This window comes from Anguilla rostrata, chromosome 3, assembly GCF_018555375.3.
Source record: "Anguilla rostrata isolate EN2019 chromosome 3, ASM1855537v3, whole genome shotgun sequence".
In the NCBI taxonomy this organism is placed as follows: Eukaryota; Metazoa; Chordata; class Actinopteri; order Anguilliformes; family Anguillidae; genus Anguilla; species Anguilla rostrata.
Window position 1 is genome coordinate 787585 of NC_057935.1, and position 144179 is coordinate 931763.

Here is a 144179-nt window from a genome sequence, read left to right on the forward strand (position 1 = left end):
GCCTGAGCAAACACAAGGCCCCGCCCCAAACTCTACCCGTCAGCACCCTGCTCCGTCCCTCCCATGTCCTGTACACAAGACCCCGCCCAATCAGCACCCTGCTCCGTCCCTCCCATGCCCCCCCCCCTTCAAGCTCAGAAACACAAATAAATCGGGGCTCTCTTATGAAGCGCTAACACATGCGGGTCAGCTGGTTTCCTCCAGCGTCTGTTTTTTAAACGCGGGCGGGTCTGCGCACCCTGAGGCTGGCTCAGGCGTCTGCGTCGTGTTCGCGCTGTAAACATGTTCTCTGGGATAACCGCGATGCTGTGCGTGTGTCAGCGGATGCCATTACTGGAGCGTGCCCACATCCGCGCAGCGCTAATCAGCCTGGTGCTCGACCACCGCGGGCACGATTACAGATCGGCCGTCCGAATCTCCGCTCGCGTGTTTATCACGTGCAGATCGGCCGTCCGAGTCCTGTGTGTCAGTTTAAAACCCTGCCTGTCTCCAGCATGGCTAAGCGGGCACCCCATATCGGTTCTGTCCCTTAGGGCTGCTCCTTATTTGGGTCCTTATTTCCAGACATTGGACACGAGTAGGAGAAAGACTTCTGAGTGAAGGTCACACTGCTTATAATGTGGATTACACCCCCCCCCCCCCAGAGCATTTATCTGAAGAACTAAGAGCTGAAAGATCAGAAGCTCCAGTTTGTACGGCTCACCGCTACAAACAGCCCATCTGTGCAGCTGAGCCCCTAATCACCACGAACAGGAGACGCGCGGCCGGCTTAAATATGAAATATTCATTTAAAGATGTTTTTCAACGTCTGATGTGTCCAAAGCAGGGAAACAGTCAGGATTCGAGCGGCAGCCCCCTCTCAGATCACCTGTCAGCACCACGTCTGTCCGCTGAGAGGACCTGTTCTTCCCCCGTTTCATTTACAGATTTCACTAAATCAACATCTGAAAGCCAGTCCCAGAATCCCCGTGTTTATTGTGCAACCATGTTCAGATGTTGCAGTATTCCTCCGGCTCCTTCCCGACGCATGTTTAACACGCCAGTCCCGTCGCTGCTCCAGGGCGCGGAATTTCAATGACACAGCGTGAGGGTTCACGTCAGGCACTGAGCAGGATTATTACAAAAAATAAAAACAAAGAAGACGTCCCGTGTCACCCTACAGGAATGGAATCGAGGAGCCAATGAGCCATATGATTGATACAATTATATTAGATACGAGGCATTAGATAATTAGTATAAATAAATCAAAAACAATTCTGGGATTTTAAAATGAGGAAGAACATTTTACATGAAACATAAAAAATAATCACTCTCTCTCTCCTCCCCACATCCATCTCCAACTGCCCCTCACACATAAATAGCCGCTCTGAATCTCTCCTCTCCAGCCAGGAATACTAATCGATCCCGAGCACCGAGCCAACAGCGGCCCTTTGAGTGCGAGGCTTCAGTCACATGACATTCCGTCTGCGAATCAGCCGCAGCCCTCCAGCCCAGACATTATTATGATTTATGTTTGTGGAAATCGCAGAGTTGATCCTGTCCCTAGGGTGGACTCACGGTTAGTAAAAAGGGGGGAGGGGGGGGAGAGAGGGCAGATAGTACGGACTTAATGCACTGTTAAAACAAGCAATTCATCTTCACTACTGCCCAGCTTGTGGAATTAATGTGGTTAGGGCCAGAAGAAGATTGCTATCGCAGTCAGGAACTTTGTGTGACATTGAGAAAGTCTTGCAGAGGAAAGTGCAGCAGATACTATAAGTATTTATACACACACACACACACACACACACACATACACACACACTCACACACACACACTCTCTCTCTCTCACACACCCACACTCAGCCCCATACACACACAGAAACATGTGCATACACACAGCTGAGTTAGACCTGACTGTGTGGATAGCAGGGAAACTGAAAGAGGAACCAGTCTTACCTGACCCATGATCATCACAGGGCTTCCCATCTCACACACCTGTGCTCAAAAACCAGAGGATTATTACAATATAATAGTATAATATGATATCACTTAATAATATAATACAGTAATACTGACCCACAGGTCCTCATCAGAAGAACGCTCCCTGTTGTTATGATGGAACTGCCAACTTGCTCAGATGAAGATCCACAGGCCACAGGTCACTAATACATGAAATGAAGAGCAGCTGGGCTTAATCTGTTCAGCTGTAGTCACTGAGACATCAGGCACATTCATAACCTGTGGAAAGTTACGCTGATCAAGTAAGATTTATTTATTTTGCAGGGCACAAATTTGTCTGATCACATTCAGCTTTACTTGACTTCCATCGCATGGCACAGTGAGCTACTGCTGGAATCGAACCCATGACCATCTGCTCACTGCTACAGTGAATTTATATTGTTTGCCACATGGCAGAAAGCTAACAGCTGCTGAGGAATAGACTAGAAAAAAGCACAACACTGCACCATGGAGTGTGTCAGGTTTCAACATTAAACCGCCCTTATGTAGGACTCATATTCTCAGCTCATGAGTTTTTGAAGATTTTATGGCTGATTTCAAAACTGCTACACTTCAGCTGGCTAAAGGGATTACTTAGGCTATAATGTTTGAGGCATTGGAACTATGGTTTTACACAGTACACCACAGGGTAGGTGCATTAGCACTAGAATTCAGAGCTGAAGACTATATGTGGAAAAGGCACGAAACTATAAGCTGCAAATAAAATGTATTTATTAAAAAAAACTGATTTATCGCAATTAAAATCAGTGCAAGGTATATAATAATTTTCAGTTAATAATATGCTATTATGCACAATACCATGCCAAGAAAATAAGACTTGGTGCTGTTCTCCATTGTATGCAAATCTATATGTGATTAAAAATGATTGGCTGTTATTCAAACTCTGAATGTGAACAATTTTTCCTTTGAAACTTAGCTAGAGCCTACCTGGAAGGTTCAAGGTATCCTGCAGATCATGCAGATCATTTCAACAATCAAACATGCTGGATATTCAGTCACATGGGGCTGCCAGATGTTTTAAATCAGGTACACATACTTTATGGCTGAGTCACACCAACTAAGAAACTGGTGCAATAATCAAGCAGATTGTTTATTTGCTTGGTTATTTTGCGTGATAGTTTACTTGCAACAAGGTTTTTATTTATTTAGCTATGCTCAATGGTATTTTACAAACATTGTCAATCACACTGCAGTGGGAGGGGCATGGAAAGCACGCAAGTGATGTCATCATCCAGCTTGTGTGGCTGGCGTTCGTGTGTGGAGCTGAGCCATGAATGGAGCCATTAACGAGCACGCCTGCGTTTCCGCACCAACACGCAAGACACTTACTTTCACAAACTGTTAAAAAAAAGTGTTAGAAAAAAATTCTAGCTTCGAAAATGTTTTTGCCCAAACCTTTTCACAGCCTCTTCCCTCCAAGTTCACTTGCTGAAGCAACCTGTTGGGATTACTGTTGGGATTTTTCCACCAATGGCTTTCATCCAAGTTTATGTAACAGACTTATGGAATTTTACTGAATGGGCAAAGACCCACATTTGGAGAGTAAGGTGCATGTCTTCCATAGCTTCCTGCTAGCTCAGGTGTGCTAAGGTGTGCAACTCTGGGGATTTTCAAGACTAGGCTTCATACGGTGTTAGATACTATCTAGTCTGTAGGTAATCAGAGCACAAATTAATTCAGAAAAATGGATTTTCCCCCAGTTGTCTGTGAGCATGAGCACAGCTGAGGTTTTAATTAATCAGGAGTGGTCAGGGATGTGATAACATTACCAGCAATGTATTAACACTTGTGAATAAAGTTATATGTTTTATTAATGCATGTGGTGGCAGCTTTGCAAACATGTTACTGCTTTATTTATGTTAACTAAAGCATTATGTTATGTTAATTAATGGAAACTTATTTATGACAATACACACAGATCACACAAAACATGTTCACAGTAACACTGTCACACAAATGTTTTACAGAAAATCAGGAAAATTAGGAAAGACCAGCCTATTTTTCACACTGATTATTTTTGTAGTTTTGCGTACCTGTGCAGGTACAGGTATTACACAGGTGTCAAGGCCATTTAATGTGAAATGGGACATGCAGGTGCTGCTGTCCTGCCTACAGCAAATAGAAATAAGCAATGACTGTCCATCTCACGTAAAAAAAAAAAAAGATTGGGAGAGATGTGTGGGGCAGTCCATAGAGCAGCCAATGAAAAATACAAAGGAGGGCAGGGCCACTCCCACTAAATTCTGCAGCCGTATGACAGTATGAAAGAGCCAATATTAGTAAAGCAAGCATTAGGAAAATGGAATAGATGAGGGAGGAAGAGGGAGAGAACAAGCGGGTCAATATTTGTCCAACGGTAGCACACCCGTGAGCGGTACACACCCTCGTCCAGTGGGCCGTCGCGCAGAGTCCACACTATTATCTGCCCCCCCCCCCCCCCCCCCCAGCCCCCGCCACTGCTCACACCCGCCAACAAGAGCACTAAAGAAAAAAAGTGTTTTACAAGGCCAGCCAGCCACAGTGAACGGTTTGCATCCAAGATGGAGGATTATGGAAGAACAGAGGCGTGCAGGAGAGACGCTTCCACACAAAGACACGCAGGAGGAGAAATGCTTTGTGTTTGAGCGGGAGAGAGAGAGAGAGAGAGAGAGAGAGAGAGAGAGAGAGAGAGAGAGAGAGAGAGAGAGAGCGGCTAATCCACACAGCGCCGAGAACTGGGACTCAGACCCTCTCTCTCTCTCTCTCTCTCTCCCTCTACTCTTCTCTCACTCTCACTCTCTCTCCTCTCTCTCTCTCTGCTCTCTCTCTCCACTTTCTCTCTCCCTCTGCTCTCTCTCTCTCACTCTCACTCTCTCGCTCCACTTTCTCTCTCCCTCTACTCTCTCTCTCACTCTCACTCTCACTCTTTGCTCTCTCTCTCTCCACTTTCTCTCTCCCTCTACTCTTTCTCTCCCACTCTCACTCTCACTCTCTCTCCACTCTCTCTCCTCCCCGCTCTTTCTCTCCTCTCTCCTCTCTCTCCTCTCTCTCTCCCACTCTCTTCCCTCTCTCTCTCTCCCTCTCTTTAGCAGCATATGTGAGTGCAGAATAAAGGGCTTTTTCACACAATAACAATCAGAGCGGCCAATAAGCTCAGAGCGTTTTCTCTCAGGTCGCCTGTGAGCAGAGCAGTCGCTTCCCCCTCTGCCCTCCCAGCTCCACTGAGACACCGATAGCCATTAACCAGGTAAACCAGGGTTTCAGGGGCCAGGGGGGGAAACAGCAGAACAACGCATGGGAAGCATTTTGCATTTAATCAGACATCAGCACAGTCACTAATTCACAGCCCAGCTGAGACACAGTCACTAATGCACAGTCCACCTGAGGCACAGTCACTAATGCACAGTCCACCTCAGGCACAGTCACTAATACACAGCCCACCTCAGGCACAGTCACTAATACACAGCCCACCTCAGGCACAGTTACAGTCACTAATGCACAGTCCACCTCAGGCACAGTCACTAATGCACAGCCCACCTCAGGCACAGTCACTAATGCACAGTCCATCTCAGACACAGTCACTCACTAATGCACAGTCTACCTGAGGCACAGTCTGCTTCAGGCACAGTCACTAATGCACAGTCTGCTTCAGACACAGTCACTAATTCACAGCCCAGCTGAGACACAGCCACTAAGATACTTACAAAGGTGCATTTTACATTCTGGAAAACCACTACCAGATCTAGAGAATATAGAAAAGCTATTAAACTGTCAGGACAAGAAAAAGGCATCTCACATAGTACCAATTTGCAGTAGTTTGGTGGATGGTGGTGACGTTCAATTTGACATGAGAATTATTATGTGAATAGAAATAATGATTAGTTGTCATTGTACCTCTTGAAGTACCCTTTCAAAGCAGTTATCATTTTTGTACATTACTGAGTGGCGTGTGCAGTGTTTCACATAAAAACAGCTGAGAATGGTGCTTATCTGCTGCTCAGTCATTCTGAACACCAACGTGAATCAAGGTCAAGACACAGTGAGTCACAAAGTCCAAGAGTCCACAAGACAATACATGCAAATTACCCAGGTTTAGTAAATATCTCCAGAGCTTTTAGGTACTGAGTGGCTGTTCTGAGAGTCTTACACAGCCTTGATATCTGAACCGGAGGAGCACTAAGGACAGCGGCACTCTATTAAGATTCATTTTCTGGTCGGGGGTTCTATCAACCTTACTTCTGATCTAAATCAACCATATCTGAGAAAATACAAGTTGACCCAAGTGTGTGTGTGTGTGTGTGTGTGTGGGTGTGTGTGAGTGTGTGTGTGTGAGTGTGTGTGTGTGTGTGTGTGTGTGTGTGTGTGTGTGTGTGTGTGTTGTGGTGTGTGTGTGTGTGCGTGTGCGTGTGCGTGTGTGTGTGTGTGTGTATTATAAAGAGTGAGAGAGAGAACATGTATTTACACATTAATGCAATCAATTACTTCACTCCTAATGACATATAAATAATGTAATAGGGTGACTCACAATACAGGTTAAAGTACATCTGAGCCACAGGGCTTAGCATTGCCCTTATTTAAATTTAAGGTATTTATTTATTTAATCTCCTCCATCTGCACTTGCCCTCCCATCTCCCCCGTGGAGAGTTACCATGTTTATATCGCGCTCTGTGCTGTTTACCATGCTGAGAGCCACAGTACCAACTCCCCACCAGAGAGCGGGAAAACCAATCTGCAGTGGCTGCAGAGAGTTCCGCGGTTTCCATAGAAACCTAAATAAGGGCAATTAGAAGCCCGATGAGCCATCATTCCGGAATGGATTTGGAATTCCATCAGAGCCGGAGTTCTTTGTCTCTGTCCTCCTCCTTCGTGGAGCCAGAATCCTGGAGCTCGCTGGCGTGCACCTGCCTCGTGCGCTCTTTCCGATCACCTGACCCTGCAGCTGAGCGCTGAAGAGGCTCCGCTGACAGACGCCTCCTCCCACGGTCGCTATGATACGGGAATGATTGACAGCTTTTCCCTCCCACTGCCTGAGAAACATTCCAGCATCTCCCCGTTCAGCTGCTGCTGTCCCTCAGTCTCTCTGAGACACTGCCGTTCACCCAGCTGAGCAAACCAGAGCTGGGTCAGAGTGGCCTGCATTGCATCACATTACATTACATCACACTGTCCAGTGTGTGGATGGGCCCCATGGTCTTGTATCTGTTAAGGCTCTGTTCCAGTGTGTGGATGGGCCCCATGGTCTTGTATCTGTTAAGGCTCTGTTCCAGTGTGTGGATGGGCCCCATGGTCTGGTATCTGATAAGCCTCTGTTTCAATGTGTGGATAGGCCCCATGGTCTGGTATCTGTTAAGGCTCTATTCCAGTGTGTGGATGGGCCCCATGGTCTGGTATCTGTTAAGGCTCTGTTCCAGTGTGTGGATGGGCCCTATGGTCTGATATCTGTTAAGGCTCTGTTCCAGTGTGTGGATGGGCCCCATGGTCTGCTATCTGTTAAGCCTCTGTTCCAGTGTGTGTTTGGGCCCCATGGTCTGGTATCTGTTAAGCCTCTGTTCCAGTGTGTGGTTGGGCCCCATTATTGGGGGCCGCAGGGATTCAACAGGCCAGGAGGGAGAGCTCATTGTGCACCAGCACCCCCTGGTGGTCAGTCGGGTTTTTGCGCTTCATCTGTTGCGCCGTGCACGAGCTCGACTCACGAACGGCGGTGTGAGAAGAAGCCGCGGCTGGAATCCCGCGTTGGCGGACGCCGCGTGCTCCTTCGCACCGCCCTGGCATGGCGGCAGAGTCCACGCTGAGCCTTACGGCACACAGCCCGAGCGCCCAGCACTACAGGCCAATTAGCACGTAAAACGCCAATTAGTCTAAACGCTCACAGGCCCTCCATGCCAGTCTGGACCTGATTTTTACAGTCAGAATGAGCTGGGAGTAATCAGAGCAGCCACAGACTCACCTGTTCAGCCACAGACTCACCTGTTCAGCCACAGACTCACCTGTTCAGCCACAGACTCACCTGTTCAGTCACAGACTCACCTGTTCAGCCACAGACTCACCTGTTCAGCCACAGACTCACCTGTTCAGCCCACAGACTCACCTGTTCAGCCCACAGACTCACCTGTTCAGTCACAGACTCACCTGTTCAGCCCACAGACTCACCTGTTCAGTCACAGACTCACCTGTTCAGCCCACAGACTCACCTGTTCAGCCCACAGACTCACCTGTTCAGTCACAGACTCACCTGTTCAGCCCACAGACTCACCTGTTCAGTCACAGACTCACCTGTTCAGCCGAAGTCTCGCCTGTTTCAGGGGCGCTTTGCCTGGAGGCCGTTTTTAAAGCAGAGAAGTGGGTTTACTTGTTGAACCACTTTGGCACTGAGGCCCTTTTGGGTTTGAATCACCCTAATTGAGCATGATCCATTTCTGAGCCAATTCCCACTGCAAAGAAGGAGAGTTAAAATAAATAAATAAATAAACCATTTCAGCCTGAAAAAGAGCGCTATACTAAGAGCATAATAATGAACCTCCAGGAGCCAGGAAACCACCACGACCGTCCCTCTGTGTGGGAGGTGCAAAGCAGGAGCGCTCACATGTGAAAACACAAACACACACACACGCACACGTGCACACACACGCACACACACACACACACGCTCACACACACGCACACACACACACACACGCACACGTGCACACACACACACACACACACGCACACGTGCACACACACACACACACACACACACACACACACACACACACACACACACACACATACACACACACACACACACACACACACACGCACACGCACACGTGCACACACACACACACACACACACACGCACACGTGCACACACACACACGCACACACGCACACACGCACACGTACACACACACACACACGCACACACGCACACGTGCACACAACACGGAACACACGAGCCACACGTGCACACAGCACACACGTGCACACACACACACACACGGACACACACACATACACACACGCACATGCGCGCACACACACACAAACGCACACGTGCACACACACACACGGACACGTGCACACACACACACAAGCACACGTGCACACACACACGCACACGCACACGTGCACACACACACACACGTGCACACACACATGCACACAAACACACACAGACAAACACGCACATGCACATGCACAGGCATATACACACGCACACAAACACCACACGTACATGCACACGCACACCTGCACACACACACGCACACACACATGCACACAAACACATACACGCACACAAACACACACACGCACACACACACACACACACGTGTGATAATAAAACATGCTTTCACTCTCAGACAGCCCTCTGAATGTGTGACCAGGAAGGGTCGGGCTCAGCACTGAACAGGGAATCAGTGGCACCATTAATCTGCTAATGATGAACTCACACTGGCGGTTAATTAGAGGGCATTGACCTGATGATGTCATTAACCCATCGTTTGTTCTGATTGGTTACTGCGTTTGTTTATCATCTGACATTCATCTGTACAAGCACTGCCATTAAGACAGTATGATATGCACAATCATTTTCCATGATTATTATTATTATTATTATCATTATTATTATTATTATTATTATTATTATGATTGATGATGATGAAGGTCAGTCTTACATGGTTAAATATGCTCTCAGTATTTCAGGATGGAGTGTATTTGTCTGGTCTGCATTATGAGTGATGGCCCCAGTAAATGCAGTGTGTAATCCTGCTGTGGTAAGTCCCCCAGCCCCCCAAGCCTCTTCCACACGACATTAAGCTGATGGAGCAGCAGAGACTGGTGTACTCTACCCCCCCCCCAATCTGCTCTACAAACCCCCCCAATCCCCTCCACAAAACCCACCCCCCTGCCCCCCCTCCCCAATACACCCCCACAGAATCCTCCCAATGCACTTTACAACCCCCCAATCCACTCCACAAGCCCTCCCCCAAATACACCCCAAAAGAACCCCCCAATACACCCCCACAGACCCCCCCGATGCACCCCATGGAACAGCAGTATAGACAGTGAACCCCCACCCCACCGAGCACCCCCACAGAATGCAGGCTGCAGCGTGGGATCAGGCCTGGGGGGGTTAAAGTCTCAGGACAGAGAGAATCTCCCCCCCAGGGCACTAAACAGGGTTCTTCCCTCCCCCCCCCCCCTCCCCCCGCGTGTTACTTACCCCATGCATATTTATCAGAGCAGCATCTTCAAAGAGTCACGCTCATTCATTAGCATTCACAGTGCTAATGAAAGCACAGAGAGTCCTGGATACCTCTCCTCAACACACACGCACACACACACACACACACACTCACGTGCGCTTGCGTGCACACACACACACACGCACACTAACACACACACATGCACTCACACACTCACGTGCGCTTGCGTGCACACACACACGCACGCACACACACAATCACATGCGCATGCACATACACACACATGCACACACACACACAATCACACGCGCGTGCATGTTCGTTCGCTCGCACACACACACACGCACACACACACACAATCACATGCGCGTGCACACACACCCAATCCCTCCCCATCTCTAAGGCCCCCCCCCCCCCCGCTTGCTGACGAAGCTCTTTTCTCACGCTTGCCCTCGATAACCCATGAGCCACTGGGGCTCTGCTTTAATTGGGCCGAGAACAAAAGACTGGGCTGGCCCACTATCCCACTCCCAGGAAGCGGTGGGGGGGGGGGGGGGGCAGAGGGAGGGGGTGCGCAGGAGTGTATAAAATGTCCGCTGCTTTGCTTTCTCTAAAGGGGGGGGGGGGGGCGGGAAACGCTTTCAAACTTTTTTAACGGACTGATAATTGAATGTGTCCTCAGCACCGAGGCGCCCGTCTGTGCCCTGGGCTTTCAGGCCAGCACAAAAAGGCTTCTGAGAGTCTTCAGAGAGCACCTCCCCGTCCCCGTTGCCATAGCGCCGCTCCGCTCAGATAGAGGCCCGAGCCGCGTGAGTCAGCCTAAGTCCGACAGGAAAGGAATTCATGGAGGAAGGAGAGCACGAGGGAGAGAGGTGACGGGGAGGCGGTAAAGAAACAATGCTCTTCCTCTAAATACTCTGCTCCTCATCACCCACACTGTGCATGACGCTCACATGCTGTGGATCCATCCACGTGCGATTGCTTTTGCCTGGCTGCTGTTGCTAGCCGGAGTTCATCCGTTCTCTTGTGCCAGTCACACGCTAGCTTTGCAGTTTCATTGAGCGCAGGACCTGCAAGAACGTCTTTGCTCTTTGCGTTAAAACTCTAGTTTCCACCAGGTGATTTTTCCTCTATTTGGCTAACTAATATGCCAGACAGATGTTAAAGAGAGCTCTGTTGTTAGAAACACTGTCTTTTTTTCTTTTAGGTGTTTACAAGCGCTGGTCTGCAGCAGACGAAAAAACCCACAGTCCAGTCCAAAGTCCAGTCAGCTCTAGCTCCGCCTCAAAACTTACCAACTTACCAACTTACCAACTTACCAACTTACCAGCTTACCAACGTACCAACTTACCAGCTTACCTTCCCCTTGAGCTGCATGCTAAATGCTAAATAGGGGTTTCATAACATAATAAATGTGTCTCTTAAGCATAATGGTGTTTTTCGAAGAGACATTCAATTATTTAGTTTGTAAATATGCCACTAAATGCAAGTGGTATCTCTGAATCTAAAATTTATAAGTAAATTTACCCTCAAGAATGACGTACTGTAGAAGCTTTTTGAAAAAATATAAACGCAATTAAATATTGATTTAAGCCATCATCTTCTCAGTGGCGACTTAATAAAGGTCTTTACATTTAAATTGAATCAAACTGAATTTTAAAACAGATGAATTTTGGACGCCATTAATTTTAAAGAATAATAATTACAGGTTCATTTTGCATTGGTTCTGCAGTAAACACATGGGTGTTGAAGGCTTGGCCCGTTGATTCTAATGTTTGCTGATGAGAGAGAGAGAGGACTGTTATTCATCAGGCTTCCCATCTATAAATCCAAGCGTGCGCACACACACACACACACACACACACACACACAAGCGTGCGCGTTGATTAAGGAGAGACAACAGAGAGACAACAGAGGCCTGGACTCGGCAGAACCTCAGCTGCCCCCTGTTCTCTCTCTGTGAGACAGCGCCCCCGCTGGCAGCGTGCGGGACAGCGCGTCCCGAGGGAGGGCGTAGTTCAGCGGAAATCGATTTCTCAACGGCTCCTCCGCACCGGGACCTTCGGGGGCGCTGGGGCGAGGGGCGGCGCTCTGGGGCTTTGATGCCGCGGCGGGACCTTTACCGCCATCGCGTCGCTTGCGTTTGAAGTCTGGCGCGGCCGCGAGCAGAGACGCGGAACATTCCGCCAGACTTCCGTGGGATTCCGACTACAATACTTAAAGTGGAATGAACTCTATTGTTCAAGGCACACCGCATGACACGCACACCATCATTTTAAGGTACACATCTCTGATGATGGAGCAGACGCCCATAATCCCTCTCTGATGATGAGCAGCAGTACCGACCCATAATCCCTCTGTGATGATGAGGAGCAGTACTGACCCATAATCCCTCTCTGATGAGGAGGAGCAGTACTGACCCATAATCCCTCTGTGATGATTAGGAGCAGTACTGACCCATAATCCCATTCTGATTAGGAGCAGTACTGACCCATAATCCCTCTCTGATGATTAGGAGCAGTACTGACCCATAATCCCTCTCTGATTAGGAGCAGTACTGATGATGATGATGATGAGGAGTCAGTCTCACTCCAGTCTGATGCTCGTTCTCATTCTCCGGCTCCCCCTGATGGGGTTAATGGAGATGTGTACTCAGCGCATGAGCAGCCCTGCTGTGTTAAACTCTGATGGATGGCCCCAATATCTCCCTCCTTTCCTTCAACAGCTTTATTTACAGCCCCTGCCGCCCGCGAGCTCGGCCGCCTCGGCCACTGACAGGAGTCAATAAAGCATTAAAGTTTCCAGAATCTTCCGCTGAACAGAGACAGACGATCCGCCCGCTGCGCTCCACCCTGAGCGAATATCTGGCGTCACAAAACGTGTCTGCAGCGACCGCCGTCAGACCTCAGAGCAGGGAGGATGACATCAGCGCAGGGGGGATGACATCAGCACAGGGAGGATGACATCAGCGCAGGGAGGATGACATCAGCGCAGGGGGGGGGGGCTGGGGGCTGGGGGTGGGGGGTGGAGGCGGGGCGGGGGCTGGGGGGCTGGGGGGTGGGGGTGGGGTGGAGGCGGGGGCGGGGGCTGGGGGGCTGGGGGTGGGGGGTGGAGACGGGGCAGGGGTCGAGTCATCGCTGCTCGTTAACAAACCCAGGACCGCTCTGCAGCTGTGTCTAATCCCATTCCAGGGATCCACGCCTTTAACTGGCAGCCAGTTAATTGATTTGATTGATTCATAATGGTCGTTAAGCAGGGCTTTAGGAGTGAAGTGTCTCTATCACTGTCACCCCCAACCCCCTACCGCCCACCCCCAACGTGTTAGACAGATATAAGACTGCAGTGTTTGAGAGTTAGACAGAAATGAGGGCTCTCCTGTACAGGTACACCCCCGACCCCCTGCTCTCCTGTACAGGTACACCCCACACCTCCTGCCCCTGCAGGGGTTGATAAGCAGCCTACCCATTAGATTTTCCTCCCCAAAATCTGTCATGCCTGCGTCAGGGAAGCACTTGATGTTCCGGGGGCCGGTAAAATATCGACTCCATCAATCTGCATCACCGTGGTAACAGCGTGAGAACCCTGCTTCCAGCTAAGGGCAGCGGCATGGAAAAGCAATTATGCACATAGTGAGCGAGAGAGAGAGAGAGAGAGAGAGAGAGAGAGAGAGAGAGAGAGAGAGAGAGAGAGAGAGAGAGAGAGAGAGAGAGAGAGGAGAGAAAGAGAGGAGAGGGAAGAGAGAGAGGAAGAGAAAGGAGGGAGAAAAGAGAGAGAGGAAAGAGATAAGAGAAAGGAGGAGAAGAGAGAAAAAGAGAAGAGAGAAAGTGAAAGAGAGATAGGAGAACAGAAGAGAGAACATAAAACTACCTGGCAGTGTAGCCTGTGAAAGAGGCAGTGCTGCTAAATCCTGCAGCTCATCTTCCTCCCTGACACTGCATTCCATTTCCTCACCAAGCGCTCACCGCGACAATGTCACGCTCAGGTGACGCTTTTACACTTTCTCACCACCGCTTTCTCTCTCCGATATGTAAAAACTTACACCGTTCAGATAATTCAAAGTGCTGCAGGAGTTTGGGAACTAAATTAATTAAAAGTATAAGAAATTGTAAGACACTACTGCTTGTAGAAGAGACTTTATTTAAGTGACTTAAGCATGGTAAAATATGAGAAAGACAACTACAGGCTTTCAGGTTAAGTACATAACTTTCAATAACTGTGCCCCAAATGGGAATCGAACCCACAACCCAGCCCAGTTCCCTATACACTATGCTGCACTGCCACCCAACACTAGACAGGTGCATCACATGGACCTTGCTCAGGGGACACAGAGCTAGCACAGAGACAGGTGCATCACATGGACCTTGCTCAGGGGACACAGAGCTAGCACAGAGACAGGCGCAGCTTTACCTGGTGTGTAACACAGGTACACTGTGCCCACCTCCCCTGGCAGAGACAGTGGAGGAACAGCCCTGGGCTACTGAGCCCCCGCCTCCACGCAGTCATGGGGGGAGGGGGGAGCTGCACAGAGAGCACTTCTCCAGGGCTCCGCTCTGTCACTGTGAAAGAGTGACCACTTTAATTACGCCAGGAATTTAGAGGAAGGAGAAACAAAGCAAACCGAAAGGACGCGCAGGCTGAGCAGGCCCGCGGGACCGCCAGGTTCGATGTGCGTCTTCCGTAACTGAGTCTGTAATTTGTCGGAGCTGGTTGAGGAGGAGCGAGGAGTCATTAGGACTGACAGGAGGAGACAGGAGGAGACAGTCTGACCACTGGCTTTCAGGAAATATGACAAGTAATAAGAGCAGAGGGCAGAGCGGGAGATGGACATACTGACGCTCTAACGCTTCAGCCCAAACCGGACCCCCAGCACACACACAGCATCACGCAGGGCCCACAGCAGCTCAGAACCCAGACCAGCTCTGAGCCCAGATCAGCTCAGAACCCAGATCAGCTCAGAACCCAGACCAGCTCTGAGCCCTGACCAGCTCAGAACCCAGACCAGCTGTGAGCCCAGATCAGCTCTGAGCCCAGATCAGCTCAGAGCCCAGATCAGCTCAGAACCCAGAGCAGCTCAGAACCCAGATCAGCTCTGAGCCCAGATCAGCTCAGAACCCAGATCAGCTCTGAGCCCAGATCAGCTCAGAACCCAGAGCAGCTCAGAACCCAGATCAGCTCAGAACCCAGATCAGCTCTGAGCCCAGATCAGCTCTGAACCCAGACCAGCTCTGAGCCCAGATCAGCTCAGAACCCAGACCAGCTCTGAGCCCAGATCAGCTCAGAACCCAGATCAGCTCAGAACCCAGATCAGCTCTGAGCCCAGATCAGCTCAGAACCCAGATCAGCTCAGAACCCAGAGCAGCTCTGAGCCCACAGCAGCTCTGAACCCAGATCAGCTCAGAACCCAGATCAGCTCTGAGCCCACAGCAGCTCTGAACCCAGATCAGCTCTGAGCCCAGATCAGCTCTGAACCCAGATCAGCTCTGAGCCCAGATCAGCTCAGAACCCAGAGCAGCTCAGAACCCAGATCAGCTCTGAGCCCAGATCAGCTCTGAGCCCAGATCAGCTCTGAACCCAGAGCAGCTCAGAACCCAGATCAGCTCTGAGCCCAGATCAGCTCAGAACCCAGATCAGCTCAGAACCCAGAGCAGCTCTGTGCCCAGAGCAGCTCAGAACCCAGATCAGCTCTGAACCCAGAGCAGCTCAGAACCCAGATCAGCTCAGAACCCAGATCAGCTCTGAGCCCAGATCAGCTCTGAGCCCAGATCAGCTCAGAACCCAGATCAGCTCTGAGCCCAGATCAGCTCTGAGCCCAGATCAGCTCAGAACCCAGAAGACCATGAGAGAGAGAATCTCAGCTCGTTAAGAGTGACTTGGTAACGGCCCTAAAACCAGCAGCAAAGGAATCTCAAACTCGGGTTGCTTTCCGTTTTTCTGATTTTCCAAAAGGTACTCGTTGATAAAATGCACCATACAGCAACTATTCACTTAAAGATATCTATATCTACTGCTTTCTTTGAGACCCACAGGAAAACCCAATGTATAATGGAAATCATCTCCTTATACTTTCACCAAGTATTTTAACGTTTAGATGATAAACAGTCTATTTTCACCACATAATTAATGCATTTTATCTTGAATGATTGAGAACAATAAGTACTGATCACATTCATGGCTGCTGGTGGTAAATATTTTGGTGAATCAGAGCATCAGAATTAGTACTGCCAAAATGTGTGAGATACATACTGTTCGATTTGACCAGGATTGTGGCTTCCTGTCAAACAGAAGTTAGGGTTATTCAGGTTGAAACTTGGTGGGGTTGAATCCACAAGTGGATGAAAATAATCAAGAAAAACACAAACTGTAATCCAACAATAATAAAAAGAAGAAGAATATGTGTGTGAATACTGTATAATAATGAAATAGACGTGATTGACCCAGAATGGGAAATCACAATACGCTCTCCATAGTGTGATACCTCAGGCGTCTGCTCTGTCAGACAAAGGCGACTTTAAACCTCACAGGTGTGGCTGTCTTTCCTAAAACCATAACTACACCGGCAAGGAAACAGCTCCCACTGACCGCACATAAATGTGTCACAGTTCAAAATGCAGGCAAAGCCTTTGCCTTCATGTCTTAGACTTTTAGACGTTACAGATTTTTCTCATGAAAATCTGTTTGGAGGTTCTAAAAGGGAGCAAACTAATTACCCCCCCCCCTTATTCTCATCAACAGCAAACCCTGTCTTCTTCCCGGGTCCTGTCTGAATGAGCATCAGAGATCAATGGCCACGGAGAGAGTGTCTAATTAAGCCGCCTGTGGAAAGTACATCACAATTAAACCCTGGCATCTGACTGAGGGGCACGCTCCAGGTCCATATTGATTTTGTGCTCGCAGGGATTGGGCACTCCCACCCGTTAGCTTGCCAGTCAACATCTGCTGTAATCAAACCAGCAGATAAAATAACAAACACAATCTCTCTCTCTCTCTCTCTCTTTCTCTCTCTCTCCCCCCTCTCTCTCTCTCTCTCCTCTTTCTATCTCACAGCTTAGTTTAATTAAATTCAAATAAGCATTATTGGCACGATAATAAAAGATAAAATGTTGCCAAAATGACAAGACACGTTTCCCAAAAGCAAATACTGATATTGATAGCCAATATTGGAACATCCCTCCCATTAATAAATTAAAAGGAACATGGTATTTGAACAAAATCTAAAATGCATAGCAATGGATCGTAAAGCATTTGCAGTAAAGAACACCCACTCCCTCTCTCTCTGCCTCTAGCCTTTAACCTCACACTCTCTCAGGACTCCCTCGTTTCCCTGTGGCTTTCTCTCGTTTCTTTTTCTCTCTCTCTATCTGCCTATCTATCTCTCTCTCTCTTTCTCTCGCAGTCCCAATTTCTCTCTGTCTCTCACTCGCTATATCTCTCACTCTCCATCTGTCTCTCTCTTCTGTCTTTCTCCATCTCTGTCTCTCTCTGCCCCCCTCTCTCCCCTCTCTCCATCTCCCCCACCCTCTCTCCCCCCTTTCTCTTTCTCACTTTTTCTCTCTCTCCCCTCTCTCTCTCTCTTTCTCTCCCCTCTCTTCTCTCTCCCCCCCTCTCCCCCTTTCTCTCTCTTTCTCTCCACTCTTCCTCTCTCTTTCTCTCCCCCCCTCTCCCCGCTCTCTCTCTCTGAAGGAAAGCTGATGTAGGGAATCCTCGCACGCCCGGATTTGACAGAGTGTTTTTTCAGCGCTCGTCATGGCCGCGTTTCCGCTCTCAGGGCCTCAGCTCCCTGCGCGGTAACAGGACGTGACAGCTGAGATGCAGCAGCAAAATCAACATGAAGGGAAGTGTTTGCTCGCTCTTCCCTTCTGCGTACAGCTGCAGAAATAATATCACTGATAATGTGACTTCTATTTATGTACAATTCATCCCATTAGACAATAACATGCTAATTATCTCCCTATTCTTTTAAAAAAAGTATTAATACATGTGCCACAAGTCCTTTCACACAGCAGTGTTTTTTCAGTAATACCCCTCTTTCCCCCCCGGTAAAAATGGCCATTCACTTTAACCAACCTGAAGAATCTCATGCGATCGCTTATATTCTTGATCTGAGGTTTTATATCTCAACACCAAATAATTGCCAAAGATGGCAAGCATCCATTTGCCAAAGTAATAACAAATTTTGTCCTTTCATTTTTGCTAAAGATTTGATTAATGGCACAGTATCTGCAGCCTTTATTAGTTTCTCTGGGTGTGGAGGAATGCACTCTTCACTGACCATAACATCTCGCAGAGTCCACAGTCAAATAACAGCCTCTCTCTTCTCTGAGCCCCGCCTTGCACACAAAACTGGAAATAACACAAGTGAGCTCATTACATGACACTTCATTACAACCACACTGCAGAGCAACATATAGCAGTGAGGAACATCAGTGTTACTCACAAGAATACAAAAATGCAATATCACTAAGAAGGCACAGAGGCCCGTTTATAATCACAAAGTGCACTATTAACCCAACAATCAATAATTAGTATTGTAACAAAAGAAAATACCTCCAGACAGACAACCTACCACAGAAGCATAAAAGCATTTTTGCTACAATGGATTTTTTGGCTGTCCATCCAGTTTTTTCTGCCTGTTTCCTGTGGTTTCTCTGCTCAGTACTTGTGAAGTTTTCGGACGTGTGTTTTCTATTTTTGTTACCAAAATTGATTTGGCCATAACTGAGAATCCTTGAAGCGATGGATTAATCCTGACCTGGCATCCCCAGCTCCAGAAGTCTCAGAGTACCTCGGACAGCAGCTATGGACTGCAGCACCATGGAGAGCTCCGGTCCATTCTGTGCAACAGAAAACAGCTCCTGCACTGAATGGTTAACTGAGCCCGTAGGCTATGTCTGTAGGAAGGAAATATCAGCACTACCTAGCCAGCACAGCTGCAGATAAGTTCAGCGCACAGCTGCAGATAAGATCAGCACACACCGGGGACCAGAGTAACTACCAAAAACATGCATTCAGCATACAGGGGTAAACATTGGGAGTCCATGCTTAATTTCAGTCATTACAACCCAAAGAAAAAGAAAACATACCTTTTGTGACTACATTGTCTTGTGGGAAAAAATATTGTTTTCGTATTTTTTCAGTCATAAGTTTTAGTTGTATGACTGCTTTTCACAGTACCACTGTGACATAAAACGGGTAACTGAAACACCTGTACTGGAGCCAACCGCACTGGCGCTAGTGAGCAACGTCTCTCAACAAGACCAGAAAGTGAGCTTTAAAAAAAAAAAAAAAAAGATTGCCTGGTTTTTGCGTGCTTGGTTAAGACTGCACACCAGAACGTCCTGCACAGATCCGGCGGTGCCATTCAGGAGGGCAAAAGTCACGGCACAGCAGCGCGGGAGCGGTGCAACGGCAACCCAAAGCGGTTTAATTTAATATACGCGGTTGTGTGGGGGAGTAGAAACGCTCCACATAGGAACAGCGCTTAATGCTCCAAATTACTCCCCCCACACAGCCCAACATCATCCGCCGATCCCTTTGTTTGGTGCTTCCGCCTGACTGCAGCGGGAAAAACTCCAGCGCCGTTTAAAATAATTACGCAAAAGGAAATTAGCCTCCTGCTTTTCCCCCAGTGGAGTTTGTGATGTTCGTTGGAGGGGAAACGGGCTGCCTGATCGTTATTTTAATACGCAAACGATGGAATTAATATTTCATTCGTGTCACATGTCACACGGCAGCCCCGCTGGATGTCCTGGAGCAATGCACACTGAACACGCGAAACAGGAAGACCACCTACACGCTGATATGCTCATTATAGCGCCGTATAAATCCCGTCCCGGTGAACCGTAGCGTAGGCCTGTTTTCATTCGCCACAGCTTGATTAGTCATTGTTAATTCATCACACGCTGTATCGCAAATCAGTGGAAGAGACTGAATAACTTTATTTTTCCCAGGGGGAACTTCAGGATCTCCAGAGAGTTCTCTGATGATGTGTCAAAGAGACTTGGTGAGAGAGATATGTTTACGCCATTAAGGTAATAGAGGTTTCCATCAACTTCCTTTTAATGTGGAACTACAATTCAAATAAATTAAATGATTAGTTTGATTGCGTTTATGTAAATGTGTGCACGTGTCTGTGATCTGCTGAGGAACAGCATTTCCTCTAAGGCTCGACAGAAAAGGCCAAACAAAAAAAGAACAATTCAATCTACCTTGTACGTAGGTTTTTGCCATTTAAATAAACTGTGTGACAAACCTCCTTCATGTTCCTCATATGGGACTCACCTTGTGTGCCTTGCTGTCTCCCTAAACTTTGGCCATGCCTGTTAATACTGACCAGGAACAAGTGCCAATGCTGAATACTTACATCGCTCTTTACACAAATAAATGGTAACATTAGTATTTGCATTCTATTTAAAGGTTGGGTAGCTATTTCAGTCAATTATGTTCCGTTAGTTGTTTAAATAATGGTTCATTTAATACCTGCTCAATTTCTAATAAAAAATAAATTTAGAAGCCCTTCTAAATACCTGAATGATATTCAAATACCTCCCTACCCCTCTCTCTCTCTCTCACACACACACACACACACACACACACTCTCTCTCTCACTCTCTCCTTTATATGGGCATTTCATCACAAAAACTCAATTGTCTGAAAAAATATGTTAATGCACTCCTTTATATGCTTGAAACAATAACAGCAAAAAAAACTAATTTTACTCTCAGCTAGACATAACGAATTGTTCCCGTCTGATAAACAAGCTTATCCTTAATCCTAATTGAGTCAAAGTATTATAGTGAGGGATTTAGGATTCCATCAAACCAACAAGCGCAAAAGCAACACATGATAATGTGGACTGGGATTAATCCACTGTGAAAATCAAAGGCAGTGTTTAACCTTGTAATTTAACTCGTATAGCAATCGAAAAGCAGGTCCACATTTCATGTTGAAATAAAAATGGCTACTTCATTTCAGCACATGTAAACAAGCCAATCAAATGCACCAGTACATGTAAACAAGCCAATCAAATGCACCAGCACATGTAAGCAAGCCAATCAAATGCACCAGCACATGTAAGCAAGCCAATCAAATGCACCAGCACATGTAAGCAAGCCAATCAAATGCACAATCGCATAGTCACAGTCAGGAAAACCGAGCATTACAATGCGGTTGTGTTTTATAACATGCAGGCAATTTTCTTTTTAAGAAATAAATTTGAAAGTTGATATAAAGCATGCAAGCTCTAATCCCAGTAATTTATTATTATTTTTTTAAATCATTTGCACCCAGTTAAGGTTTTCCCCATGCTGGAGGAAGACTTGTGTGATTCTGGATATACGAGTCTCCATTCACAGATTAACCAAACCAGTCTTGGAGGAATGAAACACGTTTCACCCTGTAGGGCCAAAATGATTTCATCATCAGTAGCTTCTTGTTTTACGGTTTCATTAAACATTTTAAACATTAGAAAACAGAAGTAGCAGCTCTAGAATATTGTGTCCTGACATTTGAAATGTCAAGGTACCAAAGTGGCAGACTGTTTTTCCTACAAAAATAATTACACCAGGCACAACTACAGGCCATGATTTGGCATCAGAAATAATTTCCAGTGCTGAGTGAGCTGTGGAGCTGAGTGAGCTGAGTGAGCTGTGGTGCTGAGTGAGCTGAGTGTGCTCTGGTGCTGTGGTGCTCAGTGTGCTGTGGTGCTGTGGTGCTGTGGTGCTGAGTGAGCTGTGGTGCTGAGTGAGCTGAGTGTGCTGTGGTGCTGAGTGTGCTGAGTGAGCTGAGTGAGCTGTGGTGCTGAGTGTAGTGTGCTGAGGGGGGCTGAGGAGCTGTGGTGCTGAGTGTGCTGAGGAGCTGAGTGAGCTGTGGTGCTGAGTGAGCTGAGTGTGCTGTGGTGTGAGCTGAGTTGCGTGGCTGGTGTGCTGGGGATTGCTGAGTGTGCTGTTGAGGGTGAGCTGTGGTGTGCTGAGCTTGGTGGTGTGTACGGCGCTGAGTGAGCTGAGTGTGCTGTGGTGCTGCTGAGGGGTGCTGAGTGAGCTGTGATGCTGAGTGTGCTGAGTGAGCTGTGGTGCTGAGTGTGCTGAGTGAGCTGTGATGCTGAGTGTGCTGAGTGAGCTGTGGTGCTGAGTGTGCTGAGTGAGCTGAGTGAGCTGTGGTGCTGAGTGAGCTGAGTGTGCTGTGGTGCTGAGTGAGTGAGTGTGGCTGGGGAGCTGTGCTGAGTGCTGTGTGCTGAGTGAGCTGGTGATGCTGAGTGCTGAGTGAGTGGGCTGTGGTGCTGAGTGTGCTGAGTGAGCTGATGTGAGCTGTGGTGCTGAGTGATGCTGATGTGTGCTGTGGTGTGCTGAGTGAGCTGAGTGTTGCTGTGATGTTGCTTGAGTGTGCTGAGTGGCTGTGGTGCTGAGTGGTGTGGGGCAGTGTGCTGGATGTGTGGGTGTGCTGGGTGCTGTGGTGCTGAGTGAGCTGTGGTGCTGAGTGAGCTGAGTGAGCTGTGGTGCTGAGTGAGCTGAGTGTGCTGTGATGCTGAGTGTGCTGAGTGAGCTGTGGTGCTGAGTGTGCTGAGTGTGCTGAGTGTGCTGTGGTGCTGAGTGTGCTGAGTGAGCTGTGGTGCTGAGTGTGCTGAGTGAGCTGTGGTGCTGAGTGAGCTGTGGTGCTGAGTGAGCTGTGGTGCTGAGTGTGCTGTGGTGCTGAGTGAGCTGTGGTGCTGAGTGTGCTGTGGTGCTGAGTGAGCTGTGGTGCTGTGGTGCTGTGGTGCTGTGGTGCTGAGTGAGCTGAGTGAGCTGTGTGGTGCTGAGTGTGCTGAGTGTGCTGTGGTGCTGAGTGAGCTGTGGTGCTGTGGTGCTGAGTGTGCTGTGGTGCTGAGTGTGCTGAGTGTGCTGAGTGTGCTGAGTGAGCTGTGGTGCTGTGTGGCCTAAAGCGGGAGATCATCGCTGTCTTACGCGCGTTTCAGACGCTCTGCTCCCGTTCACGGTCCAGTGAGGACGTTCGAGCCGCCGCGGCCGGCTGCAAGCTCGCTACGGAAGGAGAGCCGCGCAGCGCGTCGCTTCCCTGCGAAGACAGCGCTGCTTTTACCGCACGCTTTTCATTACGCATTACATCACTTTTCAAAAGGTGCCGTACAGCTGTATAAAGGCTTTAAAAATTCACTCGCATTTTCATTACTAAAGCCCTGACCAATGTATCCAGGCTTTTAGTCCTCAGCGCTTCGAATAACAAATGCATTATGCAGAGCTGCCGGGGCACTGTGGCGAACCTGCGATGTCAAAGCCGTCACACTCTCCTCAGCTCATGCACACAAGTACGATTAACGCTTTTATTTAATATTCCAGGCTGTTTCAATTTGCACTGGATTTATCACTCGTTAACATGCCACAAACAGATATAGCCCTATAAATTTACCTTCTCTGATCAAATGCATGAACAAACTGTTTTACATGCTGCAGTGGCTTTGGAACTAATTTCTGATCATCTCAAAATACACACATTTGACATTTCCTGGGACATCACATCTTACTTTATGTCCTGGTTTCTGGGTCAAAATGGACCCATCACACATAATGACAGAATTCTCCAGAACAATGACCATTCTGCGAATAAGACAATGTAGCCGGTAATCCTACACAAAGAGACAGAATTACAAATACTCTGTCTTTACTCGGTCATCCTGGAAACAAAATTTTCAGTGGCCTTTTTTTTTGTTGCTCCAGGGCATGTAAGAAAACGAAACTGTGCAACACAGTGGACAACAATAAAATGGAATCATCCTACAAAATGCGTCCCCCTCCACTGCATAGGGTCATAGGGCAATACAACAGCCTCCATCAGGGTATCAGGGGCTGCTGGGGTGACAGGTGACTATTACCCTGGTTAGCACAATGCACAGTGTTAAAACATCTCGCACAGAGTACATATGGTCCCTATTGAACTCACATATAATCTGGCACATTTGAAATAACACGGTGTGTGCGCACATGACGGCTCATTGTGTGGGCGACTCATGGAATCCCAAACCCAAACCCCTGGGGAATTTGCCCTCAGACTGATGAGCCAGTGTGACTGAGATCTTTGGTTTGAGTACCTCAGTTATCTGCCATCACAAGCGTCCTCACAGAGCCCGTGGGAGGAGATCCACACAGCGACTCCACATGAGCACATAATGAGAAAACATACACACACCAACACACACACATGCACACACACGAACACACACATGCACACACACGAACACACACATGCACACACACAAACACACACATGCATACACACACGCATACACACATGCACACACACACACAAACACGCATACAAACACACTCTCACAAACACGCATACACACACGAACACACACACACACAATGCACAAAGAGCCATTGATTGGCATTGTCAAAGGCATCCGCAGCTGCGGCGATGCTGAATTGCTGTGTGGCTAATTTAACATTTTAAAAATATATACATCTTTGTCGGCCTCTGTGTTGTTCACGACTGTTGACGATGTTGACAAAATCATGTCTTGTCAGTATGCTTTGAAATAACGTGTACGTGTGAAAGACACAAAGTGCGAGTCTGCGTTTGCGCTGCCTCGCTTTCCAGAGATTCAATGTAAATGGTACGTTCTGCAAGGTGCAAAAAAAAGGAAAAAAAACATACCCAGTGAGGCGAGAACACACATATCTCGCATTCTGTTACACGTTTGTTAGCATTACACCGCCACGGCTGTCTTAATAGAGACGTGACAGAGATGTTCAGCCTGGCGCCCGCATGTTGAACAGCGGAAAACCTTTGTGACTGGATCTCTTGCTAGCGCATAATGCGAGCACCCGTGAGTCGCTGTCTCTCCAGAGAGTGGAGGTAGGGCTCGTGGACACGGTTCCTTAGTAGCCTAGGACATTAGCATTAACTGCGTGCTGAGCGCGAGACGCGGGATCTCGTGAAGAGCTCTGCTAATCCAGCAAGTCACTCGCTGTCAGGGCGGTATTGCACGCGCACACGGCACCAGAAAGACGGCGGAACACAAATCACGGACAGACCTATGGTTGGAATTCGGTTATTTTTTTCTTCGCCAATGCAAAAGGAAATATGCAGCGAAGCTTCACCCTGCTCTGCACCAGCTTTTTGGGGGTGTGTTTAGGTTCAAGTTTTCCAAGTAATATAAATATTGGTAAGTAAAAACAAACGATAAACTAACACGACGAATTAAATGTAAAATGTTTTAAGCTCAGTTTTGTACGGAATGCCTAACGGGCAGTTCTTTGTTCAGTTTGAGCTCGTCTGCACACGACCCGTCTTCTGCTGTAAATCCTCACATAAGTACTATACTATTTTCCGTATAATGATGAGCGCTTAGAATATATGTTCAACGGATTTGGAAAGTTTTAATATTACTATTAATAGGCTATACAACTGTATTTATATGTTCTGATGTTATGACGGAAATGCGCGTTGCGTAAATTCGCACACTTACCCCAATAGTAACAGGTTACATTGCAAGTGGGCTAATGTTGGGTTTTTATTTTATTTTATTTGATGTACAGGTGGACTGTTCCCTACCGGCTCTCACGAATATGAGGTTTTTCGGTTTGCACTCTCGCACCACCAGGACATCCCCAAACTGGTACCCCAGGTGGATATGGTCAATATCACACAGAGCTTTGCAATGACATATGCGTGTAAGTAAACGGCGCCTTTATTCCCTTTTTGGAGAACAGACAACTGCTTCATACGTGTTCCCGTGTTTCACCGCTCCGAGGCAATCGGACAGGGCAGTACTGACCACATGTTGGTGATATTAAACATTTAATCTGTTGCTTATCCGCCCAAGTCCATAAAAGTGTCAGTTTACAGCAGCGAACACGACTCCTGGAAGAACTGGCGTTTTCGTACAGCTGTGGGCGTAAAATGCTTTGTTCTGCCGCCCACCTGACTCTCAGATGGATAAAATGTTATTTTAATGCAGAATCCACGAAGGTGGACAAACGGCATTTCACAAGCGAAGAGAGCCAGTTCCCCCTCATTAGCCGTGTATTTAGAGCGCATTGTATTCACAGGTTCTCAAAAATAAGCGCGGTGTGTCCAGATAATTCCCCCTCGTGCACCATGTCCCTTTTTACAGCAACGAAAAAACGTGTTTAACGTTATTTCTGTCGCTAGGCAGTGGTCGTGTCAATCAAGCTTTTCTGTCACAAGACAACTATTTAACAACTGGAACGCGCGAAAACCTTTTCTTACCTGCCTCGTATGTAGCCTACTTTGCTTTGGAGAGACCGCGCCGATGTACCTTTTTATTTGCATCTGATAGTAGCCAATTTATTTATATGTATTTCCACGGTAAATAAAATTTTATTACCGTGCTCTTGTTATATGTTATCACATACAACGTGAAAATCTCAGTCCCTGTTATTATCATTATTAGCTCATTTACTTCGTGGTCTGTTCACGACCATCGCCGTTAGATACTATATGTGTCAATAGGTAGAAAAAACGATATTTAAAAAAGAAATTAACTGGGGGACTTATTTTGCGCGTTGAGCTATTGCATGCGTCTAATTATGCCGCCATGTTAATTGCTTAATGGTAGAGTTTCGTGGCAAGCCCGGAGCAGTAAAGCACCTGGGGACGCATTATGTTTTACTGCGTATTAGGTAGACGAAGGATCAGTGGAAAGATGCTGCCGAAAGCCTTCGCGTCCTCCACTTGCCAATGAACGCATCAACAACAAAATCGACCATGTGTCTTTGTTTATTGGTGCTTTGATCGCTCCTAAATCACGCAGTTGCTGTACAGGACCGGTGTGGCACATTTGTATCCCCTGTAACTGCGTTAGACTATATATTTCACAGCTGTTACTGTCCCGAGTTATTTACGCTGGAGCAAACAAATCATGTAACAGAATTAGACAGCTGTTTAAAGTAGAATTTCCTAGAGCCAGCGCTCCAGCCGTTGCTCACAGGTGCTCGCGAATTCATGACCACCTCGTGCGTTCTGGCCCTCGATTACACAGAATAACTAAGTAGCAGCACCGCGCGTGGGTAGTGCGCGTGTACCTGTCGCGCGTACCATACTAGACCAACCGAATTCAGAAGCTTCGGCCTTCTCATAATTATGCAACAGGGAATGGCTAATTGCGACGGCAAGATCAGAAATCTGGCAACACATCAGAACTCCCTAATGGCGTGCAGATGTCAGTTGTAACACCTGTAATTGAGTTCCCTCGTGCTGCCAAGTCATATTTTCCACCAGACCCTCTCTGTCTCCACGGCGTTATCATTCAATTTGACTTTAATTGCGGAAGATTTCTGTGGAGTGTCGTTAGCTCTTCAGACGCTGCGTTCTTTATGCCGTATACGGCTTTGTTTGTGTGCGGATTCACGCCCTGCGTTCACCTTAGCTGGACTGAGGTATTGAAAGATACATCACGGCAGGACATACCCGTCCGCGTATTCCCAGGACACTTCGTATTTCCCATGCACACACTCTGAGAACAAATGCATCATATTAAATCCCCTGCGGATATTTCATTGACTGCAAGTTCTAGCTTTATATTGCCGGTTTAACGGGCAAATCTCTCTCTCTGAATATATATATATATATATATATATACACATACATACATACATACACACACACACACACACACACACACTGTGTATTTGTATTCGTGTCAGGTGCCTGATAACTGGACAACACATTGCAGGACGGTCTAATAAAACAGGGATAATTAAGTTTATGAAGACAAATCCTGTGTTGACAGCTGTATAATAATGCACCGTCGTTAAAAATTAACTGCAGTCGATTAAAATAAAATTATATCTCGTTGAGCTTTTTTTTTTTTTTTTTTTTTTTGCAGCCTCGTCTGGCTTCTGGTATGCTTGGTAGTTTAATACGTTTATAAACTTCGGAAGACTCAGAAGCGAGCAATGGAGAGAGAGTTGAGTGGTGACGTCACATTATTAGTGACGTGCGCGGTTGTGCCTTGATGCGTTCTCTCTCTTTGTATGGAGCGCGCGAGCACCCACTCTGGGTTCTACTGATTTCGTCGGTCCACCTCTCTGTTGCTGCCCCGTAGCCTGGAAGAGACCGTGCCTCATAAATGTACCCGTGAATAAGATATTCAATCTGCCACCAAGGATTCCGTTAAACCAGGCTTCCAGTAGGGATATGCTTAACCAGCTTAAGGTACAATCAGCAGGCCTAAATATGACCCTAAAATGAATGTTCCTGACCTACTTCCCTAAATGATAGCACGGATATTTCCACACTTAAGGTTATAATTCAGGTCACAAACAGTGTTACACGATCAGCACGCTACACTGGAGGGGTATTTTTATTTAGGGTGATAATAGGCGTTAATGCAGTATGGCGCTGTGCTGACTGATTTTAGCGGTGTGGTTATGCGGAGTGGTCCAGCAGGGACTGTGTCACACTGTGATGCTGCAGGGTGATAATGACAATGCTGCTGCTGTGTGGTTTTGTAAAGTGGGGGTGTCAGGCTTCAGGCCTGGGGGGGCAGGGTGTCTGCTGGTTTTTGAAGTGTTTCAGCACTTAAGTGATTCATTTAAGTCATTAATTGGCATTAAAGAGTCTACATGGCTTGTTTCCAAGGCTAAGATTGATGGCTAATTGAAAGGAAACCAGAACAACCAGATTTTACCAGGACTGGAATTAAACCTGCAGACACTGCGGCCCTCCAGAACTGGAGTTAAACCTGCAGACCCTCCAGGACTGGAGTTAAACCTGCAGGCACTGCGGCCCTCCAGAACTGGAGTTAAACCTGTAGACCCTCCAGGACTGGAGTTAAACCTGCAGCTGTCCAGGACATGGACTTTGACTCCCTTGTTTTAGGGTGATATGGCCAGGTGATGCCGTCACATGACATGTTCATGTTCAAATGGAATCAGTTCTGCAGCTCATTTCTGGCCTGTGCTGTAAAGCATTAATTCCACTTGGCTGTATTTAGGCCTGAGGGCAGAACTGGTCTGCATGCAACTGGTAGTGCCTGTGGGGCAGAACTGCTCTGCATGCGACTGGTAATGCCTGGAAGTCCTCTATCTAGCTGTTTATTGGTCTGTTTCACATATTTCCTTACGGACATAAAGCAGGCAGTGAGGTGTAAAGGTTTTTTGTGTTTTTGCTGTTAGTGATGTCTTTTTTTTACAAGTATGATTTTAAAAATCTGTTATTGGTTTAGTGTCTCAGGGTCTGTGCTGCTGCTGTAACTCAGTTGGGTGTTAAACTTGTAGAAGAATTTTGTATTTTTGCTTTTCCCATCAAATGACTTGTTCAAAAATGCCACGGTGGTGTGACCCCAGGTGTAATTTTATTCAGTGTGGCAGTGCCAAAGCTTTGGTCTTTACATGTTAGTGCTGGCTATCCTTTCTCTAAGTATAATCGTTTCCGTCGGAACAGTTTGGCAAAGCACTCCTGTGTTCATTTCATTCATGACACATCAGGAATGACGGCTACACAGTTCATCTGCCACCTCCGTATCCTCTTCAGTGGAACATCCATTAAAACAATCATGATACTAACACAACATGATCTGTGAATTTAATTAGTTCACCCCTTTGCACTAGCCATGATAACATTGAGTGTTTTGGGAACCAGATCATAAATATTCAGCAGGCGGAGTGGCTCTGATGTCCATATTTATGTCACATCCAAATCACAGCGAATGTGTGTTGTGTGACTCTGTCGTGAGGACATAATTCTGCCAGAAGCTACAGGACCCGATTCTGGTTCGCCTCTGACTAAGCTCTGAGCTCACTGGCCCTTGTGTTTTCACAGCGAGCTGACAAACAAGCGGAGTCTCGTTAATTTCAGAGAAACAGACGCAGCAGCCAGTTCACGAAACTCAGAATCTCTTCCAGGGCCCGAAAATCCACACGAGGCAGCGGGCGTTTTGGGCGCAGGGGTTCTGGCGCTGCGGGGAGCCGCGCAGCGAGATGCTCGGTGTGAGCGCCCGCCCTTCCCCCGGCCCGTCTCCGTTCGAGTGGGGCGAAGGTGTGACGGGACAGGAAACGAGGGCGAAACGAGCACCCTCCGGAGGAGCGTCTCTCCGCGCACCCGTAACCAGGCGCGTTGTCACGGGGAACAGAGCGGATTCCGGTTCTGTGGGCGGCCGAGCCGACTCCCGTCGCGGCCTTCCAGGATTTGTTCTAGAAGGACGACTCGTTCCCGAATTCCATCATGCTCCTCGGTGTCCGTTTGGTCAGCGCGGGACCCAGCATACCCCTCCGTCAGGATCTGGGTCCCTTGGTCACGGACCAATCCTCCGTGGATCTGGGTATGTCAGGCGGGACGCATCCCTCCGTCAGGATGGAGTCCGTTGTCAGGCGGCCGTCCCTACGAGATTGAATTCGGAAACAGCTCTGCAGAAGTCGATGATTATGACTGATATTATGATATTTTCTGGCGGTAAAGCGTCACATGTCCCCGGTTTGTTCTTTATTTTCTGAGCTTGTTTCAGATGAAGGTCGCCCAGAGGGCAGAGAAGGAGTGGTTCTTTCTGCTCACACACCCAGTACCCACACAGACATACCCAACAGCTGAGTGTGTGTGTCATGATGTCATTGCAAGCTGCGATTACCGCACTTCTAATTATTACATGACTGGCCAGGCGCTGTCTTAATGCTTGCAGAAGAGAGGGGAGTTTCTCTGTGCATTATTGAAGATGTTGATTTAACAGTGTTACATGGAACTTTTCCACACTCCCCCTGTTTAGCTAATAACCATCTAGAGGCCATTTAGACAAGAGCGTGTTTCACATATATTTGTATCTGAGTGGGAAGAAGAATAACGTGCCATAGAACAGATTTTTGGAAGCATGGTCTAATTTGTCTTTGTACAGGGTGGGGGTGGGGTTGGAGATGGGAGTCGGGGGGGTGGGGGGGGGGTGGACATGTGTATCCGTGGTAACCGCCTTCGCTTTGTGACATCAGGGGGAGGCTTGGCATCTCATTATACATCTGAATGCACAGCAAGAGGCTTTCAGGAGGTATCCACAGCGGTCACGTGTACAGAACCCCCCCCCCATCCTTACACCCCCCCCACCACATCGGAATTACTTACAGGGAAATAAAAACAATAGAGCCTGCAGCTATTTTGCCAATGCTAATATTATCTGCTGAAACAGATATGCAGTTACATGATTCATGAGTTCATATCTCCCACGCATAAATGCATGAATATACAGTATCTACACACACACACACACACACACACATCACACACAAGAGCATACATATTCAAACACACACAAGTACACATCCGTACACAGTAACAGGTGCACGCACTGATAGGCTCTGGTTCTGGTTTGGGGAGCAGTGAATACGCTCAGCTCTAAATGGTTCTGGAGCAGGGAAAGGCTCTGGTTCTGGTCTGTTTCAGGTTCTGGTTCTGGTTCTGGGGCAGTGAAAGTCTCTGGTTCTGGTCTGTTTCAGGTTCTGGTTCTGGGGGTAGTGAAAGGCTCTGGTTCTGGTCTGTTTCAGGTTCTGGTTCTGGGGCAGTGAAAGGCTCTGATTCTGGTTCTGGTCATTTTCAGGTTCTGTTTCTGGTTCTAGTTCTGAGGCAGTGAAAGGCTCTGGTTCTGGTCTGTTTCAGGTTCTGGTTCTGGTTCTGGGGCAGTGAAAGGCTCTGGTCTGTTTCAGGTTCTGGTTCTGGTTCTGGGGAGTGAAAGGCTCTGATTCTGGTTCTGGAGCAGGGAAAGGCTCTGGGTCTGTTTCTGATTCTGTTTCTGGTTCTAGTTCTGAGGCAGTGAATGCACTCATCTCTGAAAGGCTGTGAATGGCGGCGCTTGTGTCGCTGGGGGGTGAAAGGAGTCAGCTGGGCCCGGCTAGGCGGGGGCTTCCTCTGCACCCCTGCGGCTCTCTGCCACCTGCCGGGCCCCGTCATTCTTCTGGGGGGGCACGGGGGGGGGGGGGGGGGGGCATGCAAACCTCTGAAAGATGAAGGGCTCAGGCTGGAAGCTGCTAAACGGAGAAAATAAAAGGATGAAGGATTTTCTCGCCGCTACCCGTCGAGTTGTAAATCCTAAGACCCGCTTTATTCATAATCAACATTCGCACGGCGGCGTGTCTTTATCTGAGCATGCCCAGTGCGCGCAGCCGCGGCTCGCTGTGAAAGGGCGTCGGCGTGTTTTCCGCGTGTTTGTGCGCGTGGGTCCCCGAGCTCGGGATTAGCAGTTAAACAGAGAAGCCGCTGGAGACCTTATGCAAATAAGAATATTAGTCACAATGCCCTTCAGTGCAGAAATTACATTACCATAATCTGCCATTGAGTGCAATTACAATGCAGACAGGAAACATAAAAGTGTCTCTATCAGAGCAGGAGAGCGGGGCTCTTTCCAACCCGCCCCCCTGTACGGCTCCGCCCCCCTGTACGGCCCCGCCCCCTGTACAGCTCCGCCCCCCTGTATGGCTCCGCCCCCCTGTACAGCTCCGCCCCCCTGTACGGCTCCGCCTCTGTTCATGGGCTGAGTTTACATTCTGACTGTTTGACAGCGACGCGCTCTTTATCTGTAAAAAGAAAATTGAGGGATTACTGAGGTGCAGAAGGAGTCGTGGCGCCGTTTCCCGCTGCCTGTGTCAGAGCGAAGCAAGCTCAGCCTGTGTCAGAGCTCAGCCACTGCCTGTGTCAGAGTGAAGCACAGCTTAGCCGCTGCCTGTGTCAGAGCGAAGCAGAGCTCAGCCTGTGTCAGAGCTCAGCCACTGCCTGTGTCAGAGTGAACCAGAGCGAAGCCTGTGTCAGAGCGAAGCACAGTTCAGCCTGTGTCAGAGCGAAGCACAGCTCAGCCTGTGTCAGAGTGAAGCAGAGCTCAGCCGTTTGCTGGTTCCTGCTGGAAATGGGAGGCTTGGGGATGTTGGGGGGGTGAGGGGAGAGGGGGTACTGCTGGGTGTTTTTGCTTGGTGTACCGTAATGTGAGGAAACTGACCAATCGCAGCACTCAGACTGCATTATATGCACTGCATTATCAGACTGCATTAGCCCTGATAACGGCCACGATTAACACCAGGATTTCTGCTCCAGAGCCACATTTAGACACAAGTTAAACACCAGAGCAAAATGCATACCACACACACACACTCACACACACATACACACATACATACACACACACACACACACACACACACACATGCATGCTCACTCGTGCACACACACACACACATATGCATGCTCACTCGTGCACACACACACACTCACACACACACACATATGCATGCTCACTCGCACACACACACACACACACACATGCAGGCTCACTCGCACACACACACACACACACATGCATGCTCACACACACACACGCACACTCATACACACACGCATGCTCATATACACACCCACACACACAATCACAAGCACCAATCCACTAAATTGAAGTCAGAATGGCTTCTTTGTCATGCATGTGAAATGCGAGTTTTGGGTCGAGGAGATTCCATCTGCAGCCGCAAATGAGGCAATGCATGCACTGCAGAAGCGCATTAAACGCTGGGTCAGACAGAGCTGCAGAAGCGCATTAAACGCTGGGTCAGACAGCACTGCAGAAGCGCATTAAACGCTGGGTCAGACAGCGCTGCAGAAGCGCATTAAACGCTGGGTCAGACAGAGCTGCAGAAGCGCATTAAACGCTGGGTCAGACAGCGCTGCAGAAGCGCATTAAACGCTGGGTCAGACAGCGCTGCAGAAGCGCATTAAACGCTGGGTCAGACAGCGCTGCAGAAGCGCATTAAACGCTGGGTCAGACAGCCATGCAGAAGCGCATTAAACGCTGGGTCAGACAGCGCTGCAGAAGCGCATTAAACGCTGGGCCAGACAGCCTGCAGAAGCGCATTAAACGCTGGGTCAGACAGCTGCAGAAGCGCATTAAACGCTGGGTCAGACAGAGCTGCATAAGCGCATTAAACGCTGGGTCAGACAGCGCTGCAGAAGCGCATTAAACGCTGGTAGAAGCGCTGCAGAAGCGCACTGGAAGACGCGTGCAGAACGCTCGTGGTCAGACAGCGCTGCAGAAGCGCATTAAACGCTGGGTCAGACAGCGCTGCAGACAGGCCCTGGCAGCCGCGCAGCTGCTTGACTGATTGGTTTGCCAGCGACGCTTCATCGGAAGCATGTAATCTATTATTTATCGTATCATAACTCAACTCATTACTCTGTGGAATTGGTGGGTATAAATATTTATTATTGACTGTGGGAAGGCAGTTTGTGTAAAGAATGGCTTAAAGCAGGTGGGGACTGTCAGTGTTCAGCTGCAGGCAGACAGGAGCTCTCCCAGGCGGCAGAGGCTCATTCTGCAGCTCCATTGATAACAGAGCAGCAGCGCTGGGCTGGGCTGGGCAGGGAGTACTGTACTGGGGCTGGGGGGGGGCGGCAGGAGTACAACTGAGGCTGGGGGGGGGCGGGAGGTACTGGGCTGGGGCGGGGGGGGGGGGGGGGGGGGCGGGGTGGCAGGGAGTACAGTACTGAGGCTGGGGGGGGGGGGGGCTGGCAGGGAGTACTGTACTGGGCTGGGGGGGGGGGTGCAGGGAGTACAGTACTGGGGCTGGGGGGGGCAGGGGGGGCTGGCAGGGAGTACTGTACTGGGGTTGGGGGGGCGGGGGTGCTGGCAGGGAGTAGACAGAGGGACAGATTGACGGATGAACTGAGGGACAGACTGATGGATGGACGGACAGAGGTGCGCTGTAACAGAACAGGAGACCCCCAGTCCTCTCTGGTGAAGTCTCCTGAGGTATGGGGGCTGAGCCTCGCTGGCTCTGTGCTCTGTGGAGGAAGGGGGGGGGGGGCACACATCCCTGGGGAGTTCAGAGAGGAGGGAGGTGGGTGTGTTGCTACAGTGATGAAGCATATCTCAGTACAGCATTGTGAGTTGGTGTGGGCCTGTCTAAGTACAGTGAGGAACTGAGATGTAGGGCTCTGCTCAAAATATTTACACAGCAATACATCATAGCTTAGCTCTTGGCGATCCACGTATTAATTTCTGTAGCCATATGTTTCTGCTTTTAAAAAATTAATTTCTGTGAAACATGCACATTTGTATTATCAGTAAGGTACTGTTCTAAATGCACATATTTAAATGTAAAGCCGTTATTTTGGTAATGCCATCACACAGGCAACCGGGCCTGCATGCCCCTCTGCATCCTGGGCTCATAGGATCCCATGCATATCACGACATGCACTGTATCGAATGCCCAATATCAGGACATGCACTGTGTCGAATGCCCAGTATCAGGACATGCACTGCATCGAATGCCCAGTATCAGGACATGCATTGTGTCGAATGCCCAGTATCAGGACATGCACTGCATCGAATGCCCAGTATCAGGACATGCACTGTGTCGAATGCCCAGTATCAGGACATGCGTTGTATAAACATCCCCATCTCATGACATGTTATTGTCTTGAGACCCCAGTATCACTGTGACCCCCACGTCAGGATACAAACAGTACTGAGACCTCTGTATCAAGATAGGTTCTGTATCACAACACCCATGTCAAGATACACACTGTATCACGACCGCCCATATTGGGATTTGTACACTATCGTGACGCACCCGAGAACACCCAGTCCTTGTGGGCAGGTCTTGGCTCTTGACTTTAATTTGATCATTTTTCTCAGCTTGTATTTGCTTGTTTTTCTTGATTAAAAATCAAACCCTTAATTAATTAGCAGAATGATTCAAACCGGTTGGCAGCTGATTCCTGTTCCTCTCATTATCAGCCATTCCTTTGGACAGAATTACTTTACTTTCACGTCAAAACGTGACGCGGTGTTTGCAGCGATCTGACCGCTGATTTCCTATTTCCTGTTTCCTCTCAGTCATGATGTGCCGTGATTTAGAGATCAATCTGCATGCTTCTAACGTGCATGAACCGTGTACCCCTGCTCTGAATGGGGCTCGTCTGCTAGCCTCTTTCTCCTTCAGAGTTGGTTTGATATGCTGTTAAACCACAATTTATATCTTTATATGAAATCATTGTGCCTGTAATAATTATGTTATTTTCCTAAACAGAACTGAGTGTGAATATTTAAACAGGCAACCTGATCTGACAACAAATAAATCTACCAAATTCTACATTACATAATCCCCGCCCACAACTAAAGGTCACCCCAAATTGGGCTGCACACAGATGAAGATTTGGAAGTAAATGCCAGGGTGATCATTCTGAACAGTGCTGAGAGACAGGGATTTGTACACCAACGTGTCGACATTATTGACACACTTGTAAATCAAACAGAACCAACAGTGAACCTGCTCAGGTAAAATCTGCACCTCTTCTCTTAGTAGCTCTCCAGCTCTTGTGGTCTTAATAATGCTGTGAGATATTGGGAATGTGTCCTGTTGTTGTCGGCTATTGTTAGGTGGTGTGGGTGTGTCTTGCTATTGTGAGGTATCGTGTGTGGGTGTCTTGTTATTGTGGGGTATCGTGTGTGGGTGTCTTGTCATTGTGAGGTATCGTGTGTGGGTGTGGCTTGTTATTGTGATATACTTTGAAGTGGTGGCAGATTGTCTTGCCAATCGAAGTGTGAGGTGGTACTAGGACCTCTCTCTCACTCTGACCACGGCCATGTTTTAATGCGTATGTGGGCGTGGTCTATGAGCTGCAAGGCCACTGGCTGGAAGGACTGCTTTCTCTGCAGTCTCAGCCTATGGGAGCAGCAGTAGGTGCCTGTAGAGGACGTTACCGTGTGAAGAAAGAGATGCTGTATTTCCCTCTTAAGTCATCAGTCAGACCGCTCTACACTGGCCAGAGGCCGTTCCCACCGGACCCAGCAGAGCATTGGCTCTCTGTAATTCTTCTTCGGACCAGATTCCCATGGGATTTCTAAGTTAAAGGTCTAAGTGAACCGTTTGTCAGGTGATTAATAAACTAGCAACAACAGTTAGGAATAGAGCCATTCTCTCTCTCACACTATCTCCTTTTGCTCTCTCTCGCTTTCTCTCTGTCTCTCTCTTTTGCTCTCTCTCTCTATCTCTGTCATTCTCTCTCCATGTGTGAGAATGTGCCTGTGTCCTTAGAGACTAGACTGTCCCCAAACATTAATTCCCAAGCTACCCAAGTCCTCTTTGAATTTCTTTTTCAAAAATTGTTTTTCCAAGACATTTTTGGCCACTCTTCTCATTTATTACATTACATTACAGGCATTTAGCTGACGCTCTTATCCAGAGCGACACAACTTTTTACAGTCAGCCAGGCATTGCAGGACACACTGAGAACAGCGCAGGAACAGCCAGACCACAGGCTCTCAGACACACTGAGAACAGTGCAGGAACAGCCAGACCACAGGCACACTGAGAACAGCACAGGGACAGCCAGGCCACAGGCACACCGAGAACAGTGCAGAACAGCCAGACCACAGGCACACTGAGAACAGCGCAGGAACAGCCAGACCACAGGCACACTGAGAACAGCGCAGGAACAGCCAGACCACAGGCACACTGAGAACAGCGCAGGAACAGCCAGACCACAGGCACACTGAGAACAGCGCAGGAACAGCCAGATCACAGGCTCTCAGACAGGGAGTCTCACACTGACAGGTCATATTAGCCGCCCGCATCATCTAATCAGATTCCCCACAGTTTAATTTGCTCTAATGAAAATGAGTTTCCAGCCTGTCTAAAACCCATCGCCTCGCCTGTCCTACTTTCGTATGTAGGGCATACAAGGATCGCCACGTTTTTTTCTCTTCTGAAAGACTTCGGGACGTTCGTCTCGGAGCAAAATGCTTCTGTGGTTTTCTTTCCTCCTTTAGCGCAAATGTGCCCGGTGCATTCTGGGAAAGGAGGCAGATGTTCCTTCTCTTATGTTGTCCTGGCTGTTTTCAGAGCGGGGGTTTCGCGCCCTGCTCTCAGCACCTGGGCATTACTGAGCGCATATGGGCAGAGAAGGTTCCGGCTCATTACCGCCTACAGGCTCCACTTTCCCGGCTCCGCTCGGAGACTCGGGCGGGGCTCGGAACGCGGGTCCAGCCGCCGTGTTGCCGCGGACAGCAGGGAGCGCCGCGGCCCGCAGCCGGAGGGCCTGGCCGTCTCAATTAGCGGGTTAATTAGCCGTTAACGGCGCTGTGCGGTGTTTCAGCGAGGGGACGGTCCGCGGTCTGCTTCACCTTCCAGTGAAGCAACATCTGCTCCCGCTGCCCCCGAAGACCCTGGCCCTGGCTCGTTTCCAGTGGGAACGTGCGCTAATGTTTGCTAACGTGCGGTAATGTGTGCTAATGTGCGCTAACGTGCGGTAATTGCGCTAACGTGCGCTAACGTGCGGTAATGTGCGCTAACGTGCGCTAACATGTGCGGTAATGTGTGCTAATGTGCGCTAACGTGCGGTAATCTGCGCTAACGTGTGCTAACGTGCGCTAACATGTGCGGTAATGTGCGCTAACGTGTGCTAACGTGCGCTAACATGTGCGGTAATGTGTGCTAATGTGCGCTAACATGTGCTAACGTGCGCGCTAATGCGCGTATCACAGGCTGCTGTGATGCCAGGCCTGCAGGACCAAGCGCTCGGTCTCAGTGTTTATCCACTGAGCGGCCACAGCACTCCAACAGGCTTCACCTCCGACACGCATCACTTCCATACACGTCACCACTGACACGCGTGTCATCTGACAGGCCACACCTCCGCTATTACTGCGCGGTCGGTGAGCCCAGCCTGCGGCGGGCCACTGAAGCTGCTCAGAGTAGCGTCTGCACGGAGGGAGGAGGGGGAATAAGCACTGGTTTATTGCCCCCCCTCGTGGCCACATATCCCCCTCAGGCCCACGCCCCGGGGGCAGAAACCGAGCCGGAGCACCCATGCGGAAGACTCATACGATTCCCCCCCAACCCTCAGCGTCTGCCTGCCGTCTCTCCACAGGGCGAGCGGCGCCGAGCTCTCTGCTGCCATCTACAGCCTGCAGGGTGGCACTGCGGCGAGGGCCAGCTGCAGTCCCCAGGGCACTGGTTTAAACCTCTAAGCCTCTTAAAAAGGGAAGGTGCTCTCAAACAGGCCCCGTGCTCCCGGCTCTCATCGATGCTAATGAACTGTGGCAGGTAGCTTGTTAGCGCTAATGGTTCGCTATCCCAGAACACTGTCAGGAGCCAAGGGCATGGGAGCTCCATTTACCCCTCAGGGGTGTGGCCTACCTGACACTGGGCTGGGTCTGTAATGCTGCTTACCTCCTCTCTCTGTGCCTGTGGGGAGTGCATGACCCCCGACCCCTGAGGCTCAGCGCTGATTGGTTCCTGCCTCTGGCCGGGTGGATTCCTTCAGGGACCCTGTAGGAAATGAGCAGCATTATTGTTAATAATCGCTGCCATTGTGTAAAGAGGCACTATTGACAATAACGGAAGGAAGGTTTTTATTGGAGAAAAAGCAAACATGTGAACACAAAATGGATCCTGACCTGGGAAACAATATATACACTATAAACTATATACTATTCTATAGGCAGGGCTGGCAGCTGGCAGAAACAGTCTCTGTGGTCGTTTAGGACCACAACCATCCATTTGGGCCACATGACTCTGCACTTTAATGGTGCAGTACTCACTGGGGTGAATAGCGCTTTCAATGCTATTGGTCTTGTGACAGTTCCACTGTCCGCAATCAGCAACACATTCCCCCTCTCCCCCCCGGTCCATGATTACTGCCCTCTGGTCCGAGAGCGGTTGCCCCCGGTTACTTGTTTAGGGCCTCTGAAACCCTGGAGCTGCCTCTGTCTATAGGAGCTGGTCTGATAGGGAGGCCTGTTTAATAAGCTGGGCAGCTGCATGTGACTGGTGTAGGGGAATTACGCAGGATTAACTCTGCTGTTCCTGGCACACGGTGAGCTGTGAAGTTTGACGCCACGCTCGGTGTGAATTAAAGAAGCTCAGCTGAGTGTTTAAAGCTTCAGACTGAAATCTAATTCTTACAGTCTGTGGGACATCTTTACCTCGTCACGGTCTCTGGATACGTGCAGCACACAGACCCCAACGCCCTGCAGGGTTTGGGCTGGAGCTGGGGACAGGGAGACCAAAATTTAGATCAAACACAACGGATGCCTGTGTTATAGATTATTATAAATGACCGGCACACCAGAACGTCATTCCCCACTTTCCCCAGTGGTCAGGCTTGGATCGGACAGAAACCTCGAGCAGCAGCTGCAGGTTCAGGCTGTTGCGTCGTCTCATCGTCTGCCCAGGTCTCTGTGTGAAAAACAGGGATGCACTACAGCAGGGCATGAGTGAACAGCAGGGCATGAGTGAACAGCAGGGCATGAGTGAACAGCAGGGGATGAGTGAACAGCAGGGGATGAGTGAACAGCAGGGTGGATGTGAGGGGAGGCAGGGCGGGGGTGGGGGTCATGCAAGGTGGATGTGGGGGGGGGGTGGGGGGCGCGTTTAGATGCAGCTCATGCTCAGACCCCGTTCCCCTGTGCAGAGGCTCCAGCCGGCCCTGGTCCTCCATATTTCCTCCTCCTGGTGAAAATCATTCTGTGATTTACTGTGAGGGCTGTTTATATGCTTAGAAGGCTACTCTATAATACTAGAAAATACAACCTTTGGGGGAAAATGGAAAAAGAATAAAAAGGGATTCCAAGGGGAGCGACATAAAACGCAGTGTCAAAGTAAAGTGCGTTTTACTGCGCAGACGGACTAATCCATCCTCCCTCTGCCCAAAGTCCATAAAGAAGACCTCTAAATATTCACAATACAGCGCTCAGATGGTGAAACACAGTGTGTGCGGATCTGACATTACTCTGACATGGTATAGTGCACTAGGAGCACATGTATGTGTATTTATATGTATTTATATATATATATATATATATACATATATATATATATATATACCATTATAATATTTATGTTATAATAATTATTATAACAAATGTAGAATTTTAATCATTATAATTAGTTCTATGTTACAGCATAATCTTGTTTCAGTTAAAACACCTGTCAAATTGGAAGGCTATCACAAATCCATTTCAGACCCAAAAACAGCCTCGCCTTCTGTGAAATGTTTTGTGAAAGTAAGTGGAGTAAGCCCAGAGTTAGAGGGGGGTGAGTAACCCAGAGGCAGAGGGTGGAGACCGAGGGGAGGTGGAGTAAGCCAGAGGCAGAGGGGTAGCCAGGAGAGGGGGTGGAGTAAGCCCAGAGGCAGAGGGGGTGGAGTAAGCCAGAGGCAGGGTGGAGTAAGCCCAGAGGCAGAGGGGGGTGGAGTAAGCCAGGCAGAGGAGGTGGAGTAGCCAGAGCGAGGGGGGTGGAGTAAGCCCAAGCAGAGGGGGTGGAGTAAGCAGAGCAGAGGGGGGTGGAGTAAGCCCAGAGGCAGAGGGGGGTGGAGTAAGCCCAGAGGCAGAGGGGGGTGGAGTAAGCCCAGAGGCAGAGGGGGGTGGAGTAAGCCCAGAGGCAGAGGGGGGTGGAGTAAGCCCAGAGGCAGAGGGGGTGGAGTAAGCCCAGAGGCAGAGGGGGGTGGAGTAAGCCCAGGGGCAGAGGAGGTGGAGTAAGCCCAGAGGCAGAGGGGGGTGGAGTAAGCCCAGAGGCAGAGGAGGGTGGAGTAAGCCCAGTGTTAGAGGGGATTACAGAGCGGTCCTCTGTGGTCCGCAGAAGGGAGGCTGCAGGCTGGGCGGTTTATGAAGTCACTACGGAGCACCGCTTCATTTAGATTTAGATGGAGGTGAATATTTATTCTCTGGCAGTGCAGCATTGGGCTGATTTTGCACTGAAGAGACCGCAGGCCTGGCTGCAGGGCAGTGTGTGATTTTACTGGATTTATTTATGACAAGTGTGTGTGTGTGTGTGTGTGTGTGTGTGTGTGTGTGTGTGTGTGTGTGTGTGTGTGTGTAGTGTGTGTGTGTGTGTGTGTGTGTGTGCGATACATCCACTGCTCAATAACAGGATGAAACAGGAGCAGGATAGATTGGGTGCTGGGCGTGCAAGCAGAGAGCCTGCAGGCAGCACAGTGGAGAGAGAGAGCTGCTGTAATGTCTGAGGAGCAGGTGCTGCTTCTCACCTTGAATCAGTGAACCAGCTGCGGAGCGACGAGGGAAGATTCAGATATGCAGCTGATTTAGGGGCCTAATGTTACACAGAGTGTCATATGCTTCCAATATAATCTTAATATTTAATATTAAGAAAATTAGATGAGAAATTGTGTGCCGGGGATATTAGATAACTATGTGTGGAGTCGGTTATGTCACAGACTTGTTAGGTGTTCATTAGATGTTGGGTTGTTAGACTTAGATGGGTTGCAGGTGTGTGTAGACTTAGATTGGGGTTCGCAGGGTTCAGATGTTAGATTGGTGGGTTCTGCAGGGTGTGTGCAGACGTTAGATTGGTGGGTTCTGCAGGGCGTATACAGATGTTAGATTGGTGGGTTCTGCAGGGCGTGTGCAGACATAAGATTCGTGGGTTCAGACACGGTCACTGCTGCCCACTGTCTCTGCAGGAGTACCTGCTAGCACATGTCCACACACGATCAGTAATGCATGTGCCAACACACACACGTACACACACACACGCGCATGCGCACACACACAAGCACACAAACAAGAACACACAAATGTACACACACACGCGCGCATGCGCACACACACAAGCACACAAACAAACAAACACACACAGTCTGAGCCATCATTTCTTCCAGTTGCTGTTGTCCAAATGTTTCGACTCCCCACAGAGCAGCAGAAAGAAAGTGTGTGTGTGTGTGTGTGTGTGTGTACGATAAGACCCCACAGAGCAGCTGGGTTTGTGTGTGTTTGTGTGTGTGTGTGTGTGCGCGTGAGTGTGTGTGAGTGTGTGTGCAGGCTAATAATAACAGTATAATGGCCCTGCAGGCAGAGGAACTACTGCTCCACTGAACAAGGTAACCTGATTTTACCTCATTTGGCTGCTCCATTAAGAATGACTATATATAATCATAACCATTATAATTTATTACAAATTACCACTTATTTATGGCTGACCTAGAACTGTCCAATCAGGTTTGGGGGATCTCAGCGGAGATTAGTGTTTACCGCTTCAGAACCCACCGATTCCCAGGAACAGCACGTCCCGCACTGGACAACCTGAGTCACGTACGGCTCTGTGGAGAAATGGACTTATTTTATCCCTGGGACAGGTAGCCCTCCAGGGACGTGCGGGGGACTCGGGGGGGGGGGTTGGGGGGTGGGGGGCGGGGGGTGTCCCGAGAGGGAGTGGAGCGCACTGGGACTGTCGGGCCAGCGTTCAATTCCACGCTCTGCACAAATCGGCACAGCGCGCAAAACACCATCTGGGGTCCCCCCGAAATCCCCAGGGCCCTCGCTAAAGGACCGGGGGGAACAGCGGGCCGGCGCTGAGCGGGACGGAGACCCGAGCGGGCCGCGTGCGGTTTTCAGCGCGAGCGATGCTTCGTCCTCCTCGGGCCCGTCCGGGAGAACGGCCCTTCTGTACACAGCGGGCTGCTCACACTGACCTCTCACCAGGGAGAAACATCTCTAAGGCAGGACGAAGGGAGAGGGAGGACAAACTGTGAGTCGTGCTGAGTAGCAGTTGTGTTGAGTTGTGTTTGTGTTGAGTAGCCATTGAGTAGCAGTTGTGTTGAGTAGTGGTTATGTTGAGTTCTGTTGAGTAGTGGTTATATTGAGTAGCAGTTGTGTTGAGTAGTGGTTATGTTGAGTTGTGCTGAGTAGTGGTTATACTGAGTAGAAGTTGTGCTGAGTGGTGGTTAAACTGAGTAGCGGTTGTGTCGATTTGTGCTGAGTAGTGGTTGTGTTGAGTTGTGCTGAGTAGTGGTTGTGTTGAGTTGTGCTGAGTAGTGGTTGTGTTGAGTTGTGCTGAGTAGCGGAGTACCAATCATGTTGAGTCTGCATAATAACGCAGATGGTCTTGAGGCCACCTGAGACAGGCAGGCAGCTGTCCTCTCAGCATTCCCGCCATCCTGTTAGTGCTAGCGGTGCTCGTTTAGCTTTCCCGCCCTCCTGTTAGTGCTAGGTGTCGTTAGCTTCCGCATCTGTATGCTAGCGCGCTTTTAGCTTTCCCTCCGTATGCTAGCCTGCTCGTTTAGCTTCCGCCTCCTGTAGTGCTAGCGGCCGTTAGCTTCCCCCATCCTGTTAGTGCTACGTCTCGTTTACTGTCCCCTCCTTTGTGCTACGGCTGTTAGCTTCGCATTGTAGCTAGCATCGCTTGTTTAGCTTTCCCGCCATCCTGTTAGTGCTAGCATCGCTTGTTTAGCTTTCCCGCCATCCTGTTAGTGCTAGCATCGCTTGTTTAGCTTTCCCGCCATCCTGTTAGTGCTAGCGGTGCTCGTTTAGCTTTCCCGCCATCCTGTTAGTGCTAGCGCTGCTCGTTTAGCTGTCCCGCCATCCTGTTAGTGCTAGCGGTGCTCGTTTAGCTTTCCCGCCATCCTGTTAGTGCTAGCATCGCTTGTTAGCTTCCGCCACTGTAGGCTAGCACGCTGTTTAGCTTTCCCGCCATCCGAGTGCTAGACGCTGTTGACTTTCCCGCCATCCCGCCTGAGCTTGTGCTGCTTGTTTAGCTTTCCCACTGTAATGCGCTGCTGGTTTGAAGTGGCAGGGCTAAGCAGGAGGAGGGAAAGCTGCCAAAACAGACAGCTGCTGCCGGGTGCTTACCGCCACGCGGGGTCAAGGGGGGGGGGGGGTCGGTCAGAGGCCCCTACCGTCTGACCCCCCCCATCACTAACCGCTCGGCAAAATGAAAACCTCCACAGGCCGCCGTCCTGCTCCTGTCACAGCCGGCTGTCGGGACGGGCCTGAGGACAGCGGGAGTCGCTCTGCTTTGGGCAGCTGCGTGGGGGGGGGGGAGGGGGGGGGGAGCAGGGGGGGGCTGCTCTGCTCGTCTCCGACCTCAGCTTCCTGTACAGAGCAGAGAGAGCACCTGACAGCCAACCGCTGTGACACTTCTAACGCTAATACAAACACTACCGTCTTCACTGGAAACTTCAGTAGAGTTTTACATTCAGGGAGTGGTTACCTGTGCCCCCTTACCTGTGCCTAAAAACATAACTGACTGAATAATCTGCACTTTACCCAGCCCCAGCAGAGCTGCTCACAGGAGGAGGCGTGGCCTAATCAGCCATGTCCTCCAGAGTGGCCACAGCACTCTCCACCCTGTCGGGGGGCGGAGTCCAGTCTGAGGGCAGATTTCACATGGATGTGAAGCACAGAACTCAGAGGTTCAGAGACACGGGTTCGCCCTGCCCAGCACTGTCTGTGGCCTGCTCCCGGCACTGAGCCACGCTGCGCCACGCTTCCCTCCAGACCCCGAGCCCAAGGCTGGGAACAGACTGTAATTTCAATCTGTTTAGTAAATCCGCGGAAAAACGCGGGACCCGCGGCAGACCAGGCAGAAACCCGCCGAGGCCCAGCCAGGGCAAGAGACACGACCTGACAACAAAGCTACGGGGAGGGGCTAAAATAAAATGAGTGAAACTAAACAGATGGTAGACATTTTGGCTCAACAGGAAACTGCGACAAGGTTGGCCTGTGAACCAGAGAATTAGTGTTGCACCGTGCAGAGAGAGAGAGAGAGACAGAGAGAGATGGAGAGAGAGAGAGAGACTGAGAGAGAGGGAGAGAGACAGAGAGAGATGGAGAGAGAGAGAGAGACTGAGAGAGAGGGAGAGAGACAGAGAGATTTTGAGTGGAGAGTCGCTGAAATGTCAGTGAGACTCTGGAGCCTGGTTTAACCTCCTCTCCTCTGAGACTGCCCCCCCCATACAGCAGCACATTAATGCCACTTTCACAAAGACTTGCACTGCATTTATGTCTGAATGGATGTCTCTGTGCTCGGCTTCTCCTGCCTGCCCAGGTTAACACCAGCACTCATCATTCTAACCAATGAAATTGCTGGATATCATTTTTAATGATACTTCCTGTGATTTTCTGTCTGTCCCCTGTGTATTCAGCCTTGTTCATTCTTTTTCACGCTTTGAGGAGCAGCATTGCATTATGGGCCCTGAATTCTGTGAGCTGCTGAATGTATGACTGTTGGACAGGTTCTGCACTCATTGTAGTCAAACTGCTGTTTCCAACAATTGTTGCCCACACTGGAAGACCATTAGAGGTTATACCACAGAGGAAGAAATCTTACGATGACATATACCATAGAGGAAAAAAGCTTATGATGCCATATACCATAGAGGAAGAAAGCTTACAATGCCATATACCGTAGAGGAAGAAAGCTTACAATGCCATATACCATAGAGGAAGAAAGCTTAAGATGCCATATACCAGAGAACATGTGTCATATACCACAGAGGAAGAAAGCTTATGAGCCATATACCACAGAGGAAGAAAGCTTACGATGCCATATACCATAGAGGAAGAAAGCTTACAATGCCATATACCACAGAGGAAGAAAGCTTACAATGCCATATACCATAGAGGAAGAAAGCTTACGATGCCATATACTGTGCAGGAAATAGCCTCACAGCAGCCATTCACAATGACCAGTGCGTAACCCTGGAGTCCATCCCAGACAGAGCGGTGCTAAAAACAGATCGGCTCCAGCAGCGAGGCTGCGTCGCTGTGCACCGGGTCGCTGCATGGCGCATTCCGCCATTCGGATCCTCAAAGCGCCATCTGGCCGAACGTGGCAAACCTGGTTATCAACCGTTTGGGATGTTTCATTCTCTGTATTTCTATTTTTAACGTGCATGGGATGGAGAAATGAAATCACGTTATATAATACACCGATGCTCTTTATCGGAACAAACACATGCTTTTTGGTAGTCTCCTCTGCATAAAGCCAGCTGGAATTATGTAACTCTTTTGAACATATTAATCACTGCAAGTCCTAGTTTTTCCCACTAGGACTATGGAAATCATTGGATCAGTGCAAGAATTAATGAATAACTCACCACTAAGCAGCTTCAGCAAGACAAACTCAAATTATTTCATCAATCATCAAAGCAATAAAATATCTGTGAATTATAGTGGCTGGTTAGCAGCTCAAAATCCAGCTAATGTATGCTAGCTCACAGGCTAATGTATACTAGCGCACAGGCTGAGGTATGCTAGCTCACAAGCCAAGGTGTGCTAGCTCACAGGCTGAGTTATGCTAGCTCACGGGCTGAGGTATGCTAGCCCACAGGCTGAGGAGAAAGACAGAGAGAGACAGACAGAAAGGTTTGTGAGCAGTTCCTTAATTTTTTAACCAGATGTGAGGAATGTCTTCAGGGTCTTGTTAATATCCTGTGCTTTTCTCCCTTCCCTTTCAGTTTGCTCCCAGTTCTCTAAGGGAGTGTACGCCATCATCGGGCTGTACGACAGGAAGACGGTCAACATGCTGATGTCGTTCTGCGGGGCGCTGCACGTGTGCTTCGTCACGCCCAGCTTCCCCATCGAGACGTCCAATCAGTTTGTCATCCAGCTGCGCCCCGAGCTGCAGGACGCCCTGGTGGGCGTCATCGAGTACTACAAGTGGACCAAGTTCGTCTACATCTACAGCTCCGACTCAGGTGAGAGACATTGCACCAGCTTGCTTAGTGTCACCACCCATCATGTCCGAGTTTTAAAGGAGTAAAGGCAGCAAAGACTTTGAAAAGAGCCGAACATTCAGCTTGTGTCAAAGCAGTCGCCCACTCCGTGTCGGAGTGCAGGCCGGGAGGGGGCAGCGCACCTGTCAGGCCGGGAGGGGACAGCGCACCTGTCAGCGCCAGGTGTGCGTTTCCCATCCTCTCCACGGCCGGCTGACCTCAGCCTTCCCATAAGGCCATCTGGCACAGGTGCAGTGCGTGACAGAGCGTGACACACAGTGACAAGCGCCGAGGCTTCTGGGAGCGCGGACGATCCGACAGCCAGCCGCTCGCTCGCCCCCGCTCTCTGCAAACACCCGGACATCCCTCTCTGTGGACTGAGTTATTCAGATCGGTGATTGATAGAGCGGGACTGACGCATCATTGCTGTATTTATCTCCCTGATCTACTCTGTGCCCTGCCGGGGACTTCAGGGTCATTAGCTCCCCCGCCCCCCCCCCAAATGGAAAAGCCCCCTCCTTCAGCAGCTCTATCGCATGCCTCCTGTTGCCTGGATACCACACTGCAGTGTGTCTGGATTATTTTAACCCGCTAAACATCATCCTGATGTGTGTGTGTGAGTGTTTGCACAAATGCTCACATGCATGCACTCAGACACACACGCACGCACACAGGCACACAGGCACACGCACGCACACACACACACACCTGTGGCAGATTTACATGAATAACAATTATGACAGAAGCCCTCACAAATCTTTATGCTCCAACAGAGTGTTCTGGGTGGGAAAAATATGGGGAATTAGTGTTAGTCCGTCCGTGCCAATGCATGCTGGGAAACACAGATCTTCTGGCAGCTGCCATCTTACATAAACCCTCAGCGGTGTCTCATACTGTACTTTCAGTTCTACAATAGCGCTGTGAAACAGTCATAACTCGACTATTATAAAAAAAACTATTTTTGAATGCAAAAGATGCCTGGTTTTGGAACTTGTAAACGGGATATTGAATGTTATTATTCATCTGACGCTGGCAGCACCACAGGAATATCGTGTTAGTCACTAATATAGTTATAATTACTCCAGACGCACTGTGCTACTGGTGGCATAAGTCTGAGTCGTCATGGTGACAGGCATTATGGATGTGCTGGATGAGGCTGGTACGGAGACTGTAAATATGATGTGATGTACGGAGCCGATAACATGCGTGCTGTGCTTGTGGCTGCGGTGTAAGTCAGTGTAAGCTTCATGACAGGGATGTGACTGGCCACTGTGTCAGGGAGAGTAAATGCCATTGTTTATTTTTAGAGATATTTTTCCCTCCCAGGTTTCCCCATTATGCCTCAGTCTCTTCTCACACATTTATCCCTTCTTTATATTCCTCACTTGTTGATACATCGTTAGGTTCTGATCATTTTTACGAGTACTTTGTGTGTGAAAATGGTGCTTATGTACAGGAAATAAAAGAGTGTGATGTGGTTTGGGTGTGCTTCTGCTTGTTGCATAATTGATGCATAATTCATGTTTTAATAACACAAGGTCAGTTTTAACAATAGTGGGAGCCACTCTTGTTGAATACAAAACAAATTATGGAATTCATCTCTGTGAAAACAAGCTGGAATCTGTCTGGGCTATCGGAGAATATCGCCCTGGAAAGGATAGGATGTCGGAGTTATTCACCCCGAATCCACCCAGGGGCACGCAGAGGGGCGTTTACAACCAACCATTCGTTTTATTTTATTTTACTTCTTAATATTTGTTCTTTGACGCTCTGACCATGACTTAAAGATAATTATTGAGCTTCTGTGGCATTACTGACCCATAAAAGACGAGAATCTAAGTGATATAATCCATTTGTGACCACGTTTCGTTCAGGGTTTAAACAGTCAGGTCCATTTCAGTGCATGAATCAGCCTCATGTCTCTTCAGAGAGAGTTTTCATTTTGTGGAAGAGAAGGTGTGGAGATTCGGCCTGTGATCATGTCATCATGAGCAGCCAGTTTAAAGTGTACCTCTGCCCTTCCCGTCTGAAGGTATTCTGTACTCAGCTTGTACGTTCAGACAGTTCAGTTGTAGATGTGTGAACTAAAACCGTCCAGTAAACCTGAGAGCTTTTACCTGGGGGGTACAGCTCTTCTCCTGGGGGGTACAGCTCTTCTCCGTTATTTTTACTCTTTCACCCTGACCTCCAGCAAACATCAACCAAATGGCTGAGCAGAACTGGCACTTTAGTGCATTAGCAACAGCAGAACTTTAGCATTTACATTTGGCTAAAAACGAGCCAATCAGCTCCGCATGCTGGAATTACTGCTTGGGCCGCCCTGTTCACCCAGCCACGGGGGGTGTCTCTGCCCGAAATACTGCCGCCTCATCAGTCTCCCGCTTTATTTACCCACATTTCACAGACTGAGCCTCGTTTGTTTTTCCCGTCCGATGCTCTTAATGCACGCTGGCCCACGGTGAGATGCTCAGCCCTGCTTCCTGAGCGCTGCTGAGTCAGGTCTCAGTGCAGACAGCCAGGTACAGTATACTCTGTGTGAAACGCACACACTTCACTGTGGGAATTAAACTCAGTGTGGAAACGCCGGTGTTCAGCTGAAGTGAGCCACCAAAGTAAGGCATTAAGCAGCCTGTACCGCAGTCATTAAGACCTCCGCGGCTTCCAGGCTGGGTCCTGTGCTCATTTATCTAGCGAGTGAGATACTGCACAGGCCAGCTGGGTGGTTCTGTGTCAGGTGTAAAGACCATAGGGAGCTACAGTACAATTGGGCCTGATACTGGGTTAAAATATACAGAGACACAGACTCACAGGTGAGGCACCAAGGTTCCTGGTGCTCGATACAGTATAGGGACTGACCTTGGGTTAACCTGAACTTTCTGTAGTACAGAAGCACGCATTCGGGTCCACACCACACACACAAAATGGCCGCCCGTGTTTGCGCCCTGGAGTTGGATGTTGACTGTTGGAGCTTTCGTAGCGCAGCGCATTAACACTTTGAGGTGCGTGTGACTTTCCTGCTCATGTAAAAATAGTTCTTTAGCGTTATGAAGTCTCACCTTGTCTACCGAGCCAGCAGAAAAGCTCAGATAATCATTTTGACAGCGAAAGAAAAACGAGATTCAGCAGAACTGGTGATAAAACCCTGCCTGAGGCAAACAGCAGAACTCAGAGACTTCAGAATGAGGGCATTAAAGGTGGAGAAACCACCCTGCGCACACTACCCTCACAGAGAGAGAGCGCTCTCCACCCACTGCACCCTCACAGAGAGAAACCACCCTGTAGACACTAAACCCTCACAGAGAGAAACCACCCTGCACACTCTACCCTCACAGAGAGAAACCACCCTGCACACACTAAACCCTGACAGAGAGAAACCACCCTGCACACACTAAACCCTGACAGAGAGAAACCACCCTGCACACACTAAACCCTGACAGAGAGAAACCACCCTGCACACACTAAACCCTTGTGGGGGCCGCAGGGGTCATGGGCCCAAAGGTCCTGACACGCCTTTCCTGAGTGTGGGATAATCTCTGATGAACTCACCACAGATGATTCGTTTTTGCATGCATTCCTCCTCTCCTCCCTGCCCTCCTCTTTCACTGACCGTCATCCCCTCTTCCCCCCCGCAGGGCTGACGGTGATGCAGAAGGTTCTGGACTCAGCGGCAGAGAAGAACTGGCTGGTGACCTCGGTGAACCTGGAGACCATGACGGAGGCCGCCTTCATGAAGGTCTTCCAGGACCTGGACAAGAAGAAGGAGGGCCAGATCGTCATCGACTGCGAGGTGGAGAAGCTGGCCTCCATCCTCAGAACGGTACAGTACCTCTCACCTCCACCCATCTGAGCCCCAGGAACAAGAGAGGGGGAGGGGGAGAAGAGACAGAGAAAGAGGGGAGAGGGAGAGAGAGGGGGGAGGGAGAGGGAGGAGAGAGGGAGGAAGAGAGGGCAGAAAGAGCAGGGGAGAGAGAGGGAGGGAGAGAGGGGAGCAAGAGCAGAAGAGAGGGGGGGAGAAGAAGGAGGGAGGGAGAGAGGGGAGAAAGAGTGGGAGAGGGAGGGAGAGAGGGGAGAGAGAGGGAGGGAGAGAGATACTGCCTCAGTGCACAGGCTAATGAAATCCTCACATCAGTGGTTGCTGGGCTGCTCCTGTGGTTGCTGGGCTGCTCCATCTTGTCCAAGATTTTCCAGACATGTTTTCAGAGAGGTGAGCACTGCATCGTTACAGGCCACGCGCTATGCTCCCCGCTCCCCGCTCCCCGTTCCCCGCTCCCCTACTCCACACCTCCAGCTCCCCGCTCCCCCTCCCCCGCTCCCCCACCTCCAGCCCCACGCTCCATGCATCATGATTAAATAAACCCCCCCCCCCACAGAGGGTCTCCGGTCCGCCCTGTGCGCGGGACCACACCGGTGACCTTAAGCAGCGCTCGCTCACAGACCCTCTGAGGGGGTAACACCTGACCTGCAGGGCGCCGCTCTTTGACCTGAGAACAGCGAGGCTGCCCCTCAGCCCCCCAAACGCGGCACCACGATTTCAGGCTCCAGGGAATGGTGAATAACGGGAGTTTCCGTGCCTCTCTCTCAAATCCGAACATTCCTCACTGCCTGGACCACGGCCGTATGAGCGGGACAGAGGGAGCAGGAGTCCTGCAGGAGCAGCTCCCCGGTCTGTTCCCTTTATGAGCGGGACAGAGGGAGCAGGAGTCCTGCAGGAGCAGCTCCCCGGTCTGTTCCCTTTCTGAGCGGGACAGAGGGAGCAGGAGTCCTGCAGGAGCAGCTCCCCGGTCTGTTCCCTTTATGAGCGGGACAGCGCAGACAGCTCCTCGTCCCTCTCAGACACACAGCTGCAGGGGCCGTGTTCCTCTGCAGGTCCTGACATTTATTTCCCAGACCCCAGGCAGCCCCGGGCAGCCCCAGGACCGGCGCCTTGTTGGGGTCACAGTTAATAACTAAAGCCGCTGTCTGTCCTGGCCCAGGGGCGACTGCTTCCCCCTCAGTAACCCCCCCCACGCCCCCGCTCCGGTGCTGAGGGCTTTCACAGCCCCCGGCATCTCAGTGAATATATTTATTTAATTCTGTAGCGCTGCCGCGGCTCGCTCTCTCCCATCGTGTGATTAACGGCGGCATCCAGCGGCGCGGAAACACGTGACTGCGCTCTACAGACGGAACGAGGAAGACCCCTGACCCTTCCTCCTCCACTCCTGAGGAAACACAGGACTGCGCTCTACAGACGAAATGAGGAAGACCCCTGACCCTTCCTCCGCTCCGGAGCCCGCCTCTCTCCTCCTGCCTGAGGGAAAACACGCACACCGATGCCGAGTTTGACCTTTGACCTTTCATTAGGCTCGCTGGCGTCCTCTCCGCCGCCCCCTCTGGGCCTCCGTGTGACCGACACAGCGAAAACAAGCGGGCGTCCCGCGACTCGGCGCAGCTCAGGAGCCAATGAGTCCGTGGCGTCTGGGCCCTCCGCCAGCACAGCCTGGCACCATTACCCATAATCCTCTGCTGCGCCCGTGTCACTGGAGGGCAGCGCCCTGGCCATATGTCACTCAGCAGATGATAAACTGTGTCTGTGGCGCTTCTGTAAGCTCAGAGCTCTCAGGGAAAGGGCCTGGCTGTACCCCGACTGTACCCCGACTGTATCCTCCACCCTGCTGAACCAACTGGCTGTACACGAATGAACCCTGGCCTTCCTCCGCTGACCCAGACTGTCCCCTGCCTGACCGGAACCGCACCGGCCGAGTTGACCTTGACCTTTCACCCGGCTGTACCTTCCGCGCCGCTACCCCGTGTACCCCGAGCTGAAACACGGGCTGCGGATCCTGGCACTGTGATCCGTGGCTGCCCTCCGCGCACCCTGGCTACCCAACGTATCCCTGCTGTCCCCGACTGAGGCAGGCCTGTGCCGCTGTACCCAGCAGTGATACTGGTCTGTGGCGCTTCTGAGCTCAGAGCTCCGGAAAGCCCTGGCTGTACCCCGACTGTACCCCGACTGTACCCCAACTGTACCCTGGCTGTACCCCGACTGTACCCTGGCTGTACGTGGCGTACCGGCTGTACCCGGCTGTACCGCTGTACCTGGTATCCTGGCTGTACCCTGGGCCGCCGTACCTGGCTGTATCTGAACCGTCCGCGGAAGCAGCGCTAACTTTGGGACGTCCTGTGAACTGTAATTTACTGTTATTTATCTGAAAAATACTTTTATACCCTTTTAATAATGAAAGCCAATCTCCTACCTGCCTTGTGTGGAAAAATACCAGATTATAATTATGATGATAATGGTGATGGGTAATGGGATTATTATTGTTGTTCTTGTTATTGTTGATGAGCATCATTTACCATTTAGCAGAGCTACTGTGCATTTAAGAAAACAGATCTCACTGAAATTACACATCGCTGAAATGAGAAGCTGAAATGACAGATGGAGCATTAGACTGCCACAGTGCTGCATGGGGCATCGATTCTCTTTTATCTTTAATTGAAATATTGAGATTGTTTTGCTCTCGTTTCCAGATCGTATCCGAGGGAAAACATCTGAAGAACTACCACTACATCCTGGCCAACCTGGTGAGTAGCTCGGATCTATTACCATAAACTGGGCCTGAGACGGTACTACCGGCCAATCAGGACCCATTAACTGGGTCTAAAACCCTGCCACTGACCAATCAGGAGTCCATAACCTGGGTCTAAAACCCTGCTACTGACCAATCAGGAGTCCATAACTTGGGTGTAAAACCCTGTTACTGACCAATCAGGGGCTCATAACCTGGGTCTAATACCCTGTTACTGACCAATCAGGAGTCCATAACCTGGGTCTAAAACCCTGTTACTGACCAATCAGGAGTCCATAACCTGGGTCTAAAACCCTGCCACTGGCCAATCAGCAGCTTTAATAAAGCGCGGTGACAGAAGCAGGTGCAGCGGCCCTCGGGGGGGGTGAAGCGGCGATGGCGGCTCAGACAGAGACAGGTAAATGCACGATGTGAGCGGAACACTGACATCATCAGCGCACTGTCACAGCCTTCAGTGAGACGACTGCAGGGGTTCAGACAGGGGCGCGTCCCCTCCCCGCTGCTCCCTAAATTCAGCGGGACGGCTGCTGGGGTTCAGACAGGGGCGCGTCCTCTCCCCGCTGCTCCCCAAATTTAGCAGCCCTCCAGCCCCGCGCCTGACAGCGAAGTGAGAGATCTCCCCGCTGTGAAACCTCGTCTGCAGGACTGCAGGTGTCACTCCGTTTCTATAGTAACCTCACCGGCTCGCCGCACTGCGTTACCTGCCACATGAACCGGGAGAGTGGCACGCCTTTATCCAGCCATCCGGAGACACACCTGCACTAACCGTACACCAGGGGAGAGAAGGAGAGAGGGATGAAGGGGAGAGAGAGAGAGAGAGTGAGGGAGGGCTGTGGGTCTCTCTGTGGCTCTTGTCTAAGCACTGGGTCAGGGGAGAGGGAGAGAGGGATGAGGGGGAGAGAGAGAGCGAGGGAGGGCTCTGGCTCTCTGTGGCTCTTGTCTGAGCGGTGCTCAGGAGAGGAGAGGGATGAGGGGAGAGAGAGAGAGGGAGGGTTGGCCTCTGGGCTCTGTCTGAGCGGGGTTCAGGAGAGAGAGAGGGAGGGAGAGAGAGAGAGGGGGGAGACGGTTATCAGGCTTCTGTTTCCCTCCCCAGCCGGGGGGGAGGGGGGGGCTCCGTGCTGAACCCCCTCCTCCGCAGAAACCGCTTTAGAATGGTAAAAATCTGCAGCAGCAGCGCCAGCCTGGGTGCACGGCGAAGCCCTCTCCAAGAAGGCGGCGCTGGTCCTCCCTCCCCGCCAGGCGGTCGTCCTGGTGACGCACGTCAGCGTGACTCACGCGGGAGAGGCTCGGGCCGGTCCGACGGGCCGCTGAGGCCTGCCGCGCCCCCTGCTCTCTGGGGCTCCAGCATGCCAACGCATGCCTCACTGCTCTTCAAGGTCACTTCCTGGTTCAGGAGAACACAGACCCCTGGGAAATGTAGGCCAGGCAGGGTCATATCAGTGGCTCTGCAGGGTACAGAAGCTGTGATCTGTAATTCCAGTGCTGAATACAGGGTGGGAGGGGGGGGGGGGGGGTTTCTGCAGCACACGCTCGCTCAGAGAGGCTGCACACAGGAAGCAGTTAAAATCAGGCAAACCTGCAGCGACACGCAGGTGGGTATCGCAGCGCATCCACACGGGGAACGCTGCAGTTCCTCACGCATGTGATTCAACATTTAGACTCGCCACTGCTGATTGGTTGAGTTCACAGTTCTGGTTCAAGGCGGCAGGGAAACGCAGCTGAAAATTTTTATTTTTAAAAAATTATTTTTATGTTTTTTTCCAAATTTGGAATGTAAAATCATATTCATCAGCACACGCTGGATTTACTGTCCCAGGCTCAGTGTACTCTTTCAGGATGTGGGGGAGACGACAAAATATGTGTGTGGTAAATCTGTGCGTACAAGGCAGTTTAACGCTTGGGAAACTGAACTGAAGTTGGTTAATGAGCCTTCACTGCACACAGACCAAAGCTAAAGCAATGCACAGTTCACAGGGATTTCAGTTTAATGTGGAACCTGTTCTTTGAAACGCTTCTGCAGATGTTTGACTCAGGCCGACCGTTTATTTGTCCCTGACGTCTCTAAAGCAACTTCAGGAAAGATGAGGCTACAATGAGGCAGCATTAAAGACAAGCCCTGTGATCTGTCATTACTCACCACTGGATTATTCACACTGCCAGCACTCTCCTTCATCAAACTAAACGAACCAGAACAGATTAAGACCAATGATCAGCTTCAAGGTTAGGATTTACAACCTATTATACACTTGGGCTGTGTGGCTGCAAATATATAGAAAATATCTCGTTCAGAAAAGTGCACCCATATGCAGTGACATGGCGGAAGCCGTGATGCAGGTGTGCCTCTCTCAGGCAGACAGCGCGATCGTCTCCTGTTTCTCAGTGCTGTGGCACACTGTGGGAACAGCGGAGTCACACACACCGCACGCACACCGCGCACACCCTGCACACACACACACCGCACACACACTGCACACACACACCCTGTAAACCCCGCACACCGCCTGTACACCGCGTACGCGTGAAACATACATACACAACTACACACACACACACATACATACACAATTAAACACACACACACACACACACATACATACACAACTAAACACACACACACACACACACACACTCCCTGGGGTTGGTGTAATTAGTCATATGAAAGCAGCGTTCAGGCCGAGGCTGGAGAGTTTAAGACTCTGCAGTAAAGCATGTCTGCAGGGCTCTGAATAAAAGAGAAGAACTCAATAAAGGGGGATGATGAAGGAGGGTAAAGGGGATGATGAAGGAGGGTAAAGGGGATGATGAAGGAGGGTAAAGGGGGATGATGAACGAGAGTAAAGGGGATGATGAAGGAGAGTAAAGGGGATGATGAAGGAGAGTAAAGGGGATGATGAATGAGGGTAAAGGGATGATGAAGGAGAGTAAAGGGGGATGATGGACGAGAGTAAAGGGGGATGATGAAGGAGGGTAAAGGGGGATGATGAAGGAGGGTAAAGGGGATGATGAAGGAGAGTAAAGGGGATGATGAAGGAGGGTATAGGGGATGATGAACGAGGGTAAAGGGGGATGATGAACGAGAGTAAAGGGGGTGATGCCTCAAACCCTTTACTGCCCAACACCAACCGGGACAAGTGGGGACCCCCCTGTGAGCTGTGCAGCTAATTTACAACACACACCCAACGTTACGGTCTCTACTACAGCAAGCTCCAGAATCACTGTTTATAGCACAGCACACTCAGTCTAACCTGTGTTCAGTCTAACATGTGCACGCAGTCTAACCTGTGTACAGTCTAACCTGTGTACAGTCTAACCTGTGCACGCAGTCTAAACTGTGTACAGTCTAACCTGTGTGCAGACTAACCTGTGTGCAGTCTAACCTGTGTGCAGACTAACCTGTGCACACAGTCTAACCTGTGTACAGTCTAACCTGTGTGCAGACTAACCTGTGTGCAGTCTAACCTGTGTGCAGACTAACCTGTGTACAGTCTAACCTGTGTGCAGACTAACCTGTGTGCAGTCTAACCTGTGTGCAGACTAACCTGTGTGCAGTCTAACCTGTGTGCAGACTAACCTGTGTGCAGTCTAACCTGTGTGCAGACTAACATGTGCACGCAGTCTAACCCACAGGGCTGAGGATTCTGATTCTGTGCTGATGTGCAGTAAGGCCCATGTTCTGGGTGGGTAATTATATCGCAGGAAAAAAAACCTTTGAGCAGAAAAGGAGTCGAAAGTTTCCGATTCCAATTACCCCTCTGCCGTGTTCCTGTTCTCCTCACGAACTGCAGCTCTGCGGAGCGCTCGGGCGCTTTCCAGCGCGTGGGGGAGGGCTTGGATCAGTGATCTCCCTGAATGAGCTGGATTAGCCTTTTCATCGCGCCGCGGACCCTGGCTTTCCGTCCCGCTCTCCGCCTTTCAGACGCAGAATTACCGCCCGCTGCTCTCCACCGAATTACTTCCCCCCGCCTCTCCAGGACGGCCCTCTCGCCCGTTCCTCTTTCTTTCCGAGCGGCCGATTTGGAAGACTCACTTCCCCCACTTTGCGTTTCCTAGTGCTGCTTTAATGCATCGCCTCCAAAATAAAATGTTTTCAAACGTTATTTTTTATGACCCAGAAACTCTCCCCGCAGCCACCCCGAGAGCGGAGATTAAACTCAATTTACTTTAAAGCTTTTGTATTGTGTTTGACACCGTTTCTGCTCCTATAGTCTACTGATGTAGGTCATCAGTGTTTTTGATAAAACTGCATGCTGGGTAATATGCTAATTTAAAAGGATCCAATGAAGGAAGAAACTTCAAAAAAGAAATATTCATCACTCATGAATATATTACAGTCAATATGCAGCCTCTTATGCTGGGTGACTTACAGACATGGAGAACATCAGTGTTAGTCTCAGAAATACAGCTTTTTTGAAATCACTAAGAAGGCACAGAGGCCTGTTTATATTCAAGTGTAGAGCTAACTGAACAAACCAACGATTAGTGCTGTAAACAAAAGTGAACACCATTATCGTCTCTCGTCTCTGGCAGGGCTTCCTGGACATCGACCTGACAGAGTTTAAGAACGGCGGGGCGAACGTGACGGGCTTCCAGCTGGTGAACTACACGGACCAGAACGTGAGCCGCGTCCTGCAGCAGTGGCTCGACTTCGACAGCAAGGACGCCAAAGTGCCCAAACGGAGGCTGAAGGTAGGAGCAGGCCCCAGGTCCGCAGTGCGCTGGGGGGTTTGGCTCGGTGTTGGTGATGATGATGACAGTGACTAGTATTGATTATTATTCATGTTGTTGTTGCAGTAGTGTGACCCGGTTCCGTGTCTCTGTCTGCAGTAGTGTGACCCGGTTCCGTGTCTCTGTCTGCAGTAGTGTGACCCGGTTCCGTGTCTCTGTTGCGGTAGTGTGACCCGGTTCCGTGTCTCTGTCTGCAGTAGTGTGACCCGGTTCCGTGTCCTGTTCGTATGTGACCGGTTCCGTGTCTCTGTTGCAGTAGTGTGACCCGGTTCCGTGTCTCTGTCTGCAGTAGTGTGACCCGGTTCCGTGTCTCTGTCTGCAGTAGTGTGACCCGGTTCCGTGTCTCTGTTGCAGTAGTGTGACCCGGTTCCGTGTCTCTGTTGCAGTAGTGTGACCCGGTTCCGTGTCTCTGTCTGCAGTAGTGTGACCCGGTTCCATGTCTCTGTCTGCAGTAGTGTGACCCGGTTCCGTGTCTCTGTCTGCAGTGTGGACCCGGTCCAGTCTCTGTTGCAGTAGTGTGACCGTTCCGTGTCTCGTGCAGAGTGTACCGTTCCTGTCTCTGTCGAGTAGTGTGACCCGGTTCCTGCTCTGTTGCGTAGTGTGACCGTCGTGTCTCTGTCTGCAGTGGTGTGACCCGGTTCCATGTCTCTGTCTGCAGTAGTGTGACCCGGTTCCGTGTCTCTGTCTGCAGTACACGGGCGCACTCACGTACGACGGCGTGAGCGTCATGGCCACCGCCTTCCAGAACCTGCGGAAGCAGCGGATCGACATCTCCCGCCGCGGGAACGCCGGAGACTGCCTGGCCAATCCGCCGGCGCCCTGGGGCCAGGGCATCGACATCCAGAGGGCCCTGCAGCAGGTAGAGCAGAGACCACACCCCCTACAGCACTGACCACACCCACCCCCTACAGCACTGACCACACTCCCTTACAGCACAGACCAGGCCCACCTACAGGCCCAGGGGCGTGGCAGGCCTGCAGTGTGCTGTTCTGCATTGTCCCCGGCCTTAGAGGAGAAGGCAGAATTGCTCATAAAACAACTATTACTCATCTGTTCCACACAGCCCTTCCCTTATCAATTTACACCAGGTGTGCGCTTCAAAATCGGCTGCAATCATTTCCTCTACACAGACCGCGAAAGGTCAGTTTGGTCTGTTGCTATGCCAACAGCAGTATGGCGAGTCCAGCTTTCATCATGTCTCAGTCTCTCCTACGGTGGTAAAATCAGTTAATGGCTCTATTTTGATCTGCAATGTAATTACAGCACAGTACTGTACATCATGTGATCTGTACCATAATTACAGTACAGTACTGTACATCATGTGATCTGCCACATTATTACAGTACAGTACTGTACATCATGTGATCTGCCACATTATTACAGTACAGTACATCATGTGATCTGTACCGTAATTACAGTAGAGTACTGTACATCATGTGATCTGTACCGTAATTACAGTACAGTACAGCTATGCAGTATTTACTGTAAACTGGCCGGTACTTTCCCAGCGCGGTGTCTGAGCTCTGGCTGTCTGCGTTTCCTCTCAGGTTCGTATCGACGGGCTGACCGGACACATCCAGTTTAACGAGAAGGGCCGGCGGACCAACTACACGGTCAGCGTGATGGAGCTGAGACCCAACGGCCCCAAGAAGGTGCGTTTCATCCGCCGCGGCGTCGCGCCTCCCGCCTCCCTGCGATGTAACCGCCACGCGTCTGAGGTCACACAAGGTCGTCCTGCAGAAACACAGAGATTTGCCTTCTTATTGATGATAATATTAATTAAAAAAATATATAATAATAATAATAATTATTATTATTATTATTAGCAACTAGAATCAACAGTATAGTAATAGTGCAGTAACTAGTAGTGTAGTTGTTTATGGTGGTAAAAAAATACAATAATGATAATAATAATAATAATAATAAGTGGATGATGCTTTCCCTGACAGATTGGCTACTGGAATGAAGATGAGAAGTACGTGAGCACAGCAGGTTCCCACGGAAACGACACCTACGCCCTCCTGAACAGGACGTACATCGTCACCACCATCCTGGTGCGTTCCCCGCCTTTTTACTCCCGCTTACGGCCAGCGTGTTACCGCGGTGACCACCGCTAACTGCCTTTCTGAAGAGCGGTTCCACAACATTTTTCTAACAGACGTTTGGAGGGTTCAGCCAGTTCTAGAACATTCCTTCCTATAACTCAGTGTTTCCCTCTATTAAAAAATGAACCCTTCTCATCCATTAGCTCATACATGTTAAGGCAGCCACCCTGATTGTAACTGTACCTGTCTGTAGCCGTTACGGTGGCTGCTGTGGTTCAGGTGAAGAGCTCTTTTGAGCGTGTCCTTGCTTACCTGCACAGCCTCGACAGGCAGCAGATCTGAGGCAGACAGCAGGTAGCTCAGCTAACAGCCTCAGCCCACATAAAGACCACCGTTATCTCTACTGTTACTCACACTTTATATTTACTGTTACTCACACTTCATATTTACTGTTACTCACACTTTATCTCTACTGTTACTCACACTTTATCTCTACTGTTACTCACACTTTATCTTTACTGTTACTCACACTTTATCTCTACTGTTACTCACACTTTATCTTTACTGTTACTCACACTTTATCTCTACTGTTACTCACACTTTATCTTTACTGTTACTCACACTTTATCTTTACTGTTACTCACACTTTATATTTACTGTTACTCACACTTTATCTCTACTGTTACTCACACTTTATCTCTACTGTTACTCACACTTCATATTTACTGTTACACTTTATCTCTACTGTTACTCACGCTTTATTTTTACTGTTACTCACACTTTATCTTTACTGTTACTCACACTTTATATTTGCTGTTACTCACACTTTATCTTTGTTGTTACTCACACTTAATATTTACTGTAACTCACAATTTATATTTGCTGTTACTCACACTTTATCTTTACTGTTACTCACGCTTTATATTTACTGTTACTCACACGCTCAGAGTGAGCTGGATTATGGCCAGTGGCAGCAGTCTCAGTGGCCATAATGTTTATGGGAACTCACAGGCAGGTTTGTGAAGGTGTTCTCCTGACCCACTTAAAGTCAAGTGCTACAGAGATCTCTCACATAGTGTGCGTGTGTGTGTGTGTGTGTGTGTGCATGTGTGTGTGTGTGTGTGTGTGTGTGTATTACCAAAACAGATTGTTGATTGGGTTATCCTAAGGAGAAGTTAATCAGTTTTTTTTTTTTTTTGATTGGCTAATCAACTGTGTACATGCTTTTGGATTGGCTAATGCTGAAAGAGGACTGGTAGCGTATGTGTGGATTACTCAAAGGCTTCAGTGATCTGACTCTCTCCCACCATTAGAGAGCAGGTACTCCCAACAGACCAATTAGGGATGACCGCAGTACCACAGTGGGGTCTCTCTCCGACCCTGACTCTCCCAGGGAAAGGTTACCTGTGTGGGTGACCTTTCCCCCCCACTTCCTGCACAGAACGCATCCTTAAGGAGGTCTGGTGCTGCTGCAGGAGTCGAGCACAGAAAGCTATTAAGCCATATATTCTGGTCCACCTTAACTGGCGGTCTGATACGAATTACTGCAAAAATACCGAAGAATGGCATTTAATTATTTATCAGCTTAGAGGACCTCCATCGCAAAGGTGACCTGCGATGCTTCACTTCCCATTTTCCTCCTCTTTATCTCCTCTGTACCATGCGGCACGTTCATAAGCCTGCCCTGGCTCCCCCCGGGGGGTCTATCAATGCCCCCAGTGGGATGAGGGCTGCCCTCCCCCTGCTAACAGGCCCTCCCCTTGCTAACGGGCTCCTGTTAGCTGCATGTTCCTCACTGATGCTGCCCTTCCCTCGCTAACGGGCTCCTGTTAGCTGCATGTTCCTCACTGACGCTGCCCTTCCCTCGCTAACGGGCTCCTGTTAGCTGCATGTTCCTCACTGACGCTGCCCTTCCCTCGCTAACGGGCTCCTGTTAGCTGCATGTTCCTCACTGACGCTGCCCTTCCCTCGCTAACGGGCTCCTGTTAGCTGCATGTTCCTCACTGACGCTGCCCTTCCCTCGCTAACGGGCTCCTGTTAGCTGCATGTTCCTCACTGACGCTGCCCTTCCCTCGCTAACGGGCTCCTGTTAGCTGCATGTTCCTCACTGACTTCAGCAGCGAGCTACGTCCGTACGAGCCTCGTTTCACAGACCATGTCTGTTTTTGAGCAGCGGATCATAGTTATTCATTTCCATTAACACTGATGATTGAGCACCAGCAGATTGCCTGTGTCCTATTTCCAGAAGTAAATGAAGGCGTCGCTGGCGTTTGAGTGAAAGGTGTTCACCCTGCACAGACACAGCTCACAGAAATAGGTTCTGTTACTTTTGCTTTATCGTGTTCTCATCGCGGGCACTGGAGCAGAATGCTTAAACAGGCTGCAGTTTGTTGGGGGGGGGGAGGTATTGAAAGGATATTCCCTTCATCAGTGAAATGGGGCTGCATGCGGATGGAAGGCTGATTTACCTGCAGTGTCAGCACAGGTGTGCCGGCGCAGGTGGAGGTCTCGGGTGTACCCCGTGTTTCACACTCACTCGTTTCGGGGCTCCCCTGCTTCTCCCCCGCGCGCAGGAGTCCCCGTACGTGATGCTAAAGAAGAACCACGACCAGCTGGTGGGGAACGACAAGTACGAGGGCTACTGCGTGGAGCTGGCCGCGGAGATCGCCAAGCACGTGGGGTACAGCTACAAGCTGGAGATCGTGTCGGACGGGAAGTACGGAGCGCGGGACCCCGACTCCAAGATGTGGAACGGCATGGTGGGGGAGCTGGTCTACGGGGTGAGCGCTTGAACGCCACGATAAGAGATAACAACTCACTGTAACATGCAAACAATGACACAGATCCAGTGTGTGTGGCACTAGCATCCGCAGATTTAATCTGTCATTACAAACAACGCTAGAATTCTTTCAGTTTTGAGGAAGACTTCTATTTATTGTTTTTAATAAGTGGTACAGTGTTATAAGTGAGTTATTTTCATTATTTACTAAAACATGAGTAATACGATTAACCTGAAATACATCAGATACAAGCAGCAAGAGTTTGCAAGTTTTTTTGTTTGTTTGTTTGGTGGATAATCTGTATTTATGGATTTAATAAGAGTGAGAGTGGATTTGTGTAACAGACATGCAGGCAGGGCGGGGGGTCAGGTGATAACGCCAGCTCTATTAAATGCTGTAAGAAGTAGCCATTTTCCACACTTTTTATAAAGGCAACCAATCATATTCCACACTATTTAAGAAGGTAGCCAATCATTTTCCATGCTTTTTATGAGAGTAGCCAATCATTTTGCACACTGGTTTCCAGGTGTCCCACATCACTCTGCTTCTCTGTCCAAATTGCTCTATTTATCCTTCAGCTGGGCAAGAGACGCACAAAAGAAGCATGCAGGAAACCAAACGCCACTAAAAAGGACAAAATTCCCCTCTTTTCAAAGCTCGCGTGAGAATCCTGTGGGTGGGGGGGGGGGGGGTGAGGGTTTTCTTTGGGAAGCAGATGGGACCTCTGGAGATGCCCCAGCCTTGCTGAATGGAAGGAGAATGAGTCTGAGAGGAGAGAAAGGTTCTTGAGCACCATGAGTGACTTCCTCCTCATTAAAACTGGGGTTTAAAGCCACGACAAAATGTCCCAGCAAGCACAGATTCCACCGGGGGGTCTATCAAAGCCCCCCACTGTGAAAAACACGGTGATTACAGACACTGCAATTAATGCACACATTACTGCGCAGATACTCTACACACACAACTGCACAGATACTCTGCGCACATTACTGTACAGATACTCTACACACACGACTGCACAGATATTCTACACACATTACTGTACAGATACTCTACACACACGACTGCACAGATACTCTACGCACATTACTGTACAGATACTCTACACACACGACTGCACAGATACTCTACACACATTACTGTACAGATACTCTACACACGACTGTACAGATACTCTACGCACATTACTGTACAGATACTCTACACACGACTGCACAGATACTCTACGCACATTACTGTACAGATACTCTACACACGACTGCACAGATACTCTACACACATTACTGTACAGATACTCTACACACGACTGTACAGATACCCTGCACACATTACTGTACAGATACTCTACACACGACTGTACAGATACCCTGCACACATTACTGTACAGATACTCTACACACGACTGCACAGATATTCTGCACACATTCACAGAGAAGAACTCTGAGCTTATCCCTGTCGAAACTCTGCACTGCTTTATAGGCTGTGTTATATGATCGTTTGTAATGGTCGTAAGCTTCCTAATCTGACAGTCTGCAGGTTATCATTGGCACACAAAGCACAGAGATAACGTTTAATATTTCAGCCATAAATTCTGCAAGCACACTGGCAGTAACAGCCTGTTCTCACTGAAAGATCAGAATGTGCTAACTCCATCAGAAAGGTGAGCTAACCTGCGAAACATATTTATATTTAAACGTGAATGACTAATTCTCACACTTATTCAAATATTATTGTACTTTGTAATAGGTAAAGGTTGTGGGTTCAGTTTCCAGGTAGAACTGTGCTGTTGTATCTTTAAACGAGGTACACAACCTGAACTGTGTGAATGGACTGCATGTATAAGACTGCAAGAAGTACAATCAGCTCTGGATTAGAGTGTGTGCTCAATGTTGTGAGTGGTGACAGGCCACCTGGTTCTGTGTGAGTATCAGTGTATTGGGATGTGCGGTGTGTGTGAATATCAGTGTATTGGGATTTGGGGAGTGTGTGAGTATCAGTGGATTGGGATGTGGGGTGTGTGTGAGTATCAGTGTATTGGGATGTGGGGAGTGTGTGAATATCAGTGTTTTGGGATGTGGGGTGTGTGTGAATATCAGTGTATTGGGATTTGTGTGTGCAGTGTGTGTGTGTGTGTGTGTGCGTGTATGTGTGTGTGTGTGTGTGTGTGTGTGTGCAGTGTGTGTGTGTGTGTGTGTGTGGGGTGCAGTGTGTGTGTGTGGTGTGTGTGTGCAGTGTGTGTGTGTGTGTGCGTGTGTGTGTGTGTGTGTGTGTGTGCGTGTGTGTGTGTGTGTGTGTGTGTGTGTGTGTGTGTGTGTGCGTGTGTGTGTGTGTGTGTGTGTGTGGTGTGTGTGTGTGTGTGTGTGTGCGTGTGTGTGTGTGTGTGTGTGTGTGTGGTGTGTGTGGTGTGTGTGTGTGTGTGTGTGCGTGTGTGTGTGTGTGTGTGTGTGTGTGTGTGTGTGTGTGTGTGTGTGTGTGTGTGTTGCGTGTGTGTGTGTGCGTGTATGTGTGTGTGTTGTGTGTGTGTGTGTGTGTGTGTGTGTGTGTGTGTGTGTGTGTGTGTGTGTGTGTGTGTGTGTGCAGTGTGTGCAGTGTGTGTGTGTGTGTGTGTGTGTGGCTCCCAGCCAGTGTTGCATTTGAAAAGCTGCCATACGCTGCAGAATATGAAGAACAAAAACGTACTATTCATGCACTCCGTTTGTGAAATGTATTCTGTCAACAAGCCAACACCGTGGAATGGATTTCAATTTCATTCTTCCTTAAAAAAAAGCCAGCCTTTTTGCATCCTATAACGGATAAACACACTGATACTCAGAAGGGCTTCAGATGGAGGCTTGTATTCAAACATTCGTCCTGAACTTTGACTTTCAGGTAAATGAGTTTCACGCCTTTTCTTCACAAACACGATTTGGCCAGCGCACGTTTTCGTGGTCTCTCCGTAAAACAGCGCTTAGCAGCTGGGAAGCATCCGCACACACGAGGACCGCAGCATCCGCACACACTAGCACCGCAGCATCCGCACACACTAGCACCGCAGCATCCGCACACACGAGGACCGCAGCATCCGCACACACTAGCACCGCAGCATCCGCACACATGAGGACCGCAGCATCCGCACACACGAGGACCGCAGCACCCGCACACACTAGGACCGCAGCATCCGCACACACTAGGACCGCAGCACCCGCACACACTAGGACCGCAGCATCCGCACACACTAGGACCGCAGCACCCGCACACACACTAGGACCCCAGCATCCGCACACACACTAGGACCCCAGCATCCGCACACACACTAGGACCGCAGCACCCGCACACACACTAGGACCGCAGCATCCGCACACACTAGCACCGCAGCACCCGCACACACTAGGACCCCAGCATCCGCACACACTAGGACCGCAGCATCCGCACACACTAGGACCGCAGCATCCGCACACACTAGGACCGCAGCATCCGCACACACTAGGACCGCAGCATCCGCACACACCGTTAGGACCGCAGCATCCGCACACACACTAGGACCGCAGCATCCGCCACACACACTAGGACCCAGCACCGCACACACTAGGACCCAGCACCGACACACACTAGGACCGCAGCATCCGCACACACACTAGACCGCAGCACACCGCACACACAGGACCGCAGCACCGCACACACTAGCACCGCAGCACCCGCACACACTAGGACCCCAGCATCCGCACACACTAGGACCGCAGCATCCGCACACACTAGGACCGCAGCATCCGCACACACGTTAGGACTGCAGAGGTGGAAGGTGGCCATATAGACGCCACATAACCTCTAACACATTTCAGAAGTGTCTTAAGACAGGATTTCTCTTCCAGTTTGTAATTTGAATGAGCCCGTTGACAGAGAGCCGAGCGTGACAGAGCGTGGATGCTGCTTATTTTCTCATTTCTGTGCTGATCAGCGTGTGGCCGGGAATCCTAATGGAATTATTTTTTCTGAAAAGCCCGAGCTCCTGAAAACTGCTTCTATCCGTTTCCTCATTTCATCAGCATGAAAACGTGTGGCCAGCAGCACTGGAAACTGCAGCAGCAGCAGCAGCAGCAGTAGTAACAGTAGCTGCAGCAGCAGTAGCAGCAGTAGTAGCAGCAGCAGTAGCAGCAGTAGCATTAGGAGCAGCAGCAGTAATAGTAGCAGCAGTAACAGTATCAGTAGAAGCAATAGCACTAGGAGCAGCAACAGTAGCAGTAGTAGTAGCAGCAGCAATAGCAGCAGTAGCACTAGGAGCAGCAGCAGTAATAGTAGCAGCAGTAACAGTATCAGTAGTAGCAGTATCAGTAGGAGCAGTAGGAGTAGTAGTAGCAGTAGTAGCAGTATTAGCACCAGTAACAATAGTAGTAGCAATAGTAGCAGCAGTATAAGTAGCAGTATTAGTATTATTAGAGGGAGAAACTAAAAAAACACAAGCTCTTCCTTGTACAGTTTTAATGCATGAAATGGCTCTGGGTAAAAATGCACATAATGAAAAAGTATAATGACCTATTTTATCTTTCTGTAAATTGAAAGCAGAATGGCATGCTTAATGTGCAAGCAGTTTAGCAGAGCTGAACAAACATGTTAAAATCCAGTATAATGTCCACACTGGGGGCAAACTGCAGAGGTTATTAAAAAGAATATACGTGGGTAAATTTAAATACAGTTTAATGAAGAAGTATTCAAACAGTGACAATTATTGGTTGTTTTTGCTGGCATAGAGCCATAACAACAAATACTGTGTCAGTGTCCCAATACTTTTGCATTTAACTGTAGTTGTTTCTTTAATAGGGTTTGGAAATTGAGGATCAGCGCAGAATAAAATAATGCCCATCTATCGAGCACTGCGTCGGAAAGCTGTGTGAGGTGTCCCATAAGAGACATTCACTCACGGTTTCCATGGTGATTCGTGTGACAGATTACCTTTGTATATTATGGCCTTTCACACAAACAGGAAATTAAATTCCCTTTGAAAAATAATAAAACACATAAAAACCCACTGCTGCCACAAGAACCCTTAATAATAATTTTTTAAGAATCTCATATTTAGAGCAAAATCTGATTCGGAAGCAAGGATCTGTTGTTTGCCACACAGAACACCAGTGATGTAAAATGACTGTGAACGAGCATTATGGGAACTTTTAAAAACTGTGTTTCATCTTGAAGAGCTTTTGAGCATTATGGGAACTTTTTTAACGTTGCGTTTCATCTTGAAAAGCTCTGGAGCATTATGGGAACTTTTAAAAACCGTGTTTAATCTTGAAGAGCTCTGGAGCATTATGGGAACTTTTTAAACGTTGCGTTTCATCTTGAAGAGCTCTGGAGCATTATGGGAACTTTTTAAACGTTGCGTTTCACCTTGAAAAGCTCTTTTTGTCTCAGATCGTGGTCGAGGTTTACAGAGAAGCAGTATAGGATTGGGCCTTGTCACCAGTGCAGAGAAGCTTAGTGCTTCCAGCATGTGGCAGTGCTGCTGCTGATCTCTGATTCCCTCCCCCCCCCCCCCCCCCCCACCCCCACCCCCCACCCCCCCCCCAGAAAGCAGACGTAGCGGTGGCTCCTCTCACCATCACCCTGGTGAGGGAGGAGGTGATCGACTTCTCCAAGCCCTTCATGAGCCTGGGCATCTCCATCATGATCAAGAAGCCCCAGAAGTCCAAGCCGGGCGTGTTCTCCTTCCTGGACCCGCTGGCCTACGAGATCTGGATGTGCATCGTGTTCGCCTACATCGGCGTGAGCGTGGTGCTGTTCCTGGTGAGCCGCTTCAGCCCGTACGAGTGGCACGCGGACGACCTGGAGGACTGCCAGGACCCCCAGCAGGGCCAGTCCTCCACCTCGGGCCAGCCGGGACAGGCCCAGCCCAGCCCGCCCCAGCAGAGCTCGGACCAGACCAACGAGTTCGGCATCTTCAACAGCCTGTGGTTCTCCCTTGGGGCCTTCATGCAGCAGGGCTGCGACATCTCGCCCAGGTACCGTACACTCACCTGCACAGGTACCTGCACAGGTAACCTTACTGTACACTCACCTGCACAGGTACCTGCACAAGTAACCTCACCGTACACTCACCTGCACAGGTACCTGCACAGGTAACCTTACTGTACACTCACCTGCACAGGTACCTGCACAGGTAACCTTACTGTACACGCACCTGCACAGGTACCTACACAGGTAACCTTACCGTACACTCACCTGCACAGGTAAACTTACTGTACTCACCTGCACAGGTAAACTTACCTACACAGGTACATGCACAGGTAACCTTACTGTACACTCACCTGCACAGGTAACCTTACTGTACTCACTTACACAGGTAAACTTACTTTACTCACCTGCACAGGTAAACTTATGGTACACTCACCTACAAAGAACCCCTTCTTCAGCAGCATCATTATCATCATGAGGGCCATCATCACCACCATCATCATCAGTGGTGAAACATCCTCCTCATCATCACGTCTGTGGTACACAGAGGATTCATCTGCCGACTGTCCTTCCCTCGTTCATTTGCATCCAATCATTTCATTCGTCTGACATTTCGAGAGCTCAGAATTACAGTTTCCTGTCTGACATTTTGTCAACAAAAAAAACCTCCTCTGCTTCAGAACAAAGGGCCTCCAGAAAATAATGAGCTGGAGGTGCCCAAGGTCCGCTCTCAGAGTGAGCGTGAGCGGGAGGGAGGGAGGGAGGGAGGGCTCCGTTCTGTTTCTCTGCCGTTCTTGGGCCAAAGATGTTTGGTCTACTGCTGTCTTCAGTGGCTCATTTTAAACACCAGTGGCTCTGACCCTGTGATATGGGGTTTGAGCATCTCACCCATACCATCTGCAGACTGAATCTGCATTTCTACCCTCACAGTGTCAAAATAAACAGTGTACTGTGGTCTAATTTAGGAATGAACTAGCACTGGTGTGTGCACCTAATTAAGCCTGAAGAACTGGCTGAAAAAACAACCCACATACACACCAGCCCTCCAGGGGCCCCCTGCAGACTGGTGTACCCCAGATCCCCATCTTCATCTTATACATCTTCATCATCATCTCTCCGCTTTGCTCGCATTTCCCACACCTGCGGAAGTGAACATGCTGTAAGTGTCAGTTGGTGTGATGCCTGAAGGATTGATAGGCGCTTTGATGAAAGAAGGCTACTCTTTTCTCTGATTCTACGTGTTTTTCCTGTGAGATTTGCACGCTTGGATAGAGGCTGTAATTCAACATGTACTCCTGGTACTGGTCACAATGGCTGCAGGGAAAGTGGTATAATGGGGAACAGGACTCTGTGAACTGGGTACTGGGGGGAGATGGGGGGGGGGGGGGGGTGTGTGGAGTGTTGAGCTCTAGGTGGTGTGGGGAAGGGGGGGGGACTGTTGCTCATTCTCCTATCATAGTGCTATGAAGAACAGCCCAGATAGGAAGCTGTCACCAATGTCACTAGACAGGATGCTGTCACCAATGTGACATCCCACACGATGGAGGTGGTAATGACACATTCACCCTTTTTCAGAACGAGTGTGGGGATAAACTGCGGTCGCTCCTGGGTCAGGGCGCAACAGCGCCTCCCACAGGCTCAAACACAAACTACAGCTGCTCCTGGGTCAGAGCGCAACAGCGCCTCCCACAGGCTCAAACACACAACCTTTCCAGACGCTGTGGTTTAGCTTGGGGTTTAGTTTGCTAGCACAGTGGGGTTGTCATGGTGCTGGTGAGACACAGAAAGCCTGGCGCAGCGTCTGCCAGAAAATCCCAAAACCTTGGCAGGCATTCAGACACCATTTCTCCCTGACTCTGACTTACAGCTAAATGCTAATGTTTCACTTCTTCCTCACAAAGTTAACTCGCCAATCTGTTTCTGTGAAGGAAAAAAGTCATTGAAATGTAAATATTCTTGCCTTTAATTTTCAGTTTGAAGTTGAGGATGAATGTTGATTGAATCCCAGCCCCGGCCCCATTGGTGGAGCCCTTTGAGGCGTCCTGAAGCACATTTAATGGGCTCTTATAACACTCACACATCTGCACATGAGTGTGCTGTGACAGCAGACTGCAGGACGCACAGCAGCATTTCACAGGCAAGTCCAGCTCTGGTTTTATGCGTCCAGGAGGGGCTAAATATACTAGAGTTCACAGATCAGAGTTCACTTACAGCTAGCTTTGCCGTGCAGAGCCTCCGTGAGCAGCAGGTGTAACACAGGTGAATTACGCGCTTGTGAATGCATGTGCTGGAGTGCCACTGGGAGCTCGCTTTGACTCTCCTCTCCGTCTGAGTGGCGTTTGTCTGTCGCCTGGAGCACTTCCCATGATGCTCTCTGCTCTGAGGGCACTGAGCGCCGCTCTCCTGCGCGGCTCCTGAATGTCGGCCGCTTGGCGCTCTTAATCCCGCCGCCCTTAATTGAATTCTTAATTGGTGAGCTCCCTGCCGGAGATGCCCGTGTGCCCGTGTGCGCCGCCGCTCTCGTGCTGAGCAACCGCCACGCGCCTTTCCCCGGAGCTCCACCTCCACCGCTGCCGTACGCTCCCATTCCCCCTCCGCCGCTGCCGTACGCTCCCGTTCCCCCTCCGCCGCTGCCGTACGCTCCCGTTCCCCCTCCACTGCTGCCGTACGCTCCCGTTCCCCCTCCGCCGCTGCCGTACGCTCCCGTTCCCCCTCCGCTGCTGCCGTACGCTCCCGTTCCCCCTCCGCCGCTGCCGTACGCTCCCGTTCCCCCAGAGCTGCTGCCGTACGCTCCCATTCCCCCTCCGCCGCTGCCGTACGCTCCCGTTCCCCTCCGCTGCTGCCGTACGCTCCCGTTCCCCCCTCCGCCGCTGCCGTACGCTCCCGTTCCCCCAGAGCTGCTGCCGTACGCTCCCGTTCCCCCTCCGCCGCTGCCGTACGCTCCCGTTCCCCCTGCGCCGCTGCCGTACGCTCCCGTTCCCCCTCCGCCGCTGCCGTACGCTCCCGTTCCCCCGGAGCTGCTGCCGTATGCTCCCGTTCCCCCGGAGCTGCTGCCGTATGCTCCCGTTCCCCCGGAGCTGCTGCCGTATGCTCCCGTTCCCCCTGCGCTGCTGCCGTATGCTCCCGTTCCCCTCCGCTGCTGCCGTATGCTCCCGTTCCCCTCCGCCGCTGCCGTACGCTCCCGTTCCCCCGGAGCTGCTGCCGTACGCTCCCGTTCCCCCGGAGCTGCTGCCGTATGCTCCCGTTCCCCCTGCGCTGCTGCCGTACGCTCCCGTTCCCCCTCCGCCGCTGCCGTACGCTCCCGTTCCCCCTCCGCCGCTGCCGTATGCTCCCGTTCCCCCGGAGCTGCTGCCGTACGCTCCCGTTCCCCCGGAGCTGCTGCCGTATGCTCCCGTTCCCCCGGAGCTGCTGCCGTATGCTCCCGTTCCCCCTGCGCTGCTGCCGTATGCTCCCGTTCCCCCGGAGCTGCTGCCGTATGCTCCCGTTCCCCCTGCGCTGCTGCCGTACGCTCCCGTTCCCCCGGAGCTGCTGCCGTGCTCCCGTTCCCGCGGCCACTCCCAGAAGCCCCGGCAGCGGCGGCGCGGAGCGCTTGTCTGTGACGCGGGGTTTCGTTAGCGGGTTGGCGGTCCTCATTACCGGCATGCTCCACCGCGGCCCCCGCCTCCCGTTATTACCGGTCTGGCATTTACACACCCCCTCCCTTCCTGCGTCTCCAGTAAGAATTGATTTTGGTTGACTCAGCGGTGGCAGATTTACTGGCGGCCACATTCCGCCACGGAGCCTGCTTCCTGTGTGACGGGCGTGCAGATGAGCCCCTCTCAAATACACACGCCTGACTGGTGCAGCACAGACAGAGGCGGAGTAGGGAGAGGATGAAAGTGGGCAGTGAGCTCCCAGCCACAGGGGGCACCAGACTAAAACAGAGGCCTCACTGCACTGATGCCACGAATGGTGAAACATGCAGCAGGCCTAATGCTCTTGTTTATGTCCCATCATTTGAAGACAGAAATCTGAAATTATATGCGTAGTTCAGATATATGCAAGACGGTTTGTGGACATTAGTTCTTGAGTGCAATCAGTCTGGGTCAAATAGATCTCAATCACAGGAACATGTTTTAATAAAACTTCAGCCTTAAATCATTCCCTTTGTTTGACAGCCCTTTGTCGTAAAGGTCACAGTTAGCATGAAGAATCCCATCCTTCTCCGATCTGCTTTTTTATTCTGTGTGCACTGTAGTCCAGGGGGAGGGGCTCATGAATTGAGATGGCATCACTTCCTGGGTTGGGAACAAAGAGCAGCAGCAGCCCAAACCCCAAAATGGCGGGTGTTTTGGGCCCCGTGCGTGTGTGTTTACTCTCTCCAAATCAGAGTTTACCTCCACAAATGTCACAGCTGTCAGTCAGCCTTCAGGGTGAGCGAGTCAGATTCATCTTTGCATGCTGCCGGCTCTCTCTCTCTATCTCTCCATCTTTCTCCATCTCTCTCTCTCCCTCTCTCTATCTCTTTGTGTGTGTGTCTCTCTCTCTCTCTCACCCCCCTGCCCGGGGCCTTTACAGTGGCTAACCCTAACCCGGCCTGGAGCCGGACCAGGGGCCACATTAATAAAGGTACTGTAGTATGGGGGGGTGGGGGGTGGGGGCAGGGGGGGGGGAATGCGAGTCCAGAGATGCAGGACTCTCAGTGATCTCCCTCCACCACTTCACCATCGTTAAGAGTCCTTACTGTTGCACCCCCCCCCGCACTTGCTCCTCAAACCCAAACCAGCTCCTTTAAGCTGCCACCTGTCACAGCACCAATTTATCAGCTCATTGGTCAGAATAATGCGCTATTAAATATTTGATCTGTCAGAGATGTTTGCTGTGGTTTCGGCCCTGGCAGGCTGGCTGGCGGGCATGTTTCTGCTGTGGTTTCGGCCCTGGCAGGCTGGCTGGCGGGCATGTTTCTGCTGTGGTTTCGGTCCTGGCAGGCTGGCTGGCGGGCATGTTTCTGCTGTGGTTTCGGCCCTGGCAGGCTGGCTGGCGGGCATGTTTCTGCTGTGGTTTCGGCCCTGGCAGGCTGGCTGGCGGGCATGTTTCTGCTGTGGTTTTGGCCCTGGCAGGCTGGCTGGCGGGCATGTTCTGCAGCGTGTCTCATGGTCTGTAATGCCAGCGCACTTTACCGCCGATGCCAGGCTGTGTGTCAGACTGACTCCAGCTTTCAGAAACACATTAGTGCCGGTTAAGAAGCTTCGGCTGGTTTGGGAAAACGTGGCAAAGTTAGGCTTTAAACCTTCTGGAGATCTTCTTCTGAGAGAAACACATGCCTGACTTATGAAACTGATATTCCAGGTCCATTACATAAAACCAGTCTAAATTACATAACGTATAAATTATGAAACATACATCTACACGTTTATGTAAATCTGGTATGCGTGTGTGGGCATCAGAACGAGAATGCTTGTGCACATGTGTATGTGTGAGAGAGTGTGGGCGTGTGTGTGTGTCTGTTTGTGCTTGTGTGTAGGTGTGTTGTATGTGTGTGTGTGTGTGTATGTGTATGTGTGAGAGAATGTGGGTGTGTGTGTGTGTGTGTGTGTCTGAGAGTCTGCATGCATCTGTGCGTGTGTGTGTGTGTGTCTGAGAGACTGCATGCATCTGTGTGTGTGTGTGTGTGCCTGAGAGTCTGCATGCATGTGTGTGTGTGTGTGTGTGCCTGAGAGTCTGCATGCATGTGTGTGTGTGTGTTTCTGAGTGATAGAATAACAGGTATTAGTCACAGTCAGAGACAGTGACGGACAGGTGATGTGTGTTTCTGAGTGGTAGAATAACAGGTATTAGTCACAGTCAGAGACAGTGACGGACAGGGGATGTGTGTTTGAGAGGTAGAATTGCAGGTATTAGTCACAGTCAGAGACAGTGACGGACAGGTGATGTATGTTTGAGAGGTAGAATAACAGGTATTAGTCACAGTCAGGGACAGTGACAGATAGGTGTGGATGAGTCTCACAGGCAGAAGCTGCAAAGACACAAACGCAGCTCGTCTGTTTGAGGGCAGCGAGCGCTACCATGGCAACATGGGAAGACACCGGGCTTCTGTTTGCCCAGAGAGAAGAGTGATCAAACTGTGGCCAGCTCACACCATGAGCAGTCTTACTGCGTGTGTGTGTGTCTGTGTGTGTGTGACAGAGAGAGAGAGAGAGTGTGTGTGTGTGACAGAGAGAGAGAGAGTGTGTGTGCGTGTGTGTGTGTGTGTGACAGAGAGACTGTGTGTGTGTGTGTGTGTGTGTGTGTGTGTGTGTAAAAATCGTAGTAGCCGTAATTTAGTATAATTTATGAATGACTGTTTTGTGATAAAGAGTTTGGTATATATTACATTTCTCTAGGCCTGCTTTGGGCACTAAACTGTAATTAACAGAAGGAAAATATTGAAAAGCACATCTACAATAGCTGCCCACACACCCACGCACCCAGGAAATCTCCATCTGCTTAAGGGGACTGTATGTGAAAATGTACACTGTGCGAGTCGCTCTGGGTAAGAGTGCGCGCTAAGCAGCGAAACGTAAAGGTAATGCAGTCACAGCCGAGGTGATGAGAATACAGCTCTGGAAGTGTAACTGATGCTGTCCTCATGGGGTCACATGGGCCTGTGCTTCACTACATCATACCCCAGCGTGTCTAAACACGAGCCCACCTATCAGACACATCCATTACACACAGACCCCCCCTCAGAGACACATCCATTACATACAGACCTACCCCTCAGCCTAACTGCAGCTACTAAAATAAACATTCACACAAATTACATTCTCAATAACATTCTTGATATGTAATCAATGAGAGCAACACTGAAACTGTGTGTATGTGTGTGTCTGTCGCTGATTGATGGTTTTGTGTATGACATTCTTGAACTGGAATCAATAAAATACCACCACCGACTGAAGTTCAGTGTTGAATGGGAGATGTAGGTGTGGTTCGTGTGTGGTGATGTGTGTGTATGTATGTGTGTGTGTGTGTGTGTGTGTGTGTGTGTGGTGTGTATGTGTGATGTATGTGTGTGTGTGGTTGTGTGTGTGTTTGTGTGTGTGTGTGTGTATTTTACTGTGTGTGTGTGTGTGTATTACTGTGCGTGTGTGTATGTTTGTGTGTGTGTGTATGTGTGTTTGTGTGTGTGTGTGGGTGTGTGTGTGTGTGTGTGTATGTGTGGTGTGTGTGTGTGTGTGCTGCATATGTGTGTGTGTGTGTGGTGTGTGTGTGTGTGTGTGCGTGTGTGTGTGTGTGTGTGTGTGTGTGCATGTGTGTCGTGTATGTGTGCGTGTGTGAGTGTGTGCGCGTGTGTGCGTGTGTGTGTGTGTGTGATGTGTTCATGCGCTTGACACGCAGTCATTGAGCGCATGAGAGTTTTAATTCAGGACGGCCTTCGTGTCAGAATATAATGGGCCAGTCTTGTTATCTAGCTGCGGCTCGCCTGTCACATTAAGAGATGTTAGTTTAGCCCATTACTCCTGACACTCTTCTGCACTCAGGAGGTTAGATGTGTGTTTAAGTGGAAGCAGAGACATGCGAGGATAAAGATTCATCCGCCTGTTTAGCGTGCTCTCAGCACTGCTGAGGGGAAACGGTGTGATCACCGGACTCTCATCTCAGCCAGATGTAAATACCCACCTTTTGGGACCATAAAAGGTCTTGCTAAGCATAAAAATGTTGGTACTTTGCTGGATGAAGTGTGTGAAATAGTAGTGTCGATGAGCATGCACACGTGACTCTCCCTCTGAGCAAAATGGCATTTAAATTTATTCAACTAGATGGTTGATTTAAGATAGAAATTGAGATAATTATGAAGTCATTGCGTTAGAAGTGTTATTTTGACGAGGGAAGGCCCGGCGCTCTGGGACATGGCCTAATGAGAGGATGGGGGAGTGTTCTCGGCAGAGCTCAGGGTAATGACGAGGAATGACAGACGAGCGAGCGCAGCGGCTAGGTTATGAGTCACAGCTCAGGGTGAACGCTCGGCGATCTTTCGGCTCGATCGCGGGTGTGTTTTCGCTCATAAACGGGTCCGTCTGGCCAGTTTATCCTGGCTCTCCTACGACGGGCGTGTCAGAGCCCCACCATCGCCGCTCCTCTCGCTGCTCTTCAGCCCAGACACTCACTGGCAGGACGGGGTCAGGGTTTGGGTCGGGGTGAGGATTAGGGATCTCTGGCGAAACAGGGTCAGGGTTTGGGATCTCTGGCAGGATGGGGTCATCCTGTGCACACAGCTCATGTGCACTGCTGCCCCCAAGTACACGTCTGTGTGAAATTAGCATTTTAAAGGCAGGATAATTCATGTAAATTTGTATTAATTTGCACTTCACACGGCTCTGATTGTTGATGTTAGTAAGTCCTGTCTGGCTTTCCTTCTCTGGCAGGTCAGGAGGCAGCAGCTACACAGCAGCACAGAAACAACGAGCACAGAGCAGCTCAAGATTAAGCTTGTGTGTAGTGCAGGAGTATGGGTGTAGTATTGCAGTATGGCTTATGTGTAATACTGGATTAAGGGTGTAGTGCAGGAGTATGGGTGTAGTACAAGAGAAGGGTGTAGTACAGGACTAAGGGTGTAGTGCAGGGGTATGGGTGTAGTACAGTAGTAAGGGTGTAGTACAGGAGTAAGAGTGTAGGACAGGATTAAGGGTGTAGTACAGGAGTAAGAGTGTAGGACAGGAGTTTGGGTGTAGTACAGTAGTAAGGGTGTAATACAGGAGTAAGAGGTGAGATTAAGGTAGCAGATAGGTAGAGGAGTGGGTGTAGTACAGAGTAAGGTGTAGACAGGAGTAAGGGTAGTGACAGGGATAGGGTATAGTACAGGAGTATGGGTGTAGTACAGGAGTAAGAGTGTAGGACAGGAGTAAGAGTGTAGGACAGGAGTAAGAGTGTAGGACAGGAGGAAGGAGATTAGACTGGGCACGGTGCTTTGTGATAACAGCATAATAAAGTATCTATGAATTTCTCTCTCTCTCTCTCTAAGCCTTATCTCTATTTCTGTATAAGCTGGATCTCTCTCTCTCTCCATCTCTCTCTTCAAGCTTTATCTCTATTTCTGCATACGCCAGATCTCTCTCTTTAAGCTTTACCTCCATCTCTGGCTCTGTATAAGCTATATATGTCTCTCACTTTCTCTTCCTCTGTTTAAACTAGAGCTGTCTCTCTTTATCTCTGTTTAAACTAGACCTCTCTAACGGCTTACACTAGAACTCTCTCAATTTATCTCTTTTTCTGTTTAGGCTAGACCCCTCCATTTCCATTTAAGCTATATCTTGCTCTTTATTTTCATTTGAGCAAAATCTCTATCGTCCTCAAACTCAGATTCAGATTCAGATTCAGATTGGTTCTTTGGCTTGAAATACATATGTAGATTTTGCCGAAGCCAACAAAAATCTATATAAATATTATTTTACATAGATGACTAATTATAGGCCTATATCTCTCTTTATTACTCTCTGTAGTACATATCCACGTCATTCTTTCTTTCTGCAGTCCTGTATGACTTTGAGTCAGTGATTCATGATTTTGTAATAAATGTTTCATTTGCACAAATGAAAAAAAAGAGTCTCTGGGCTCTGACCCCCCACCCCCCCCCCCCCACACACACGTTTGTGTAATATCTGCCTCTGACCCCCCCACACACACGTTTGTGTAATATCTGCCTCTGACCCCCCCACACACACGTTTGTGTAATGCGTGTGCAGCCCCTCTCCCCTGACTGTGCTGCAGCTCTTACACACTCAGATACGCTCCCAGCATGCTCTGCGCTTTGTTTTTTAAAATCTGCCTGGAAGTTATTTCATCGGGCCTCCCGTTCCTCTCCCACAGAACGCTCATGTCTGAGTCTTTCAGTCGGACCCGGCCTGCCAAGCCCCTTCTGCTGCATTAATGGAGCGGCCTCCCATTCAGAGCCAGGAAACTTCTTACTTATATTAATGTTACATAAGCCTCCCCTCTCCCTCTCCCTCTCCCTCTCCCTCTCCATCTCCCTCTCCATCTCCATCTCTCCCACTCTCCCTCCCTCCCTCCCTCCCTCTTCCTCCCTCCCTCCTCCCTCCTCCCCCTCTCTCTCCTCTCCCTCCTCCCTCCTCTCCCTCTCTCTCCCTCTCTCTCTCCCTCTCCCTCCCTCTCTCTCCCTCTCCCTCTCCCTCTCTCCCTGTCTCATTGCTGCTCAGTTCACACTTCAGAGGGAGCAGCAGGTTCTCAGGATTTATTCCCCTTCTTCCTGCAGACGCTAAGCAGAGCTCTTTCTCTGCGCTGTTAATCTGAAGCGATTAATATGCATGTGTTCAGCGAGCACGTTGACTCCGCTCGTAAACTCCGATTCATTTGTGTTTGCAAATGTGCTTTTGTGGTCTTTCTTATCGCGCGGAAACACATTTAGCGGGGAACAAAGAGCGGCTTGCGTCTGCGACGGCAGGTGAGCCCGCCCCGGACCGGGCTGGCTGGGACCAGCCGCAGGTAGCGGGGGATTAGCGCTAAATCCGCGAGCGTTCGCCCGTTAAACAGGAATCGATAACGCGGCAGCGGCAGAGGGCCACTGATCCGCGAGTCCCTGCAGAGATGCACTCCTGCTCAATTTAGCATTTTTTAACGGTGTCATTTTCTTTCCGGAGAATTTTATGTTTCCGCTTATGGAAGTATACATAATCATGATAAATTTACTTTCAAAGTTATTTATGATTTTGTTATTGCCCGTGTGTAAAACACAGGCCCCACGGCTCGCCCTGTATTAGGTTTAGATAAGACTGAATAATATGCTACAGTAATAAATGCTTTATAAGACACTGACAACTGTGTTGTACTTCATCAGAATTATGATACAGATGTTTAGCCTGACATGGGTAAAGACCAGAGTTGAAAGGTAGTTGCTGTTTCATGTATATTTACTGTTTGTTCCTGGGCATGTTCTTGTGAATTATTCACTATTAAAATTTCACTCAATCAATTATGTAGTCAAAATAAAAGGTAGTTACTAAATTTTTATTTAGCATTTATAGCCATACCATATAAAAATACTACCATAATATTTTAAACTACACTCTGTTCTTGGGAAATGTGAAACTCCCTCAGTTCAAATATTTTGCTACATATTTGATGAGAACCTCAAACGGCAGTTTGCCTCCATGGTACAATCCCCCAACCCATCCTACCATCCTACAGTGCGACAGGGTCAGTCACTAATCACCATGCTCCAAAGGGACAGGGTCAGTCACTAATCACCATGCTCCAATGGGACAGGGTCAGTCACTAATCACCATGCTCCAATGGGACAGGGTCAGTCAGTAATCACCATGCTATATTAGTACAGGGTCAGTCACTAATCACCATGCTCCAGTGGGACAGGGTCAGTCAGTAATCACCATGCTATATTAGGACAGGGTCAGTCACTAATCACCATGTTCCAATGGGACAGGTTCAGTCACTAATCACCATGCTATATTAGGACAGGGTCAGTCACTAATCACCATGCTCCAATGGCACAGGGTCAGTCAGTAATCACCATGCTCCAGTGGGACAGGGTCAGTCAGTAATCACCATGCTCCAATGGGACAAGGTCAGTCAGGGTTGGTCGTCCTTGTTCCCATGAGGTTCTGTCTGTGTGCAGGTCTCTGTCCGGCCGCATCGTCGGGGGGGTCTGGTGGTTCTTCACCCTCATCATCATCTCCTCGTACACGGCCAACCTGGCGGCCTTCCTCACGGTGGAGAGGATGGTGTCGCCCATCGAGAGCGCCGAGGACCTGGCCAAGCAGACGGAGATCGCCTACGGAACCCTGGATGCCGGCTCCACCAAAGAGTTCTTCAGGGTGAGAGAGCCCACGCTTTTCAGACAACACCTGCTGTTGTTCAGTCAGCAGCTCAAAGTTTTTTTAACCTCACTGTTGAAAAAACAGTCATTACAGTCACTCCAAATCTGCAATACAGTGAGCAGACCAGTAGGTTACAGGTCAACTGGTGTGGGGTGGAGGGGGGGCATTGTCAGGACACACACTAAAATGTCCAGTGTTAATTCAACACTCTGCACTGTGGGCCCAAACGTTATTCGTTAAGAGCAGAATTAACACGGGACACGTAACGGTGTAGAAGCACAGATGGAAGCTGAAGCTCTCAGCTCTCTGCGTTTAGCTGACCTTCTGACCCCTGCTCTCCGGGACACGCCCTTTTCTCCGCAGAGGTCAAAGATCGCGGTGTTTGAGAAGATGTGGTCCTACATGAAGTCGGCCGACCCGTCGGTGTTCGTGAAGACGACGGACGAGGGAGTGATGAGGGTGAGGAAGTCGAAAGGGAAGTACGCCTACCTGCTGGAGTCCACCATGAACGAGTACATCGAGCAGAGGAAGCCCTGCGACACCATGAAGGGGGCGAACCTGGACTCCAGGCTACGGGATCGCCACACCCAAAGGGTCACACTTAAGGTACGTGTGGCCGAGCCGGGCGTCCACACACTGAGCACTGAAACATGCACGACTTCCCCACACACTGAGCACTGAAACATGTTTTCCCCGAGCCTCAAACATGCCGACTCCCCACACATGAGCTCTCAACATGCACGCTTCCCCACACACTGGCCTGAAACATGCATGCTTTCCCACACACTGGCACTGAACAGCACGATTCCCACACTGAGCACTCAACATGCTGCTTCCACACACTGAGCATGAAACATGCACGACTTCCCCCACACTGAGCTCAAACATGCATGCTTCCCACACCTGAGCACGAAACAGCCGACTTCCACACATGAGCACTGAAACATGCACGACTTCCAACATGAGCATCAAAATGCATGCTTTCCCACACACTGAGCGCTCAACATGCATGAGTTCCCCACACGAGCACTGAACATGCATGCTTTCCACACACTGAGCACTGAAACATGCATGCTTCCCCACACTGAGCACTGAAACATGCACGACTTCCCACACACTGAGCACTGAACATGCATGCTTTCCCCACACACTGAGCACTGAAACATGCATGCTTCCCACACCACTGAGCACTGAAACATTGCACGACTCCCCACACACTGAGCACTGAAACATGCACGAGTTCCCCACACACTGAGCACTGAAACATGCACGAGTTCCCCACACACTGAGCACTGAAACATGCACGACTTCCCCACACACTGAGCACTGAAACATGCACGACTTCCCCACACACTGAGCACTGAAACATGCATGCTTTCCCCACACACTGAGCACTGAAACATGCACGACTTCCCCACACACTGAGCACTGAAACATGCACGACTTCCCCACACACTGAGCACTGAAACATGCATGAGTTCCCCACACACTGAGCACTGAAACATGCACGCTTTCCCCACACACTGAGCACTGAAACATGCACATTCCCCACACACTGAGCACTGAAACATGCACATTCCCCACACACTGAGCACTGAAACATGCACGACTTCCCCACACACTGAGCACTCAAACATGCATGCTTTCCCCACACACTGAGCACTGAAACATGCACGACTTCCCCACACACTGAGCACTGAAACATGCACAGTTCCCCAACACACTGAGCGTACACTGAAAACATGCACGACTTCCCCACACACTGAGCACTGAAACATGCACGAGTCCCCACACACTGAGCACTGAAACATGCACGACTTCCCCACACACTGAGCACTAAACATGCACGAGTTCCCCACACACTAGCACTGCAACACTTCATGGCTGACTCCCCAGCACTGAGCACACTGAAACATGCACGAGTTCCCCACACAGCTGAGTCACTGAAACATGCTCTTCCCCACACACTGAGCCTACCTCAACATGACGATTCCCACACTCCGTGCATGGTTAAAGCACTGCCAAAGGCCTCTTCCAGTGGGGCTGTTCAGTCTGAGAGTAGCACTGGAACCTGCAAACACTTCTCGATCTGCTGAAAACAGCAAGCGATAAATGTTATGATGATGATAGCACCCCTCCCATCTCTCCCAGTCTGTGTTAGCATCTCTCCCATCTCTCCCAGTCTGTGTTAGCATCTTCCCATTCTCCAGTCTGTTTGCACTTCCATCTCTCCCGTCTGTGTTCAGATATTCCAGTGATAGAGCGACCAGTCCGTGAACCCAAATGTTTGCGCTCGTAAGACTACATTGAGCTGATATCACGACCTGTCTCCTTCAAAGATCCAGTCGTTAGCTTATGACTGGCTTTAACATCGTCGATGTCAACACACTTCGATGATTATACTATCGGTGCGAGGCCCAGTTCTTATCAGGGCGACCGCTGTTCTTTCCCGCAGCGGAAACACTCGGATGATCAAGCGAGGATCTTTGTGAGGGCGAGCAGGCTAACGTGCTAATGTTTAACAGCTCTGACTAACACACGTCACGTATGGACCCTGTTTAAGCTTTACAGCCCAGCAGAGATGAGCAGCAGATGAAATGTGCTTTTAGAAATGATGCTGATTGTGTTTAATGAGCTGAGAGAGTGCATGCGCTGCTGCAAGCATCCTCTCACACACACTCATACACACACACACTACACACACCACACTACACTCCTCACACTACATCACACGCTCACACTCACACTCACACCACACCACACCACCTACACTCACACACACTCACACTCACACCACACTCACACTCACACTCACACTCACACTCACACTCACACTCACACTCACACTCACACTCACACTCACACTCACACTCACACTCACACTCACCACTCTCATCTCACTCTCACTCTCACTCTCACCTCACTCTCACTCTCACTCTCACTCTCACTCTCACTCTCACTCTCACTCTCACTCTCACTCTCACTCTCCCTCTCCCTCTCACTCTCACTCTCACTCTCACTCTCACTCCACTCTCACTCTCACTCTCACTCTCATCTCACTCACTCACACTCCACTCACCTCACACTCCACTCACTCCACTCCATCCACTCACACTCTCACTCTCACTCTCACTCTCACTCTCACTCTCACTTTCACTCTCACACACACTCTCACACACACTCACTCTCACACTCACTCTCACTCACTCTCACTCTCACTCACTCTCACTCTCACACTCACACTCACTCTCACTTTCACTCTCACACTCACTCACTCTCACTCTCACACTCACTCTCACTTTCACTCTCACACTCACTCTCACACTCACACACTCACACTCACACTCACACTCACACACACTCACACTCACACTCACACTCACACTCACACTCACTATCACACACAACGCCCCACTTTCAATATGGCTGAATCCTCTGATAGCTTTCACAAGGCACTCTCACATTCAGGAAACGAGGTCGGAGGTTTAAAAATAACCCATCAAGCCCTTAATTGGCCTTCGCTCATGAGGCCAACCTGCACTGGAGAGCACCTGGGAGCTTTTGTGCAGTGACTCACCCTCGGGACGCGGGCTGCGTACAGAGGTGACACATGATGGGGAATGGAAATGAGGAACTTTCAATGTGTCACCCAGGGCAAGATTCACATTAGACTGAATCCCACGCCCGCTATCTCCAAATCAGCAATAAGAGACGGAGGAAGAGATGAAAAAAAAGCGTATGAATGAATTGATAAACGAGTAACTGCACCTGGCCCTGAGGCTGGTGTGTAAAGCAGTGTAGGAATCAGCCACACTGGGTCTTCCTCTCCTGGCTGTGTGTAGGAATCAGCCACACTGGGTCTTCCTCTCCTGGCTGTGTGTAGGAATCAGCCACACTGGGTCTTCCTCTCCTGGCTGTGTGTAGGAATCAGCCATCTTGAGTCTTCCACTCCTGCCTGTGTGAAGCCCTGCAGGATTCAGTCATATTCTTCCTGACACAGCACAAGGGCCGCTGGGTGAGATCTGATCCAGGGCGGAAAGACTGAGGTCCTTCACTGCTAGTGTGAGCTTGGGTTCGACTGTACAGGATGGGAGAAGACACACAATCCCACGCTTAAATCCTCTACTGATCTCTGTTGTCCTAGGAGAAATGGGGAAAGTTGGAAATATAAATTTGGTTGCGCACTGGGGGGGGGGGGGGGGTTATTTTGCTGTACAGGGCATTAGGGGGCAGGTGTGTAACAGTCTTCCCAGCGCCCAGACCAGTTCTCACTGAGCACCCTGCACAAGCACACGCTGCAAAAGCACATCCATAAGTCCTGCTGTCTCACCGCATCAGCGAGCAGGAAAGGTCCGCGCAGCCAATCAGGCGAGGCTCTGCTTTCCTCTGCACTGCTCCTGCCATCGCCATGGTTTCTGCGCCGTACCGAACCCCACTCATGTTTCTGTCGAGCTGAGACTCATCCCAACGCCGCCTCGGACGGCCAGCTCTCATCCGCTCGCCCCTCGCGCGGATGCAGACTCCGCCCATCACCCATACGCAGACTTCTTTCTGTCCCGCGTCGTCAGGAAGAGAAAGAATTCCGCGGTTTTGCAGAGAAAGACCATGCTAGCTGCGACGGCGTAACCACGGCGACGCCGGGCGCCGAGCGACAGGCCGTACCGCGGGGGGGGAGAGACCGGTATCGCGCTCGTTTCCTCTCTGGCCGCGCAGCGCTCATTTACAGCCCCCTGGAAACGCGGCCGACGGGCAGAGAAAAGCCCCCGATCACCGCTGAATTACCTCCGTCAGCCTCCGTCAGCCTCCGTCAGCCTCAGTCAGCCTCAGTCAGACTCCGCCAGCCTCCGCCAGCCTCCGCCAGCCTCCGTCAGCCTCCGTCAGACTCAGTCAGCCTCAGTCAGCCTCCGCCAGCCTCCGCCAGCCTCCGCCAGCCTCCGTCAGCCTCCGTCAGCCTCAGTCAGCCTCAGTCAGCCTCAGTCAGCCTGTAGCGTGCAGCGCTGCAGTGGGGTACTGAAGCAGCCCATCCTGGCTAGCCTGTAGCGTACACCGCTGCAGTGGGGTACTGGCAGCCCATCCTGGCTAGCCTGTAGCGTGCAGCGCTGCAGTGGGGTACTGGCAGCCCATCCTGGCTAGCCTGTAGCGTGCAGCGCTGCAGTGGGGTACTGGCAGCCCATCCTGGCTAGCCTGTAGCGTGCAGCGCTGCAGTGGGGTACTGGCAGCCCATCCTGGCTAGCCTGTAGCGTGCAGCGCTGCAGTGGGGTACTGGCAGCCCATCCTGGCAGCCCATCCTGGCTAGCCTGTAGCGTGCAGCGCTGCAGTGGGGTACTGGCAGCCCGTCCTGGCTAGCCTGTAGCGTGCAGCGCTGCAGTGGGGTACTGGCAGCCCGTCCTGGCTAGCCTGTAGCGTGCAGCGCTGCAGTGGGGTACTGGCAGCCCGTCCTGGCTAGCCTGTAGCGTGCAGCGCTGCAGTGGGGTACTGGCAGCCCGTCCTGGCTAGCCTGTAGCGTGCAGCGCTGCAGTGGGGTACTGGCAGCCCATCCTGGCTAGCCTGGAGCGTGCAGCGCTGCAGTGGGGTACTGGCAGCCCATCCTGGCTAGCCTGTAGCGTGCAGCGCTGCAGTGGGGTACTGAAGCAGCCTCACACTGATGAGACTCTCTCTCTGAATGCTGGGCTGGGGTTTACAGCTCGAGGCTTATTCCACATGTAAACCCCACATCTCTGCTGTCAGCGCTGAGTTTATTACCCAATCAGACGCTTCTGCGCTTACAGGAGCATGACTTATAAAACAGAATATGTAACACTGTAAAACAGTCCATAAAAAATGGGGTTGGATGGAATTATAGATGACAGTTAAGCTACTTTCCTCTGCAGCCAAAAACTAAAAGACATTATTTTAAGTGCTGTATTTATGTAAATTAAAATAATGCTAAATATATGGAGTTCTCTTCTTTTCATACAGAATGCGTATATGACCTGCAGGAAGCTGCAATGACCAGGGCGCACACAGGGGGCGCCAGATAGCCAATATCAGTCTCTCCTCCCTCAGTGCGGGCCACACACACGTCTTTCTCAGTAAAACCTGCCTCAGGAACCCAGAGAGCTTTATTTTCCATTCAGCTTGGAAAATGAGCCTTCCTGATCCAAAACCACCACACTCCTGCTTTCCAGTCTGCAGTGCATAGCTACAAAAGCGCAAACAAAAAAAAAAAAAAGTTTTTTAAAAGTCAAAGTTGATGATTTATTTCGCCCTGACAAATCCTCTCCATGGAAACTGACGGCTATTATTTTATCATTTCAAGAAACCCAGTAAACCTGGCAGTGTTAAAACTGAACGAGCAGGGCCTGTTGGACAAATTGAAAAACAAATGGTGGTACGACAAGGGAGAGTGCGGCAGCGGGGGAGGGGACTCCAAGGTCAGCCTCGCTATGGGCCTTCCAGCGGGTAACCACGCCTGGGGGGTAGCCGGCAACCGCGCCGCAAACACTCCGGCCCCGCCCCGCCCCCGTCGAGCACCGTTTCTCGACCCAAAAATACATTTAAAAACCCCCAAACGAAGCCAATCTCGGCGGGGCGACGCCACTGGATCTCCAACGGTGTTCAGCCGCAGACGGAACAGAAGTGCACAGAGCAGTCTCACCTTAACACGACCTGCTGCACGCTTCCCTCGAGCCCTCCGCACGCGGTCTGAGCCTCTCAGACCGACGCCGTGCTGCGAAGCCCGCTTCTCCAGCCCCGGGTTCGACACGCCGGGCCCACCGCCGAGTGTTTGCCTCTCCTGCCGGCTACCCAAAGTGATATAGTAATACACATCTCGCAGCAGGGAGACAGATACACAGCTAGATGGAGTATTAATGCATATCACTTTGACACTGAATTATCAGAGTTATGACTGTGCCATTTCTCTCTGTCTTTCTAATGATATATAATTATAAGAAACATAAATACGTACTTATTAATGGGTGTATGTTTACCGTGTTGCTGAATAACATAAAATAACATGGATAATGTTATTTATGTTATTTCCCTGGTTGAAGAATCCCAGTAAACCTAGCGGTGTTGAAGCTCAATGAGCAAGCCGTCTTAGACAAACTGAAAAACAAATGGTGGTACGATAAGGGCGAGTGTGGAGACAAGGACTCTGGAAGAAAGGTCAGTTCTGCTCAACACCCCCAGATCGATTAGCCCCGCCGCCCCCCCCCCATCCCCCAGCCCCCCACCCCCGTTAGGGCTCCTCTGACCCTGGCACCTGCCCTCCTGTAACCTTCCTACCCACCCTGCCATTTACGCACCACTGCGCCCTCTAGTGGCCACTGCCATAACGAGCCATCGGTTTGTGTTCGCTCATTAGTGCTGTGCCAAGATTTTAAATTACAGCTCAGAAGATCTGTTTGTTTTCTGAGATGACAGAAATGCATCTGTATTTTCTTCATGTACAGGTGAGCTGAGACATTGACAGAAGCATTGATTTATTCTGATGAAAAAGACAGCAGAACTATCTGTACCATCCAGAAATTAGCTACCGTTTAGGGGCAGTGAGTCCCATTTTGACTTTGAGTTAATGAAGTACACGGATGAGTGAAAAATAAAATAAGCTGACCTCGTTAGAGCCAGAAGCTGTCTATGATGAGCACCGTGCTGAATAACAATGTTTGACTTGAATTTCTGGTGCAGAATCACGTAGGTGGAAATATACTTTACTTTTTAAAACTCTGTATAAAACTTCAGTGCTAGAATTTTGTAGCAGTAATTGCACTGACATCATTTGAATAGGGGAACCACAAAATGGGCCTTTAAAACAACATTGGTTAGGATTAAAAATGTAAATACTTTAAAAAAACAATGATACATGAATCCACAATCTGAGTAAAGAGGTCACCCATAAGAAAGCTGTAGTCTAAGAGATACAGTCAGGCTTAAATAAATCTGTAATCCTAGGGGAAGTCACACTGGTAAATGGCAGAGTGGGAAGAAAGATATTGATATGAGGGCTGTTTGTAAAACCCCTGACCCCCCCCCCCCTCTCTGAGGACATGGCCTGTGCATGCTTCTGGATGCCACCCTAATGGATTCTGGTGGTCATATTTTAGACCCTTAGACACTGGCCACCACCAACCCCAGCTGCATGAAACTGTTAATGGCCACTCCCCCTTCTTTTGTGATGTCATGAGCTCAGCGGCCATGTCTATATATAAGTGCCAGAGGAGCCTCCCCTACTTCCTGCTGTTCGTAGATTGGATATTTAGCCTGAAGCCCCGCCCCTCCAAATCAGACTATATTTCACTGTCCTACTGCATGGTGCCTGTCAGCGACAGCCCCCTGCCCCAAACCCACAGCCCCAGATATGACTGTGTACTTACAATGCTGTTTAAACAGATGTAAGATCATTTTCACGTATTATCAGTACAACCAATTCAAATGAAGTGGAGATTTACATATAATTAGCCAGCTATGTAATTTGAAGATGAAAAATGTGATGATTCTGTGGTTAGTGCATGCGTGCATGTTTCTGTTAATATTTGTCAGAAAAGAAGAATATAAGACAGGATATTATTCATTTAGATGAAAGATTTCAAGGAGCAGAAGACTGGAACATTTTATAATTGACATTTAATGATCTTAAAATAACTCAAAATAATTAAAAATGTCAGAAATTCTTATATTATACTTATTATTTATGAAAACCCCATTAATATATCTGTTGCTCTGACATTTTGTTAAATTTCTAGATTACAGAAAAAAGGGACAAGTTATGGTCCACTTGCTAATAAGATAACAGGCAAATAAATGTATGAAAAATCTGATTTAACTAATTTATTACATCATTAGACTTGTAGTTTAACTGTACAGGTCTTCCCTAACTTAGAGCGGATTTATATTAGCATTAGCACTGATGTGCTGTTTGTGTGTGTGTGTGCGTGTGTGCGTGCATGTGTGTGTGCGTGCATGGTGTGTGTATGTGCGTGTGGTGTGATGCATGACGTGTGTGTGTGTATGCAGACGTGTGTGTGTGTGTATGTAGACGTGTGTGTGTGTGTGTGTTTATGTGTGTGTACACACACACACACACACTTGCATTTCTGAGCCTGTGTGTCTGTGCTTTCAGGACAAGACCAGCGCCCTGAGCCTCAGTAATGTGGCCGGGGTGTTCTACATCCTGATTGGAGGGCTGGGCCTGGCGATGCTTGTGGCCCTGGTCGAGTTCTGTTACAAGTCCAGAACCGAGTCCAGGCGAATGAAGGTGTCCGTGCACGCTGCGCAGGCCTTGCACTGCTCTGCCTTAGACAGCTCCGGCGCTAGCGCCCCCTATACAGAGCTGCAGAATTACAGCCTGTACGGAGCCGAAAGTGTTAAGATTTAAGACCCACGGGGTAGGAACGATGACTGTGTGGACCTGCCTCACCCCCGTCATCCTACGTGATCGCAGTAGAGACTCACGGCTTTCGCTGTTCCTGTTCCTCTGCTAACTGCTCTATCTGTCCTCTCTCACTGGACCCATTTAGATCAACATCGTTTTTCTCTCTCTGTCCTCAAACCGCACAGCACTGACTCTCGCTAAGCTAACTCCACAGTCTGCACTCAAACCGTATAGCACTGACTCTCGCTAAGCTAACTCCACAGTCTGCACTCACTGACTCTGGCTAAGCTAACTCCACAATCTGCACTCAAACCACATAACACTGACTCTCGCTAAGCTAACTCCACAGTCTGCACTCAAACCGTATAGCATGACTCCCCTAACCTCAAGTCTGCACTCAAACGTAATAGCACTGACTCGCTTGCTGACTCCACCAGTCTGCACTCAAACACATAGCACTGACCTGCCTAGCTAACTCTACATCTGCCTCACTGGACTCTTGACTAAGTAACTCCACAGTCTCGCACCACTGACTCTCGCTAAGCTAACTCCACAGTCTGCACTCACTGACTCTCGCTAAGCTAACTCCACAGTCTGCACTCACTGACTCTCGCTAAGCTAACTCCACAGTCTGCACTCACTGACTCTCGCTAAGCTAACTCCACAGTCTGCACTCACTGACTCTCGCTAAGCTAACTCCACAGTCTGCACTCACTGACACTTGCTAAGCTAACTCCACAGTCTGCACTCACTGACTCTCGCTAAGCTAACTCCACAGTCTGCACTCACTGACTCTCGCTAAGCTAACTCCTTAGCTCACAGTAGCATTAGCGAAGCCTCTTAGCGTAACGTGTCAGGCCAGTTTTCCCACAGTGCAGTTAGGAGATATACTTGCTCTATACTTGGGCTAAAAGAAGAGACCAGTAACAGACACCATATTTCTGCTGCATTTTCAAAAACACACCTTTTAGTTTCCTAAATATATCCCCGCATGGTGTTAAAGAACACTTCAGTTTGCTAAATAGGCCCATTCCCCTGCATAGTGTTGTGCAGTTCATGTGGCACAGGATGCAGTCAGATGTTTTGTGTTCTGTGTACGCCATTTCACATTTCCTGGTGTACACCACCACGTATACCAGAACAGGAATCAAAAGCAACTGGAGGATCTTTCCGCAGAAAAAAAAAACCAGCTCCCAAAGCTTGGGTTCAGCGTTGAGATATTCATAGACATATAGCCTACATAGCATAACAGTGCAAGAACATTGGTTTTACTAATGTGAGCTTACTCATCGGTGTAAATGCATTTAGTTACACGGCACTCAACGCTGTGTGTGGTCCGCAGCGTGTGAAGTACCGCTTTCTGTTTAAGTGCTTGGAACGAGCGCACACACACAGTATCAGCCAGAGAAGCGACCGTACTCCCATAACGGCAGTGGAAATTATTACAGAAATAAAAATAAAAAGTAATTTCACGCATGTTTCCGATGCCATTTCTCTGTTAATGGGCTCGATGTTCCTGAAAATGCAGCAGAAATGGTGGAGCTGGGTTTCTGAGGCACACTCAGGCCTGAAAGGCTGCTGTTAATCTACTCTGCTGTCCAACGCGTCAGAGCAACAGGCAGCGCTGAAAACACACACACACACACACACACACACACACACACACATCCATCTCGCCCGGCTTGCAAGCATAAACCACTCAAGTGGGCTGGGACTCAATCATTTAAGAATGGAAGGCACACTACCCTGGGCCCAGACCAGTAATTACGCTTTCCAGTCCACTGCCTTTCCTGATAATGAAATGCTTAAATAAAGAGGCTATTAGCAGTGAGGTTTAAATCCGCCGCCGCGCACTGTGGAAGCACAGCTCTCTGGATCGCATTAATGCAGCGGAGAGCACGTCAGACACGGGAAAACGCAAATGCAGATTTAACAATACAAACGAAAAACAAGACAAGTACAGCCAACCGCCAAACCCACTAACTATTCATCACATGTCAAATGTTCTGTCTGGAAATTCATACTGAAATGATGAAGTATATTATTGCAGTCATGTACTGAATATCTGTGTGTCTATATGCAAGTGGAAACCAAAATGCATTTCATGTTTGGCTTCTCATTATTTTAAGGGTCTTATATATGTTGTTAGAAAACAATTATTCAGGTAATTGCTAATTCATCCATTTCCTTATTCTTTTAATGAATCAATCGTAAAGCAGTGTTCAGTATTTTATCACCAGTAATAGAAAATGTTTTCTAACAGTTTAACAGACCCTTGCAATAAGTATTTTATGTAATCATGATTTAACCAGGCAGTCCCGTTGGCATTAAAATCTCTTTCATAAGGGACAGCTGGTTAATGACAGCAGTCATGTCTCATATTGATTTGTCTTAAAAGTGCATGCTGGGATTTTGGTCTTGTGGTCCAGATGTAAATGTATTAATACGTATTTTGTTTTTGCCCCCCCCCCCAGCAGTCGATCAGCGATGCCCTGCGGAGCTCCACCCTGAGCAGGGCCAGTGGGAACGGCAGCGGGGGTGAGAACGGGCGCGTGGTGACGCACGACTTCCCCAAAACCGTGCAGACCCTTCCCTGCATGAGCCACGCTGCGGGACTGGGGCTCAGCACCTCTGGCATGTGAGGGGACACCGGGGGGGTGGGGGGGGGGGGGCGGGGGGCAGCGTGAGGGGGGCAGGGTGGGGGGGCTGAGGAACTACCCCAATCTGCCCCCCCCCTCACCCACTTCAGACAAACTGCCAAAAGGACTGACGGATTCCTCCCAGGGAACTTCGGGGGGACTGTGGGGGGTGGGGGGTGGGGGGATTTTATTTTATTTTTTAAGAAATATTGTTTGTTAAAAAAAGAAAATCACGTGCTGCAATAACTAAGCCGCCTGGACTTTTTTTAAAAAGTGTAAATTTATGTGATTTAAAAAAAAGAAAGAAAATTAGCAACAAAAAGAAACAAAAAAAAAATTTGACACTGCGCTGTGCTGGAGTTATAGCTCGATTCCTTTAGTGTCTTTGTGCAATATTTCAGTTCAGAGTTCAGCCTTTCCCTCACTTTTATTCAATGACCCAATCACAGAAAAGTGATTTCTTTTGCACATAATAATAATAATAATATTAATAATAATAATGATAATAATAATGATGTGTTCTCTCCTGTTCTGAAGTCCAATACAGAGAATGTAAGTGCCGTTCTCTGTGTTTGGAAACCCTCTTTATTAATGTGTAATGTTGGGTTGGCACAGTGCTCTGGACAGGAAATCCTCACCTGTTTCAGCCACTGTAAATACACAGAAGCCGCAGAACTTCCTGTGGGGCTGCAGGTGCTGAGCGGATATTGAGCCTGTATCGAGGAGCAGGCTGGGGAGGCGGTCAGTGGGTCCTCCTTCCTGGAGGCTGGACTCTCTTCCCACAGATAAATCCAGTTTCTGCATATTTGTGTTTTATAGACATTATAACTGTGTGTTGCTGCTACATCTCCTGTGACCCGTTATACCTCATTATCCTGTAATGAACCATTTCAGCCTCTTAATCGGTCCACTGTAAATCAGAACCATAACGTTCAGTCACACCCCAACGTTCAGTACACAACCACAACGTTCAGTACACAACCACAACGTTCAGTCACACCCCAACGTTCAGTACACAACCATAACGTTCAGTACACAACCACAACGTTCAGTCACACCCCAACGTTCAGTACACAACCATAACGTTCAGTCACACCCCAACGTTCAGTACACAACCACAACGTTCAGTACACAACCAACGTTCAGTACACAACCATAACGTTCAGTCACAACCACAACGTTCAGTACACAACCATAACGTTCAGTACACAACCATAACGTTCAGTCACACCCCAACGTTCAGTACACAACCATAACGTTCAGTCACACCCCAACGTTCAGTACACAACCACAACGTTCAGTCACAACCCAAAATTCAGTACACAACCACAACGTTCAGTACACAACCACAACGTTCAGTCTCACCCCAACATTCAGTACAGGACCATAATGTTCATGAAACCTGAACACAAGAGTCATTGCACTGCCAGCTCTCAGATACTGAACATTATACTGAACATTACGCCAACTGTTCAGTAAACAAATGTGAAACTTTTCAGTTAATAAGCAACGTGTGTGTGTGTACATGCGTCTGCGCGCGCGTGTGTGTGTACATGTGGCTGGATGTGTGTGTGTGTGTGTGTGTGTGTGTTAGAGATCACGTATGTGCATTTTCACAGGCAGTGAGCCTACTTACTAAGGACTTCACAGAAACCAAGGGCTTTGTGGGTAATGGAGCAGGTGTGGGAGCACAGGTTGTGTGTGAGCCCCATAGAGATCATACATGCTGAGCTTTTTATTCTTTATTTTTTTATCAACACACAGCCTTCATTATGAGTGCAGTGAGGGCTGCTGCCATGGCGACCGGGCTGTATGTATGGGTGGCTGTGTGTGGCTGACTTTCACATGACGGGTGACTAAATGTCTGCGCATAGTACGTGAGCATCATCAGATGGGGTCGACCTTTGAACCCTTCAGGGATGAATTAGTCCCACAATATTCCGGCATCATTCCTACTCGAGTCTTCATGACCTATGATTACCTCTTACATGTCGTTTAACAATTCACATTAACAGACACGGATTTCACTGGTCCGTAACATGTAAGAAAAATGAATAATTGGCCCTAATACAGATTATTTTATGCATGTGGTAGGAACTTTTATTCAATATGATACTATAATCTACAGTTTACACAAATAGGAGACCTTGATTTATGTAACAACAGAGAGAGGGAGGAAGGAGAGAGTAGGGGAGAGAGGGGGTAGAGAGCTGGGGAGGTAGAGAGAAGGGGGAGGGGGGAGAGTTACTGCCTCTCTAAAGTTCTGTTCTCCGGTCTTGTAAAGATCAGCTCCAGGCAGGGTGGGGCCCGTCTCTCTCTGCCCATCCCAGGAGCCCGGTTCTGCCACAGGTGCCGGCCCCATCCTGTGACTGACAGACTCTGAGTCACACAGGCATCCACAACCGCACTTAATCAAAACCATGGCAACTGTTACCAGGCAACCCTTTTGGTTGCTCCTCTCTCAGCTGTTGGCATGAGGAGCAGTGCTTGGTTGAAAGGGGGAAAAGAACAGGGAGCAGTGTTTGCTTTTACCGAGCGCATCAGCGGGGGCGGCGGGAGCCAGACCTCAGATTGAGCTGTCTCTCACGGACCCGTGCCGTACCCCCCGCATACGGGACGTGCTAATCTGCGCTCGAACCCAAACTGGGGTTCGGTTTGCAGGGGCATGCTGGGAGAATGCATCAGGAGGAGCCGCTCCATGCGTGAGAAGCGCACAGAGTCTGCGGCCCCTCGGAGAACCGGCACTCACAGAGAAATGGGGGAGTCAGTCACAGACTCTGTGCAGGAGAGAAACTGGGGGAGTCAGTCACAGACTCTGTGCAGGAGAGAAACTGGGGGAGTCAGTCACAGACTCTGTGCATCAGAGAAACTGGGGGAGTCAGTCACAGACTCCGTGCAGGAGAGAAACTGGGGGAGTCAGTTACAGACTCCGTGCAGGAGAGAAACTGGGGGAGTCAGTCACAGACTCTGTGCAGAGAGAAACTGGGGGAGTCAGTCACAGACTCTGTGCATCAGAGAAACTGGGGGAGTCAGTCACAGACTCCGTGCAGGAGAGAAACTGGGGGAGTCAGTCACAGACTCCGTGCAGGAGAGAAACTGGGGGAGTCAGTCACAGACTCTGTGCAGGAGAGAAACTGGGGGAGTCAGTCACAGGTTATGCCTGGGGGGGAGGCGGAGGCAGGGGGGGGGCACAGGATTAAATCACAAAGGGTCACTCTTATTTCCAGGGTTTGCAACATTTGCATACATGGAACATTAGCTTTCGACACGTCCTCACTAATGATTCTGAAAAGCACAACAATATTTTTTAGTAAAAGAAGTACAGTTCCAGTTTATTTTCCTGTCAAAACAGAAGTATGTTGTACTTCCTACAGTGCACTGTGCAAACGCCTACCATCAAACAGAATTAATCATTTTTACAGTATTTATAATTTATAAAGCAGAGATCTTTTATGGTTCTTTTTATTTGACTGGTTTCCTCTGTTCATAAGGCACAGCACAATGAAAAGGAGAGAAGACTAATTTTCCCTCAGAGATGACAGTTTGTATACCATAACAGATTTGTAAAAAGACCTTCAGCATTTTTATTGTGTGAGAAAGAGGAGATTCAATAAGTGTGTTTTACACACTGAGGAATTTGAGCCAATGTTGAATTAGTAGAGCTGAATATTGTTTTAACTCGTTTTGTTAGGATTTTTGGTTTGGTCTTGTTGATTTTGTGGCACACTTACTGAATATCATGCTTTTAAATCTTTTACTTCTAACATTCTTACTTTTTTGTCATTTTTTTATTGAGAAGAGAAAAGTAAGTTATCCAGTGTGTTCACCTGACCTTCACGGTGTCCTCCTTTTTATAGACCATGATGGAAAGATGTAACTTGAATTATCACTTGTGAAAAAACAATAAATGAATAAACATGTTCATAAATAAATGAAACCTTTTCTAACCAAAGCTCCCCATCAATGGGTCTCTCACTGTCTCGGACGGAGTTAGGAAATGGGGACTCCTAAAGCTCACACTGAATCAGCCCCAACACACACACACACACATGCACACACACGCACACACACACACACACGCACACACGCACACTCACACACACACACGCACACACGCTTGTTTTTGCTATGGCTTTAGCAGTGGGTTTCGTTGCTGGACTTACTGAATGGTCCAGCTGTTACTGTAGTTCTGCTTTCATCGCAGGTAAAGGTGTGACACGGCCAGGTGAAGTGTGGGATTATGGGACACGTTAGGTTAAACTGGGAGGCTTTACAGTCCCCCGGCATCATGTGTCACCCTGACGCTCAAACCGCTTCCAGATCTTTCTACTCTCCTTCGCTTTAACTCAAACAGAAAGAAAAACTGCACTTTAATTAGGGTTCTGCGCACACAGTGTTTCTGCAGGAATCCTTCCGTTCTGTTTTTCTCCAGTAAAAGTGTCTGCAGCTCAGAAACAGCCAGTCCTAGAGTAACCCGAGGAATGCCATGCTGTGCGCAGATATATTTACTCATTAAAACTGAAGCTAAATCACTGTGTTGCCGGATTAAAGGAGATCTGCTCCCCCGTCCATGTTTGCCTCCTTTTACAATCAGAGCCACATCATTCCCAGTCATACACATGAGCGGGCTGCTGGGTGGCTCATCCTGCTAAAGCACCACTTTAATGCAGGAAGACACTGTTCCAGGGTGTGGATGGGTTAGGGTACAGAATCTGCACTGTTCCAGTGTGTGGATGGGTTAGGGTACAGAATCTGGACTGTTCCGGTGGATGGGTTAGGTCAGAATGCACGTTCCAGTGTGTGGATGGTTAGGTACAGATCTGCACTGTTCCAGGGTGTGGATGGGTTAGGGTACAGAATCTGGACTGTTCCAGTGTGTGGATGGGTTAGGGTACAGAATCTGCACTGTTCCAGTGTGTGGATGGGTTAGGGTACAGAATCTGCACTGTTCCAGTGTGTGGATGGATTAGGGTACAGAATCTGGACTGTTCCAGTGTGTGGATGGGTTAGGGTACAGAATCTGGACTGTTCCAGTGTGTGGATGGGTTAGGGTACTGAATCTGGACTGTTCCATTGCTGACTGTGGCTGGAAGCTCTGTAGGGTGATGTATTGAGTCACCCTTGGACAGCAGGGTTTTATTTAGCTGGGATCGCATACCAGCGCCCTCCACTGTCCAGTCAGGGGGCTGCAGTCCAGCCTGTTCTACTTGCTGAAATGAATAATGTTTTAAATAGCTACTATAGATATGCATATTTAATTCAGCAGCCTTCACATGTTTATTTCCAGCATTAGTACTTATTAATAATAAGAACAATAATAATAATCTAGGGTTATAACTACAACCTGTGGGCCAGACTGACCCCCGCCCCCCCCTCAAAGAAATCAGGCCAGGAGAGACTGAGGAACAGCTCCAGATACAGAGGAGGGGGCGCAGAGAACCAATCGCAGAAGAGAACAGGTAATGTGTGACACACGTATCCAAGGTAACAGACATTGCTCATTTCAGGAAATTAACTGCAAATTGTGTGGCGCCTGAGTCACCTCTCCCAAATCCTATTTTGGAAACGCCGATTGGCTTTTCATCAGAATACAGAACAAACAGCGTCTCTCCACCCATCGCCTATACCGGCTTTACAAATGGAGCGACTGCACTGCCTACTGCGACGCTTTTCAGGAGCGGGGCATAGGGGGGGGGGGGGGGTCGGAGCGGGGGGGCATACGAGGGGAGGAGGGGGCATACGGAGCGGGGGGGGGGGGGGGGGGCATACGGAGCGGGGGGCATGGAGGGGGAGGGGGCATAGGAGGGGGTGGGGGGGGGGCATACGGAGGGAGGGGAGGAGGGAGGAGGGGCATGCGGAGGGCGGGGCATACGGAGCGGGGGGGGGGGGCATACGGAGGGGGGGTGCAGAGGGACGGGGACGATGCGCTCACTGCCTACTCAGTGACAGAACAAACGCGATATTACCGCAGAAGAAACGCGTTCCGAGCCACATCGCCACAACGTGAGACGGGAGCGAAGCACTGGGACTGGGAATCCCATTAAGCGCACAAACATCACCGTTCTGCAGACCATAAAAGCACAGAGGCACTTGAGGAAGGGATTAGCTGTTTAACGCGTCGTGCATAATGCAGGTGTGCTAATGGGAATATCAGGAGCTGCACTGAGACACATCCAGCGCCAAACTGAGCCCTTCAGCTAAAATATCACCGCCATTATCGTTATCATGAGCAGCAGCATCAGGGGCGAGCAGCAGCATCAGGGGTCAGGGCGCGGAAGAGCAAGCAGGAGCATCAGCGGCTGGTTTATGTTCGCGTTCAGATCGCGAGTGGATGAGCACGTTACTGTACCAGAGAAAACCTCCCCGCAGAGGGCACAGAGCATGACCTCTGCTCCCTCACTACATTCCAACAACGTTTCAATAATTTAATAATGAATTCCTTCAGGGGAAATCACAATTCATATACACATCCTCCCCTCTACAGAAAACGAGAACGAGTGAAAATAAGCACATTACTGTGTGAACGTGCAATAAATCTGCAAATGGCAATTAATCAGACAACAGAGGGCCCATTCTCCGCATTCCTTTTATTTGCCTTATTTAGACACTTAGAGAGCCGAGAGGTCTACAAAGAGAGAGAAGGACCACAGCAGAGAGGTCTACAGAGAGAGAAGGACCAGAGTAGAGAGGTCTACAGAGAGAGGAGCACAGTACAGAGAGGTCTACAGAGAGAGAAGGACCACAGCAGAGAGGTCTACAGAGAGAGAAGGACCACAGTACAGAGAGGTCTACAGAGAGAGAAGGACCAGAGTACAGAGAGGTCTACAGAGAGAGAAGGACCACAGTACAGAGAGGTCTACAGAGAGAGAAGGACCACAGTACAGAGAGGTCTACAGAGAGAGAAGGACCACAGTACAGAGGTCTTAGTACAGATAGAGAAGGACCACAGCTCATAAGGCATCATTGAGCCATATGGTTTCAGCATAAAACCATGACACAGACACAAATTAATGGATAAAAAGTGTTCCTCAAAGGTCTCAATATGGCTGTTAATTTGACTGTAGTTGTTTGCATTGACTGCACTTCAGACAGAGCAGAAAGCTCAGGAGGGGACAGCAGCATGGCTCGACAGCCTGCGGTAAACGCAACACGTCCTGCATGAACAAAGATACGCTTCATAAAATGCTGCCTAAACATTACATTTGAATAATAATAATTTCGTTTCTTAAATTTCTTAAGAGCCGTTCCAAACAGATCCCACTGCAGGCTTGCAGAACAGCGAATGCTGTCGAGCGGAGGAAAAACATGACTTATAAGAGACACTGGAGATTTGAGGCTATTGAAGAAGGAAACAGACATTATGACATTACTGTGTATTTCGCCAGAGAAAGCAACAGGAAAACAGCGCGTAGTTACGCAAGGAGATGTGCTTTTCCTCGGTAATACAGCAAGCCATCTGTACAGAACCGCTCGCAGCTTCGCACAGAGACAGGAGAGATGACGCAAAGACACAACAGCAGTCATTTCATTTACCCGCCCACAAAAAATCATAAAATGGAAGCATCAAACGCAGATGAATAATAACCAGGAGCCTCTGTTCTGCAAAACTGTTTCACCCACACACTGTGTACACGCATGCCTGTGTGTGTGTGCGCGTGTGTCTGTGTGCGTGTGTGTGTGCATGTGTGTGGTTGTGTGTGTTGTGTTTATCTCTGCATGTCTGTGTGTGTGTGCATGCGTGTGTGTGTGTGTGTGTGTGTGTTTACTTGCATGTCTGTGTGTGTGTGCATGTGTGCATGTGTGTGTGTGTGCGAGTGTGTCTATGTGTGCATGTGTGTGTGTGTGTGTGTGTGCGTGTGTGTGTGCGAGTGTGTGTGTGTGCGAGTGTGTATGTGTGTGCATCAATATGAGGGTGTGTGTGTGTGTGAGTCGGTATGTGTGTATGAGCGCATGCGGTACGAGCCGTGGGACAGGGCCCGCCTCAGGCCTGGTTACTCCTGACACAGCGGACGCCTCCCGTTGCTGTGAGCTGTCACCACGGCGCCGGCCCCGTCATGCGGAGTGACAGGGACAAAATGACTTCCTCAGCGGGGAAATGGCTCCGAGCAGCAGCCCCCGGGCCCGTCGCTCCCGCTTAGAGCCGCCAGACCCCCCCACCGCCTTCTTTCCACCGGCTATTACTGCCACCGCGGCCAGCAGGGCCCCACAGGCGGACATTCTGGGGCAAACATTTAAACAAATTCTAACTTGCTTTTGCCTCTGCAGTAATGGTTAAAAACCTCTGCCTTTGCCCTTTAAAAACTTCTGGCTCATCACCTTCGCGGTTCCCATGACCACCGCACCAATGCGGTCGAAGTCTGAGCAAACCCGCCCTGCAGAACAGAACCCAGAAGACCTCAGCTGATTGGCTGAGGCGGAGAGAAGCCGCTAGAGCAAGGAGTGAAATCAGGAGACAGGCGAAAGGTCCGGTTTGACGCCTGCCAGGGGGACTCCATCTTACCGCCATTAGCAAACACAAGAAGGTCAGATACGGGAAGAAATTCAATTCAGCGTCTGACTGGCATATTAGCCCAGGATCTTCAACTGTCACGTCTCACGTCCCCGTTCCCCCCCCCCATCCTCTACCTCCCCTCCGACTGCTTTCCTCTTTCTCCTCCCCCTCCCATCGTGTGCTTTCCTCCCATCATGCGCTTTTCTCTTTCTCCTCCGCCTCCCATCGTGTGCTTTCCTCCCATCATGCGCTTTTCTCTTTCTCCTCCGCCTCCCATTGTGTGCTTTCCTCCCATCATGTGCTTTCCTGCCATGTCCACACACAGGCACAGTAATGGCAGGGCAATCATTTGCATAAGATCACATCCAACAATAACAAACTATTATGCACACTTCAGAGTAATTATGTCAATTAGAAGATATAAACTGTATAATAAATAGGGCTAATCATTGATAAAAAAAATTGTTTTTAAATAATAGCAAAGCAACAATAAGAAAGCAACCCAACACAATAGTTATAACTATTTCAGTATTTATTTTGATATCAGTTCAGTCACTGTCCCTCAGGTTATGGGCAGTCAGTGGTGCCATTTGACCCTCTCCCAGGAACGCTGATATACCTTCTGTCTGGTTAGGCAAAGTGAATTAAGGTAATTATCGGTCTCTCCTGTTTTTACAGTGAGCACATATTTCTTGTTCTTTTGGTAGCCACAGATGTTTACGTCTCTTTTTCAAGTGGAGTGGTAGCCTAACTGAAACCGCTTAGTAATCAGCTTTGTATCTCTCACAGCTAAGAGACACTCGATGTGTAATCACTTGTTTAGATTACACGTGTGCCCAATCTTCTGTGGTCTTGCTGGCCGAGTGGACCTTTGTATAGCGTTGAAGGCAAAAGGATGCTGTCAAAGATTCTGAACCAGATTTTAATGGGGCTTTTCATTGCAAAGTAAGCTCTAGAAGCTCTGTCTTTTACTCAGTGCCAGACCCCCAAGGCACTGATTTCTAACTCAAAGTGGCCATAATTTAACAAGTTCTAAGGTGGGGTTGCCCAGAGCGCAGAGCTGCATGTTGTCCAGAGATCTTGGCTTTTTTTTTGTTGTTATTCTTTCTTTTTTTCATCTGCCAGGGCCCAGTTCTGACTGTAGTGCTCTAGCAGATGCAGATGCTGCTGTAGCCTCTGTCTGCCACAATCTCTCTCACCTCTATCTTATTCTCTCTTTCCCTCTCACCTCTACCCTATTCTCTCTCCCTCTGTCTTTCACCTCCACCCTATTCTCTCTCTCCATCTCTCAATTTCCCCGCTACCTTGTTCTCTCCCTCTCTCTTTCTTTCACCAGGTGGGGCAGGGGTGTGTTTTTTCTCTCATTATTGAAACAGAAAGAGCTCCACAGCGCATGGCTCTGTCATCAGACAGCTCAGGGAACACGCTGATTGAGTCCAGGTAGTTCTGCCCGCGTCGCTACACTTAACGAGGTCTACAGCTGATTTACTGCATTATCCTCATATAAACTAAAAAAAGACCATTACAACATCGCATGGATCTGACGTTTGTGCAGGAAATATGTCAAGACTGACAACTTTCATTTTTGAAATTGAAATCTCCCAAGTTGTGACTCACATTCCTTACATCCAGACACCATAAAATGAAATAGAATTTTATTTGTGTGGCACTTTTTACAGACAGGCACAAAGATGTTTTATGGAAGAACAAGAAAATGGAAAACTGGGAAAGACCAAGCCAAGTAGAAGTAAAAATAAAACCAGAGTGGTGGCACAGTGGAGTGGCCGACTCGCAGGCCATATATGCCCCCCCCCCCCAACCCTTAGGGGCAAGGGCAGGTGGTGTAGGGCTCAGAGATGGATGGAGGTGTAGGGTGAGGGCGGGGGTATAGGGGCGGGAGGGGCATAGGGGCAGAGGTGGGGAGTAGGGGCAGAGGCGGGGGGGGGCGTAGGGACGTGCGCGTGTGCGGCTCAGAGATGGATGGAGGTGTAGGGCAAGGCGGGGGGTGGGGGGGGCAGAGGCCGTGTGTGTGCAGCTGAGAGATGGATGGCGGTGTTAAGCGAGCAGTGCACGCGTCCCAGAGATGTATGGCACAGAGCATCACTACGGACGGGAAGACGGATGAGAGGATTAGAGTCTCCTCCCCTGCCCCCCCCCCCCCCCCCGGTGTTCACCGCACAGATCCGACCGCTGCCCCCCCAGGACGAGCACGGCGACCTCCCTGAAGGCACGCAGCAGGGGGGGGGGGGGACACACACGTCCCATTTCTATGTCTTATTACGGCTGAGCCCCGGAACTTTCCACCGAGAGCCCCGCCCCAGGAAAGGCCGTGTCATCGTTTCAGCGCGTCCCTCAGAAGCGATAAACAGCCTTTCCTGAACGCGAGCGTGAGTGTGCGCCGGACTCAGGCCCAGCGGAACACGTCTCCAACAGGGCGCCTGCCACAGGTCCAATCAGAGACGTCCGTTTTGTTGCGAATAGCAGGATTATTCAGTACAGGATTATCATGACAAGGCTGAGGTAATTACACTGTTAAATGCACACCTGCGCTGCAGCAGGGCTGGAGATGAGATTAACACACAGCGCTCTCCACAGGAACACAAAACGCCCAACCTGCTCTTTCCCAAATCTCAGAAAAGCCACGCCAGTTAAGAGGGGTGCGGGACTGCACCTCACCAGCGAGAGTAGTAAGCCCGATCCGGCCAACTTGCCACCCGCCACACCAGCGCGTAATTGCTGCTGTCTGAATATTTAGATGGGTCTTAATGATCCCATTCAAATCTGGTTTTGCCTTGAAGGAACAATTATCATCAACAATGAAGCAGCTAAAGAGGGAAGCTTTCTGAGACACGCACAGCGTTACGCACTCTGAGTGCCCTGGCAGAACGCAGCATTACTCTGTCAGTCAGGCTGTGGAGGAGCTCGTACTTCATTAGTATGGGTATGTGTAACCTGGGTTAAGATATGTGTATCTGGGTTAATGCTAGCATTAGGGTATGTGTTTCTGGGTTAATGTTAGTGTTCGTGTAATGGAAGGGTGCTATGCACCACTGCTCCCCTCAGCATCAAACTGGCAACCCCTGTTACCACGGCTGATTTTCCCTGTGACAGACTTCGTATTGGTACAGAGTATTTAAGACACTGCATGGGGCTCCGGACGTAAAGCAGTGGTGCCGGCCTGCTCCACACTCCAGAGTGAAAAAGAAATTTGAAAAAGGGAGATAAAATCAGCTAGGAAATAGAAAACCGCATCAGAAGGACACGAGTAGACATTCTGACTGAGAGCAGCGAGCAAACGCAGTAACGGTGAGCATCATCACCCCTGGCCTCCCCGCGCACAGAGCTCAGATAAGAGCAGAGAGAATTGTGGGTAAAAATGCTGGGACACGGTGCACCTATTGAGCTCGCTATTCAAAGGTCACTGAATTCACGCAGCATTGAAAACCTCAACACTTCAGAAGCAGATAATTAAACCAGAGGCACCAACCACAGAAAATTAATTAGACACCGCTAACAATGCAGTCGTTTGAATAACTTCTTTTTAACCACACGACACATCTTTTAGACTTTTTCCCCTATTTTATCAATGACGGAACTTCATAGCTATATAAACTACGGTGCTGCTGGGGGGGCAGAACACACTGAAGCCTCGCTGTGGAGCGATTCAGCTGCGTTTGACTAGTGTGCAGAGACTGCGTTACACTCGAGACACGAGCAGGACATCGAGCTGAACACTCAAAGGGAACAGACGTTTCATCAGAGTGATGAATTCATGGATTTTTAAAGTCTTCAAAGACCGCAAGCAGGAAATAAGTCCTGACAAGAACCTTTCAAGCTCTCTGAAATAAACAAGCTCAACAACAGAGAAGGGAGCGTTCCTTTGTCTAAAAGAAGAAGAAAAAAACATGACTGCACATCTTCTCTGATTCTTTTCATCCTCACAGTTCTGTACGCGTTAAAATAAAATGCAGTTATTTTTCTGACAGAGCTCACAGACTCAGTAACAGGCTTTCTGGTAAGAGATACTGATCAACATCGCCCCTGTTCAGCATCATCAGTGATGCAGAGCACAGAGGATCACTGTGTGTGAGTAACCCTCCCCCCCCCCCCCAACACCCCTGCCCCATTCAGCAGGAGCGACCGGTCAGTCTGAGCACAGCGGTGTCTGTATTATTGCCACAGCGGGGTGGGGGGGGGTGAGCAGGATGAAATGGTGTAGCCAGCACAGAACAGGCAGCACAAGCAGCACGGACACAGAGTTCTTGGCTCCTGTTTCACTTTGAGGTACATAAGAGCCAAATGCACTTCTGCACTCTTCATATGAACTCCATGTCTCAGGCACAGGTGTGCTCCTCCCATGGGTACAGTAACACACAGCAGCCAATGACCTTCAGAATGACCCAACATGCGGTATAAGAAAGCCTCCATGCACAGGAAGTCCTTCATCTCAACAGGAAGTTCTGCTTATGTTAGTCTGAATATGTGAAAGGTCATCTACTGGCAGACACAGTATCTATCCATCATGATTTAACAGAATATGATATTTACTTTACTGTACATGGAAACTGCATAACCTTTATTCCATATCATGTTAATTCAGAAAAACACAATGTTGACCTGACCACTGTTCTTTTGAACCGTTACAGAGATCAATTCTTTGTACCACAACTCCACTGCACCTAGCCAGGCATGTGGCTAGCCAGCTAACCTCAGCGGGTGAAGAGGGTAAACCGCTAGCAGCAGACAGCCTGACATGCCATTGGACAGCAGGCTACTGCACCAGTGCTAATGGAAAAACCCTAATGCATGCGTTAATCAGGCGGCTAACTAGCCATCCAGCGAAGAGTAATGAGGGCGTATGTCACTGGCTGGCTAGCCGCACTCCAGCGCTCCCATTGTAAATGAAGTGGCAGAGGCTGGGCGGCTAAGCGCGGGGCGCGTTTTAATGAAACGCAGCGTAACCAGGCAGAAGCTCATTAAATCAATAAAGCGCGAAGGGTTCTCGGGGGCCGGGTCCACGGACTCTTTCTAGTCTCGTTATAAATCGTATAAATCGCTTTGTCCCGAGCGGGCGTGGTGACACGCTGCGGGACAAATATTAAACGACGTGCTCTCTGAACAGCTCTTATCTGCGGAGGGCTCAGCTCGTTAAACACGGACTCAGCGTCAGCCCGTCCGAAATAATCTACCCTCCTTTTAGCTTCTTTAATGTCTTTCATTTCCCTCCCTCCAGCGCGGCCCCAATCTCAAAGCCCGCATTCTTCACTTCTGATCGGATCTCAACCGGCAACTGTATCAACAGCGCTCACATGCTCACGCGAATTGCATTTTCGTTTCGACGCGCAAATGTACCATTTCTCTTGCGGAACGTTCACGGTCAGGTGAAGGGGGGGGGGGGGTGACAGGTTTTAGCAGGCGGTATGAAAAGGTTAGCAGGTGGATGTAATTTTCTGACGCAGACAGAAGTGCACGGCCCAATGCTAGCAGCGCGCGAGCGCACAGCTGCAGCCCTGTGTTAGATTAGCATACGCACACAGAGGGAGCAGACAGAGACCGCACGGACGAAATATCAGTGCTGCTTGACGCTGGCCAAAACACGCGATCAAAAGTGAAGCTCGGACCAGATGATATATGATGCATGCTGGAAACAATACAGAGGCACCGGCTTCGTGTTACCAGTTACGCAGGCTGCCACACGCATTTTAAACATTTTTACGCGCCACACTGCGGCTTTAAACGCACGGTTCTCTCAATCCCCTATGATTTTCAGCCTTGTAAAGTATATCTCAAACCGTTTCTAATCGAGATACTTCAATCCTGTGCACTGATGGCAGGACATTTAACGGCTCTGGATGCATATCCTTTTCACAGTGTGAAAGTAATTAAAAAGACTGGGGGCGAGTTGTCCTAATGAGCTGCTAATTGGATTTCTTTGAATTCCCCATTTCTTTTCTTAAAGATTTTAATTCAAAGCTGGTCTAACAGCCCGGTAAAAGGAAGTGCGTGCTTTATTCCGACGTCCTCGCGCTCAAGACGGAGAAATGGTGCTCACCAAACGCAGCCACAGCCGATGTGACGTGACTCACAAAGCAGAGAGCTGCTCCCTGTAACAGCGACCCGCGAATCTCTGTGCAGTCAATACTTAAACACAGCAGCACAGCCTGTGCTGATGTAGATGTTAGAGCGCAGCCTGTGCTGATGTAAATGTTAGAGCACAGCCTGTGCTGATGTAAATGTTAGAGCACAGCCTGTGCTGATGTAGATGTTAGAGCACAGCCTGTGCTGATGTAGATGTTAGAGCACAGCCTGTGCTGATGTAAATGTTAGAGAACGGCCTGTGCTGATGTAAATGTGAGCACAGCCTGTGCTGATGTAAATGTTAGAGAACAGCCTGTGCTGATGTAAATGTGAGCACAGCCTGTGCTGATGTAGATGGAACAGAGCTGTTGGATAATGGGAATTTTTTTCTTTCCTTTTTTTCTCTTTTGAGCGACAGAAGCAATGAAGTTGACTTATAGAGATCAAGGGTGGAATTAAAAGGAAATTAAACTCCCAAAAGAAAGCATTTCCCCGAGAGCCATTAGTTCAGCACCCCTCCTGACTAACGGCTGTGGGGAGTGCTGCTCTGGGAAATGGGGTTTATTTTATTTATGTGCACCCCCCCCCCCCCACCCACCCACAGAGAGGGACCGCAGCTGAACTTCTACTCTGCTCCTCCTCTGCTGTTTTACACTGTTACAGGTTCAATTCCCTGATAAGATACTGTTTTTTGTGCCTTTTGAGCAAACTAACTCCAGTTAGTATCCAGCTGTATGAATGCATGCAAAAAAGTGTAAAAATGTATGTTGCTCTGAATAAGATAATCTGCCAAATGCCTAAAAGGTTTTGTCTGAGTGTGATGCAGAGAAGGAACTACAGCACCTGGGACAGCTGGGACCTGGGACAGCTGTGCTGTTCCCTCCCAAACAGAGGGGTCTACTGGACCTTGGTCCAATTGCTCAATGTAGGTAAAAACTGCACATTCACACAAGAAACGAGGTTTGTTTTATGTGAAGTTTCTTTCTAAAAGTGTTTCCATCACACGGGTAGATGCAGCAGTGGCTTTCACACCTGAGACAGAACCTGTAATAGATCACAGGCAGCAATCAGTATTCAGTGTGCTCACACCCCCACATCAGCAAACTAACACAGGAATAACCTGCGCTACAGACTACACACACTGGGAATCTACACTGCAGTCCTACACTGGGAATCTACACTGCCTTCCTACACTGAGAATCTACACTGCAGTCCTACACTACACTATCTACACTAGTGCACATTTACCCTGATCACAGCCCCCACACCAGAATCACACCACAGGCTATTCCTGCAACACTGGGTAATCTCCTCCAGCTGCACCTTTACCCACCAGCCTACACTTCTGCAGCACTGGGGGAGTCCCCACAAGCTCATTTTCCGCATCAGGATTTCCAGAGAAAGTCATTCCTGAAGCTGGCTTGGGAAGCTAGCGTATGTTTTTGGGAAAGTCTCACTGTTGCACACGTCGGTCTGTACTGTTACTCTGCGTTTCGGCTTGTGTTCATTTGCCGAGTGAACCATCTGAATCCTCAGCTAGTCCAAGCAGTCGGTGCATCTTTAAAGATCCAGACAACATTGCTATGTATGACTCAGGATCTAACTCCTCAAAAGATTAACCGTTAATTTCACCGATTCTGTGACTCAGCTGCAGAAGAGCAGAAATTATGGAAATCTGAGCATTAAAAAGGATGAAGAGCTGCCAGAGTCTGAGGAAACAGCTGCCATTTTGATTACCCAAATCTCAAAACCTCCCCTATGCTCCTCATTATTGATGCAAGCTGTCAGTGGGTTTGGATGGCTTACTCTCCTACACACCGGGGGGGCAGCTCCGCTTCTCCACATCAACTCCACACTAATGCCCCAGCACAGGAGCTTCATCTGCAGGCACTGACATACACACAGTGCACTCTCTTCCCATGATGCAAAGGGAGTCGTTCATGAGGTGATACAGATACAGAACTACAGTAATGTACATTTTTCTGTAGTTTAATATCCCCAGTACATCCACAGCTTGTCATACTTTACTGTTGGGTCTCAGAGAATGAAGAGTCAGCACTCGTAAGGAAAAAAGAATGTTTTTATTTTATTTTAATTAAGTTTCTGCAGTATGTAGGCTACCTCTGGAGTAGCACACTGAACTTACATGAACTTCATTTGCAAGAAACTACGCACCTGTTCCAAACTGACCACAGAACAGCTATTCAGACCACATATTCACTCTATAAACACACTGCCACAGGGCTTTTCACTGCTGACTGATGGATTCAATGTCTTGGGAGTATTAATAAAAATGTCTCTCTTCAGCCTTCCAAAAAAATACACTACATTTCCCATGATCCTCCTACAAGCAGTGCTCTCTTCGTCAGTTCTGAGGGAACGGTCGCAGGTTTGGTCATTTATGAATTACTCATATTTGCATGGGTGAAAACAGAGGCCTGGTTCTTTTCTGTACACTGTTAACGAGCAGACTAGCACAGAGGCTGGAAACAGTGCTGACTGTAGCAGACACGTTTCCTGAGTGAACACAGACAGACAGTTCCTCCCGTCTCTCCTGTTTAAAGTCCAGGCACCGCTCCCTCCTCCTGCTCGCCCTAAAGCTCTCAACTGAGCGACACGAGAACATGAGGAAGAGCAGGTCATTCAGCCTGGCCAGGCTCAGCATGTATCTACTGACCAGCAGGTCATTCAGCCTGGCCAGGCTCAGCATGTATCTACTGACCAGCAGGTCATTCAGCCTGGCCAGGCTCAGCATGTATCTACTGACCAGCAGGTCATTCAGCCTGGCCAGGCTCAGCATGTATCTACTGACCAGCAGGTCATTCAGCCTGGCCAGGCTCAGCATGTATCTACTGACCAGCAGGTCATTCAGCCTGGCCAGGCTCAGCATGCATCTACTGACCAGCAGGTCATTCAGCCTGGCCAGGCTCAGCATGTATCTACTGACCAGCAGGTCATTCAGCCTGGCCAGGCTCAGCATGTATCTACTGACCAGCAGGTCATTCAGCCTGGCCAGGCTCAGCATGTATCTACTGACCAGCAGGTCATTCAGCCTGGCCAGGCTCAGCATGTATCTACTGACCAGCAGGTCATTCAGCCTGGCCAGGCTCAGCATGTATCTACTGACCAGCAGGTCATTCAGCCTGGCCAGGCTCAGCATGTATCTACTGACCAGCAGGTCATTCAGCCTGGCCAGGCTCAGCATGTATCTACTGACCAGCAGGTCATTCAGCCTGGCCAGGCTCAGCATGTATCTACTGACCAGCAGGTCATTCAGCCTGGCCAGGCTCAGCATGTATCTACTGACCAGCAGGTCATTCAGCCTGGCCAGGCTCAACATGTATCTACTGACCAGCAGGTCATTCAGCCTGGCCAGGCTCAGCATGTATCTACTGACCAGCAGGTCATTCAGCCTGGCCAGGCTCAGCATGTATCTACTGACCAGCAGGTCATTCAGCCTGGCCAGGCTCAGCATGTATCTACTGACCAGCAGGTCATTCAGCCTGGCCAGGCTCAGCATGTATCTACTGACCAGCAGGTCATTCAGCCTGGCCAGGCTCAGCATGTATCTACTGACCAGCAGGTCATTCAGCCTGGCCAGGCTCAACATGTATCTACTGACCAGCAGGTCATTCAGCCTCGCCAGGCTCAACATGTATCTACTGACCAGCAGGTCATTCAGCCTGGCCAGGCTCAGCATGTATCTACTGACCAGCAGGTCATTCAGCCTGGCCAGGCTCAACATGTATCTACTGACCAGCAGGTCATTCAGCCTCGCCAGGCTCAACATGTATCTACTGACCAGCAGGTCATTCAGCCTGGCCAGGCTCAACATGTATCTACTGACCAGAGCGTCCAGTGATAACATCACAGCAGCACAGTGTTACAGACACACAGTACCTGTGAGAGAGTTTCATCACAATGTGCGTGCGTGCGTGCGACTGTCTGACACTGTGTGCGTGTGTGACTGTTTGACTGTGTGCGTGTGCGTGACTGTTTGAATGTGTGTGTGCGCGCCTGTGTGCATGCATTCGTATGACTGTGTGTGTGCGTGCGCCTGTGTGTGTGTGTGTAACTGTGTATGTGCACGTGTGCAAGAAAGATAAAGGGAAACCAGAAGACACGGTCTGCATTCTAAAATAAAACCAGACAAATCCGTAATTTCGCTGCTGACATTATTTTATATCAGCACGTTTTAATTCCCGAGTCCCCTCCGTGTCACAGCAGCCGCCACCACGCAGATAAACACGCCGGCGATTTGGGAAAGCAGCGCTCTTTGAAGTTCAAAAGGGCTGACTTGTATTAAAGGGGAAAGCTGATTAAACAGTGCAGGGGAAAGTCACGGGGAGCGTCTGAATGTCGAGCTCAGACGCGAGGCTCAAACGCTCCAGCGCAGTCCGCTGCAGCTCCTCTGTCCTCGCACATCCATCAAGATCGCACATTCAAGTGAGAGAAAAAGATTTGCATCTAGAAAGAGTTTTGCAAGTCTTTCAGGACTGTTCCAGACAACTGTCCCCGAAGAATTATCTTGTAAAATTGGTCTCTCTCGCATGATTCACTCTCTGCTCTCTGTGAGTGCTTGAGCCACTTCGAAAAATTGTAGCGTTTTAAAGGAAATAAGACGACATGCACTTCCCTCGCTACACAGCGAACGAGGATGCAGAATGGCTGACTGCGATACTGAAAGAGCTCAGCAGAAACAGGGTGGAGTTAATGTGGGCGGTACTGAAACATGCCCCCCAGCACCAGGCCCACGTCCCCCCCCCCCCCCCCCAGCACCAGGCCCACGTCCCCCCGCCAGCACCAGGCCCACGCCCCCACCCCCAGCACCAGGCTAGTGTCCCACTCAACAGCAGGAGAACCCCCTCCCCCGAGCCCCAGATCTCTACAAAAAACATTTTATTCACAAAGGTGCTTTCTTGGCTAACTCCATGTTTCTCAGATCTGTGGCCCATTACATGCACCTCATGTGAAGAGCACTGAGTGATGATATGATAATGAGACACACGCTGCACAGTAATACCTGTGGGCTTGTGCTGCATAAATTCTGCATCTCTCAACCTGAACAAGCAAGCGAGCGAGTGAGCGATCGAGACCCTACACGTGCACACACACACACACACACACACACACACACACACACTCTCTGCATGCGCTGCGTTGCGGGGAGCACGTGGAGCGAGTGGGTGAACGCTCCCCCCCGCCCCCCCGCCCCCCCGCTGTTTGCCGCCAGTTTGCCGCTGGAGGGCCGCTCCGCCACCCCGCCCGTTTCCTCTCCTTTTCATCCCGAAAAGGCGTTACCATGCCAACCTCCTGGTTCCGTTAGTGCGCTGCATTCAGCTGGGCTTAATTCCCTTTAAAAAGGAGCTAAATTCAGGCCCGTTTGATCTCCTCTCGCTCGGCTCGCCCCCCCCGCCCTCGCCCCCCACCCCCCCACGTTTCTCAGATTTCAGGCAGACCTGCAGGGCACTCAGAAAGTCCTGAATGTTCTGATGTTCTGATGTTGTGATGTTCGCTGTCGAGTGTGTGGATCAGCCCGGCTGGTCTTGGAGCAGCAGGGTGATTCATCCCAGGCCAGCACAGGGGGGCCAGAGAACCCCCCCCCACACCGACACACATCACAGGCACTCTGGGCCACAACACACCTGAACACAGTGCTACAGCTTCAGCTACGGTTCTGAACACAGTGCTACAGCTTCACTTATGGGCCCGAACGGTTTGAGACAAAATGCTACAGCTTTCACTAATGGGCAGGAACAGCTTACAAGCCAGAACAGTTCTGAACAGCCCTACAGCTACCGCCCCACCCCCAGGTCTAAATAACCCAGCAGTTAGCAGCTTCAGTCCACTTCGCACACGGTGAGAAGAAGTCCTGAATGGGCCCAATCAAACAGCGCTCTCCACCGTCTGTCAGAACCAGACCACTGCTAATTACCCCTGAACCCTGAGCGTTCGGCTCTCCACTGTGGAGCGCTGTTCAGAGCTTTATCAGCGCACTGACACACAGGGATCAGCGCACTGACACACAGGGATCAGCGCACTGACACACAGGGATCAGCGCACTGACACACAGGGATCAGCGCACTGACACACAGGGATCAGCGCGCTGACACACAGGGATCAGCGCGCTGACACACAGGGATCAGCGCGCTGACACACAGGGATCAGCGCACTGACACACAGGGATCAGCACACTGACACACAGCGATCAGCGCACTGACACACAGCGATCAGCACACTGACACACAGGGATCAGCGCACTGACACACAGCGATCAGCGCACTGACACACAGCGATCAGCACACTGACACACAGGGATCAGCCTGCTGCGGAACGGCCATGTTTATCAGCTCAACAGCTCCCTCCCCAGGCCACACTCGGAAGTGCAGCATTCCCTGTAAGAGCCGCCACGGTGAGCGACATTCCCAAGTCCAACAGTCCCAACTTCCTCCCTCCCGGGTGCCAACTCTTCCCTCATCCACTGCAATCAACTCATCTTTTTTTACTTTGCCGCTTCAGAGAAGAGACCGATTGGTTCCAAATTACACATCCTCCCGTCGACTCCTCCCCCCTCACCTGTTTTGGTTTGGTTTCCATGGTAACGCCCCCCCCCGGCAGAGGTGAGTTGGATCACCGGCGTAATCCGCAGCGACGCTCCGGGTGGAGAAGGTCGGGCGGAGAGCGTCCGGCCTTCATCTCCCGGCTCTGATGGGAACAGAGGGACCGCCTCGGAGCACCACTCCGGAATGATCAGGATTTTTAGAGCAGCGTTCCGATTCAGCCGGGTCACCTCATCGCCCCGTCCTGAGGCCAAGGGGAGCAGTGCGAGGAGTCACTCAACACAAAATGGCCGCCGCGCCCAACCCGAGCTCTACATGTGCAGAACAGTGCTGGGGGGGGGGGGGGATATTCACCCCAGAGGGATTACACTCAGATTCTGCTTTTAACGCTTAATGAAGGGAAACCTGAGCTGCCTCAGAACGAAGGCGTTTCTATCAGACCTGGCGCTGGGGTTTTCCAATCGCATTAAACGCGCTGCTGAAACAGGTACAGGCGGCTTAGCGCATTCTGCCAGGAGACCCACCCCAGCATATCCCAGATTTGGCAGAAAAGGGAGCACATGATGTTCAGAGCTTTCTGAAATTTCCTGACACTGCCATGGCAAAAATGTCCTCCATTTTAGCTGGAGCTGAAAACATGAAGTTTGGCGGTTAAGCTTACGGTAGGACACTTAAAATGGCGGCGCTAATGATACCCTCCTTGCTTCCCCATGCAAATATGAGTTTCATCCTAAAAACTTCACACATACATATAACACCTGATGGGACAGGCTGCAGGGGAGCTTTTGGTGAAATTGTGTCAGTCAAACAAGCCACTTGTTAAAATCAGAGAAAGCAAACACTGATATAATCAGCAGGAAGGCACTGCTTTGGGAAGAGGGTGCCATTTTGAGACAAAGCGATGTTGATAGAGAGGCACTGGCTTGATTTTTCTAACTGGGGATGTCACACAGTAACCCGGTAACACACAGTGACCGAACGTCGATGCGATGAGCTCATGCTGATGAAACACAGCGCTACGAACGTGCTAACACAAGCAGCACCGCTAACGCTAGCACACCGCTCATTCAGGGCAGGGACTGCCACTCACATCCAGGTTAAACACACAGCTCTCACCACATCCCGTCTCTGCTGAGCACAGGATGTGGTATCACAGTGACGCGTCTGTGGCAGGGCGGGGTTTGTGGGACAGGTTGGTTCAGCGCGATCTGAGGACCACGCCTGTGGGGAGAGAGCACACTGTAACCACCTGGACTAATTAGAGTGGCCCTCCAGGTGCGTGGGCTCACTTCACCAGTAGGTGCGGTCCTCCAACGGCCCTGAACCTTTCCCACAAACCCCGCCCTGCCACAGCATCATCTCCATTTTTAAAGCGTTCTAACACACAGTTGGCCGGCTCTATATTCGCTGCACCGGACTGATCCAGGAACAGCTGTATGCGTGAGGCTGAGCTCCAGCTGCAGTGATCACATGATACCCATCCATCTGAGACGAGCACCAACCATCTAAATCACAACAAACAAGGCCCACAGTGTTCTCTGGTGTGAGATGAATGACACGTTGACAACACAAATCACATTAAGAACTGAGGCCATTTCAGAACAGCTCACACTGCGTATGGTCAGCTTTAAAAACGCGCGGCAGTAACAGATAAAATCAGCCCAGATAACGAGCACTAATTACAGCGTGTGCTGGAGGACAGGAGAGGACAACGTCTCTGTGCCGTTTCTGCCCGTGTGGGGCTTCTCATTTCTATTTACAGACCAAACACACACACACACACACACACACACACACACACTCTCACTCACACACACACTCTCACACACACACACACACATACACTCTCACACACACACACACACACACACCCACGCACACGCACACACTCTCACACACACACACACACAAACACACAGACACTCTCACACACAGGCACACACATACACACACACACACGCACACAATCCCCCTGCACGTCTACTGCATTACATCTGCTATCATTATAACACGCTCAAACACAAAACACCACTACGGCGCGCTCAAACAAATAAAATGCATCCCTGACCTTGTGCAGATAATTAATTCAAGGTAAAAGAGTAAAATCACGGAGAGCAGGCACGCAGATTACTCAGGCACTGCACGTAATGAGAGAGCAGCAGAAGCGGAGGATTTCAGAGAGCAGACCGGCGGCTTTGAGGCTATTCTGTGCTGCTGTGATCGAATAACCGTCCACACAGGAAAAATTCCCCCTGAGCGATCGATGTTCCTGTTCCCTGCTGAAACAGAGGGACCCCTCTTTCACTTCGGGATTCTCTTTCAGGGCTAATGAATCATTCACTGCAAATCTCCTTCGATGCACGAGCGCAGATCAGGAATTCTCAGGAACAAGGAGAGGAAAATGTGGACATAAAGGGGATTCTGGGGGCATTAAAAACCCTGAACTCAAAGACCGCATTATCGTATTTTAATTATTCATTTATTTTTTGAAATGACCAAGATGTGATCGGAATTTGTATTACCTACAGAGGTGCCAACGAGGGTAAAAACAATAATACTGCTGTCAGCCACTAGGGGCAGTCGTTGTGCTTCCAGACATTCCACCAATGAGAAGCCTTCCAGTGCTTCAGCACCACCCACTTTTACAGAGGGAGGCAGGCCTACTGAACAGTGAATATAAATAGGGCACTAAATCCCCCTCCACTGGTGCCATGTTTGTAAAACACTGTTCCTTAACCACGCACAGGGGTAAAAGACCTGCTAACACATCTGAAATCAGACAGAGAGGAAAAACAAGTAAAACAAAACTATCGCCTGTACACAGCACATATTGTGTGAAATTGCTCGAAATGTGCGATTCCATGGAATGAATCAGACAAAACCAAACAATTCATGCAACTCCTCTCTGTTTTCTGTTGATTAGCAGATTTACCTGAAAATCAGAACACAATAGCCCAATCTGAGCTCTCAAACACATGGCTGTACTCAGAACGCCAAATCAGTCTCCTGGAACCAGTCCATCTTTGGGCATGGGAAACTGTGCAGTTTCCCTCCACAATCAGGGCCGAGCGGAGTGGTGCAGGAGACTGTGTGCTCATTAGCACATTTACCCATGGTGGTCTGGGAATAGGACGCCATGTTGGCTCTATTCATGAGGAGACTGTGTGCTCATTAGCACATTTACCCATGGTGGTCTGGGAATAGGACGCCATGTTGGCTCTATTCATGAGGAGACTGTGTGCTGATTAGCACATTTACCCATGCTAGTGTGGGAATGAGAAGCCATGCTGGCTCTAATCATGGAGATGCAGAATGCCCTGAGTGACCAGGAAAAAGGCATCAGCAGCGCACTGGATACACAGTCTCAGAGCCAGCATTCAAGTGCTCCAATGAGGAGCGTTTCGGCCTCTCGCCAAAGGTCACCATGCATTGTCTCGCTAAGCCCCAGTACACCACTCAAAACCACGAGTGACATGCTAAGGCCCCGCCCCCCACGCCCAGGCCCGAATAACTGACACATTAAGGCCCTGCCCCCCACGCCCAGGCCCGAATAACTGACACATTAAGGCCCTGCCCCCCACGCCCAGGCCCGAACGACTGACACGCTAAGGCCCCGCCCCCCACGCCCAGGCCCGAATAACTGACACGCTAAGGCCCCACGCCAGGCCGAACGACTGACCGCTAAGGCCCGCCCCCACGCCCAGGCCCGAACGACTGACACGCTAAGGCCCCGCCCCCCACACCCAGGCCCGAACGACCGATCGACACGCTAACGTACACATTTCAACAGAAGCTACCGTCTGACTGTGCATCACATTAGATGACAAACTTACAACACGTTTCAAGCTAAAGTAATTTTTTTTTTAAAATACATTTGTTATCCACACATCCACACACCCCTCCCAACACCCTAAACCATCCAGACCCCCAAAACATCACCAAAATCTTAGACATAACTGCTCCCATTCAAAGTTTATGGGTTTCGATGGGACAGAACCACAACAATGGCACACGGTAGTTTCAAGACCAGGAAGTAAGAACACTCAGGTGGACCCAGCTGAAGTCACTCTGTATAAGAGCGACTGCTAAAAACTCAGTTCAGTTTCAGTTCTGTTTGAGCTGTAGAAACTCCCAGGGAGGGTAACATAAAGCTGAGAGTGTCTTTTGGAGAAAAACAATGCTGGGAACACAGGATGCCACAGATTTCAGAAACCCTGCTTCAGCAGAGGCTGTGTTTGCTGTCTCCCGTTTGTGGTTCGTAAAAGGGACTGCAATCAACGGTGGAATTCTCAACACGTCCTGTCCTCCCCCCAGACCCTCTGCTTATTTACCCATTGATTTTACTTTCCACCATGCCCCCCTCCCCAACAATCAGCCCCCTCCCTGCCCAAGCATTCATCCAGGAGGGCAGAGGGTGTGTGCTCATGACCATGCTAGAGATTAATAGCTCCAGAAAGAATCGAGAAACTGGTTTAGGGAGTTCATGACAAGAATATCACTCTGGAGCTTAAACACAGCCAGGAGCTGAATTGCATGTACCCGCCATTTGTTTTGTGCACTTTTCCATCCGTTTGGACCACAGAATTACTGGCATGCTGGAGTTCTTTCCATCGCTCATGATTTTACAGCCCTTTCCCCAGAGGCAAAGGGCTGCTGTGTCAGTCACAGAGAAATGCAATCTGTATGTGAGCAGAAAAGAAATCAGGTGAAATGTAGAAGACCGACTCGGACAGCACCACCACTGATACACACGACAAAGACTGACGTCACACCACGATCAGCGCCATTTTGCTTCGCACGTCCTGTAATCAACCGAAATCACGCGACACTGAATCCGAGACCTTTTTTGTTGAAAATAACAGCAATCGTTCACATATCGCAATGTTTCACATGCGTTTGCTCCTGGAATTCAATTTTTTTATTTATTTAAAATATAAATGTATTTTCAAGTGTTAAACCATGCTGGCTGGGCTCCGACAGTGGTGGAGCTAATACTATCCATTGCTAAGAGTAAAGTGAAGCCAAATGTCTAGGTAAATGCGCGGAGGCAGTCCACAATCCTGAAAACAAGAGGTCGTAGACTCACCCTGTCTCCGCCAAGAAGCCAGTGCACATTCGGCGTTGTAGCTCCGTTTCGTTTGCTTAAAGTTTTAAGCATGAAGAGACCCTGTGGTCCAACAGCAAGCAACGGTTACCGGTATACTGAAAGTGAACAACCGCATTGCCCAGCAGCTAACAACGTCTACCTGAAATGCTTAGACACAGCGCCATCTTTTTTGTGGCGTTGCCTTAAAGAATGTCCGGGCGGAGACTTCCCCCGATAGCGTGCCGACAAAATTACGTGTTTATGTATCCAAGTTCCTAACAAATATAGGAAGAAACTATATATTTAGGCCCACACATGTGCACATACAGTAAATGTTTACCCGGCCTGGGTTCAGAAATGGGGAAATCTTTCTGAACCCAGGAAAGATGGAGTACCCCTGACCCGTTGTTATCTAAACTTATATTACATTTTTGTTCACCTCCAAAATGGAGTACGTTACTTAAACGTACCCTTTATTTAATGAGCGGGTTTTTCTGAGGCCCCTTCCATTTTTGTATCCTGAGCAGTGGACAGTAACAGCTCCCAATTTTTTAGACTAGTACATGTTTCCATCTAGTGGATGTTCTGTGTATCGCAGCTCATGAAAATGCAATTAGCCTACCATGGAGTAGACCGACCTAGACTCCCTGTGTCTGCCTGTTTTACGGAATGGGTTTACAAAATAATAATTATATCCTTGAGTGTCTACACCCTTGGTAGAATGGTAGTTAAGTCTAATAATAGTAGTTAATAATTAGCCAAACCATTGGGCCGAATCCACAGTTTATATAGATGGCTTGTTATGTTGTTATGAAGTACAAGCATATAGGAAAGAATGGCAGTTGTAATGTAACACATTTTCTATTGTCAATGGTTTTATTCATAACACTGCAAAGATATAAATCAGGGTTACTAGGAACACATTTATTAGGAATCATTACATACATTGTACAAGGCATTTGTTCAATCAGTTAATTTGAATAAGTCACACATATGAAAAGTTCAAAAATGTATTCAAACATTAATCAACTATTTCTTTAATAAGTCACCATTTTACTGTTTGAAACCATTTTCTGGCATGTTAGTGACTGAAATAGGACTTCTGCCACAACAGTGTAATAACTTCTCACATTATTGGACAGACCTGGAATTCAATCAACATTTGTCCTTCATTTTAACTAACAAACAAAAGCATTTACACCGTTTCTTTCCACAAACAATTTGGCAGGCTCAGCGGTCACTGAAACTAACCTGTCAAACAGAGTTAGATTAAGGATGACTGTTGAATGAATCCCAGCATTTGTCCTGAAGAGTTACAATAAATCCTAATAACATGGTGTCTTTTGCAGTTGTTGAAAGACTGAACAAAGATGAAACAGTTTCCATTATCCAATGTGATCATTTAAGACCAAGGCTACCCCCACACCATTTTAGAACATATACGCAATTTAGCAGCTGAACATAACTGTGAAGCGTTGTGTTCTTTTTTATTTACCATAAGTCACTATTCCAGATAAAAGCAACAAGTGCACCACATATCCCATTCAAATTAAACAAAATCTTTCATATTGGTAGCAAGACAAATATAAACGAAGAAAATAATAATAATTGGACAGCTTCTTAAAGACACGGCAGTAACTGACGGCTGCTGAAGAGAGAATGAAAATGGCCACCCTCTCAAAGTCCACGTCTCGTTCCCAAATCCAACACCATGCCAGGAAAACCCCGCTAAATTCAACAGCCCTCTCCGATCCCATTTGGTACACATTCAGACAGGTCCCATGTCCTGAAAGGGTTACTTCCCAAAAAAGGTTTGCTGAAACATACATTTATGCACAGCTTAGGAAACAAATTTCCATTTAAAAAAATTACACATTTCCAAAATAAAGTTTAATAATGAAGTGTTTGGCTAGCTATTGACTGTACACACGTGAGGCTAGCAAGCTAGCATTAGGCATTTTTTTCTGCCCAGCCATAGTGTTTCATGTGATATTACAAAAAATGCCTACTGTTTCTTTTGTTTTTTTCCCCCCTAAAATCTACAATCACATATTTTTTTTCAGGGTATTCAACACAGATACCCAACTTATGTCACGTGATCTGTTTGGTGGGACTTGGATTTTAAATAAGATCTTGATTAATGAGCGCTTAATAATGAATAAAAGCCATTATCAGTAACACTGGGGACTGCAGTGAGGTGTTGTGTCCACTCTCCTGGCTAATGAAATAAAGGGACAACCTGCACTGCCACCAGACTGAATAAAGGGACAACCTGCACTGCCATCAGACCAAATAAAGATCGGGTCTCAGAATCCCTGAGCAGACCTTTCTTCAGCTGCATGTGTAAAGCGGCACCCAGACAGCTGCAGCCAGTGAAAAAACAAAGAAATGAAGAAGCATTTCAGCAGTAGGTGGCTGAGAGTTCACTTTTTTTTTTTTTATCAAAACTTAGTCTGACTGAGGATCTACACATTTATCCATGGCACAGTAAACATAGTGAAAATAAGTTTTTTAGAGCCTGTCAGTTCTTCAGAGTTCCAAACGCGTGCTCTTAGTGAGCTGTGCGTAGTGTTGCACATGGACTGGGGTGCCAGAAACACACGCGTCATGCTTCTAAAAGGCCAGATGTCACAGATCAGCACGGGCCTTCGGCTTCAAGGCACCGGCCCCAAACAGGCCTGTCCCGCACGTAAACAAAGCGTCAGGTCACCTGCGGACTCCAGCGTTCCGCACCGGGGGACAGGTACCGCTGCCAGGGCAGGACGCCAGGACAGCGGTAATAATCCCTCAGATCTCCATGGAAACACAAGCTATGCTTTCATTAAGACATTAAAGCTGATTTAAAGTAAATGACGCTCTGAAATCGCCTGTCAGAGAAAGAGCACTGTCTCCTGGCTTCAGGTTGGCAATGATTCCAATAACAGAGAAAGAGCACTGTCTCCTGGCTTCAGGCTGGCAATGATTCCAATAAATAACTTCTGATCTTTTTGTTTTTACATTTGACTTTGACCAAAAATGGGCATCACTACTCTACAGTCTGCAGCACCCTACAGCGTGCCCGCTGCATGCCAGTCTGGGCCTGGCAGAGGGCACTTACACAAACACCTGGCACCGTCTGCTACAGGCGCTCAGTCTCTGCCAACTTCTGTCTTCCCACTGCACGCGCGGATTAAAGTTTTACTGCATAAATCATTTTAAATGTGACAGGACCTCTCTTTCTGCAGTTCCCCGTTTCTCCAAACCCATCCCTCGCACATCCAAAAATGTCAGAGACAGGGAAAGGGAACACAAATGGATCCATGAGAGCACCTGTCAATCATAAACAATAAAATCTGTCCAAAAATTGAGGGGGCCTTTGTTATGAATAAGTACAGGAAATAAACCCAAAAAATATAGTACTAAGATATATGTGAAAATGAATCAGACATCAGCCTGATTCTGCTCTCAGTGCTGCCCCCTGCAGGTAGACATATCTGGTACACAAGTGCACTGTTAAGCTTTCATTAGGCTGTTTATAAATCCATAGACACACAATCAGAACTGGAAAAAATAACAGATAGCAAATCAAAGTATCCACCACTCAAAACCTATGAGAGTGGAGTGTGTGTGTGCTTGTGTATTTATCTGTGTGTGATTACATGTGCTTGCACAGGTGTGTATGTGTGTAATTTTGCACGTGTGTGTGTGTGTGTGTGTGTGTGTGTGTTTGTGCATCAGTATGTGGGTAGTGCACCGTTTCCACCCGCTGGGTCTGTCAGGGTTCAGGACAGCCTGTAGGTCCAGGTGAGCCCCAGGTGAACCCCAGGTGAACCCCAGCTGAGCCCCAGCTGAGCCCCAGCTGAGCCCCAGGCGAGCCCCAGGTAGGCCCCAGGTGAGCCCCAGGTGAACCCCAGCTGAGCCCCAGCTGAGCCCCAGCTGAGCCCCAGGCGAGCCCCAGGTAGGCCCCAGGTGAGCCCCAGGTGAACCCCAGGTAGGCCCCAGGTGAGCCCCAGGTGAGCACTAGCCCTGGGAGAAGTACTCCAGGACAAGGCGCAGGTGTCCCAGTCGGTCCTTGAGGGATGGCAGGGACAGGATGGTGGTCTGATAGGACGGGTCCAGCTGCAGCACCGACAGGAGCCACCAGCACCACACAGGCCCATCTGGAGAAGCCTGTACCGCAATTTAGCACAGGTTACTGCAATTTACTGCAATTTACTGCAATTTACCACGATTTACCATGATTTACCACAATTTACCACGATTTACCATAATTTACCACAATTTACCACAATTTACCACAATCTAAGACAATGTACCATTTATAATTTAGTAATGTGGAGAGACAGACAATGTTAGATGAAGAGAGAGCATTAATTTCTTTTGATGTACATTACAGGTCTGTGAAGGCAGGTGGATTTTCACCAGGCTACGTGTTACAGACGCTAATTCACAGGTGGGTGAAGTCTGAGGCTGTAATCGCACCTGAATGTCGTCCTCCATTTGGGGCATGGGCCCATACTGCCGGCTGACCTGGTCCTGTATGCGCCCGTTCAGCCTGCGGTACCACTCCCGCGCCTGCTCGTACACGTTGTCATGGAGACGCTTAAGCAGATCGAGCTCCGCCCCCTCCACCTTCGAAAGAGCAAACGCATGAAGATGCAGACAGCGCATCATGCTGTCAGCCGTTAACACGTCAAGCTTCCTTTTCTCTGTCACGTGTCCACACACACACACACACACACACACACACACACACACACACACACACACGCACACACGCACACACACACACGCACACACGCACGCTCATGAAGCCAAACCCTTCTAACCTTTACATTACATTACATTCATTTGGCAGACGCTTGTATCCAAAGCGACGTACGAGAAGTGCATTTTCATGATCCTAGACAACTGCTGAACACGGGTTCAGTAAGGTACAGTTACTTATTTTGTACAACTAACTAACCTGAGCTCATCACGTATAAAGCTCTTCTGTAAAATGTGACAGTTCCCATGTTGCTCTGCTTGCCAGACTCGCTGCTTTGGATCTTTGCCCTGATTTCTCTGTTCAGCTGCTGCGTGGGCATCACCACCCTGTACCACCAGAGACCTTGGGTGGAACAGTCCTGGGGGGTGCACTACGGAGGCAACTCAACATAGCCAGGGTTTCTTTGCATCAGCTGACCTCACAAAACCTAACAGCCACAACCAAAAGTGGTTGAATGTGTGCTGTGATTCTCTAGGAGTGTGTATTACTGCTGTAGGGATGTTACACTCACTGGTCTGGGAGTGTGTATTACTGCTGTAGGGATGCTACACTCACTGGTCTGGGAGTGTGTATTACTGCTGTAGGGATGCTGCACTCACTGGTCTGGGAGTGTGTATTACTGCTGTAGGGATGTTACACTCACTGGTCTGGGAGTGTGTATTACTGCTGTAGGGATGCTACACCTACTGGTCTGGAGTGTGTATACTGCTGTAGGGATGCTGCACTCACTGGTCTGGGAGTGTGTATTACTGCTGTAGGGATGCTGCACTCACTGGTCTGGGAGTGTGTATTACTGCTGTAGGGATGCTGCACTCACTGGTCTGGGAGTGTGTATTACTGCTGTAGGGATGCTGCACTCACTGGTCTGGGAGTGTGTATTACTGCTGTAGGGATGCTGCACTCACTGGTCTGGGAGTGCTATAGCCAGCTCTGGCCCTGCTGCTCATGTTAATCAGCTGAACACACTTCTGATTGAGCTGCATTGTAAGTCACTCTGGGGTAAAGGCACCCAGTAAGTGACTGTAACACAATGTTTCAGCCCCACACCACCTGCTGGGCAGGATGCGTAACTACAATTCATTTTCCTCTACAGTTTTTCATAAACCTATAATCAGGCAGCAAGATGTTGTTTGCTACTGTCGCAGATTATAAATAAACCCCTGACTGCTCAGACACTGGCTCTCACTGCAGCTCAGATTCACCAGATGAGTCCTCAAACACTGCAACACCCCCCCTTGTCACAAGCATACATATATAAACAATGATTTTTCCAGTATCCACCTCATATTTATAATCAGAATGTCCTTATTAACTGATAAAATGTTTACAATAATGTTTGTTTTTATTATACTGAAATAGGAAAGTAGAATTCAGAAATGTATATTTTTCTGAATATTATCTTGCACTGGGGTATTTGCAAGCAGCAACATTTGGGAAGCAATCTGGCTGCCTCTCGCTCTGAAGACTTGGCAACAGAAGCCAGGCAGTTTTTGGGAACTGAAGGAATTAGCCCACATGCTCCATTTGGCATGTTCGTCCCAATGTTCTAGAACATCACTCAGGATTTACACAAAACACGCACAACTTGTAAGAGAGTGAAAAAAATGCCTTTTGGACGATGTCAATAGACTGACATCTGAGATTATTTTGGACATTATTTTTGAAGAAATAAAAATGTTCATTTTATGACAATAATCCAAATGTTTAAAAAGAAAATTTTCATGCCAGTTGCCTCACGCTGCTGTTTTATAACCCAAATTACATCACTGACAACCCCTTATGGAGGACCGTGTGACCAAGGAATCATTTGCATAGGCCACACCCCTTTATTGTCATCATGCCTGACCAAAGCATTCTGGGTCAATAGCAGTGTGCTTAGCTGGAGTTGAAACCTCAGGTTTGAACCTCTGCACCACAGAACTGACTCATAACTGCAGCAGCTAATCCTCATTCCACAGCTTTGGGTAGCGATTCCAGGAGTAAAACAGCTCTGTGGTCTTCAGGTTTAAACTCCAGCCAAGCACAATGCAATTGCCCCGGAGTCATTAAATGGTAATATAAGTTTCCAAATAATTAATTTGAATGGAATTTTAGCCTTTTAGTATTTAAAAGTGGGTTTCCTAATAAACAAGAAGGTTCTGTTCAATCAAAAAAGAAGAAGAGTAATTGTTTCTCAAAATTTACAAAAAAACAAGAATGATCTATTTCGGAAACAGGTATGTGTCTGTTTTCATCATTAAAATACATGAAAACGAAGTCACAGCACTGCGTATGTATTTCTTGATGTCCTAACACACTTTACATTTAGACAAATAGCCAAAAAATCCAATACCATCAGGACAAAGCTAGTAGATAGCATTACGCCATATTTACCCTAAGCCAACAGCTGCTGCTATGTAATAAGTGTTTATTTTTTAAATGTTGTAATTAAGTCTTTTGGTTACTTTTTACAGCTGATTTGTTTATGACGGAGTGTAGCACAGTGGGTAAGGAACTGGGCTTGTAAGGTTCAATTGTCGCAGGTTCGATTCCAGGGTAAGGATACTGCCGTTGTACCCTTGAGCAAGGTACTTAACCGGAATTGCTTCAGTATATATCCAGCTGTATAAATGGATACAATGTAAAATGCCATGTGAAAGTTGTGTAAGTCGCTCTGGATAAGAGCGTCTGCTAAATGCCTGTAATGTAATGTAATGTAATGACAGCAATGTGAGAAACATAAGCCAGCTCACCCATTGGTTATATTGAAACTAATTTGCATATGACAAACCCACCCTTACGCATTATGTCTTCCCACCCTGAGCCAAACAGCATGTGCATTAAATGGGGGCTTAAGTCTGCAGGGCAACAGGTCAAATGGAATTTTTGCTTTTTAGTATTTTTCCAGAAGGTTTCCTGATAAACAGGAAGCCCCCCCACAAAGGTCAAAAATAAGAAATTTACAACAACATCTCAGAAAACACCAAAGACTTTCTCGAAAAATATGTGTCTATGTTTGTGATATGATCTACACCTATATATATATAGATTGGAAGACATTCTACAGAAATTTTGCAATACTGCAAAAAGACAATGAACACCAAGCAGCATGTAGAACTACTTGCAAACAAGGCTGCAGCTATTTAAAGAAATGCTGCATCGTGTCTTCTCATCGTAACCTACATATTGTGTGTTAAACGGGAACGCAGGTTTTTCAAATAACTACTTCAAAAAGAATTTTTGCTTTTTAGTACTTGGCAAGTAGGTTAGCTGATAAACAGGAAATCCCCTGTTTTCAGTCAAAAAGAAAAAAGTAACTGCTGATAATTTACAAGAAGCTATTTCAAAAGCAGGTATGCTAATACATTGGCACAGGTTTTACAGTTTTAAAATATGTGAAAATGAAGTACTGAAAACTCTCCATCAATAAATTAATGTCCTGATATTCTAATGTGCTTTACACTTAGCAGCATAACCAAAAAGACTGTAAACACCCCAAGCCTACAGCACTAGCTGCTGTTATAAGTATTTATTGTTTACATGTTGTAATTAAGTCCTCTGGTTACTTTTTTACAGTTGATTTGTTTATGACAGCAATGTGAGAAACATAAGCCAGCTCACCCATTGGTTATATTGAAGCAAATTTTCATATGACACGCCCACTCATATGCACTTCCCACCCTGAACCAAACAGCATGTGCGTTCAATGGGGGCTTAAGTTTGCGTGGAAACTTGTCAAATGGAATTTTTGCTTTTTAGTATTTTTCCAGAAGGTTTCCTGATAAACAGGAAGCCCCTACAAAAGTCAAAAATAAGAAACATAAAAGGTGTCTCAAAAGCACTTCTTCATTTAGAAAACCCAATCATGCACATATTTATGGATCTCATCACCACAGTGTGTGGATGGACTCCATGATCTGTGTCAACTGTGTGCAACACAACATTGCTTGCTAGTGACCCCTGCTGGTTGATCATTACATTACATTACAGGCATTTAGCAGACGCTCTTATCCAGAGCGACATACAACAAGTGCATTAGGTCAAGGTGCAGAGGTGCAAAAGAAACACACTAGAGTGAGTAAAGATCGTAGTGCCAGAAGTGACCACATCAATAAGGACTCCAACCCTGTAGAGTAACCTGTTCAGCAAACAACAATCCTACCAAGTACAAACTAGCACTGATCAGGCACCCTCAGTCTGCTGGCTGAAGTGACTCATTCAGTGAGAGCTTGGCTTAGGGCCCGCAGGCTGATGAGAAGCAACAGCTTCAACCACCATTACAGAGGAAAGGGCATGCCTGGCTGCACCCTGCCAAATTCATAGGGCTGTGTGCAGCGGAGCGGGGTTGGGTGGGGGCATGTTTAAAATGTGAGCTCTGAGGGCGGGGCTCACCTTCTGGTCCTCCAGGTACTCGATGTCTGCAGTGTGGTAGCCGTCCCTCTGGCTCCTCCTCAGGACCCGGAACCGGCTCCCCCCGACGGTGTCCACGAAGGACCGCCCGTCCGGCAGGAGGTCCAGCCTCAGGATGTCCAGCATGCAGCCGTAATCAGCGAACCTGCCGCACAGCACAGACCGCTCAAACACACACAAACACACACACGCAAACACACACAGCACAAACCGCTCAAACACACACAAACACACACACGAAAACACACACAGCACAGACCGCGTAAGCACACACACACACACACACACACACAGCGCAGAATGCTCACCTTACACAAACACGCACACGCAAACACACACCTGAACCTGAACTGCAGCAGTAAATATCCTCCTGCATATGTGGGTTTCCTGTGTGAGTTTCTCTGGATAACAGTGTAATATAATGACCACTAATCTCTGCTACAGGAGGGTGAGGGCTGGAAGAGGGGGCAGAAAGGGGGGGGGGCAGCTCACCCTTTCCCCGGCTCGTAGGTGCACATGCCGAACTTCCTGGTGCCCGTCTCCACGCAGCGACGCATCATCAGGCGGTAGCGCGGCTCGAAGATGTGCAGCGGGCAGGCCACGCCCGGGAACGCCACCGTGCACACGAAGATCGGGATGTCCTGCGTCAGACTGCGGGCACAGACATGGCGAACGCCGTCATGTGACTGAGGCACGCCGGACACGGTCACGTGACAGAAACACGAGGGACGCAGTCATGTGACTGAGACACGCCAGACACTGTCATGTGACAGAAACACGTGGGACACGGTCATGTGACAGAAACACGAGGGACACGGTCACTGCGGGCACAACACTAGCAGGAGAGGGAAGACCACCCTGCCAATAAGACTAAAGTGCTAACTACTACATGAAATAACAGCTTTCATTTAGATGGGAAGTGTACCCACACTGTTTCATTTCGTAATTAACATTCTTGAAAAACATGAATTTGCGCACACACAAGCATTTACACACGTGCGCACACACACACTCTTTTCACATGCATGGTTTCTCTGCTAGCCCACTGCAGCTCTTCAGTACCCTATCTCTCTTTCGCGACTGAGCTGCTCTTCCAGCTGCACTCAAGCAGAGGTAGGCTGGCTTCCTGAACACGCGCTCTCTCACTCCTCCTGAACACGCGCTCTCTCACTCCTCCTGAACACACGCTCTCTCACTCCTCCTGCACACGCGCTCTCTCACTCCTCCTGCACATGCGCTCTCTCACTCCTCCTGAACACGAGCTCTCTCACTCCTCCTGCACACGCGCTCTTAGGAACACGAGCTCTCTCACTCCTCCTGCACACGCGCTCTCTCACTCCTCCTGCACACGCGCTCTCTCACTCCTCCTGAACACGCGCTCTCTCACTCCTCCTGAACACGCGCTCTCTCACTCCTCCTGAACACGCGCTCTCTCACTCCTCCTGAACACGCGCTCTCTCACTCCTCCTGAACACGCGCTCTCTCACTCCTCCTGAACACGCGCTCTCTCACTCCTCCTGAACACGCGCTCTCTCACTCCTCCTGCACACGCGCTCTCTCACTCCTCCTGAACACGCGCTCTCTCACTCCTCCTGAACACAACATGAGGGTCTTCTGAGGAAGCCTGGTGGACGGTGGCCATGGCAACAGACGCTTACTTGGAGAGCTCGGCGATCTCCGCCTCGTGCACCTGAGTCCTCTCCTCCAGCTGCTGGGGGAAGAGCTGCGACATCACTTCCTGCAGGAGCACCGTCACAATGTACTTCCTGTTCCTCAGGTACTGCGGAGGGGGGGGAAGAGGAAGAGGCGGAGCTGTGAGGACAGCAGTCACCCGAGGAAGGCGAAGGAGGAGAGGAAGGAGGCGGGAAGCAGACCTCGTGCAGCGGCTGTTTGCACAGAGGGCAGTGGAGGTTGTGGTCCAGGCTTCGCTCGATGCAGCTCTTGCAGAAGGTGTGGCCGCATGGCGTGCTGACTGGCTCATAAAACTGCCTGAGGCAGGAAAAGGACATGCATATCTCATAATCATCACGCTCGCTACAGAAATATCCAAATGCAACACGGCACACACTACATATACCACAATGCAACTGCATCCCCACAACCTTTGAACTGATGTAGCTGAGATCATAGTGACTGAGCACCACAGAGCTGCAATCAGGTGACGTTTAACAACAAAAAGCCGGAACCCACAGATTTCTGAATAAAGCAGCAAAAACTGTCCTTCCCACAGTCATGTGACTTGCAGGAAACTGGCCCTTCCAGTCATGTGACTCACAGAAAACTGGCCCTCCCACAGTCATGTGACTTGCAGAAAACTGGCCCTCCCACAGTCATGTGACTGGCAGAAAGCTGGCCCTCCCACAGTCATGTGACTTGCAGAAAACTGGCCCTCCCACAGTCATGTGACTGGCAGAAAGCTGGCCCTCCCACAGTCATGTGATTTGCAGAAAACTGGCCCTCCCACAGTCATGTGACTGGCAGAAAGCTGGTAAATACCTTATGCACAGGGGGCACTCAAAGTCAGAGACCGTGAGCACGCTGAGGGAAATCTCTTTGCGCTGGCCGCCCCTTCCTGAGGAACCAGAAAGAAACAGACCCTTTAGCTTCCTACATAAACAATAATCCTGGATATAAATCAGCTTGTGTGTGTGTGTGTGAGTGTGTGAGACCGTGTGTGTTCACCAGTGCTCTATCCCAGTCAGCTGTGACACTGTGTGTAGGTGAGTTTTGCGGGTGGGTTATCCAGCGTACCTCTCATCCCTCGTTCCTCTTTCCTCATCATCAGCTCCTCGTCTTCCTCGGCGCTGGGGAGGAAGGACACGGCCTGGCACAGACTCAGACAGCACTCAGTGCTGGTGCCGTGCTTCGCCTCGTCCACGCCCTACCGCAGCGGTCAGAGACACAGGCTCAGACGCGGAGCAGAACCGCATGGCGATCTATTCGGCTCGACGCACAAGTGCATTTACATAAACTGAATAAGAATGAGAATTCCAGGAAATAAAGGTTCTGGGACCCTGCAGTGAAGCCCTTAATGTCACCTGCACCGCGTCGTCCAGCCTGCCCGCGTCCCCTTCCTGGTCTGCTGAGCGCTTTGAGCCGTCTCCATGGGAGGGCGCCACTGCGCTGACGACGGGACGGGGGTCCCGCAGGTACTCCGAAACCAGCGGCAGTAACTGCGGCGAGTCCTCCGGCACAGCCACGCCCTCCGCCGCCAAGATCTGCGAGTCACAAAAAAACAGCATGAAGGGATTTAATATTTAGTAAACAGCACATCTGTCCCTGTCTTTCTGTACACACTAGATTTGGTAACCATGGTAGCAGAGAGGCACGTTACACTAAACCCATAAAACAGATTAGAAATGCCCTGTTCCTGGGAAATATGAACTTCATGATGCCAGCAACAGGTCCTTACATGTTTCATATTTAATTCATTAATTTAATTGCATTGTTTTAATTTTTGTATTTTGTATTTAATTATTTGATTTTGTTTTCAGTTATGTAAAGAGCCTCACTGTGTTTGATTTGACAATTTAATTCCCATTCTGACGTGTGGCTGTGGTGAAGTCAGGTGAGACTCACCTTTGTGACCTCACTCCTGACCCCTCCCAGGTGAGACTCACCTTTGTGACCTCACTCCTGACCCCTCCTCAGGTGAGACTCACCTTTGTGACCTCACTCCTGACCCCTCCCAGGTGAGACTCACCTTGTGACCTCACTCCGACCCTCCAGTGGACTCACCTTTGTGACCTCACTCCTGACCCTCCCAGGTGAACTCACCTTTGTGACACTCACTCTGACCCTCCTCAGTGAGACTCACCTTTGTGACCTCACTCCTGACACTCCTAGTGAGACTCACCTTGTGACCTCGCTCTGACCCTCCCAGGTGAGACTCACCTTTGTGACCTCACTCCTGACCCCTCCTCAGGTGAGACTCACCTTTGTGACCTCACTCCTGACCCCTCCTCAGGTGAGACTCACCTTTGTGACCTCACTCCTGACCCCTCCTCAGGTGAGACTCACCTTGGTGACCTCGCTCCTGGCGGTGCTGAATTCGGGGTGCAGGCGCAGGCAGTGCTGATACTGGCACAGAGCCTCAGTGTGTCTCCCCATGTCCTGGAGGACACGCCCCTTCCGAAAAAAACCCTGAGCATGATGGGTGAAAAACACAGGGCTGGGTCAGAGCACTGACACTGACCACGTTCTACAGCAGGGCTGCCTAGCCTTGTTCCTGGAGCTCTACCGTCCTGTTTTCAGCCCAACCCTAGTTTGGCACATGTGACTCTACTATGTAGCAGCTCAAGGAGAGCTCTAGCCGTTTAAGGTGAGGTGTGCTTTGTTTGTTAGGGTTTGACTGAAAACCTGCAGGACAGTAGATCTCCAGGAACAGGGTTGGGTAGCCCTGCTCTAGAGTTTCACCTGAATGAAGGTGGATATTTTCACCCACACAAGCCCCGCCTCCTTCCCACCCTCCCCATGGTGTGCCCCGTCTCCATGGCAACAGGCCACGCCCCCACACCTCAGCCCAGGAAGGGCGCTGGCGGCACAGATCGCTCAGATCCCGCAGCGCGTCGGCGAAACGCTGCAGTCCCACAAACACCTCTGCCCTCCACAGCTTCAGACTCACGTCCTCTGGGTCTGTGCGTGTGTGTGTGTGTGTGTGTGTGTGTGTGTGTGTGTGTGTGTGTGTGTGTGTGTGTGTGTGTGTGTGTGTGTGTGTGTGTGTGTGTGTGTGGTGTGTGGGTGTGTGTGTGTGTGTGTGAGGGTGTGTGAGTGTGTGTGTGTGTGTGTGGGGTGGGGTGTGTGTGTGTGTGTGTGAGTGTGTGTGTGTGTGTGTGTGTGTGTGAGTGTGTGTGTGTGTGGGTGTGTGTGTGTGGTGTGTGTGTGTGTGTGAGGGTGTGTGTGTGAGTGTGTGAGTGTGTGTGAAAGAGAAAAAACCACAAATAGGTGTTTAGTGAATTTCATGTTGCTAAAGCAACAATCTTTCAGTACTCATTTTGATTGTAGGAAGAATTGGAAATCCATCCCGCTGGGTTATACACAGTAAGCATAGTGACCCAGCACATCCCTCCTGCTGGGTTACACACAGCCCTGTCTCTCCTGACCGGTGACATTCCTTGGAAGCTCAGCATTCCAGCTCGGAGCCAGGACTGGAGGCAGCACCACTGAGCATGCTCCTCACAGCCCCACCCACACACAGCCATCACACCTATATATACCTGTGAGAATCACACCTATATATACCTGTGATCATCACACCTATATATACCTGTGAGAATCACACCTATATATACCTGTGATCATCACACCTATATATACCTGTGAGCATCACACCTACATAAGCATCACACCTATAAGTGACTGTCATGTAATGCCAGAGTCTGTTTCTACCTGCATGTCTGCTTCAGAACCAGATCCAGAAGCAGCAGAGATGTTTAAAGAAGGAAGCAGGTTTGAAAAGTCATTCCCTAGTGTGGATATGGCCAACCTGGGTCCTGGAGATCGGCAGGTTCGGCTAGTTTTTGTTTTCACCTTAAACGCAGCAACCACCTTAGACCCACGACACCATGTGAAGTGTGTTAACTTTGTAATTGACTGCATTAATAGATTAACAAAGTCCCAAATAACCACAATAACCAGCAGACCCTGCGCCTCTCCGAGACCAGGGTAGGCCCTCCCTGTGCTAGTGGTCTGTGAGTAATGGTGGTTTGTGCTTGGCAGTTATTTTCTGAGCTAAAAAGCCCCAGAGCAGGCTGGGTAATCCTGACGGGACAGAAACCTCAGCCACATCCTGACGCGTGACATAACAGCATATGTAATCGTCCCATTCCAGCCGTTAGATCAGATGGATATGTAACTCCACAGCTTCTGCAGAGACCAGTGTCTTCGGCAAAAACAGGTGTGCACAGTGTTTTCATAATCGCCAACCAAATTTGTTAATTATCAAATATGAACTATATCCTCCTGAAACCAGGCAGAAAAACATTTTTACATTTTTTTAAGTATTTATATTTTTTTGACATAATACGAATGAAAAGTTTTTAAAAAATATTATTCATTTTATTGTCTTTTTTAAAATCAATGTAGAGTATCTGTTTTTTATAATGAAAGACCAGAGACCCCTACAGGGTCAGAGATTAATTACGATAACTCAGGATAACTCAGGATAACTCAGGATAACTCAGGATAACTCAGGCCAAACCAGATTTCCCTGATTAGTAGAGCTAGCTGCAGGCACAAACATTTTGCACAGTTGTTTAGGGCCAAAACCACCCTTGGGACACACAGTTCTATTTTTATTTATTTGGAACATTCTGGTGCCACCCTAGGACAACTCTGCTGGTTAGCTCCTTTTGACCGAGTGAACATTACACAACCCCTGTCCAGGAACACCTGTCTGGACAAGGTAACATCCTCCGCTACATACAGATGAGCTATTAAAACCTCTTACGCACGGCCTTACGTAAGGTCACATCACATCGCAAACAGCTGCGCCGCGAGGCGAGGCTCCTGACTAGGCTTCCTAGAGGTCTCCAGACATCAGTGAGACGCCCGAGTGCAGTGGAGAGGGGTTACTGACTGAGCTACAATTTCGGAGCATCCTAACTTTTGGCTATTGCACTTTGAAATGCACAGAAGGCAGTGCATTTCAAAGTTTAAGGAAATGCGGATGTCAGACAGATATGGTCATACTGCGTAATTGGGTGTGCGGGACTAAGTGTTATACGAGGTCACGCCAGGTTATGCAATGTACGTGTTTTGTCGTTACAACCGGAGGTTGCATAAGGACTGACAGCAGAGATGTTTTCGCAAGCACTTACATATATCCAAACCTTCATCCACGATCCGCAAAGCCTGCGCAAACTCGCGGGCTTTCAGTCGCTCCCGTAAGCGGCACTTCAGCTTCACTTCCTCGGGGCAGCACTTCTCAATAACGCTGAACAGCAGAACGTTATTTTTTATGTTTTTCACGTCCCGAGACTTAAGCTTCTCTTTGCAAATTGGGCATCTCGCGGACAGACTGGTCCCGACACACCTCCGGCAGAACGAATGGCCACACGGGACGGTCACCGGTTCACACATCAGGAACTCACAGATCGGACAGTCCATGAAGTCCATGTTCGCTTATCATCGGGTTTGATTTCCACTGAAAAGAGGTTACCGCTTTCAGGTGAAAGTAAGACCAGCAGAGATCGAATTATTCAAAAAAAAAAATACGAATGAAGAGAACAGACAACAGCTAGCCTACATGATTCGGTTTAATTAATTCCGAGGAGGCTGCAAAACTGTCCCTCCTGAACACTGAAAACAAGGTTTCAGTCATTCGGTTCAGAAATTTGACAGAACATAACGAAGATTCTTTGTTATCTAAAATAAACAGAGACATTTCCCAAACGTGCCAACATCCCCACTGTGTCAGTTTCAGCACGATGTTGTCTGGGAGCTGACCTTGGTCTCAAAATGCGGAGGAGTTCTAGTCCTCGCTCATTCACGAAGGTTATCCGTTGTCAATCATAACTTAGTCTTTGATATGAATCGTACAACATTAGTACCTTACTCCGTACATGTTGAATACGTGCTCTCCGCCTGTGTTCAAATACCGTGCTCGCCGAGTGTGCGTCGACACTGTCGAACTCCATCAGCGTCGGACTAAAAAGATCATCTCCGAATGCTGGTTTCAGTATTTTGTTTCATTTCCTCTAATATTCCAAGTACACAGTGGAACATTACCTCGACATGGAACAAATAAGTGCAGCTGGTTTGCCTGCAAACACCATAACATTACATAAATAAAGGCCACGTGATTCGAAAGTGAGTGTTCCTATTGGCTTACGGCTCGGCGTCCCACCCTGTTGTGAAACAGTCTGTAAATTGCGTTTCATAACGCACCGGCGCGAGCAAGAAAAAAACACGACAGGTCCAATAACTGGTCAAACAATAAAGTAGGGGAGGAATAGGCTATCCTGCCGCACTCCCCTACCCTCACCAATAATGGTTTCAAAAAATGGACGCCTGGATGCTGCGCGTACTTTCTTTAATGAAGAAATAACTACCATTTTCACTTATGAAACGAATAACTTGGTCAAATGTACGTTTGACCATGTAAATTATTCTATTGGCGTAAATGCAAATGGAATATTGAAAGTTGATACCGAAAGTTAATATACTGTTCATTCTGTATTGCACACAGAACCACTTCGCGATTAGTTTGGTGGTACTGTCATTATCCAGCCTCTCCTGGACTGCAACCTTGACATGGTGGAGAAGCTTGCGTACGCCAGTGACCCTGAGAGCTATGCCGGATGGGGTTTTATAACCCTGGCAGGTTCAACCAAACCGGACAGGTCAAGGGTGAGGAGGCAGATGAACCAGTCCCCGGTCCTCCAGGCTGGGGGTTGGGCATGGGGTTAACTACCCCCACCCTGGAAGAAAGTATGAGTTACAGAAACTTTGACTGTCATTTTGTACCTCATGATAACGACGAGCGCTTTTCTAATCCAAATGAAATAGATTTAGCATGTAAGTAATAGCTCTTCTTGTTCCACATGTTGTCTTATTTAGCCTGCATTCTACATCTGTACAGTTGCCATGTCAGTATTGAAAGTTCTTTTGTTTATTTTTTAATTTAGCCAATATCATTTTATCTTTTACAGGAAGTTTTGCTGGAAGGTGGTAAGCCCAAGGACATAGTCACACACATGCTGAAAGCGACAGAATTCCCCCCGACATTTCAGCAGATTTAAACACTGGCATTAAGCCTAATAAAAATGTTGATTACCCTGAATGTCGATTAACCTGACAGTGATTCCCAACACAATGGACTGTTAGGCCTCTCTCTGCCATTAACATTCACAAAGGTGTCCCTCATAAGGCTTGATGAGTTGGAAGTTCATATCCAGTTTGGCATGTTGGATGTGTCCCAGAAACAGCGCACACATTGCTTTTCATATAACGAGCATGTGATTAAGTAACTTCAAGAGAACCAGAAGTTCTGGCTCTACTCATCCAGTAGTAGACTGCTCTGTATGGAAAGTTTCTGCCCGACAGGAGCTGTTGCATTTCAGTTTTATCCACAGCAAATGATGAGGGTCACAGCATCGTTTGAGAAGAACAGAAATAATATTCATGATATTGGGTAATTTACCTGAATGAGTAACATGTGCATTAATTTTAAAGTTGTTTTTTATTTTACTGACTGGATTAGGGAAATTTATTTCTGATTATAGAAATGACTGTAAAGTGGATTTTGTGTGAAATGATGCAGTTGTGGCTCAGCCTCAGTAGAAGTGACGTACACGTGGGTGTGTGAGATATGCTCAAGTGTGTATGAGGAAGTGGCTTTCACCTCACCACTAGGGATGGGTCTAGAACAGAGGTGTCAAACTGAACCCCAAGAGTACCACAGTGTGCGAGTTTTTGTGTTTTCCTTTCAATCAGCTGCCAATTGCAGCCTTGAGAACAAGCTTTGTGGATTCCTTAGCCAGACAATGACTTAAATTAAATAATTTCTAAGAACACCCCAAAAACCAGTAGACACTGCAGCCCTCAAGGACTGGAGTTTGTCACCTAGAATGTATTTATGAAGAAAATTTCAGCACAAATCCCCCCCTCACCCCCTTAACTCCACCCTTTCCTGTTATACCCCCTTAGCCCCACCCCTCCCCGTGATACCCCACCTTAGCCCCCCCCTTCATGACCATAGAACCATCAGGGACGTTGCTTGTGTCTTTTCCCCCGAGCAGGGAGACCCCAGTTTGGCTCGGCCCTTTCCCAGGCCTGGAGCCGGCAGAGCAGGGTGAAGCACTACAGCTGGGGTTATCAGCAGTTCAGCGATACCACAGGGTAGCTTGAGGCCGCTTCTACCATCTTTAGTAATCATTACAAAGACTAGGACAGGAGTATAAAAGCTAACCAGTTCAACACTGCTGTCTGTGTTATACTATACCTGTTATACTGGACCTGTCTTGTACTATACCTGGTAGGAATGCATTATATTTGTTTCTGATCCTGTCTGTCTGTCTATTCTTTTATTTTGGAAAGTTCTTTGAAAGCATTGTGAAAAAAGTTCAGTTTGAATAAAGTTATTATTACATTGCTGTAGTTTACACAGTGAAACACAGGTGTATGTTGTTTTGTTTGTTCTTTTGCAGTATAGTTCTGTGCAGTTTACTGCATTGTGTGATGATGAGCAGCAAGCAGGAAAGCTACACTTCTTTACCCTAGCACTCTAAGTTGCTAGGGTATGTGCTGTTACAGGGAACTGTTTTTCTGTGAAGACTACCTGAATGGTGCTTTGGTAGTCGTACAGGCAATTAGGTGTTAATCCATCTATAGTGAATCAGTTTATTTATTGATAGCGTTTAACATCCAGTGTTTTTCCTTGTGAATGTTGATTACCAATCGGTGACTTTAAAGGTAAAACATTAGTGTTTATTCTGCTTCTTGGAAAGGCTCATCCATTGGTTCCTGGAAGTGCAGGGCTGTAAAACTCCGCGGAACCTTTGTACTGAGCCATGTTTTCTTCCGTTTATGGGGCTTTGCTTGTCTGTACGGTCGGAGATCGAGGTCTGTGTAGTCTCACAGCACTTAACCTGTGTGATGACAGGAAGAAAGAATTATGACAAGCCGGTATCTCACTTTCCAAGAAAAGTTGGAAAGTGAGATACAACTTGGTCTGTAAGCACCCCTTATATGTTCTTTAATAAATATTTTAGTCTCACATTTTTACTGAGATGCCTTCAATAAGCCCTGAAAGTGGGTGGGACTACAGGGACAGTCGGATTATATCCAATCATATCGGATTATATCCAATCACCTGTAATTTTAAGGATTATATTATATATTATTATTATATCCAATCACCTGTAATTTTAAGTATGATTCAGTTATACTATATACATTCTTTTTTGGCAGTGTAGTAGTTGACTGAAGGTCTCCTGAGTTGACCATATTTACACTTTTCCCCATAATCGTAATTATGCATCTTTGCAGGCAGGCAGGGGCTGTAATTATCCTCATGGCAGTGGAGTATCTTGCCTATTTAATAGACGGCCACAGTCTGCACTTAGCAATAGCTTATAACAGTAACACAGTAGCAGTAATGTACTGATATAAACATACCAAAGTGTAACTTCAAATTATGAATCATAATAATTTGAGGAACATGATTCATTAGTCTACTTTACATCATCTAGGTTATAGTCTGCATTTGTCTGAAAAAGCAACACGATAAATATTGCATGGGCTATGATCTTGGTGAATGTGTTTCTAGTGAATACTGTGTCAGTTGTTTGCGTGCATGATTGTTGTTTCGTACTTTGTGCTCACTCAGTCTCCTTTACATGTAAACACCTGCCAGGATCGCAAGCGGCCAGTAAGACGTGCTGGTATATCACAGGAATAACGCACACTTACACAAGAGCAGTGCACGTTGTATAAAAGCTTTAGTAACTGATACCACTGAGCCGGCTGTCTGGCTGCTTTAAACTGGAACGGGGAAGCAATTCAAAGGATTGGCTTATATCACCTCATTACCCAACGCATTTCACTAACACAGCTGACAATTTATGATTATTATTATTATTATGATGAATGCAAGCGAATGGGAAGGAAGAACTGAGAATTGGCCAGTCACTACAGTGTCCATCTGTCCCACCTGTTGCTAAATCCTTCCAATGAGGTAAGTGATAGCTATGACAGCAGCAACTTGGGGGTGGGGGGGGTGGGAGATGGACTCCCTGATCCATAAACAAACGCTAGTATTTCAACATTGCAGCTTATCAAACGTGGTTTGCGCATATTCATTCTTAAAATGGTACTAAGACCCAAACATACACCTCCTTGGAATTATGGTACGTTTTAACAATGTTATTTACATTAATATTCAGGCTGCTTTTATGTTTTTATTGGGAGGTTCAGGATTCAAGTTTCCTTTTCCGTTAACCTTTTTAATGATTAATTATCCTGTTTGCTGAACTTTCTGTATAACTTGTTGATTGTTTAAACATACAACACGCATATTGTGTTTTCTTTAATGTTGGCTAAATATCAGGCTAGCCGTATTGGCCTAATTAGTTTGGTAGAAGTTTCCTGTTGATGTACAGTATACTGTATACTGCGTGCATGTTTAAGAAATTACTGATCTTTGTGAAAAGTATGGATCTTACCTTATTCCATGCACTTCTGTCTGTGGGGGTCACGGTTGGATGTGAAGTTGAACACAGGAGAATTGTGAGAACTGTGTGGTTTAATGTAAAAAAACATGTATAAGTCAGGAAAACACTTTCGGCTGCTCTCCACCAGTAGGCCTGAAGGTTTGGCTATATGGACCTATAATGGATCACCTTGCAAGCCAACGTCAGCACTTAAAAATAGAAAAACAGTGGCAGTCACTAAGAAAAAACCCCTCTTGGTTTGTTGATGTTTGGGCAGGATGTGCTGCTCAGAGCAGAGTTCCTGTTTGGTGATATTCTGGCAGGTTGTGCTGCTCACGGCACAGTCCCTGTTCGGTAAGGACACAGTTCCTGTTTGGTAAAGACACAGGTCCTGTTTGGTAAGGACACAGTGCTCCTCTTTCTCCCCACAAACACGGTCTCCTGGGTGCACCAGGTAAGTTGCTAGGCAACGGCACTTACGCTGGAAGGGGAGTGAGGTCACCGGAAAAGACAAAGACCGGTTGCTAACAGATATCACAGCCCCAAAGGATACGATAAATAAATGTTGTAAGAAACCGCCAAGCAGCTCCTACATAAATAACAAGCGTATAATTTGCATTTAAGCAGGTATTCAAGCGGTTGGGAGTGTTGTATTTGTTTAGAAAATGTTGATTGCAGCCTGAAGGGTTCTTGTGCTTCAAGGCATCACCCAATGTTCCACAATGTTTATAATTCTCAATTGAGAAACTGTTCAAATAAAGATCAAACAAATCCAGGACAATCACACGCCGCGTTTATGTTTGTTCATTTCAAACGAAACCTTTGTTAACAACCTTTGATGGGGACCTGCATTTCAAATATGCCGATAGCTCTTTGCAGGCATATTTTTAACTCAGAATTTAATTTCACAAAATAAAATGCATTCTCAATAAAGACCCTTCTCATCACCCGATGAATTGCCTGTTTTAGTTAAATTTTGACACAAAGCAAAGACAGTCCTGTGAGTGTTCATCACTGTTTACACTGCCAAACATCAGCAACACATTTAGCTTGCGCCACTGAAAGCTGGTGCATCAAGGGAACGGACAGGAACCCAGACTAATCCCATTGGCTACAGTGATGATAAACAGATGAAAAAGACCAATCTGATTGGCTCCAATGATGATAAGAGAGCTGTAAAGGTGTGGTCTGTACCACTAAGATTTCAATAAAAGGTTTTTGGCCTCAATTTACAGCCCTTTATTCTCACTTAAGAATTATGTACACGTTTCACAGCAAAATCGCAGAGAGAAGCCATGAGGCAAACACAAAGATGGAGCCGTACATAACGCTCACGTTCCACAAAACAGAAAAAACAGAACAGAAAACCTTAAAAGTGGACTCAGGTCATCTCATCAATGATACTGCACATGGCCACGTCTTTGTCCCACAGCTTGTCCCTCTTAGGCGGGGGCGCGGTGGTCCTGTCCTGCACCCCCCCTGCGGAGCCCCCACCCCCCGCCTCCTCCAGGTCCATGGGCTCGGGGCGGGGGGCCCTGGCGGCCCCCGGCCTCCCCGCGGCGGGACCCTCGGCCTGGGGCAGGTCGTCGGGCAGCGAGGCCAGGCAGCCCTGGATCATCTCCAGCACGCGCTCCAGGTGCTTCTGGAAGCGCTCTGCGGTCTCCAGCCGCTGCCGCCGCTGCACCTCCATCATCACGCGCAGAGTCTCGCGCGCCTGGTGGGGACGGTACTCGTTGATCAGGTGGTGCATGTGCACGAACAGCAGCTTCAGGTCCTCCAGCTTCTCCTCCCGCCGCACGCTGCCCGGGCTCTTGATCAGGATGTCCAGCAGGTCCAGGAAGTTCACCAGGATGGACATGTTGAGCTTCTTCAGCTCCCTCTTGTGGTCGAACTGCATGGGGTGCAGGCGCTCGATGCCCTGGCTCTCCAGCGGCCGGATGATCAGGTCGTCGCACTGGAACTGGTTGCCGAACATCATGTAGCTGTCCCGTATGGGGGGCGGGGGCTTGGGGACCAGGCCTTTGCGCACGTTGTCATCGGTGTACTCCTTAATGTACTGCATGGGCGGGGGCGGGAGGGCGCTGACCTGCTGGGGTTCTCCCATGGTGCAGCCCTAAAAACGCATCACACCATCACACCACCAATCGAATTACAGCACTCACTGGCGCCTAGGTTGTGTTAACAGAGCTATCACATTCAATATTATAAAGGGACGGTACCTAGCAATACAGGTTCAGCATTATAACACACCTTTGCTTCCACTTGCATCTGCTGCGACTGCTCCTATCCGCGTTATTTATTCCACTCTGTAGTCCTTGATGTTGTTGTGCATGTTTACCGTTAAATGTACCAAAACTTACTTCTCCTGACAGTCGCATGTATTACTCTACCTAATCACAACAGATAAAATGGATGGTAAATGGATCAATATGCCTTTATCCAAGCTTACAAGATCTTGCGAGAGTTAGGTTGGTTAGTGTCTTGTTAAAGGACCTGCATCCCAGGCGGGGTTTGAACGGCAACTCGATTAACAATCGGACAATCGTCTACCTCGAGCTATGTTTTATGTAAATTCTGTCAGCATTGGCAGTAAATAATTAAAGACAACTATAACGAGCGTAGAACTATTTTAGAATAAAGGGTAGAAAAGCAGCTATGACAAGTACTTAGAACATACATTGTAGAATCATAAAAATTGCCCAACTTATTAGCTACAAGTTGCGTATCGAATTTACCGTTTGTGCAGCTACCGATGTTCCTGAACTGCTGCGGTACCAAATGCTTCGTGTTAGCTCAACTACGGTAGCCACCTAGCCACCGAGCTGTTTTTCAAAGTTGACGGTATCGTCGAGTAATAATTTAACTATAATAACATAATAATTATAAAACTACAATAATAATTTAGTAGTGTTATTTAACTAGCTAGATCGTTAGCACTATATTGAAGGTTCAGTTAAGCAGCAGAATAACAGCACAACAGAAGGCGATGATGATAGCACTAGTGATAGCTAGCCTGCATACCAGTACAGACACGGGAGACTGGAACTTACCTCTTGATTAGTCTTCTAATATGATGATATTTTTAGTTAATTTCGTGAATTCTTAAACCTTTCCTTACTGTCGAACACTCCCTCTGCCCACAAAAAGGTACAAAGCGCAGTGAAACCACACTACGTCACATAAGCCCTCTGAAAAACACGATTGGCTAAGAAGCACAGTTTTGAACTATTTCT

At 49.0% G+C, this 144179-nt stretch overlaps 3 protein-coding genes, 1 long non-coding RNA gene and 2 other non-coding genes across 6 annotated transcripts; 3 read left to right on the forward strand and 3 right to left on the reverse strand.

The window, feature by feature from the left end:
* Nucleotides 1–24810: 24810 nt before the first annotated feature.
* Nucleotides 24811–94769, forward strand: gria1a (glutamate receptor, ionotropic, AMPA 1a). Its single transcript, XM_064325268.1, is given in 17 exon segments — nt 24811–25324; nt 25698–25832; nt 47338–47577; nt 51228–51412; nt 54106–54159; nt 58692–58850; nt 59581–59748; nt 60437–60541; nt 60839–60943; nt 63508–63714; nt 69256–69686; nt 81248–81446; nt 81813–82015; nt 82017–82055; nt 87748–87862; nt 90553–90687; nt 93279–94769. Coding segments are annotated over 17 exon segments (2730 nt in total). The 5' UTR covers nt 24811–25242; the 3' UTR covers nt 93447–94769.
* LOC135249751 (uncharacterized) lies at nt 85182–119909 on the reverse strand. Its single transcript, XR_010328766.1, has 4 exons — nt 119659–119909; nt 88421–88538; nt 88087–88231; nt 85182–86000 (listed from the first exon to the last, which is right to left on the reverse strand). It is a non-coding gene; the product is annotated as an uncharacterized LOC135249751 (long non-coding RNA).
* A 3157-nt stretch (nt 119910–123066) lies between these two features.
* On the reverse strand, nt 123067–136589 carry lonrf4 (LON peptidase N-terminal domain and ring finger 4). The gene is made up of 12 exons (XM_064325273.1): nt 135613–136589; nt 133311–133429; nt 132815–132937; nt 131833–132012; nt 131546–131675; nt 131291–131366; nt 130669–130783; nt 130453–130574; nt 129287–129445; nt 128777–128939; nt 124120–124269; nt 123067–123807 (listed from the first exon to the last, which is right to left on the reverse strand). The coding sequence occupies exons 1-12, from the start codon at nt 135908–135910 to the stop codon at nt 123658–123660; spliced, it is 1785 nt and encodes a 594-aa protein (XP_064181343.1). The 5' UTR covers nt 135911–136589; the 3' UTR covers nt 123067–123657.
* Nucleotides 127263–127320, forward strand: LOC135252086 (U7 small nuclear RNA). The gene has a single exon (XR_010329316.1). It is a non-coding gene; the product is annotated as a U7 small nuclear RNA (small nuclear RNA).
* Nucleotides 128125–128182, forward strand: LOC135252085 (U7 small nuclear RNA). Its single transcript, XR_010329315.1, has one exon. It is a non-coding gene; the product is annotated as a U7 small nuclear RNA (small nuclear RNA).
* A 5580-nt stretch (nt 136590–142169) lies between the features above and the next one.
* med7 (mediator complex subunit 7) lies at nt 142170–144154 on the reverse strand. The gene is made up of 2 exons (XM_064325274.1): nt 143997–144154; nt 142170–143059 (listed from the first exon to the last, which is right to left on the reverse strand). The coding sequence occupies exon 2, from the start codon at nt 143048–143050 to the stop codon at nt 142328–142330; it is 723 nt and encodes a 240-aa protein (XP_064181344.1). The 5' UTR covers nt 143051–143059; nt 143997–144154; the 3' UTR covers nt 142170–142327.
* Between the last annotated feature and the right edge of the window lie 25 nt (nt 144155–144179).

Coding starts and splice junctions, on each gene's coding strand:
- med7 (XM_064325274.1), bottom strand. CDS start 143,050: ATGGGAGAACCCCAGCAGGTCAGCGCCCTCCCGCCCCCGCCCATGCAG.
- lonrf4 (XM_064325273.1), bottom strand. CDS start 135,910: ATGGACTTCATGGACTGTCCGATCTGTGAGTTCCTGATGTGTGAACCG. Junction 128,940..129,286: donor ACCTACGAGCCGGGGAAAGG/GTGAGCTGCCCC, acceptor GCTGTGCGGCAG/GTTCGCTGATTACGGCTGCA. Junction 124,270..128,776: donor AGTACCTGGAGGACCAGAAG/GTGAGCCCCGCC, acceptor GCTCTTTCGAAG/GTGGAGGGGGCGGAGCTCGA.